Genomic DNA, 144,179 nt, shown 5'->3' with positions numbered 1-144,179 from the left:
TGTAGATATTTCCAAGTTCATACAGATAGCGGTGTAGATATTTCCACGTTTACAGAGATGGCGGTGCAGATATTTCCATGTTCATACAGAGGACGGTGTAGATATTTCCATGTTTATAGGGATGGCGGTGTAGATATTTTCATGTTTACACAGATGGCGGTGCAGATATTTCCATGTTTACACAGATAGCGGTGTAGACATTTCCATGTTTACACAGATAGCTGTGTAGATATATCCATGTTCATATAGATGGCGGTGAAGATATTTCCATGTTCGTACAGATGGTGGTGTAGATATTTCCATGTTCATACAAATGGCGGGGTAGATATTTCCATGTTCATACAGATGGCGATGAAGATATTTCCATTTTCAAACAGATGGCGGTGTAGATATTTCCATGTTCATACAAATAGCGGTGTAGATATTTCCATGTTCATAGAGATGGCGGTGTAGATATTTCCATGTTCATACAGATAGCAGCGTAGTTATTTCCATGTTTATAGAGATAGCAGTGTAGATATTTCCATTGATATACAGATAGCTGTGTAGATATTTGCATGTTCATACAGATAGCGGTGTGGATATTTCCATGTTCATACAGATAGCGGTGTGGATATTTCCATGTTCATACAGATAGCGGTGTAGATATTTCCATGTTCATACAGATAGCGGTGTAGATATTTCCATGTTCATACAGATAGCGGTGTAGATATTTCCATATTCATACAGTTAGCGGTGTAGATATTTCCATGTTCATACAGATGGCGGTGTAGATATTTACATGTTCATACACATGGCGGTGTAGATATTTCCATGTACGTACGGATGGCAGTGTAGATATTTCCATGTTCGTACAGGTGGCGGTGTAGATATTTCCATGTTTATACAGATAGCGGTGAAGATATTTACATGTTTATACAGATAGCGGTGTAGATATTTCCATGTTTATACAGATAGCAGTGTTGATATTTCCATGTTTATAGAGATAGTGGTGTAGATAATTTCAATGTTATACAGAGAGCACTGTAGATAATTCCAAGTTCATAAAGATAGCGGTGTAGATATTTCCACGTTTATAGAGATGGCGGTGTAGACATTTCCATGTTCATACAGATGGCGGTGTAGATATTTCCATGTTTATGGGGATGGCGGTGTAGATATTTTCATGTTTACACAGATGGCGGTGTAGATATTTCCATGTTTACACAGATAGCGGTGTAGACATTTCCATGTTTACACAGATAGCGGTGTGGATATTTCCATGTTTTTGCAGATAGAAGTGTAGATATTTCCATGTTTATACAGATAGCGGTGCGGATATTTCCATGTTTATACAGATAGTTGGGGAGATATTTCCATGTTTATACAGATAGCGGTGTAGATATTGCCATCTTAATACAGATGGCGGTGTAGATATGTCCATCTTTGTACAGATGGCAGTGTAGATATTTCCATGTTCATACAGAGGGCGGTGTAGATATTTCGAAGTTTATAGAGATAGCGCTGTAGTTATTTCCATATTTATAGAGAAATCTGTGTAGATATTTCCATGTATATTCAGATAGCTGAGTAGATATTTCCATGTTCATGCAGATAGCGGTGAAGATATTTCCATGTTCATCCAGATGCCGGTGCACATATATCCATGTTTATACAGATGGCGGTGAAGATATTTCCATGTTCATACAGATGGCGGTGTAGATATTTCCATGTTCATACAAATGGCGGTGTTGATATTTCCATGTTCATAGAGATGGCGGTGTAGATATTTCCATATTCATACAAATGGCGGTGTAGATATTTCCATGTTTATACAGATAGCAGTGTAGTTATTTCCATGTTTATAGAGATAGCAGTGTAGATATTTCCATTGATATACAGATAGCTGTTTAGATATTTGCATGTTCATTCAGATAGCAGTCTAGATATTTGCATGTTCATACATATAGCGGTGTAGATATTTCCATGTTCATACAGATAGCGGTGTAGATATTTCCATGTTCATACAGATAGCGGTGTAGATATTTCCATGTTCATACAGATGGCGGTGTAGATATTTCCATGTTCATACAAATGGCGGTGTAGATATTTCCATGTTCATAGAGATGGCGGTGTAGATATTTCCATGTTTATACAGATAGCAGTGTAGTTATTTCCATGTTTATAGAGATAGCAGTGTAGATATTTCAATTGATATACAGATAGCTGTTTAGATATTTGCATGTTTGTACAGTTAGCCGTCTAGATATTTCCATGTTCATACAGATAGCGGTGTACATATTTCCATGTTCATACAGATAGCGGTGTAGATATTTCCATGTTCATACAGATAGCGGTGTAGATATTTCCATGTTAATACAGATGACGGTGCACATATATCCATGTTCATACAGATGACGGTGAAGATATTTCCATGTTCATACAGATGGTGGTGTAGATATTTCCATGTTCATACAAATGGCGATGTAGATATTTCCATGTTCATAGGAATGGCGGTGTAGATATTTCCATGTTCATACAAATGGCGGTGTAGATATTTACATGTTCATAGAGATGGCGGTGTAGATATTTCCATGTTTATACAGATAGCAGTGTAGTTATTTCCATGTTTATAGAGATAGCAGTGTAGATATTTCCATTGATATACAGATAGCTGTTTAGATATTTGCATGTTCATACAGATAGCGCTCTAGATATTTCTATGTTCATACAGATAGCGGTGTAGATATTTCCATGTTCATACAGATAGCGGTGTAGATATTTCCATGTTCATACAGATAGCGGTGTAGATATTTCCATGTTCATACAGATAGCGGTGTAGATATTTCCATGTTCATACAGTTAGCAGTGTAGATATTTCCATGTTCATAAGATGGCGGTGTAGATATTTACATGTTCATACAGACGGCAGTGTAGATATTTCCATGTTCATACAGAGGGCGGTGTAGATATTTCCAAGTTCATACACATAGCGGTGTAGTTATTTCCATGTTTATAGAGATAGCAGTGTAGATATTTCCATTGATATACAGATAGCTGTTTAGATATTTGCATGTTTGTACAGTTAGCCGTCTAGATATTTCCATGTTCATACAGATAGCGGTGTACATATTTCAATGTTCATACAGATAGCGGTGTAGATATTTCCATGTTCATACAAATAGCGGTGTAGATATTTCCATGTTCATACAGACGACGGTGTAGATATTTACATTTTCATACAGATGGCGGTGTAGATATTTCCATGTTCATACAGATGGCGGTGTAGATATTTCCATGTTCATACAGATAGCGGTGTAGACATATCCATGTTTACACAGATTGCGGTATGGATATTTCCATGTTTTTGCAGACAGAAGTGTAGATATTTCCATGTTTATACAGATAGCGGTGCGGATATTTCCATGTTTATACAGATAGTTGGGCAGATATTTCCATGTTTATACAGATAGCGGTGTTGATATTTCCATCTTAATACAGATGGCGGTGTAGATATGTCCATGTTTGTACAGATGGCGGTGTAGATATTTCCATGTTCATACAGATGGTGGTGTAGATATTTCGAAGTTTATAGAGATAGCGCTGTAGTTATTTCCATATTTATAGAGAAATCTGTGTAGATATTTCCATGTATATTCAGATAGCTGTGTAGATATTTCCATGTTCATGCAGATAGCGGTGTAGATATTTCCATGTTCATCCAGATGCCGGTGCACAAATATCCATGTTCATACAGATGGCGGTGAAGATATTTCCATGTTCATACAGATGGTGGTGTAGATATTTCCATGTTCATACAAATGGCGATGTAGATATTTCCATCTTCATAGGGATGGCGGTGTAGATATTTCCATGTTCATACAAATGGCGGTGTAGATATTTCCATGTTCATAGAGATGGCGGTGTAGATATTTCCAAGTTTATACAGATAGCAGTGTAGTTATTTCCATGTTTATAGAGATAGCGGTGTAGATATTTCCATTGATATACAGATAGCTGTTTAGATATTTGCATGTTCATACAGATAGCGCTCTAGATATTTCCATGTTCATACAGATAGCGGTGTAGATATTTCCATGTTCATACAGATAGCGGTGTAGATATTTCCATGTTAATACAGATAGCGGTGTAGATATTTCCATGTTCATACAGATAGCGGTGTAGATATTTCCATGTTCATACAGTTAGCGGTGTAGATATTTCCATGTTCATAAGATGGCGGTGTAGATATTTACATGTTCATACAGATGGCGGTGTAGATATTTCCATGTTCATACAGAGGGCGGTGTAGATATTTCCATGTTCATACAGAGGGCGGTGTAGATATTTCCATGTTCATACAGATGGCGGTGTAGATATTTCCATGTTCATACAGATAGCGGTGAAGATATTTCCATGTTTATACCAATAGCGGTGTAGATATTTCCATGTTCATACAGTTAGCGGTGTAGATATTTCCATGTTCATACAGATGTCGGTGTAGATATTTCGAAGTTTATAGAGATAGCGCTGTAGATATTTCCATACTTATAGAGAAATCTGTGTAGATATTTCCATGTATATTCAGAAAGCTGTGTAGATATTTCCATGTTCATGCAGATAGCGGTGTAGATATTTCCATCTTTATACAGATAGCAGGGTAGATATTTCCATGTTTATAGAGATAGTGGTGTAGATAATTTCAATTTTATACAGAGAGCAGTGTAGATATTTCCAAGTTCATACAGATAGCGGTGTAGATATTTCCACGTTTATAGAGATGGCGGTGTAGATATTTCCATGTTCATACAGATGGCGGTGTAGATATTTCCATGTTTATGGGGATGGCGGTGTAGATATTTTCATGTTTCCACAGATGGCGGTGTAGATATTTCCATGTTTACCAGATAGCGGTGTAGACATTTGCATGTTTACACAGATAGCGGTGTGGATATTTCCATGTTTTTGGAGATAGCAGTGTAGATATTTCCATGTTTATACAGATAGCGGTGCGGATATTTCCATGTGTATACAGATAGTTGGGCAGATAATTCCATGTTTATACAGACGGCGGTGTAGATATTTCCATCTTAATACAGATGCCGGTGTAGATATGTCCATGTTTGTACAGATGGCGGTGTAGATATTTCCGTGTTCATACAGATGGCGGTGTAGATATTTCGAAGTTTTTAGAGATAGCGCTGTAGATATTTCCATATTTATAGAGAAATCTGTGTAGATATTTCCATGTATATTCAGATAGCTGTGTAGATATTTCCATGTTCATGCAGATAGCGGTGTAGATATTTCCATGTTCATCCAGATGCCGGTGCACATGTATCCATGTTCATACAGATGGCGGTGAAGATATTTCCATGTTCATACAGATGGCGGTGTAGATAATTCCATGTTCATACAAATGTCTGTGTAGATATTTAAATGTTCATGGAGATGGCGGTGTAGATATTTCCATGTTCATACAAATGGCGGTGTACATATTTCTATGTTCATAGAGATGGTGGTGTAGATATTTCCATGTTTATACAGATAGCACTGTAGTTATTTCCATGTTTATAGAGATAGCAGTGTAGATATTTACATTGATATACAGATAGCTGTGTAGATATTTGCATGTTCATACAGATAGCGGTGTAGATATTTCCATGTTCATACAGATAGCGGTGTAGATATTTCGATGTTCATACAGATAGCGGCGTAGATATTTCCATGTTCATAAAGTTAGCGGCGTAGATATTTCCATGTTCATGCAGATGGCGGTGTAGATATTTCCATGTTCACACAGATGGCGGTGTAGATATTTCCATGTTCATACAGATGGCGGTGTAGATATTTCCATGTTCATACAGATGGCGGTGTAGATATTTCCATGTTCATACAGATGGCGGTGTAGATATTTCCATGTTCATACAGATGGCGGTGTAGATATTTCCATGTTCATACAGATGGCGGTGCCGATATTTCCATGTTCATACAGATGTCGGTGTAGATATTTATATGTTCATACAGATGGCGGTGTAGATATTTCCATGTTCGTACAGATGGCAGTGTAGATATTTCCATGTTCATACAGGTGGCGGTGTAGATATTTCCCTGTTTATACCAATAGCAGTGTAGTTATTTCCATTTTTATACAGATAGCGGTGCGGATATTTCCATGTTTATACAGATAGTTGGGCAGATATTTCCATGTTTATACAGATAGCGGTGTAGATATTTCCATGTTCGTACAGATGGCGGTGTAGATATGTCCATGTTCATACAGATGGCAGTGTAGATATTTCGAAGTTTATAGAGACAGCGCTGTAGTTATTTCCATATTTATAGAGAAATCTGTGTAGATATTTCCATGCATATGCAGACAGCTGTGTAGATATTTCCATGTTCATGCAGATAGCGGTGTAGATATTTCCATGTTCACCCAGATGCCGGTGTACATATATGCATGCTCATACAGATGGCAGTGTAGATATTTCCATGTTCATCCAGACGCCGGTGTTGATATATCCATGTTCATACAGATGGCGGTGAAGATATTTCCATGTTCATAGAGATGGCGGTGTAGATATTTCCATGTTCATACAAATGGCGGTGTAGGTATTTCCATGTTCATAGAGATGGCCGTGTAGATATTTCCTTGTTTATACAGATAGCAGGGTAGTTATTTCCATGTTTATAGAGATAGCAGTGTAGATATTTTCATTGATATACAGATAGCTGTGTAGATATTTGCATGTTCATACAGATAGCGGTGCAGATATTTCCATGTTCATACACATAGCGGTGTAGATATTTCCATATTCATACAGATGGCGATGTAGATATTTCCATGTTCATAGAGATGGCGGTGTAGATATTTCCATGTTTATGCAGATAGCGGTATAGATATTTCCATGTTCATGCAGATGGTGGTGTAGATATTTCCATGTTTATAGAGACGGCGGTCTAGATATTTCCATGTTTACAGAGATAGTGGTGTAGTTATTTCCAAGTTTATAGAGACAGCGTTGTAGATATTTCCATGTGTGTACAGATAGCGGTGAAGATATTTCCATGTTTATGCAGATAGCGGTGTAGATTTTTCCATGTTTATACAGATAGCAGTGTAGATATTTCCATGTTTATAGAGATAGTGGTGTAGATAATTTCAATTTTACACAGAGAGCAGTGTAGATATTTCCAAGTTCATACAGATAGCGGTGTAGATATTTCCACGTTTACAGAGATGGCGGTGCAGATATTTCCATGTTCATACAGAGGACGGTGTAGATATTTCCATGTTTATAGGGATGGCGGTGTAGATATTTTCATGTTTACACAGATGGCGGTGCAGATATTTCCATGTTTACACAGATAGCGGTGTAGACATTTCCATGTTTACACAGATAGCTGTGTAGATATATCCATGTTCATATAGATGGCGGTGAAGATATTTCCATGTTCGTACAGATGGTGGTGTAGATATTTCCATGTTCATACAAATGGCGGGGTAGATATTTCCATGTTCATACAGATGGCGATGAAGATATTTCCATTTTCAAACAGATGGCGGTGTAGATATTTCCATGTTCATACAAATAGCGGTGTAGATATTTCCATGTTCATAGAGATGGCGGTGTAGATATTTCCATGTTCATACAGATAGCAGCGTAGTTATTTCCATGTTTATAGAGATAGCAGTGTAGATATTTCCATTGATATACAGATAGCTGTGTAGATATTTGCATGTTCATACAGATAGCGGTGTGGATATTTCCATGTTCATACAGATAGCGGTGTGGATATTTCCATGTTCATACAGATAGCGGTGTAGATATTTCCATGTTCATACAGATAGCGGTGTAGATATTTCCATGTTCATACAGATAGCGGTGTAGATATTTCCATATTCATACAGTTAGCGGTGTAGATATTTCCATGTTCATACAGATGGCGGTGTAGATATTTACATGTTCATACACATGGCGGTGTAGATATTTCCATGTACGTACGGATGGCAGTGTAGATATTTCCATGTTCGTACAGGTGGCGGTGTAGATATTTCCATGTTTATACAGATAGCGGTGAAGATATTTACATGTTTATACAGATAGCGGTGTAGATATTTCCATGTTTATACAGATAGCAGTGTTGATATTTCCATGTTTATAGAGATAGTGGTGTAGATAATTTCAATGTTATACAGAGAGCACTGTAGATAATTCCAAGTTCATAAAGATAGCGGTGTAGATATTTCCACGTTTATAGAGATGGCGGTGTAGACATTTCCATGTTCATACAGATGGCGGTGTAGATATTTCCATGTTTATGGGGATGGCGGTGTAGATATTTTCATGTTTACACAGATGGCGGTGTAGATATTTCCATGTTTACACAGATAGCGGTGTAGACATTTCCATGTTTACACAGATAGCGGTGTGGATATTTCCATGTTTTTGCAGATAGAAGTGTAGATATTTCCATGTTTATACAGATAGCGGTGCGGATATTTCCATGTTTATACAGATAGTTGGGGAGATATTTCCATGTTTATACAGATAGCGGTGTAGATATTGCCATCTTAATACAGATGGCGGTGTAGATATGTCCATCTTTGTACAGATGGCAGTGTAGATATTTCCATGTTCATACAGAGGGCGGTGTAGATATTTCGAAGTTTATAGAGATAGCGCTGTAGTTATTTCCATATTTATAGAGAAATCTGTGTAGATATTTCCATGTATATTCAGATAGCTGAGTAGATATTTCCATGTTCATGCAGATAGCGGTGAAGATATTTCCATGTTCATCCAGATGCCGGTGCACATATATCCATGTTTATACAGATGGCGGTGAAGATATTTCCATGTTCATACAGATGGCGGTGTAGATATTTCCATGTTCATACAAATGGCGGTGTTGATATTTCCATGTTCATAGAGATGGCGGTGTAGATATTTCCATATTCATACAAATGGCGGTGTAGATATTTCCATGTTTATACAGATAGCAGTGTAGTTATTTCCATGTTTATAGAGATAGCAGTGTAGATATTTCCATTGATATACAGATAGCTGTTTAGATATTTGCATGTTCATTCAGATAGCAGTCTAGATATTTGCAAGTTCATACATATAGCGGTGTAGATATTTCCATGTTCATACAGATAGCGGTGTAGATATTTCCATGTTCATACAGATAGCGGTGTAGATATTTCCATGTTCATGCAGATGGCGGTGTAGATATTTCCATGTTCATACAAATGGCGGTGTAGATATTTCCATGTTCATAGAGATGGCGGTGTAGATATTTCCATGTTTATACAGATAGCAGTGTAGTTATTTCCATGTTTATAGAGATAGCAGTGTAGATATTTCAATTGATATACAGATAGCTGTTTAGATATTTGCATGTTTGTACAGTTAGCCGTCTAGATATTTCCATGTTCATACAGATAGCGGTGTACATATTTCCATGTTCATACAGATAGCGGTGTAGATATTTCCATGTTCATACAGATAGCGGTGTAGATATTTCCATGTTAATACAGATGACGGTGCACATATATCCATGTTCATACAGATGACGGTGAAGATATTTCCATGTTCATACAGATGGTGGTGTAGATATTTCCATGTTCATACAAATGGCGATGTAGATATTTCCATGTTCATAGGAATGGCGGTGTAGATATTTCCATGTTCATACAAATGGCGGTGTAGATATTTACATGTTCATAGAGATGGCGGTGTAGATATTTCCATGTTTATACAGATAGCAGTGTAGTTATTTCCATGTTTATAGAGATAGCAGTGTAGATATTTCCATTGATATACAGATAGCTGTTTAGATATTTGCATGTTCATACAGATAGCGCTCTAGATATTTCTATGTTCATACAGATAGCGGTGTAGATATTTCCATGTTCATACAGATAGCGGTGTAGATATTTCCATGTTCATACAGATAGCGGTGTAGATATTTCCATGTTCATACAGATAGCGGTGTAGATATTTCCATGTTCATACAGTTAGCAGTGTAGATATTTCCATGTTCATAAGATGGCGGTGTAGATATTTACATGTTCATACAGACGGCAGTGTAGATATTTCCATGTTCATACAGAGGGCGGTGTAGATATTTCCAAGTTCATACACATAGCGGTGTAGTTATTTCCATGTTTATAGAGATAGCAGTGTAGATATTTCCATTGATATACAGATAGCTGTTTAGATATTTGCATGTTTGTACAGTTAGCCGTCTAGATATTTCCATGTTCATACAGATAGCGGTGTACATATTTCAATGTTCATACAGATAGCGGTGTAGATATTTCCATGTTCATACAGATAGCGGTGTAGATATTTCCATGTTCATACAGACGACGGTGTAGATATTTACATTTTCATACAGATGGCGGTGTAGATATTTCCATGTTCATACAGATGGCGGTGTAGATATTTCCATGTTCATACAGATAGCGGTGTAGACATATCCATGTTTACACAGATTGCGGTATGGATATTTCCATGATTTTGCAGACAGAAGTGTAGATATTTCCATGTTTATACAGATAGCGGTGCGGATATTTCCATGTTTATACAGATAGTTGGGCAGATATTTCCATGTTTATACAGATAGCGGTGTTGATATTTCCATCTTAATACAGATGGCGGTGTAGATATGTCCATGTTTGTACAGATGGCGGTGTAGATATTTCCATGTTCATACAGATGGTGGTGTAGATATTTCGAAGTTTATAGAGATAGCGCTGTAGTTATTTCCATATTTATAGAGAAATCTGTGTAGATATTTCCATGTATATTCAGATAGCTGTGTAGATATTTCCATGTTCATGCAGATAGCGGTGTAGATATTTCCATGTTCATCCAGATGCCGGTGCACAAATATCCATGTTCATACAGATGGCGGTGAAGATATTTCCATGTTCATACAGATGGTGGTGTAGATATTTCCATGTTCATACAAATGGCGATGTAGATATTTCCATCTTCATAGGGATGGCGGTGTAGATATTTCCATGTTCATACAAATGGCGGTGTAGGTATTTCCATGTTCATAGAGATGGCCGTGTAGATATTTCCTTGTTTATACAGATAGCAGGGTAGTTATTTCCATGTTTATAGAGATAGCAGTGTAGATATTTTCATTGATATACAGATAGCTGTGTAGATATTTGCATGTTCATACAGATAGCGGTGCAGATATTTCCATGTTCATACACATAGCGGTGTAGATATTTCCATATTCATACAGATGGCGATGTAGATATTTCCATGTTCATAGAGATGGCGGTGTAGATATTTCCATGTTTATGCAGATAGCGGTATAGATATTTCCATGTTCATGCAGATGGTGGTGTAGATATTTCCATGTTTATAGAGACGGCGGTCTAGATATTTCCATGTTTACAGAGATAGTGGTGTAGTTATTTCCAAGTTTATAGAGACAGCGTTGTAGATATTTCCATGTGTGTACAGATAGCGGTGAAGATATTTCCATGTTTATGCAGATAGCGGTGTAGATTTTTCCATGTTTATACAGATAGCAGTGTAGATATTTCCATGTTTATAGAGATAGTGGTGTAGATAATTTCAATTTTACACAGAGAGCAGTGTAGATATTTCCAAGTTCATACAGATAGCGGTGTAGATATTTCCACGTTTACAGAGATGGCGGTGCAGATATTTCCATGTTCATACAGAGGACGGTGTAGATATTTCCATGTTTATAGGGATGGCGGTGTAGATATTTTCATGTTTACACAGATGGCGGTGCAGATATTTCCATGTTTACACAGATAGCGGTGTAGACATTTCCATGTTTACACAGATAGCTGTGTAGATATATCCATGTTCATATAGATGGCGGTGAAGATATTTCCATGTTCGTACAGATGGTGGTGTAGATATTTCCATGTTCATACAAATGGCGGGGTAGATATTTCCATGTTCATACAGATGGCGATGAAGATATTTCCATTTTCAAACAGATGGCGGTGTAGATATTTCCATGTTCATACAAATAGCGGTGTAGATATTTCCATGTTCATAGAGATGGCGGTGTAGATATTTCCATGTTCATACAGATAGCAGCGTAGTTATTTCCATGTTTATAGAGATAGCAGTGTAGATATTTCCATTGATATACAGATAGCTGTGTAGATATTTGCATGTTCATACAGATAGCGGTGTGGATATTTCCATGTTCATACAGATAGCGGTGTGGATATTTCCATGTTCATACAGATAGCGGTGTAGATATTTCCATGTTCATACAGATAGCGGTGTAGATATTTCCATGTTCATACAGATAGCGGTGTAGATATTTCCATATTCATACAGTTAGCGGTGTAGATATTTCCATGTTCATACAGATGGCGGTGTAGATATTTACATGTTCATACACATGGCGGTGTAGATATTTCCATGTACGTACGGATGGCAGTGTAGATATTTCCATGTTCGTACAGGTGGCGGTGTAGATATTTCCATGTTTATACAGATAGCGGTGAAGATATTTACATGTTTATACAGATAGCGGTGTAGATATTTCCATGTTTATACAGATAGCAGTGTTGATATTTCCATGTTTATAGAGATAGTGGTGTAGATAATTTCAATGTTATACAGAGAGCACTGTAGATAATTCCAAGTTCATAAAGATAGCGGTGTAGATATTTCCACGTTTATAGAGATGGCGGTGTAGACATTTCCATGTTCATACAGATGGCGGTGTAGATATTTCCATGTTTATGGGGATGGCGGTGTAGATATTTTCATGTTTACACAGATGGCGGTGTAGATATTTCCATGTTTACACAGATAGCGGTGTAGACATTTCCATGTTTACACAGATAGCGGTGTGGATATTTCCATGTTTTTGCAGATAGAAGTGTAGATATTTCCATGTTTATACAGATAGCGGTGCGGATATTTCCATGTTTATACAGATAGTTGGGGAGATATTTCCATGTTTATACAGATAGCGGTGTAGATATTGCCATCTTAATACAGATGGCGGTGTAGATATGTCCATCTTTGTACAGATGGCAGTGTAGATATTTCCATGTTCATACAGAGGGCGGTGTAGATATTTCGAAGTTTATAGAGATAGCGCTGTAGTTATTTCCATATTTATAGAGAAATCTGTGTAGATATTTCCATGTATATTCAGATAGCTGAGTAGATATTTCCATGTTCATGCAGATAGCGGTGAAGATATTTCCATGTTCATCCAGATGCCGGTGCACATATATCCATGTTTATACAGATGGCGGTGAAGATATTTCCATGTTCATACAGATGGCGGTGTAGATATTTCCATGTTCATACAAATGGCGGTGTTGATATTTCCATGTTCATAGAGATGGCGGTGTAGATATTTCCATATTCATACAAATGGCGGTGTAGATATTTCCATGTTTATACAGATAGCAGTGTAGTTATTTCCATGTTTATAGAGATAGCAGTGTAGATATTTCCATTGATATACAGATAGCTGTTTAGATATTTGCATGTTCATTCAGATAGCAGTCTAGATATTTGCATGTTCATACATATAGCGGTGTAGATATTTCCATGTTCATACAGATAGCGGTGTAGATATTTCCATGTTCATACAGATAGCGGTGTAGATATTTCCATGTTCATGCAGATGGCGGTGTAGATATTTCCATGTTCATACAAATGGCGGTGTAGATATTTCCATGTTCATAGAGATGGCGGTGTAGATATTTCCATGTTTATACAGATAGCAGTGTAGTTATTTCCATGTTTATAGAGATAGCAGTGTAGATATTTCAATTGATATACAGATAGCTGTTTAGATATTTGCATGTTTGTACAGTTAGCCGTCTAGATATTTCCATGTTCATACAGATAGCGGTGTACATATTTCCATGTTCATACAGATAGCGGTGTAGATATTTCCATGTTCATACAGATAGCGGTGTAGATATTTCCATGTTAATACAGATGACGGTGCACATATATCCATGTTCATACAGATGACGGTGAAGATATTTCCATGTTCATACAGATGGTGGTGTAGATATTTCCATGTTCATACAAATGGCGATGTAGATATTTCCATGTTCATAGGAATGGCGGTGTAGATATTTCCATGTTCATACAAATGGCGGTGTAGATATTTACATGTTCATAGAGATGGCGGTGTAGATATTTCCATGTTTATACAGATAGCAGTGTAGTTATTTCCATGTTTATAGAGATAGCAGTGTAGATATTTCCATTGATATACAGATAGCTGTTTAGATATTTGCATGTTCATACAGATAGCGCTCTAGATATTTCTATGTTCATACAGATAGCGGTGTAGATATTTCCATGTTCATACAGATAGCGGTGTAGATATTTCCATGTTCATACAGATAGCGGTGTAGATATTTCCATGTTCATACAGATAGCGGTGTAGATATTTCCATGTTCATACAGTTAGCAGTGTAGATATTTCCATGTTCATAAGATGGCGGTGTAGATATTTACATGTTCATACAGACGGCAGTGTAGATATTTCCATGTTCATACAGAGGGCGGTGTAGATATTTCCAAGTTCATACACATAGCGGTGTAGTTATTTCCATGTTTATAGAGATAGCAGTGTAGATATTTCCATTGATATACAGATAGCTGTTTAGATATTTGCATGTTTGTACAGTTAGCCGTCTAGATATTTCCATGTTCATACAGATAGCGGTGTACATATTTCAATGTTCATACAGATAGCGGTGTAGATATTTCCATGTTCATACAGATAGCGGTGTAGATATTTCCATGTTCATACAGACGACGGTGTAGATATTTACATTTTCATACAGATGGCGGTGTAGATATTTCCATGTTCATACAGATGGCGGTGTAGATATTTCCATGTTCATACAGATAGCGGTGTAGACATATCCATGTTTACACAGATTGCGGTATGGATATTTCCATGATTTTGCAGACAGAAGTGTAGATATTTCCATGTTTATACAGATAGCGGTGCGGATATTTCCATGTTTATACAGATAGTTGGGCAGATATTTCCATGTTTATACAGATAGCGGTGTTGATATTTCCATCTTAATACAGATGGCGGTGTAGATATGTCCATGTTTGTACAGATGGCGGTGTAGATATTTCCATGTTCATACAGATGGTGGTGTAGATATTTCGAAGTTTATAGAGATAGCGCTGTAGTTATTTCCATATTTATAGAGAAATCTGTGTAGATATTTCCATGTATATTCAGATAGCTGTGTAGATATTTCCATGTTCATGCAGATAGCGGTGTAGATATTTCCATGTTCATCCAGATGCCGGTGCACAAATATCCATGTTCATACAGATGGCGGTGAAGATATTTCCATGTTCATACAGATGGTGGTGTAGATATTTCCATGTTCATACAAATGGCGATGTAGATATTTCCATCTTCATAGGGATGGCGGTGTAGATATTTCCATGTTCATACAAATGGCGGTGTAGATATTTCCATGTTCATAGAGATGGCGGTGTAGATATTTCCAAGTTTATACAGATAGCAGTGTAGTTATTTCCATGTTTATAGAGATAGCGGTGTAGATATTTCCATTGATATACAGATAGCTGTTTAGATATTTGCATGTTCATACAGATAGCGCTCTAGATATTTCCATGTTCATACAGATAGCGGTGTAGATATTTCCATGTTCATACAGATAGCGGTGTAGATATTTCCATGTTAATACAGATAGCGGTGTAGATATTTCCATGTTCATACAGATAGCGGTGTAGATATTTCCATGTTCATACAGTTAGCGGTGTAGATATTTCCATGTTCATAAGATGGCGGTGTAGATATTTACATGTTCATACAGATGGCGGTGTAGATATTTCCATGTTCATACAGAGGGCGGTGTAGATATTTCCATGTTCATACAGAGGGCGGTGTAGATATTTCCATGTTCATACAGATGGCGGTGTAGATATTTCCATGTTCATACAGATAGCGGTGAAGATATTTCCATGTTTATACCAATAGCGGTGTAGATATTTCCATGTTCATACAGTTAGCGGTGTAGATATTTCCATGTTCATACAGATGTCGGTGTAGATATTTCGAAGTTTATAGAGATAGCGCTGTAGATATTTCCATACTTATAGAGAAATCTGTGTAGATATTTCCATGTATATTCAGAAAGCTGTGTAGATATTTCCATGTTCATGCAGATAGCGGTGTAGATATTTCCATCTTTATACAGATAGCAGGGTAGATATTTCCATGTTTATAGAGATAGTGGTGTAGATAATTTCAATTTTATACAGAGAGCAGTGTAGATATTTCCAAGTTCATACAGATAGCGGTGTAGATATTTCCACGTTTATAGAGATGGCGGTGTAGATATTTCCATGTTCATACAGATGGCGGTGTAGATATTTCCATGTTTATGGGGATGGCGGTGTAGATATTTTCATGTTTCCACAGATGGCGGTGTAGATATTTCCATGTTTACCAGATAGCGGTGTAGACATTTGCATGTTTACACAGATAGCGGTGTGGATATTTCCATGTTTTTGGAGATAGCAGTGTAGATATTTCCATGTTTATACAGATAGCGGTGCGGATATTTCCATGTGTATACAGATAGTTGGGCAGATAATTCCATGTTTATACAGACGGCGGTGTAGATATTTCCATCTTAATACAGATGCCGGTGTAGATATGTCCATGTTTGTACAGATGGCGGTGTAGATATTTCCGTGTTCATACAGATGGCGGTGTAGATATTTCGAAGTTTTTAGAGATAGCGCTGTAGATATTTCCATATTTATAGAGAAATCTGTGTAGATATTTCCATGTATATTCAGATAGCTGTGTAGATATTTCCATGTTCATGCAGATAGCGGTGTAGATATTTCCATGTTCATCCAGATGCCGGTGCACATGTATCCATGTTCATACAGATGGCGGTGAAGATATTTCCATGTTCATACAGATGGCGGTGTAGATAATTCCATGTTCATACAAATGTCTGTGTAGATATTTAAATGTTCATGGAGATGGCGGTGTAGATATTTCCATGTTCATACAAATGGCGGTGTACATATTTCTATGTTCATAGAGATGGTGGTGTAGATATTTCCATGTTTATACAGATAGCACTGTAGTTATTTCCATGTTTATAGAGATAGCAGTGTAGATATTTACATTGATATACAGATAGCTGTGTAGATATTTGCATGTTCATACAGATAGCGGTGTAGATATTTCCATGTTCATACAGATAGCGGTGTAGATATTTCGATGTTCATACAGATAGCGGCGTAGATATTTCCATGTTCATAAAGTTAGCGGCGTAGATATTTCCATGTTCATGCAGATGGCGGTGTAGATATTTCCATGTTCATACAGATGGCGGTGTAGATATTTCCATGTTCATACAGATGGCGGTGTAGATATTTCCATGTTCATACAGATGGCGGTGTAGATATTTCCATGTTCATACAGATGGCGGTGTAGATATTTCCATGTTCATACAGATGGCGGTGTAGATATTTCCATGTTCATACAGATGGCGGTGCCGATATTTCCATGTTCATACAGATGTCGGTGTAGATATTTATATGTTCATACAGATGGCGGTGTAGATATTTCCATGTTCGTACAGATGGCAGTGTAGATATTTCCATGTTCATACAGGTGGCGGTGTAGATATTTCCCTGTTTATACCAATAGCAGTGTAGTTATTTCCATTTTTATACAGATAGCGGTGCGGATATTTCCATGTTTATACAGATAGTTGGGCAGATATTTCCATGTTTATACAGATAGCGGTGTAGATATTTCCATCTTAATACAGATGGCGGTGTAGATACGTCCATGTTTGTACAGATGGCGGTGTAGATATTTCCATGTTCATACAGATGGCGGTGTAGATATTTCGAAGTTTATAGAGATAGCGCAGTAGTTATTTCCATATTTATAGAGAAATCTGTGTAGATATTTCCATGTATATTCAGATAGCTGTGTAGATATTTCCATGTTCATGCAGATAGCGGTGTAGATATTTCCATGTTCAACCAGATGCCGGTGCACATATATCCATGTACATACAGATGGCGGTGAAGATATTTCCATGTTCATACAGATGGCGGTGTAGATATTTCCATGTTCATACAAATGGCTGTGTAGATATTTACATGTTCATAGAGATGGCGGTGTAGATATTTCCATGTTCATACAAATGGCGGTGAAGATATTTCCATGTTCATAGAGATGGCGGAGTAGATATTTCCATGTTTATACAGATAGCGGTGTAGTTATTTCCATGTTTATAGAGATAGCAGTGTAGAAATTTCCATTGATATAGAGATGGCGGTGTAGATATTTACATGTTCATTCAGATGTCGGTGTAGATATTTCCATGTTCATACAGATAGCGGTGTCGATATTTCCATGTTCATACAGATAGCGGTGTAGATATTTCCATGTTCATACAGATAGCTGTGTAGATATTTCCATGTTCATACAGATAGCGGTGTAGATATTTCCATGCTCATACAGATAGCGGTGTAGATATTTCCATGTTCATACTGTTAGTGGTGTAGAGATTTCCATATTCATACAGATGGCGGTGTAGATATTTACATGTTCATACAGATGGCGGTGTAGATATTTCCATGTTCATACAGATGGCGGTGTAGATATTTCCATGTTCATACAGATAGCGGTGTAGATATTTCCATGTTCGTATAGATAGCGGTGTAGATATTTCCATGTTCATATAGATAGCGGTGTAGATATTTCCATGTTCATACAGATAACGGTGTAGATATTTCCATGTTCATACAGATAGCGGTGTAGATATTTCCATATTCATGCAGTTAGTAGTGTAGATATTTCCATGTTCATACAGATGGCGGTGTAGATATTTACATGTTCATACAGTTGGCGGTATAGATATTTTCATGTTCGTACAGATGGCGGTGTAGATATTTCTATGTTCATAGAGATGGCGGTGCAGATATTTCCATGTTTATACAGATAGCGGTGTAGTTATTTCCATGTTTATAGAGATAGCAGTGTAAAAATTTCCATTGATATAGAGATGGCGGTGTAGATATTTCCATGTTCATACAGATGGCGGTGTAGATATTTACATGTTCATGCAGATAGCGGTATAGATATTTCCATGTTTATACAGATGGTGGTGTAGATAATTCCATGTTCATACAAATAGCGGTGTAGATATTTCCATGTTCATAGAGATGGCGGTGTAGACATTTCCATGTTCATACAAATAGCGGTGTAGATATTTCCATGTTCATACCAATAGCGGTGTAGATATTTCCATGTTCAGTTAGCGGTGTAGATATTTCCATGTTCATACAGATGGCGGTGTAGTTATTTACATGTTCATACAGATGGCGGTGTAGATATTTCCATGTTCATACGGATGGAAGTGTAGATATTTCCATGTTCATACAGGTGGCGGTGTAGATATTTCCCTGTTTATACAGATAGCAGTGTAGTTATTTCCATGTTTATAGAGATAGCAGTGTAGGTATTTCCATTGATTTACAGAAGGCTGTGTAGATATTTGCATGTTCATACAGATAGCGGTGTACATATTTCCATGTTCGTACAGATAGCGGTGTAGATATTTCCATGTTCATACAGATAGCGGTGTAGATATTTCCATGTTCTTACAGATAGTGGAGCAGATATATCCATGTTCATACAGTTAGCGGTGTAGATATTTCCATGTTCATACAGATGGCAGTGTAGATATTTACATGTTCATACACATGGCGGTGTAGATATTTCCATGTTCGTATGGATGGCAGTGTAGATATTTCCATGTTCATACAGGTGGCGGTGTAGATATTTCCATGTTTATACAGATAGCGGTGAAGATATTTCCATGTTTATAGAGATAGTGGTGTAGATAATTTCAATTTTTTACACAGAGCTCTGTAGATATTTCCAGGTTCATAAAGATAGCGGTGTAGATATTTCCACGTTTATTGAGATAGCGGTGTAGATATTTCCATGTTCATACAGATGGCGGTGTAGATATTTCCATTTTTATGGGGATGGCGGTGTAGATATTTTCATGTTTACACAGATGGCCTTGTAGATATTTCCATGTTTACAGAGATAGCGGTGTAGACATTTCCATGTTTACACAGATAGCGGTGTGGATATTTCCATGTTTTTGCAGATACAAGTGTAGATATTTCCATGTTTATACAGATAGCGGTGCGGATATTTCCATGTTTATACAGATAGTTGGGCAGATATTTCCATGTTTATACAGATAGCGGTGTAGATATTTCCATCTTAATACAGATGGCGGTGTAGATATGTCCATGTTTGTACTGATGGCGCTGTAGATATTTCCATGTTCATACAGATGGCGGTGTAGATATTTCGAAGTTTATAGAGATAGCGCTGTAGTTATTTCCATATTTATAGAGAAATCTGTGTAGATATTTCCATGTATATTCAGATAGCTGTGTAGATATTTCCATGTTCATGCAGATAGCGGTGTAGATATTTCCATGTTCAACCAGATGCCGGTGCACATATATCCATGTTCATACAGATGGCGGTGAAGATATTTCCATGTTCATACAGATGGCGGTGTAGATATTTCCATGTTCATACAAATGGCTGTGTAGATATTTACATGTTCATAGAGATGGCAGTGTAGATATTTCCATGTTCATACAAATGGCGGTGAAGATATTTCCATGTTCATAGAGATGTCGGTGTAGATATTTCCATGTTTATACAGATAGCGGTGTAGTTATTTCCAAGTTTATAGAGATAGCAGTGTAGAAATTTCCATTGATATAGAGGTGGCGGTGTAGATATTTACATGTTCATTCAGATGGCGGTGTAGTTATTTACATGTTCATACAGATGGCGGTGTAGATATTTCCATGTTCATACGGATGGAAGTGTAGATATTTCCATGTTCATACAGGTGGCGGTGTAGATATTTCCCTGTTTATACAGATAGCAGTGTAGTTATTTCCATGTTTATAGAGATAGCAGTGTAGGTATTTCCATTGATATACAGAAGGCTGTGTAGATATTTGCATGTTCATACAGATAGCGGTGTAGATATTTCCATGTTCATAGAGATGGCGGTGTAGACATTTCCATGTTCATACAAATAGCGGTGTAGATATTTCCATGTTCATACCAATAGCTGTGTAGATATTTCCATGTTCAGTTAGCGGTGTAGATATTTCCATGTTCATTACAGATGGCGGTGTAGTTATTTACATGTTCATACAGATGGCGGTGTAGATATTTCCATGTTCATACGGATGGAAGTGTAGATATTTCCATGTTCATACAGGTGGCGGTGTAGATATTTCCCTGTTTATACAGATAGCAGTGTAGTTATTTCCATGTTTATAGAGATAGCAGTGTAGGTATTTCCATTGATATACAGAAGGCTGTGTAGATATTTGCATGTTCATACAGGTAGCGGTGTACATATTTCCATGTTCATACAGATAGCGGTGTAGATATTTCCATGTTCATACAGATAGCGGTGGAGTTATTTCCATGTTCATACAGATAACGGTGTAGATATTTCCATGTTCATACAGATGGCGGTGTAGATATTTCCATGTTTATAGGGATGGCGGTGTAGATATTTTCATGCTTACACAGATGGCGATGTAGATATTTCCATGTTTACACAGATAGCGGTGTAGACATTTCCATGTTTACACAGATGGCGGTGTGGATATTTCCATGTTTATGCAGATAGCAGTGTAGATATTTCCATGTTTATACAGATAGTGATGCGGATATTTCCATGTTTATACAGATAGTTGGGCAGATATTTCCATGTTTATAAAGATAGCGGTGTAGATATTTCCATCTTAATACAGATGGCGGTGTAGATATGTCCATGTTCGTACAGATGGCGGTGTAGATATTTCCATGTCAATACAGATGGCGGTGTAGATATTTCGAAGTTTATACAGATAGCGCTGTAGATATTTCCACTCTTATTGAGAAATCTGTGTAGATATTTCCATGTATATTCAGATAGCTCTGTAGATATCCATGTTCATGCAGATAGCGGTGTAGATATTTCCATGTTCATCCAGATGCCGGTGTACATATATCCATGTTCATACAGATGGCGATGAAGATATTTCCATGTTCATACAGATTGCGGTGTAGATATTTCCATGTTCATACAAATGGCGGTGTAGATATTTCCCTGTTCATAGAGATGGCGGTGTAGATATTTCCATGTTTATACAGATAGCAGCGTAGTTATTTCCATGTTTATAGAGATAGCAGTGTAGATATTTCCATTGATTTACAGATAGAAGTGTAGATATTTGCATGTTCATACAGATAGCGGTCTAGATATTTCCATGTTCATACAGATAGCGGTGTAGATATTTCCATGTTCATACAGATAACGGTGTAGATATTTCCATGTTCATACAGATAGCGGTGTAGATATTTCTATGTTCATACAGATAGCGGTGTAGATATTTCCATGTTCATACAGTTAGCTGTGTAGATATTTCCATGTTCATACAGATGGCGGTGTAGATATTTACATGTTCATACAGATGGCGGTGTAGGTATTTCCATGTTCGTACGGATGGCAGTGTAGATATTTCCATGTTCATACAGGTGGCGGTGTAGATATTTCCATGTTTATACAGACAGCGGTGAAGATATTTCCATGTTTATAGAGATAGTGGTGTAGATAATTTCAATTTTTTACAGAGAGCTGTGTAGATATTTCCAAGTTCATAAAGATAGCGGTGTAGATATTTCCACGTTTATTGAGATAGCGGTGTAGATATTTCCATGTTCATACAGATGGCGGTGTAGATATTTCCATTTTTATGGGGATGGCGGTGTAGATATTTTCATGTTTACACAGATGGCGTTGTAGATATTTCCATGTTTACAGAGATAGCGGTGTAGACATTTCCATGTTTACACAGATAGCGGGGTGGATATTTCCATGTTTTTGCAGATACAAGTGTATATATTTCCATGTTTATACAGATAGCGGTGCGGATATTTCCATGTTTATACAGATAGTTGGGCAGATATTTCCATGTTTATACAGATAGCGGTGTAGATATTTCCATCTTAATACAGATGGCGGTGTAGATATGTCCATGTTTGTACAGATGGCGGTGTAGATATTTCCATGTTCATACAGATGGCGGTGTAGATATTTCGAAGTTTATAGAGATAGCGCTGTAGTTATTTCCATATTTATAGAGAAATCTGTGTAGATATTTCCATGTATATTCAGATAGCTGCGTAGATATTTCCATGTTCATGCAGATAGCGGTGTAGTTATTTCCATGTTTATAGAGAAAGCAGTGTAGAAATTTCCATTGATATAGAGGTGGCGGTGTAGATATTTTCATGTTCATTCAGATGGCGGTGTAGATATTTCCATGTTCATACAGATAGCGGTGAAGATATTTCCATGTTCATACAGATAGCGGTGTAGATATTTCCATGTTCATACAGATAGCGGTGTAGATATTTCCATGTTCATATAGATAGCGGTGTAGATATTTCCATGTTCATACAGATAGCGGTGTTGATATTTACATGTTCATACAGTTAGTGGTGTAGATATTTCCATGTTCATACAGATGGCGGTGTAGATATTTCCACGTTTATAGAGATGGCGGTGTAGATATTTCCATGTTCATACAGATGGCGGTGTAGTTATTTCCATGTTTATAGGGATGGCGGTGTAGATATTTTCATGCTTACACAGATGGCGGTGTAGATATTTCCATGTTTACACAGATAGCGGTGTAGACATTTCCATGTTCATACAGTTAACGGTGTAGATATTTCCATGTTCATACAGATGGCGGTGTAGATATTTACATGTTCATACACATGGCGGTGTAGATATTTCCTTGTTCGTACGGATGGCAGTGTAGATATTTCCATGTTCATACAGGTGGCGGTGTAGATATTTCCATGTTCATACAGATAGCGGTGCAGATATTTCCATGTTCATACAGTTAGCGGTGTAGATATTTCCATGTTCATACAGATGGCGGTGTAGATATTTACATGTTCATACAGCTGGCGGTATAGATATTTCCATGTTCGTACAGATGGCGGTGTAGATATTTCCATGTTCTTAGAGATGGCTTTGTAGATATTTCCATGTTTATGCTGATAGCGGTATAGATATTTCCATTTTTTTACAGATGGTGGTGTAGATATTCCTATGTTTTTAGAGATGGCGGTCTAGATATTTCCATGTTTACAGAGATAGTGGAGTAGTTATTTCCAAGTTTATAGAGACTGCGTTGTTGATATTTCCATGTTTATACAGATAGCGGTGAAGATATTTCCATGTTTATACAGATAGCGGTGTAGATATTTCCATGTTTATACAGATAGCAGTGTAGATATTTCCATGTTTATAGAGATAGTGGTGTAGATAATTTCAATTTTATACAGAGAGCAGTGTAGATATTTCCAAGTTCATACAGATAGCGGTGTAGATATTTCCACGTTTATAGAGATGGCAGTGTAGATATTTCCATGTTCATACAGATGGCGGAGTAGATATTTCCATGTTTATAGGGATGGCGGTGTAGATATTTTCATGCTTACACAGATGGCGGTGTAGATATTTCCATGTTTACACAGATAGCGGTGTAGACATTTCCATGTTCATACAGTTAACGGTGTAGATATTTCCATGTTCATACAGATGGTGGTGTAGATATTTACATGTTCATACACATGGCGGTGTAGATATTTCCTTGTTCGTACGGATGGCAGTGTAGATATTTCCATGTTCATACAGGTGGCGGTGTAGATATTTCCATGTTTATACAGATAGCAGTGTAGTTATTTCCATGTTTATAGAGATAGCTGTGTAGATATTTCCATTGATATACAGATAGCTGTGTGGATATTTGCATGTTCATACAGGTAGCGGTGTAGATATTTCCATGTTCGTGTAGATAGCGGTGTAGATATTTCCATGTTCATACAGATAGCGGTGTAGATATTTCCATGTTCATACAGATAACGGTGTAGGTATTTCCATGTTCATACAGATAGCGGTGTAGATATTTCCATGTTCATACAGTTAGTAGTGTAGATATTTCCATGTTCATACAGATGGCGGTGTAGATATTTACATGTTCATACAGTTGGCGGTATATTTTCATGTTCGTACAGATGGCGGTGTAGATATTTCCATGTTCATAGAGATGGCGGAGTAGATATTTCCATGTTTATACAGATAGCGGTGTAGTTATTTCCATGTTTATAGAGATAGCAGTGTAGAAATTTCCATTGATATAGAGATGGCGGTGTAGATATTTACATGTTCATTCAGATGTCGGTGTAGATATTTCCATGTTCATACAGATAGCGGTGTAGATATTTCCATGTTCATACAGATAACGGTGTAGAAATTTCCATGTTCATACAGATAGCGGTGTAGATATTTCCATGCTCATACAGATAGCGGTGTAGATATTTCCATGTTCATACAGATGGCGGTGTAGATATTTCCATGTTCATACAGATGGCGGTGTAGATATTTACATGTTCATACAGATGGCCGTGTAGATATTTCCAGGTTTATAGAGATAGCTGTGTAGATATTTCCATTGATATACAGATAGCTGTGTAGATATTTGCATGTTCATACAGATAGCGGTGTAGATATTTCCATGTTCGTATAGATAGCAGTGTAGATATTTCCATGTTCATACAGATAGCGGTGTAGATATTTCCTTGTTCATACAGATAACGGTGTAGATATTTCCATGTTCATACAGATGGCGGTGTAGATATTTACATGTTCATATAGTTGGCGGTATAGATATTTTCATGTTCGCGCAGATGGCGGTGTAGATATTTCTATGTTCATAGAGATGGCGGTGCAGATATTTCCATGTTTATACAGATAGCGGTGTAGTTATTTCCATGTTTATAGAGATAGCAGTGTAAAAATTTCCATTGATATACAGATAGCGGTGTAGATATTTCCATATTCATACAGATTGCGGTTTAGATATTTCCATGTTTATGCAGATAGCGGTATAGATATTTCCATGTTTATACAGATGGTGGTGTAGATAATTCCATGTTCATACAAAAGCGGTGTAGATATTTCCATGTTCATAGAGATGGCGGTGTAGATATTTCCATGTTCATACAAATAGCGGTGTAGATATTTCCATGTTCATACCAATAGCGGTGTAGATATTTCCATGTTCAGTTAGCGGTGTAGATATTTCCATGTTCATACAGATGGCGGTGTAGATATTTACATGTTCATACAGATGGCGGTGTAGATATTTCCATGTTCATACGGATGGAAGTGTAGATATTTCCATGTTCATACAGGTGGCGGTGTAGATATTTCCCTCTTTATACAGATAGCAGTGTTGTTATGTCCATGTTTATAGAGATAGCAGTGTAGGTATTTCCATTGATATACAGAAGGCTGTGTAGATATTTGCATGTTCATACAGATAGCGGTGTACATATTTCCATGTTCGTACAGATAGCAGTGTAGATATTTCCATTTTCGTACAGATAGCGGTGGAGATATTTCCATGTTCATACAGATAACGGTGTAGATATTTCCATGTTCATACAGATAGAGGTGTAGGTATTTCCATGTTCATCCAGATGTCTGTGTAGATATATCCATGTTCATACACATGGCGGAGAAGATATTTCCATGATCATACAGATGGCGGTGTAGATATTTCCATGTTTATAGGGATGGCGGTGTAGATATTTTCATGCTTACACAGATGGCGGTGTAGATATTTCCATGTTTACACAGATAGCGGTGTAGACATTTCCATGTTTATACAGATGGCGGTGTGGATATTTCCATGTTTATGCAGATAGCAGTGTAGATATTTCCATGTTTATACAGATAGTGATGCGGATATTTCCATGTTTATACAGATAGTTGGGCAGATATTTCCATGTTTATAAAGATAGCGGTGTAGATATTTCCATCTTAATACAGATGGCGGTGTAGATATGTCCATGTTCGTACAGATGGCGGTGTAGATATTTCCATGTTCATACAGATGGCGGTGTAGATATTTCGAAGTTTATAGAGATAGCGCTGTAGATATTTCCACACTTATTGAGAAATCTGTGTAGATATTTCCATGTATATTCAGATAGCTGTGTAGATATCCATGTCCATGCAGATAGCGGTGTAGATATTTCCATGTTCATCCAGATGCCGGTGTACATATATCCATGTTCATACAGATGGCGATGAAGATATTTCCACCTTCATACAGATGGCGGTGTAGATATTTCCATGTTCATACAAATGGCGGTGTAGATATTTCCCTGTTCATAGAGATGGCGGTGTAGATATTTCCATGTTCGTATAGATAGCGGTGTAGATATTTCCATGTTCATACAGTTAGTAGTGTAGATATTTCCATGTTCATACAGTTGGCGGTATAGATATTTTCATGTTCGTACAGATGGCGGTGTAGATATTTCTATGTTCATAGAGATGGCGGTGCAGATATTTCCATGTTTATACAGATAGCGGTGTAGTTATTTCCATGTTTATAGAGATAGCAGTGTAGAAATTTCCATTGATATAGAGGAGGCGGTGTAGATATTTACATGTTCATTCAGATGGCGGTGTAGATATTTCCATGTTCATACAGATAGCGGTGTAGATATTTCCATGTTCATACAGATAGCGGTGTAGATATTTCCATGTTCATACAGATAGCGGTGTAGATATTTCCATGTTCATACAGATAGCTGTGTAGATATTTCCATGTTCATACAGATAGCGGTGTAGATATTTCCATGTTCATACAGTTAGTGGTGTAGATATTTCCATGTTCATACAGATGGAGGTGTAGATATTTACATGTTCATACAGATGGCAGTGTAGATATTTCCATGTTCATACAGATGGCGGTGTAGATATTTCCATGTTCATACAGATAGCGGTGTAGATATTTCCATGTCCATACAGATAGCGGTGCAGATATTTCCATGTTCATACAGTTAGCGGTGTAGATATTTCCATGTTCATACAGATGGCGGTGTAGATATTTACACGTTCATACAGCTGGCGGTATAGATATTTCCATGTTCGTACAGATGGCGGTGTAGATATTTCCATGTTCTTAGAGATGACTTTGTAGATATTTCCATGTTTATGCAGATAGCGGTATAGATATTTCCATTTTTTTACAGATGGTGGTGTAGATATTCCTATGTTTTTAGAGATGGCGGTCTAGATATTTCCATGTTTACAGAGATAGTGGAGTAGTTATTTCCAAGTTTATAGAGACTGCGTTGTTGATATTTCCATGTTTATACAGATAGCGGTGAAGATATTTCCATGTTTATGCAGATAGCGGTGTAGATATTTCCATGTTTATACAGATAGCAGTGTAGATATTTCCATGTTTATAGAGATAGTGGTGTAGATAATTTCAATTTTATACAGAGAGCAGTGTAGATATTTCCAAGTTCATACAGATAGCGGTGTAGATATTTCCACGTTTATAGAGATGGCGGTGTAGATATTTCCATGTTCATACAGATGGCGGTGTAGATATTTCCATGTTTATAGGGATGGCGGTGTAGATATTTTCATGCTTACACAGATGGCGGTGTAGATATTTCCATGTTTACACAGATAGCGGTGTAGACATTTCCATGTTCATACAGTTATCGGTGTAGATATTTCCATGTTCATACAGATGGCGGTGTAGATATTTACATGTTCATACACATGGCGGTGTAGATATTTCCGTGTTCGTACGGATGGCAGTGTAGATATTTCCATGTTCATACAGGTGGCGGTGTAGATATTTCCATGTTTATACAGATAGCAGTGTAGTTATTTCCTTGTTTATAGAGATAGCTGTGTAGATATTTCCATTGATATACAGATAGCTGTGTGGATATTTCCATGTTCATACAGATAGCGGTGTAGATATTTCCATGTTCGTATAGATAGCGGTGTAGATATTTCCATGTTCATACAGATAGCGGTGTAGATATTTCCATGTTCATACAGATAACGGTGTACATATTTCCATGTTCATACAGATAGCAGTGTAGATATTTCCATGTTCATACAGTTAGTAGTGTAGATATTTCCATGTTCATACAGATGGCGGTGTAGATATTTACATGTTCATACAGTTGGCGGTATAGATATTTTCATGTTCGTACAGATGGCGGTGTAGATATTTCTATGTTCATAGAGATGGCGGTGCAGATATTTCCATGTTTATACAGATAGCGGTGTAGTTATTTCCATGTTTATAGAGATAGCAGTGTAAAAATTTCCATTGATATAGAGATGGCGGTGTAGATATTTACATGTTCATTCAGTTGGCGGTGTAGATATTTCCATGTTCATACTGATAGCGGTGTAGATATTTCCATGCTCATACAGATAGCGGTGTAGATATTTCCATGTTCATACAGATGGCGGTGTAGATATTTCCATGTTCATACAGATGGCGGTGTAGATATTTACATGTTCATACAGATGGCCGTGTAGATATTTCCAGGTTTATAGAGATAGCTGTGTAGATATTTCCATTGATATACAGATAGCTGTGTAGATATTTGCATGTTCATACAGATAGCGGTGTAGATATTTCCATGTTCGTATAGATAGCAGTGTAGATATTTCCATGTTCATACAGATAGCGGTGTAGATATTTCCTTGTTCATACAGATAACGGTGTAGATATTTCCATGTTCATACAGATGGCGGTGTAGATATTTACATGTTCATATAGTTGGCGGTATAGATATTTTCATGTTCGCGCAGATGGCGGTGTAGATATTTCTATGTTCATAGAGATGGCGGTGCAGATATTTCCATGTTTATACAGATAGCGGTGTAGTTATTTCCATGTTTATAGAGATAGCAGTGTAAAAATTTCCATTGATATACAGATAGCGGTGTAGATATTTCCATATTCATACAGATTGCGGTTTAGATATTTCCATGTTTATGCAGATAGCGGTATAGATATTTCCATGTTTATACAGATGGTGGTGTAGATAATTCCATGTTCATACAAAAGCGGTGTAGATATTTCCATGTTCATAGAGATGGCGGTGTAGATATTTCCATGTTCATACAAATAGCGGTGTAGATATTTCCATGTTCATACCAATAGCGGTGTAGATATTTCCATGTTCAGTTAGCGGTGTAGATATTTCCATGTTCATACAGATGGCGGTGTAGATATTTACATGTTCATACAGATGGCGGTGTAGATATTTCCATGTTCATACGGATGGAAGTGTAGATATTTCCATGTTCATACAGGTGGCGGTGTAGATATTTCCCTCTTTATACAGATAGCAGTGTTGTTATGTCCATGTTTATAGAGATAGCAGTGTAGGTATTTCCATTGATATACAGAAGGCTGTGTAGATATTTGCATGTTCATACAGATAGCGGTGTACATATTTCCATGTTCGTACAGATAGCAGTGTAGATATTTCCATTTTCATACAGATAGCGGTGGAGATATTTCCATGTTCATACAGATAACGGTGTAGATATTTCCATGTTCATACAGATAGAGGTGTAGGTATTTCCATGTTCATCCAGATGTCTGTGTAGATATATCCATGTTCATACACATGGCGGAGAAGATATTTCCATGATCATACAGATGGCGGTGTAGATATTTCCATGTTTATAGGGATGGCGGTGTAGATATTTTCATGCTTACACAGATGGCGGTGTAGATATTTCCATGTTTACACAGATAGCGGTGTAGACATTTCCATGTTTATACAGATGGCGGTGTGGATATTTCCATGTTTATGCAGATAGCAGTGTAGATATTTCCATGTTTATACAGATAGTGATGCGGATATTTCCATGTTTATACAGATAGTTGGGCAGATATTTCCATGTTTATAAAGATAGCGGTGTAGATATTTCCATCTTAATACAGATGGCGGTGTAGATATGTCCATGTTCGTACAGATGGCGGTGTAGATATTTCCATGTTCATACAGATGGCGGTGTAGATATTTCGAAGTTTATAGAGATAGCGCTGTAGATATTTCCACACTTATTGAGAAATCTGTGTAGATATTTCCATGTATATTCAGATAGCTGTGTAGATATCCATGTCCATGCAGATAGCGGTGTAGATATTTCCATGTTCATCCAGATGCCGGTGTACATATATCCATGTTCATACAGATGGCGATGAAGATATTTCCACCTTCATACAGATGGCGGTGTAGATATTTCCATGTTCATACAAATGGCGGTGTAGATATTTCCCTGTTCATAGAGATGGCGGTGTAGATATTTCCATGTTCGTATAGATAGCGGTGTAGATATTTCCATGTTCATACAGTTAGTAGTGTAGATATTTCCATGTTCATACAGTTGGCGGTATAGATATTTTCATGTTCGTACAGATGGCGGTGTAGATATTTCTATGTTCATAGAGATGGCGGTGCAGATATTTCCATGTTTATACAGATAGCGGTGTAGTTATTTCCATGTTTATAGAGATAGCAGTGTAGAAATTTCCATTGATATAGAGGAGGCGGTGTAGATATTTACATGTTCATTCAGATGGCGGTGTAGATATTTCCATGTTCATACAGATAGCGGTGTAGATATTTCCATGTTCATACAGATAGCGGTGTAGATATTTCCATGTTCATACAGATAGCGGTGTAGATATTTCCATGTTCATACAGATAGCTGTGTAGATATTTCCATGTTCATACAGATAGCGGTGTAGATATTTCCATGTTCATACAGTTAGTGGTGTAGATATTTCCATGTTCATACAGATGGAGGTGTAGATATTTACATGTTCATACAGATGGCAGTGTAGATATTTCCATGTTCATACAGATGGCGGTGTAGATATTTCCATGTTCATACAGATAGCGGTGTAGATATTTCCATGTCCATACAGATAGCGGTGCAGATATTTCCATGTTCATACAGTTAGCGGTGTAGATATTTCCATGTTCATACAGATGGCGGTGTAGATATTTACACGTTCATACAGCTGGCGGTATAGATATTTCCATGTTCGTACAGATGGCGGTGTAGATATTTCCATGTTCTTAGAGATGACTTTGTAGATATTTCCATGTTTATGCAGATAGCGGTATAGATATTTCCATTTTTTTACAGATGGTGGTGTAGATATTCCTATGTTTTTAGAGATGGCGGTCTAGATATTTCCATGTTTACAGAGATAGTGGAGTAGTTATTTCCAAGTTTATAGAGACTGCGTTGTTGATATTTCCATGTTTATACAGATAGCGGTGAAGATATTTCCATGTTTATGCAGATAGCGGTGTAGATATTTCCATGTTTATACAGATAGCAGTGTAGATATTTCCATGTTTATAGAGATAGTGGTGTAGATAATTTCAATTTTATACAGAGAGCAGTGTAGATATTTCCAAGTTCATACAGATAGCGGTGTAGATATTTCCACGTTTATAGAGATGGCGGTGTAGATATTTCCATGTTCATACAGATGGCGGTGTAGATATTTCCATGTTTATAGGGATGGCGGTGTAGATATTTTCATGCTTACACAGATGGCGGTGTAGATATTTCCATGTTTACACAGATAGCGGTGTAGACATTTCCATGTTCATACAGTTATCGGTGTAGATATTTCCATGTTCATACAGATGGCGGTGTAGATATTTACATGTTCATACACATGGCGGTGTAGATATTTCCGTGTTCGTACGGATGGCAGTGTAGATATTTCCATGTTCATACAGGTGGCGGTGTAGATATTTCCATGTTTATACAGATAGCAGTGTAGTTATTTCCTTGTTTATAGAGATAGCTGTGTAGATATTTCCATTGATATACAGATAGCTGTGTGGATATTTCCATGTTCATACAGATAGCGGTGTAGATATTTCCATGTTCGTATAGATAGCGGTGTAGATATTTCCATGTTCATACAGATAGCGGTGTAGATATTTCCATGTTCATACAGATAACGGTGTACATATTTCCATGTTCATACAGATAGCAGTGTAGATATTTCCATGTTCATACAGTTAGTAGTGTAGATATTTCCATGTTCATACAGATGGCGGTGTAGATATTTACATGTTCATACAGTTGGCGGTATAGATATTTTCATGTTCGTACAGATGGCGGTGTAGATATTTCTATGTTCATAGAGATGGCGGTGCAGATATTTCCATGTTTATACAGATAGCGGTGTAGTTATTTCCATGTTTATAGAGATAGCAGTGTAAAAATTTCCATTGATATAGAGATGGCGGTGTAGATATTTACATGTTCATTCAGTTGGCGGTGTAGATATTTCCATGTTCATACTGATAGCGGTGTAGATATTTCCATGTTCATGCAGATAGCGGTGTTGATATTTCCATGTTCCTACGGATGGCAGTGTAGATATTTCCATGTTCATACAGGTGGCGGTGTAGATAATTCCATGTTTATAGAGATAGCGGTGAAGATATTTCCATGTTTATACAGATAGCGGTGTAGATATTTCCATGTTCATACAGATTGCGGTGTAGGTATTTCCATGTTCATACCAATAGCGGTGTAGATATTTCCATGTTCAGTTAGCGGTGTAGATATTTCCTTGTTCATACAGATGGCGGTGTAGATATTTCCATGTTCGTACGGATGGAAGTGTAGATATTTCCATGTTCATACAGGTGGCGGTGTAGATATTTCCCTGTTTATACAGATAGCAGTGTAGTTATTTCCATGTTTATACAGATAGCAGTGTAGGTATTTCCATTGATATACAGATGGCTGTGTAGATATTTGCATGTTCATACAGATAGCGGTGTACATATTTCCATTTTCGTACAGATAGCGGTGTAGATATTTCCATGTTCATACAGATAGCAGTGGAGATATTTCCATGTTCATACAGATAACGGTGTAGATATTTCCATGTTCATACAGATAGCGGTGTAGATATTTCCATGTTCATACACTTAGCGGCGTAGATATTTCCATGTTCATAAAGATGGCGGTGTAGATATTTCCATGTTCATACAGATAGCCGTGTAGATATTTCCATGTTCATCCAGATGGAAGTGTAGATATTTCCATGTTCATACAGATGGCGGTGTAGATATTTTCATGTTTACACAGATAACGGTGTAGATTTTTCCATATTAACACAGATAGCGGTGTGGATATTTCCCTGTTTATGCAGATAGCGGTATAGATATTTCCATGTTTATACAGATAGTGGTGCGGATATTTCCATTTTTATACAGATAGTGGTGCAGATATTTCCATGTTTATAAAGATAACGTTGTAGATATTTCCAGCTTAATACAGATGGCTGTGTAGATATGTCCATGTTCGTACAGATGGCGGTGTAGATATGTCCATGTTCATACAGATGGCGGTGTAGATATTTTGAAGTTTATAGAGAGAGCGCTGTAGTTATTTCCATATTTATAGAGAAATCTGTGTAGATATTTCCACGTTTATAGAGATGGCGGTGTAGATAATTCCATGTTCATACAAATGGCGGTGTAGATATTTCCGTGTTTATAGAGATGGCGTGTAGATATTTTCATGTTTACACTGATGGCGGTGTAGATATTTCCATGTTTACACAGATAGCGGTGTAGACATTTCCATGTTTACACAGATAGCGGTGTGGATATTTCCATGTTTATGCAGATAGCGGTGTAGATATTTCCATCTTTATACAGATAGCGGTGCGGATATTTCCATGTTTATACAGATAGTGGTGCACATATTTCCATGTTTATACAGATAGCGGTGTAGATATTTCCATCTTATAACAGATGGCGGTGTAGATATGTCCGTGTTCGTACAGATGGCGGTGTAGATATTTACATGTTCATACAGATGGTGGTGTAGTTATTCCGAAGTTTATAGTGATTGCTCTGTAGTTATTTCCATATTTATAGAGAAATCTGTGTAGATATTTCCATGTATATGCAGATAGCTGTGTAGATATTTCCATGTTCATGCAGATAGCGGTGTAGATATTTCCATGTTCATCCAGATGCCGGTGTAGATATATCCATGTTCATACAGATGGGAGTGAAGATATTTCCATGTTCATACAGATGGTGGTGTAGATATTTCCATGTTCGTACAGATGGCGGTGTAGATATTTCCATGTTCATAGAGATGGCGGTGTAGATATATCCATGTTTATGCAGATTGCGGTATAGATATTTCCATGTTTATACAGATGGTGGTGCAGATATTTCCATGTTTCTAGAGATGGCGGTCTAGATATTTTCATGTTTATAGAGATAGTGGTGTAGGTATTTCCAAGTTTATAGAGTCAGTGTTGTAGATATTTCCATGTTTATACAGATAGCGGTGAATATATTTCCATGTTTATAGAGATAGCGGTGTCGATATCTCCATGTTTATACAGATAGCTGTGTTGATATTTCCATGTTTATAGAGACAGTGGTGTAGATAATTCCAATTTTATACAGATAGCAGTGTAATTATTTCCAAGTTCATACAGATAGCGGTGTAGATATTTCCACGTTTATAGAGATGGCGGTGTAGATATTTCCATGTTCATACAGATGGTGGTGTAGATATTTCCATGTTTATAGAGATGGCGGTGTTGATATTTTCATGTTTACACAGATGGCGGTGTAGATATTTCCATGTTTACACAGATAGCGGTGTAGACATTTCCATGTTTACAAAGATAGCGGTGTGGATATTTCCATGTTTATGCAGATAGCGGTGTAAATAATTCCATGTTTATACAGATAGCGGTGCGGATATTTCCATGTTTATACAGATAGTGGTGCAGATATTTCTATGTTTATACAGATAGCGGTGTAGATATTTCCATCTTATTATAGATGGCGGTGTAGGTATCTCCATGTTCATACAGATGGCGGTGTAGATATTTCCATGTTCATACAGATGGCGGTTTTGGTATTTCGAAGTTTATAGAGATAGCGCTGTAGTTATTTCCATATTTATAGAGAAATCTGTGTAGATATTTCCATGTATATGTAGATAGTAGTGTAGATATTTCCATGTTCATGCAGATAGCGGTGTAGATATTTCCATGTTCATCCAGATGCCGGTGTAGATATATCCATGTTCATACAGATGGCGGTTAAGATATTTCCATGTTCATACAGATGGCGGTGTAGATATTTCCATGTTCATACAAATGGCGGTGTAGATATTTCCATGTTCATAGAGATGGCAGTGTAGATATTTCCGTGTTCATACAAATGGCAGTGTAGATATTTCCATGTTCATAGAGATGGCGGTGTAGGTATTTCCATGTTTATACAGATAGCAATGTAGTTATTTCCATCTTTATAGAGATAGCAGTGTAGATATTTCCATTGATATACCGATATCTGTGTAGATATTTTCATGTTCATACACATAGCGGTGTAGATATTTCCATGTTCATACAGATAGCAGTGTAGATATTTCCATGTTCGTTCAGATGGCGATGTAGATATTTTCACGTTCATAGAGATGGCGGTGTAGATATTTCCATGTTTATGCAGATAGCGGTGTAGATATTTCCATGTTTATACAGATGGTGGTGTGGATATTTCCATGTTTATAGAGATGGCGGTCTAGATATTTCCATGTTTATAGAGATAGTGGTGTAGTTATTTCCAAGTTTATAGAGACAGCGTTGTAGATATTTCCATGTTTATAGAGATAGCGGTGAAGATATTTCCATGTTTATACAGATAGCGGTGTAGATATTTTCAAGTTTACACAGATGGCGGTGTAGATATTTCCATGTTTACACAGATAGCGGTGTAGACATTTCCATGTTTACACAGATAGCGGTGTGGATATTTCCATGTTTATGCAGATAACGGTGTAGATATTTCCATGTTCATACAGATATCGGTGCGGATATTTCCATGTTTATACACATAGTGGTGCAGGTATTTCCATGTTTATACAGATAGCGGAGTAGATATTTCCATCTTAATACAGACGGCAGTGTAGATATGTCCATATTCGTACAGATGACGCTGCAGATATTTCCATCTTCATACAGTTAGCGGTGTAGATATTTCCATGTTCATACAGAGGGCGGTGTAGATATTTACATGTTCTTACAGATTGCGGTGTAGATATTTCCATGTTCCTATGGATGGCAGTGTAGATATTTCCATGTTCATACAGTTGGCTGTGTAGATATTTCCATGTTTATACAGATAGCAGTGTAGTTATTTCCATGTTTATAGAGATAGCAGTGTAGATATTTCCATTGATTTACAGATAGCTGTGTAGGTATTTGCATGTTCATACAGATAGCGGTGTAGATATTTCCATGTTCATACAGATAGCGGTGTAGATATTTCCATGTTCATACAGATAGCCGTGTAGATATTTCCATGTTCATACAGATAGAGGTGTAGATATTTCCATGTTCATACTGTTAGCGTTGTAGATATTTCCATGTTCATACAGTCAGCGGTATAGGTATTTCCATGTTCATACAGATGGCATTGTAGTTATTTGCATATTCATACAGATGGCGGTGTAGATATTTCCATGTTCGTACGGGTGGCAGTGTACGTATTTCCATGTTCATACAGGTGGCGGTGTAGATATTTCCATGTTTATACAGATAGCAGTGTAGTTATTTCCATGTTTATAGAGATAGCAGTGCAGATATTTCCATTGATAAACAGATAGCTGTGTAGATATTTGCTTGTTCATACAGATAGCGGTTTACATATTTCCATGTTCATACAGATAACGGGGTAGATATTTCCATGTTCATACAGAAGGCGGTGTAGATATTTACATGTTCATACAGATTGCGGTGTAGATATTTCCATGTTCGTACAGATGGCTGTGTAGATATTTCCATGTTCATAGAGATGGCGGTGTAGATATTTCCATGTTTATGCAGATAGCGGTGTAGATATTTCCGTGTTTGTAGACAGAGCGGTGTTGTTATTTCCACTTTTATACAGATAACGGTGTAGATATTTCCATGTTTATATGGATAGCGGTGTAGATATTTCCATGTATATACAGATAGCGGTGTAGATACTTCCATGTTTATGCAGATTGCAGTGTAGATATTTCCATGTTTATAGAGATGGCGGTGTAGATATTTCCGTGTTGATACAGATAGCGGTGTAGATATTTCCATGTTTATAGTGATAGCGGTGTAGATATTTCCATGTTTATACAGATAGCGGTGTAGATATTTCCATGTTCATACAGATGGTAGTGTAGATATTTCCATATTCATACAGATGGCGGTGTAGATATTTCCATGTTCCTAGATATGGCGGTGTAGATATTTCCATGTTCATACAGACGGCGGTGTAGATATTTCCATGTTCATACGGATGGCGGTGTAGATATTTCCACGTTTATAGAGATGGTGGTGTAGATATTTCCATCTTTATACAGATAGCTGTGTAGATATTTCCATGTTTATACAGATGGCGGTGTTGATATTTCAACCTTTATAGAGATAGCGGTGTAGATATTTCCATGTTCCTTCAGATGGCGGTTTAGATATTTCCATGTTTATAGAGATGGCGTTATAGGTTTTTCCATGTTTATACAGATGGCGGTTTAGATATTTCCATTTTTATAGAGATGGCGGTGTTGATATTTCCATGTTTGTACAGGTAGCGGTGAAGACATTTCCATATTTATACAGGTAGCGGTGCAGATATGTGAATTCATTAATCCTCTTTTTCTTTATAAATTACCCAGTCTTGGGTATGTCTTTATCAGCAGCATGAAAATTGACTAATACACTCACTGTCCATGAATGATACTCTGTTAGCCCATTTGCATTGTTATAAAGAAATACCTGAGGCTGGGTAATTTATAAAGAAATGAGGTTTATTTGGCTCCTTGTTCTGAAGGCTGTACATGAAGCATAGTACTGACACCTGCTTCCAGGGAGGGCCTCAGGAACCTTCCAATCATGGTGGAAGGTGAAGGGAAACCAGCATATCACATGGTGAGAGAGGAAGCAAGAGAGACAGGGAGGAGGTGTCAGTCTCTTTTAAACAACCAGATATCGCATGAACTCACAGGGTAAGAACTCATTCATTACCAAGAGGACAGCACCAAGCCATTCAGGAGGCATCTATCTCCAACATTGGGGATCACATTTTAACGTGAGATTTGAAGGGGACAAACATCCAAACTATGTCAGATACCAAAGCTGACAATGCTTAGGATCTTTAGCTGTTCCAGGTTCTGGGAAAAGGGAGAGAGTTAGCTTCCCTCGTCTATGCTGTGCTACTCCATATTATATTGGTAATTATTGTTCTCTAAAGGTTCTTAAAAGCAAATAAACAAATGCAAGGCAAAACATTTGAAATGGAAGGCAAAACACAAGAAATGCAAGGCAAATGCATTAAAAACTTTTGAGTGTTAATATATAGATTTTATTTTATCTTTTTAATTTCTTTTGCTTAACCAAATAGATTATGTAGTTTTGATTAACTGGCCATGAAATAGCTCTGCCTACATAGAATTTCCCATGAATAATTGGTTGTGGAGACTTTTGTGTGTGACCCAAATCCTCCCTCAAAACTGAAGTTTGCCCAGCTATTGGGAGTGTTGGCAATTCATGCCTCTCAGCTGATTCTCTCCAGAATTTATTCTCAGGAGATCTAATTAATAACTTGTCAAGCTGATGTCCATCCTTGGGGACAACTCGTATCTGAAGAATGGCCAGTGAAAGGTATTAAAACTCCATACTCCTGCCTCAATTTAGGGCAACTCTGAAGGGTCACCCCAGCTTCTCAGCTCCCCCTTGAGATTAGCTGAGGTATTTGTTGTGACTGCCTCACATCTCAACTCCCTTTATCCAATTCAGCTTTTTTGCCACAGTTGTTGGTTCCTAGGATTTTACCCAGTTAAATGTTCTCTACACAAATCTCTATCTCAAATCTGCTTTACAGGGAATGTGGCCTCAGACAGGTTTTCATTAGGTTCTGGACATAACTCTCATTAGTCATTGATATGATTCGGCTGTGTCTCCGGCCGAATCTCACCTTGATTGTAATTATCCCCGCATGTCAAGGATGGAGTCAGGTGGAGATAATTGAATCATAGGGGCGGGTTCCCCCTACTGTTCTCCTGGTAGCGAATAAGTCTCACGAGATCTGATGCTTTTAAAATGGGAGTTTTCCTACACAAGCTTTCTTCTCTGCTACCATTTAAGATGTGCCTTTGCTTCTTTTTTGCCTTCTGCCGTGACTGTGAGGCCTCCCCAGCCATGTGGAATTGTGAGTTCATTAAACCTCTTTCCTTTATAAATTACCCGGTCTTGGGTAGGACTTTATTAGCAGCATGAGAACAAACTAGTACAGTCTGTTCTATAAGCCCAAGTCGGATCACAGAATCCCGCTTTCTTTTTTTTTTTCTAGCCCATATTTCTACTAAAACTTGACTCATATAGACTTAAAACAAAATAATTAAGCATGGCTAATATTTATTTAATATTTTATACGTGTCAGGTACTGTATTTTGTAACTTATCTTTTAATAATCTTTCCAAATCTCTAAAAGGAGAATTCTGCTCTTTTATAGAGAAAATAAGGATGGCTCAATCTTTTGATTTTTATTACAAGCTTTATTTTGTATAACATATAATAAACTAAAAATATTGAAAGTTTAGAAACCATCAGCACACAATCGAGGTGATGGAAATATACTTCACCTCCAGTTTCCTGATGCCTCTTTATAATACATTTCTCTGGCCCCTCATTCCTGGCCCTTAAAAACCACCAAACTGCTTTCTGTCACTGGACAGTAATTTATACAGTCAAAAAATGTATATAAATACAATTTTACACTATGCACTTTTTTGTCTGACATTTTATGTTTTTTTCTCTGCATGTTTTACCTCTAGAGTCTGCCTTGTTTCACTTAGTATAATTATTTTGAGATTCATTCATGTTATAGTATGTATCCATAATTAATTCGGATAAAGCAAGTTAATTCATTAATGTATTGATTGATATTTAGACTGTTTCTAGTTTGGGCTATTATGAATACATGTGCTATGAACATTTGTGTTGATATCATTATATGAACACCTACTTTTATCTCTCTTGGGTAAATACCCAGGAGTGCAATGGCTGAGTCTTACGGCAGAAGTATGTTTAACTTTTTAAGGGACTCTTGAACTGTTTTTCAAAGGTTACACTTTTTTGTATTCCCATCAGCAGTGTATGAGAGTTTCAGCTTCTCCACATCCAAGCCAGTGCTTGGCTATTATCAGTCATGCTAATCTTAGCTATTTAAAAATAGATAGTGGCGTCTCATTTTGGTTTTAATTTGCATTGCCCTAAGCATTAATTATGTTGAGCATATGTGCTTATTTACCAAACAAATGTCTACTTTGAAATGTCTGTTCCAGTCTTTCACCCAAGTTTTAAATGGGGTTGTTTGTTTTTCATTATTAAATTTTGAGCTTTTAAAATATATTTTTGATGCAAGCCTTTTATCAGATATATGAGTTGCAAATATTTTCTCCCAGCCTGCAGCTTGTCTTTTCAGTCTCTTAATAGATTCTTTTGAAGAGCAGATTCTTTTTTTTAAATTTGATGAGTTCTTCTTATCAATATATTATTATATAAATCATGCTGTGGGGTCATATCAAAGAAAGCTTTGCCTGACTCAAAGTCCCAAATGTTTTCACATCTTCCCTCTCCTCTCCTTTGGGAACTGAGATTACACGTAAATTCAGTTACTTGAAATGTACTGTCTACTATTGCTCTGTTCATGTTTTTTAAAAATTTATTTTCTCTCTATATTTTATTTTGAGAGGTGTCTATCTTTTCTTCTTTAATGACTAATGTGCTATCAGCCTACCATGTAGCTGGGACTACAGCCGCATGCTACTATGTCCCGCTAATTTTTGTATTTTTAGTAGAGATGGGATTTCACCATATTGGTCAGGCTGGTCCTGAACTCCTGACTTCGTGATCCACCTGCCTCGGCCTCGCAAAATGCTGAGATTACAGGCGTGAGCCACTGCGCCCAGCCTCCTTTAGTGTATCTTGCATGTCTCTATTTTAGAACATATAGAATACTGTTTCAATAAGCATTTTAATGTTCTTAACTGATAACTCTGGCACCTTGATTTACTCTGGATCAGTTCTGACTCAGTGATTTTTCTCCTTATTATGAGCCACGTTCTTCTGTCTTTTGTTGTTACTGTTGCGTCTCTGCTAAACTGTGTCTGGATGTCAGATACGGTGACTTTTATCTTATTGAGTGCTGGAAGTATATATAAATATTCTTGATCTTTGTATTGGTATGTATTTAAGTTTAGTTGGAAAGAGTTTGACTCTTTTTGGTCTTGCTTTAAAAATTCATTAGGTGGGATCAGACCAGTTCTCATTTTAGAGCTAATCACTCCCAACTAGTGAGGCAAGATCCTTCTGGGTATCCCTGGGAATCTTGAGGTGTTTCTGGGTTGGCTGATAAAATAAGCACTATTACTGGACCTTGGTGAGCATGTGTACTGTTACTTTTCATCTTATCTGGGTGTTGTTTCCCCAACTGTAGGTACTTTTCTCTAGGCCTGTCCTAACAATTACTTAGCTATGTACTTTAGGGGGACCCTTTGCAGAGCTCTGGAGTTCTCTTTCTGTGCAGCCCCTTCTTCTCGGAAACCTTGTCCTGAGAGCTCATGTCAACATGGTTTCTGTGGACTCTCAGCTCTGTCCCCTCAGCTCAGGGAGAACAATGGGCTCCTCTTGGGCTCTTCTCCTGGAGTAGTGGGCTGGAAAACTTTCTCCAGGCATAAATTAGGGCAGTTGATAGGCTCACCTTGTTTGAGACTGACTTTACAGGGTCTTGCAAACTTTTGTGGCATACATTTTGGCCATTTTTTTGGTTGTTTCAGGAGGGAGAGAAAGTCTAGTTCTTGTTACTCCATCATGGTCATTGCAGAAGTCAACCTAACTGATATTTATCAATACAGTCTGTTGCTACACAATGAACTTGCTTAAGATAATTTTTAGATGGCACAGAACTTTCTGTCCATTGAATGAGACTCTCTGCTTATTTTGCAAGTGCTCATTTGTATGGAGACATTTGTATGGAGAAACTTCAAAAAGTTTGTGGAAAAATGAAGTTAAAAGATAAACATTGAAAATGTGATCTTCGGTTTTCATCCCTAAAGAACTGATGGTCCTGGGAACTTAACAATGTCAATGCAGTCTCTTATACATTATTAACTTAAGAAAAATGGGTGCCCTTTCCACATTTGTTGAGATTGGGAAACAAAAAGAAGTCAGAAGGAGCCAAATCAGAGCTGTAAGGTGGATGCCTGACAATTTCCCATTGAGACTCTCACAAAATTGCCTTTGCTCGATGACAGGAATGAGCAGAAACATTGTGGTGTTAGAGGACTGTCTGCTAAAGCTTTCCCAGGTATTTTGCCCTAAAACTTTGGCTAACTTATTCAAAACACTCTCATGATATGCAGATATTATTGTTCTTTGACCTTCCACAAAGTCAACAAGCAAAATGCCTGGAATGTCCCCAAAAAACTGTTGCCGTGACCTTTGCTCTTGAGTGATCCCCTTTTGCTTTGACTGGACCACTTCCACCTTTGGTAGCCATTGCTTTGATTGTGTTTTGCCCTCAGGATCACACTGGGAAAGCCATGTTTTATCTTCTGTTACAATTCTTCAAAGAAATCCTTCAGGATCTTGACCCTAGTTCTTTAAAATTTCCATTGAGAGCTCTCCTCTTGTCTGCAGCTGATCTGAGCACAACACTTTTGGCACCCATGCAGTGGAAAGTTGGTTCAACTTTAATTTTTTAGTCAGAACTGTGTAAGCTGAACCAATTAAGATGTCTACGATGTTGGCTATTGTTTGTGCTGTTGATTATCAGTCCTCTTCAATTAGGGCACAAACAAGATTAATTTTTTTCCTTGAAAATTGATATGGATGATCTGTCCCTGTGGACTTCATCTTCCACATCATCTCGTTTCTTCTTTAAAAAAGCTGTCCGCTTGTGAACTACTGATTTCTTTGGTGCATTGTCCCCTCAAGCTTCTTGTAAAGCATCAGTGATTTCACCATTCTTTCACTCAAGCTTCATCATAATCTAATGTTTGTTCTTGCTTCAATTTTAGCAGAATTTACATTGCTCTGCTAGGGGCTCTTTTCAAACTAATGTCTACTCCTTCTTACTATCTCAAACTAGATCCTGTTCAAACATGCTATAATAAATTAGTATGAGTTTATTTTGCTGCCAATATTGAAACCTTTGCATAGTTTTTTTCATAATATACATTTTCCATGAACTTTTTAAGGCCTCTCACGTATCCACAGGTAGAGTGCCTTACCTATTCTGACTTCAGTCAATTATTCAAGACCTTTCCTTGTCAGTGACACATTAGAAAGGTAGAGTATTGAAAAATAAGAGTAGCTTCTGCTGATTAAGAAATACTATATCTTTTTCTACTTCTTTCTTTCTTTTTTTTTTTTTCTTGAGACAGCATCTTTCTCTGTCACCCAGGCTGGAGTGCAGTGGTGTGATCTCAGCTCACTGCAACCTCTGCCTCCCAGGGTCAAGTGATTCTCCTGCCTCAGCCTCCCGAGTAGCTGGGACTATAGGTGCCTGCCACCACACCCAGCTAATTTTTGTATTTTTAGTGGAGACAAGGTTTCACCATATTGGCCAGGCTGGTCTTGAACTCCTGACCTTGTGATCTGCCTGACTCGGCCTCCCAAAGTGCTGGGATTACAGTCATGAGCCACTGTACCTAGCTTTCTACTTCTTTCTTATTATTTTCCTCCTCTCTCATTCCTATATTCTCTCCTTTCTCCTACTTTCCTCCCCACTCCCTGTTTCCTTCCTTTCATCTTTCCTATTTTCAGGACTTAATATTTCTTGAACCTCAGATGTTATCATAGTATGTTATTTGTTTAATTTTCACATAACAATAATAGTTTAAATACAAATAATATTTATTTTCATCCCCATGTTATCAGTATAACAGTAAAGATGTGGAGAGGCCAGCTGGGCATGGTGGCTCAAGCCTGTAATCCCAGCACATTGGGAGGCCGAGGTGGGTGGATCACGAGGTCAGGAGATCGAGACCATCCTGGCTAACACGGTGAAACCCCATCTCTACTAAAAAATAGAAAAAATTAGCTGGTCGTGGTGGCGCGTGCCTGTAGTCCCAGCTACTCGGGAGGCTGAGGCAGGAGAATAGTGTGAACCCGGGAGGCAGAACTTGCAGTGAGCCAAGATCACGCCACTGCACTCCAGCCTTGGTGACAGAGCGAGACTCTGTCTCAAAAAAAAAATAAATAAATAAATAAATGAAAATAAAATTTAAAAAAATGATGTGGAGAGGCCAAACCAATGGCTCTTATATCCACGTTATTTCTTCTAAATGATTTCACCTTAGTTTTGGTCTGCATCTCTAACCATAGCTAGTTGCAGTAGGACCTTCTATCTGGCCTTGCTGCTCTCATTTTTGGACCTCCTCACTGAAATCAAATTGATCTTTCTAAAATGCAAACCCGGTCTTAGTATTTTATTACTTAAAACCCATTGGTGGCTTTCCATGATTTATGGAATAAAGTCAAAATTCCTGTTTTTGCCCACGTTTCTGTGTGCCTCTCATCCCTACATTTACTGATTCCTGTGTGCCATAAATTGCCAGTTGTCCAGAGTTCATTCTCTTTTTGTACTTGGGAGGACTTCTGCATCCTGCAACTTTTCCCCTGAAACATGCTTGGAAAATACCTACTCATTTTTTTCAGATTCAGGTTAGTTTTTTACTTCAGTTTCTTTTCCTGAAGCTTATACTGACTGCTCCATATGGCTTTGGGGATTAGCTACTCATTCCTTTGTGCCCTTTTGTAGATACACATTTATCATGGAGTCTTTTTTTTTTTTTTTTGAGACAGAGTCTCACTCTGTCACCAGGCTGGAGTGCAGTGGTGTGATCTCAGCTCACTGCAACCTTTACCTTCCAGGTTCAATTGATTCTCTTGCCTCAGCCTCCCAAGTAACTAAAGCCATGCACCACCGTGCCCAGCTAATTTTTGTATTTTTAGTAGAGACGGGGTTTCACTATGTTGGCCAGGATGGTCTCGATCTCTTGACCTCGTGATCTGCCCACGTTGGCCTCCCAAAGTGCTGGGATTACAGGCATGAGCCACCACTCCCAATCAGTCATGCAGTCTTCATACTTACTTGTTTACTTGCCTGTGAGCTCACTGAATGCAGGGAATATTTCCTTGTTGCTCTAGCACCTACACCAGTACCTGGTATCCAGAAGCTGTATGCTAAATGTTTGTTGAGTGGCTGTTTGACTGAATGATTGTACTCCTAATTAGTAGATAGAAAGCCATGAACTTCCCAGTTCATCATTCTTTGTGCTCAATTCTGGTTTCTTTATTGTGTTCAAAAGAGTTCCTTAGTGACATAAAACTATGGAGCTAGTATGTCAGCTCATTTAAGCAACGATTGGTTTATGTATATAAGAGGCTTCAATAATTATATATTTTTATTTCAGTTTCAATAAATGATCAATTGATTAATTTTCTCTGTTTTGGCTTATTGTTCACATTTAATATCAAAAGTGTTTTACTTAAAATTATTCATGCCAATTATGACAGTTAGGTGAATATTACTTTGATTTACATTCCAGTAGTAGTTTTGGTTGAACCCTGAATATGCTAAGACGTCACTTTTCTTTTTTCTTATGAACAGGCTACTGTGTTTACATATATTATTAAAATCTTCTTTGAAAATACGAAGTGTTACATTTCTTATATTTAGTTCTCTGTGCTTCAGAATTCCTGTGATACTTGCACTTAAGTCCTTCTGAGCAGTTGATGTTAATATTTATGTGGTTAATTTCATGAAACATGGTGGTTTTCATTTCTATCATTAATTTATACAGGAGATAGACTGTTTTCCAGGTGTAAGCTCAGTCATATAATTAGAAAATTTATAAGCAGAAGGGAGTTATTTGGTCTAACCCATTTATTCTACAGATAGAGAAATTAGAGTCCAGAAACTCTGTCTTCTTTAAAGCCTTACAGGTATTTAAGAAAAAAGAATAGACTTGAGGTTTCTGTGTTCTGAACCCAGTGATCTTGACACTGTAATGATCTTCATCCATATTATTCACAGAAGTAAATATAATCACATATTAAATAAGAAACACAAATACTAAGGAGATATTATACTGAAAAATGAAATAATATTATCTTAATTATTTTGATCAGATTCAATATATAGCAGCTTGAAGGCTAATAGTTCCAATGATTCTCTGAATAAACCATTTTTCTAATAAGATTACAGGTTTTAGTAATCTAATTATTTTGACTGATGCAAATGTTACCCCGCCAGTCTGAAAAATGTGTTTATTTATATGTCATAAAGAATAATTTATTCCAAAAAGGCTAATTTTCAAAATATATGTATCTTCTGAAACTGTATCTATTTTTTTCCCACGTTTTCTAAATATAGTTTAGAGGGCGTTTGTAGATTTTCATGGTGCTGAAAAATTAAGGTATAATGGTCTCATGAAGGAGAATAATGTCATTTAGACATTGTAATTTTGGAGGATCACAATACTTTTTGGAATGTGGTTGTTGCAGCACTGGTCACTTATACTAATTATATAATAACATACTATACTAATGCAATAATATACCATATGAAATTATTAAATGGTAAATTTGTCTTAAATCCTCTAGAATACTGCAAAGAAATAGTTTATATAAGAAAGAGTACCATAGCATATGTGAACACAATGTTTCCTATTTTTTTCTTCTTTTTTATTTTTTTGAAGACAAGTTCTCACTCTGTTGCCCAGACTGGAGTTCAGTGCCATGTTCATAGTTCACTGCAACCTCAAACTCCCAAGCTCAAGTGATCCTCTTGATTCAGCCTCTGAAGTAGCTGTGCCTATAGGTGTGCACCACCACACTGGCTAATTTTTAAAATTTTTTATAGATATGTTGCCCAAGCTGGTCTCAAATTCTTGAGCTCAAGAGATCTTCTCACCTTGGCCTCCCAGAGTGTTGGGATTACAGGCATGAGCCACCATACTCAGCCAATATTTCTTTTCTAAAAGACATTTTCTAACATACTTCTCATTTTAACTAACATAATATTCAAAGTGTAGATCTGAGAAAGAGATAGTGCCTGCAGATCTGGGATCCTACATGCTAATATTATGGGATGCATTCAGATCTGATCAGCAGATATTCCATTTATTCTAGAACACCACCAGCAGAAGAATGTAATTACGTCTATCACTAAAACTTTGTGTCAATACAGACTACTGTATTTGTTATCATAGATGGTCCTTGGATGGCAGCCTTAAGCAATTTTAAACCTAGACAGGTGATGTACTTTTTCTTCTTGGATAATTTTCATTGTTTCATCTAATTTGGTTGTAACTAATGTGTTTAATATGGCTTGCTTGTTTTTTAAAAAGTTGTTCAGTATCCTTAGAACTCAGTGCTGATTTCTTTTTCTAGCAGGCCTTTTATATAGGACATCTCACTTTCTCCTGGCTCTCTACTACTAGCATGAGGTCTCTGAAAAAATCAAGACAGCCAAATAATTTGTTATAGAATAGCCTATGTAGAGGGACAGGGGAGGAGTCATATTCCAAGAGGGAAAGACCTTTGAGCCAGGCTCAATTTGTAGAGGCTGTTGAATGAAAATGAGAGAGAGAGAATGCACACTTTATTGCACTATTAAAGCAAAATTCTGACAATAACTTCTAAAAATGATTCCACTCTTATACACTGAGAATATGACAGACCTTCCAAAAGTATAATTTCTTACATGAACGTCCAGGTATATAAGGAAAAATAACTATTTCATACCAATATCTTCAGCCGCCTTTATTGTTGGTTCACCACATAGATTTTTATCAGAATCGCAGAACATTAATTTTTTAAATTAGCTACCATTACAACTAGCTTGAGAAGAACTTTCTTTTTAATAATTCGACCCAGATGCATTCTAGATACTCCAGTGTTACGAATCGATGGCTTCATGAGGAGCCGCTGTTGACGCATGCTATCTCTGGACACACTGACAGGAAATGTTTTCTTACACCTGTTTTCCTCCTGCTTTTCCTTGGTAGGACTTAGTTCCTTGGCATAGTTCAGTATCAATGGCAGTCATAGAGAAGTGTTACAAAAACCCAGCTTATTCCAACTTGTGAATTATTTGGCACCCAGGAACCAGGTCTTACAATCTTCAACCCACTTTTTCCTAACATGGCCCCTTTTCTGAAATGTTTATTTATATATGATGTAGGCCTGGGGAAAGGACATGGACTTTCAAAGAAAATATTCTCCAATAGATCTCTGAACTCCAGAGAACCTTCTGACTAAATCTGAAAGAATTCCACTGTGCTCTGATAACATCCTTTAATAATGAAGGAAAAGATATTTTTCCCCTAGGAGGATTTTGTAGTGAAAGAGATGGCATAAATTTTTTTAAATGTTGTTTATAATCTAATTTGTTTTTTTCATTTGTGGGGTGTGTCTTAAATCCTAAATGGTACATCCTTTTTAAAATACTTCTAGTAATAAAATGTTTCTGAAGTTATGTTGTAAATATCATTGGACTATGTTTAATAATGTTAAGTTGATCCCACTTCCCCTGAAATTATATACATAAATGCTGAAAGTATAAATTTCCATATACAACTTCATGGAACATTTTTCTTCCAAGTGTGCATTTGCTAGAATTTGCATTGAAAGGTTTTGGAAGGAGCCTGTTGGTATGAATCCTGTGTGAGCAACACTCAGATTTGTTGCATACTGAACAGCATGCTAAACCTCACTTCACAAGCTTAGATTTCTCATCTACCATCTTGAGCTGAATTTAAAATGTTACTGCAGTTTATTATGTCACCTGTTCGTCAAACACTGATGCAAAGCTTAGTTTTCAGTGTGAAGGACCCATGACTAGAGAAGGGAAGAAGAAAGGGTCAAGCAGACCTCATTAAAGAGTGTATGGGCAAGAAAACACATCAGATGTCTTGATAGGTTTTTTAAAGTCCTGTTAGACTTGTCATGATTTCCAAAACACTAAATGCCATCTAGTATTTTGGACCCTCCAAAATTACAGTAGAATATTATTATGGGTCATCTTAATTGGAAATATACAGGAAAATCCTGATGATTAATGTAGACTAGTGATAGCTCTCACACATTTATATAACCTATGTTGAAAAGAAAGAAGAAAGGCAGGAAGGAAAGAAGGAAAAAGAGCGGAGAGAGAGGAACAAGAAAACACGTGGATTTGTGGAAATGAAAATTTTTAAATTACTAATTTGCAAGAATGGGTAAGAAAAATACCGAGTATGAACATAAGTGCTTTCAATTCCGTTTGTCTCTTAATCCTTCTCAGTCCGTGGCCAGTTTTGAAACTTGGTGTAACTTCCTTCCTTTATTCCTCCCTCCCTTGCTCCCTCCATCCCTTCTTGCCAGCCTCCTTCCCTTCCTCTCTCCTTGAGTTTCCTTCTTCTTTCTTGTTCCCTCCCTCCCTCCCTCTCTCTTTTTTTCCCTTAGTTTCCCCGGAAGCACATATACCAGCCATTTGAATGCTTTCTGCTCATAGATACTGCCAAGCCCCCTCACCCAGACTGCTGACTAGATTTGGTAGAATGGAATGAGAAACATAGACTTTGTGTCTGTGGCGGCCACCTCTGATGTTGCAGATTTTTGCCGTGATTATGCACTCCAGCCGAGGGACGCTAGAGAGGTTGAAATTTCAACTGTGGGATTTGCCATTTTGGAATTTGCAGTAATGTACTGGATATGCTAACAGCAGCCTGGCTAGCCGCCACTTCACAAGGAAGTATTTAAATATACACGTGTAATATGAAGAAAATTGCATTAGATCATAAGGGATGAATTATTTTGTAAATGACTATACCATCAAATACCATACCTGATATCAATCATCTTCATCAGACAGTGTCTGTGTATGTAAGTAGATAAACAAAAAAGCAGGAGTTTATTTCTCTCTAATGTATCCTTGACTCTCTAGCGGTGACCTCTGAAATGTCTCTTCTGATCCAGACTTGTTTGAATCATGTGGAACATTTTAGATTTGTCTTTTCTCTGCAAGTTTTTTTTTGTTAAGTACCATAACATATTGAACCAAATAGTTTTGCTTGCTTTCTATTGATGACACATGATTTTGGCTTTTATCTTCAGTGGAAAATCAATGTGTCACATGGCGTTCACTAAGAAAAAGGTATGGGGCCTCTTTGTAATTCTTTGTCAGATGGTTGCTTTATCTTGATTTATGCCTTCAAACTTTTTCCCATTCAGCAGAAAATATTGTGTCGCTATCTGTGAGAGCAAAGCGATCTATACCAATTTATGCTCTAAGTGTAGCCTCCTTCCAGAACTGCTTATGGAACATATCAACTCACTATAGATTAGGGACATAATGGATTCTTCTTTCTTAAAAGTGTCAGATTGACAATTTTAGTTCATATACAAGCTTTTATATTAACATTAAAACAATATTTCTATGTAAAGTAAAATATTGTAGTTGATTATTATTCGAGGGCCTCCCAGAATTTCAAGGTCTGAAAATAAATTCAATGTTCCTGGTGGTAACAAAATTGCTCCTACTTCCTTGTATCAGGACTGCCATTTGGAACTGCTGGGGAAGCTCTTTTCAGAAATTATTTTCAAAACAGCATTGTTGCCTTTTGCCAAACTGAAATCTGGTTGTAAACTTTTGAAAACTAGTTCCTTGGAATGGAATTCAAGTTGTCTTCTAAGCAATTTTTTTTAACTCAAACATACATTCTATCTTGCTTTATTATGTCACTATTTGTGTACGAAACATATTTCTATTTTTACCATTTTCAATTTATTTACATTTACATTTACATTTGTGTGTATATATATACACACATACATACACTTTAAGTTCTGGGATACATATGCAGAACTTGCAGTTTTGTGAAATAGGTATACATGTGCTGTCGTGGTTTGCTGCACCCATCAACCCGTCATCTACATTAAGTATTTCTCCTAATGCTATCCCTCCTCTTTCCTTCCTACCCACTGACAGGCCCCAGTGTGTGATGTTCCCCTCCCTGTGTCTATGTGTTCTCTTTGTTCAACTCCCACTTATGAGTGAGAACATGTGGTGTTTGGTTTTCTGTTCTTGTGATAGTTTGCTGAGAATGATGGTTTCCAGCTTCATCCATGTCTCTGCAAAAGACATTAATCCATCCTTTTTTATAGCTGCATAGTATTCCATGGTGTATATGTGCCACATATTCTTTATCCAGTCTATCATTGATGGGCATTTGGGTTGGTTCCTAGTCTTTGCTATTGTGAATAGTGCTGCAATAAACATATGTGTGAATGTGTCTTTATAGTAGAATGATTTATAATCCTTTGGATGTGTACCTAGTAATGAGACTGTTAGGTCAAATGGTATTTCTAGTTCTGGATCCTTGAGGAATTGCTACACTGTCTTCCACAATGGTTGAACTAATTTACACTCCCACCAACAGTGTAAAAGCATTCCTATTTCTCCACATCCTCTCTAGCACCTGTTGTTTCCTGACTTTTTAATGATTGCCATTCTAACTGGCGCGAGATGGTATCTCATTGGACCAGGGGTGATGAGCTTTTTTTTTTTTTTCTTCGAGACAGCCTCACTCTGTCACCCAGGGTGGAGTGCAGTGGCACAATTTCGGCTCACTGCAACCTCCACCTAATGGGTTCAAGCAATTCTCCTGCCTTAGCCTCTTGAGTAGCTGGGATTACAGATATATACCACCACGCCTGGCTAAAGTTTTTTTTTGTGTGTTTTTGGTAGAGACAGAGTTTCACCGTAGTGGCCAGGCAAGTCTCAAACTCCCGACCTTGTGATCCACTCGCCTTGGCCTCCGAAAGTGATGGGATTACAGGCGTGAGCCACCACGCCCAGCCTATGATGAGCTTTTTTTCATGTGTTTATTGGCCGCATAAATGTCTTCTTTTGAGAAGTGTCTGTTCATATCCTTTTCCCACTTTTTGATGGGGTTGTTTTTTTCTTGTAAATTTGTTTAAGTTCCTTGTAGATTCTGGATATTAGCCCTTTGTTAGATGGATAGATTGCAAAAATTTTCTCCCACTCTGTAGGTTGTGTGTTCACTCCGATGATAGTGTCTTTTGCTGTGCAGAAGCTATCTTTAGTTTAATTAGATCCCGTTTCTCAATTTTGGCTTTTGTTGCCACTGCTTTTGGTGTTTTAGTCATGAAGTCTTTGCCTATGCCTATGTTCTGAATGGTATTGGCTAGGTTTTCTTCTAGAGTTTTTATGGTTTTAGATCTTATGTTTAAGTCTTTAATCCATCTTGAGTTAATTATTTTATAAGGTGTAAGGAAGGGGTCCAGTTTCAGCTTTCTTCATATGGCTAGCCAGTTTTCCCATCACCATTGATTAAATAGTCAATCTTTCCCCATTGTTTGTTTCCGTCAGGTGTGTCAGAGATATGTTGTATATTTCATGGTACAATGCCTTCTGTCAATGGGGAAAAATAACAAGCATATATGGGATGAATGAAGTCTGCTATGGTTAAGGTTGAGAATATTTACTGATCCTTGAGTTCAGTCTCCAGGAATGTTGGAAATAGAGAATGGAGATAAAGAAAAGTTCTGAAAATGACACTTCCCATAGTGTCAAAATTGTGATCTATTGGAGAATTCTGTGATACATCAAAATCTCTGTTTATACTGATGTTTGTTATTGTGTATGAGCATATCTTTATCAGGTGTAGGCTATTTCTATACTTTCATGTCTTTAAATCAATGTTTCTATTCACATATGTATATGTGCAAATAGAAGCATGTTAATATTATATATATATTTTTTCTGTCATTACCATGATTGCTATGATTATCATTAGCATGTATTATTAGTGTGACCGAAGTATCATCAGTATCAGTTTCTTTCTAACTGCAGTGCTCCTGTAATGCTTCATTTCTACAGAGCCAACCTACACCCACCGTTTCCCTGACTATAACTTTACCTAAAGTATAAGCCCTTATAAAGCCATGAAAGCCTACCAAGAATTGTCAAAGAAGCTAGGCAGCAGCCAGGCTCTGCCTTAGGAAAAGACTTTACTTTTTATTATCATGTGCAGTACTTAACTACTTGTTTTGACCTCTAAGATTTTGCTCTCCTATATTTCTATCCCCTGGCTTTCTGATATTTCATGTGATTATATTTGAAATTTTAACCTTGCTTTTCTTTTTGGAATCTCTGATATCTCTGCTGCCACAGGTAATGACAGGTTCCTCTCTAACTGTTGGTGTTATCCCTGGTCAGATTATTACTGATGACAGAAGTAGATGTTTTACGTGGATTCTCTCGATATCAGAAACAAATACAGATATCACAACTCAAAAATGACAGACTGATAACCATTATGAACTTAGATGCAACATTCTTAATACAATATTAGCAAAGTGAGTCTAGGAATATTTAAAAATGATAATGTGTTTTAACCAAGTGGGGCTTATCTCAAGTTGGTTTCAACAACTGAAAATCTACCATGCTGACAGAAAAAAGAAAAATCACGTGACACTCTCAATAGATGCAAAAAAGGAATTTACAAAATGTAACACATTTTTTAAATTAAAAACTCCCAGCAAACTGAGGATAGAAAAGTACATTTTCAAACTGATTATGTGTTTACAGAAAATCTATAGCAAACATCTTACTTAAAATGGTGAAAGCCTTAATACTTTCTACATAAGATTATGAAAAATGCAATGATGTCCTCTCTCCCTAGTTCTTTAAAGTATTGCATTCAATATTAAATAAGTGGAAATATATACCAAGTTCATTGATAAATATTTAATACTTATGAGATGATAATTCTCCTGAAATTGATCTCTAGATTCAGTGGAATTCCCATGAAACCTTATAGGTCCTTTTGGATAAATTACAAAACTGATTCTAAAACAGGGAGAAAGAAAGAAGGGAAGGAAGGAGGAATGGACAGAAAGAAGAAAGAAATAAAGAGAAAAGAAAAGAAAATAAGAAATAAGTGACACCCAAGTTGGGAAGAAAGAAAAATACTATTCTCACATGATGTAAACATATACACAGAAAATCCTTAGGCATCTGCAGAAGTGTGCTAGAGGTATGAAGTGAATTTAACAAAGTTGTAGGATGAAAGATCAATAAATAAAATCAATTGTGTTTCTATACACAATCAACACCAATTAGAAAATAAAATTATGTAAGCAATTTAACTTATAATAGCCTCAAAAATAATAAAATAATTCAGAATAAATTTAATAAAAGGTATGCTGATCCAAAATTTCTAAATCACTAATACGAGAGATTGAATAGGTAGAAATATGTATCAAGTTCATTGGTAAATATACATGTCATACTTATTAGATGATAATTCTTCTGAAACTGATCTCCAGATTTGGCACAATCCCAATCAAACCTATAGGCCTTTTTGGAGAAATTACAAAGCTGATTCTAATTTTTTTTTTTTTAAATATGGAAGTCCTAGAATAGCCAGAGCATGTTTTAGAAAGAAGGATAAAGTTGGAAAACTTTCCAAATTTCAAGACATATTGTAAAGCTACACTAACCAGTACAGTAAACTTACTGGCATGAAGAAGACATATATATCAGTGAAACAGAATAAATAATTTAGAAATATATCCAGCCTTACATGGCCAAAGTTGCCAAAATAATTCAATAAGGAAATCAATGTCTTTATAAAGATGGTACTAATAAAATTGGATATTAAATGGAGAATATGAACTTCAGAATTACCTCACACCATATCCTCAAGTTAACTCAACATGTATTTTATACATAATGTAAATATAAAAAGTATAAAGCTTACTGAATAGGAAAAATTTTTAATAATCTTACTATAGCTAAAAATTTTTTAGATAAGAAAAGGATGGATGAAAATGGAAAAAAATAGTAAGTTGGACTTCATGAAATTAAGACTTTTGCAATTTAAAACATAGCATCAAAAAATGAAAAGGCAAACCACAGATTGGGACAGAATAATTTTAAATATGTCTGATAAAGAACTTTCATCTAGAATGTACACATAACTAAAAAACTAAATAACAAAACACAAATAACTCATTTAACATAATATTTTGACCTAAATGGACCAAATATTTGTACAGATATTTTAATTTAAAAAGAGATGATGTCCAATACACAAATGAAAAGATACTTAACATTACCCGTCATCAGGGAAATGCAAGTTAAAACCACATTGAGGTACCACTGTACACCCACTGGAGTGGCTGACACGAGCAGAACTGACCATACCACATGATGTGAAGAATTGCTATTCACACCTGGCTAGTGGGACTTCAAAATGGTACAGACATTTTGGAAAGCAGTTTGGCAGTTTCTTTTAATGTTAAACTTAGTACTGATCATATAACCAAATAATTCCACTGCGACTCAAAATAAATAAAAACATATCCGTACCAAGCCTCATCCTTGAAGTTCATAGCAGATGTGTCCATCAACTTGTAAATGGATAAACCAGTTGTAGATGGAGTACCACTCAACAATAAAAAGGAGCAAACTGATACAACAGCAATATAAATGAATATCAAAAGCATTATGCTCAGTGAAAGAAGCTAGACATGAAAGACACCAATGTATCATTCCACTAATAGGATACTCTAGAAAATGCAAACTGTAGAAACAGAAGCAGATTAGTGGTTGCCTGTGTTCAGGAATGGAGAAAAGATCAAATGCAAAACAGCAAAAGAAAACATTTTGTGATGATGCAGATTTTCTGTATCTTGATCATGATTGTGGTCAAATGATGATATTCATCTGCCATAACCCATTAAATTGCACATTGAAAAGGGTGAATTTTACTGTGTGTACATTATACTTAAATGGAGCTGTAAATATGTTTGGAGCTTATCTGTGAACATTAGTTGCAGAGCAGGAGTTATTTTTATAGAGTGGAAATCTGCTAAGTGCCAACTTGAGAAGGGTTGAGAAAAATTAGAACCTTCTTCCAACACATTTCAGTTAGAACACTCTTAGGATGTCGTTACAGCTGTGCTCTATATTGGAGTCTCTGATGAAATCACATGTCTAACAATCTCAGCATGCCTTTAGTCAACAGAATATACTCGTGTTTTCTTTTTTTACTATAAAGGATATACCAAACAACTTTTTCAAGACTTTACTTCAAAAAGGCACGTAGTTTTGCAACATTTTTGGTAAGTCTTTAATTATTTCAAAATGAAAAATTGAAAATAAAATGCAATTATTTACTCAGGCCCCCCACAAAAAAGGCCTGTACGGGGAATGCATGTGGTGTGTGTGTGTGTGTGTGTGTGTGTGTGTGTGTAAGTGTGTGATTTGAAGAATTGAAAAAATTTTAGTGGGGTTTTGTAGCATCACTTTGATAGCATCCTGTAATTTTGAATTGTGTTAGAAATAAAAATAAAGTGAATACACTGATAAAAGAATTTGAAAAGAATTTGCATTATTGCCTAAATTATGTGTGGTTTCCACAGTGGCATGAATCGAGCATCTTTAACCTACATAACAATATATCAGAATGTATTAGGTAAAAAATAAGTAAACTAGTATAACAAAGTTAAATATTTCTAAAGGAAAATTATAGCTTTATTTTTTTTCCTGAACTGTTTTGAGGAGATATTTACACCAAAAGATATTATCATTGATCAATGAAACTTTTTCAGAATTTGCTTGTGTCCCACCAATATTTGATTACATAGTGCTTCTGTGAGTTCCATTTCATTAATTTAGCATTGACAGGAGAGAAGGCAATGGCTCTGCAGCCTCTCTTGATGTGGCATGATCCTGGTTCTGCTGGCTGATATCTATTAGAACCATGGCCTTAATCATGCCTTTCATGCTTCTAACTTGATTTGCATTTGTTGTGTAATCCAAATTTATTCTCTCGTTTAGTCGCTTCCACCCATAGAAAAGCAGGTCTTTTTCATTTCTCCTTCACCATTGCCCCCATTTTTTCTTTTTGTCCTCCCATGATGAAAAACAAGACAGAAACAAACTATAACAACAACAGACACCTTTTGTCTGTGGTCACCAATGCATTGTAGCACTAAACTTTGTTCAAAATCTCTAGATCTGACCTCTATATCTGCTGTTCCCAGAGTTTTTCAATGTATTCTCTAGACTGCTGTGACCCATTGACAGAACGTCTAGCTATATTTAATTGAAAGTTATTACTGTCTGATATGGCTTGGCTGTGTCTGCACCGAAATCTCATCTTGCACTGTAGCTCCCATAATTCACATGTTGTGGGAGGGACCCAGTGAGAGGTAAGTGGATCATGGGGGCAGTTTTCCCCACACTGTTCTAGTGGTAGTGAATAAGTCTCATGAGATCTGATGGTTTTATAAGGGGAAACCCCTTTCGCCTTTCACTTGGTTCTCATTTGCTAAATCATGCCTCTCAGTTGATTCTCTCTAGAATTTATTCTCAGGAGATCTAATTAATAACTTGTCAAGCTGATGTCCATCCTTGGGGACAACTCGTATCTGAAGAATGGCCAGTGAAAGGTATTAAAACTCCATACTCCTGCCTCAATTTAGGGCAACTCTGAAGGGTCACCCCAGCTTCTCAGCTCCCCCTTGAGATTAGCTGAGGTATTTGTTGTGACTGCCTCACATCTCAACTCCCTTTATCCAATTCAGTTTTTTCGCCACAGTTGTTGGTTCCTAGGATTTTACCCAGTTAAATGTTCTCTACACAAATCTCTATCTCAAATCTGCTTTACAGGGAATGTGGCCTCAGACAGGTTTTCATTAGGTTCTGGACATAACTCTCATTAGTCATTGATATGATTCGGCTGTGTCTCCGGCCGAATCTCACCTTGATTGTAATTATCCCCGCATGTCAAGGATGGAGTCAGGTGGAGATAATTGAATCATAGGGGCGGGTTCCCCCTACTGTTCTCCTGGTAGCGAATAAGTCTCACGAGATCTGATGCTTTTAAAATGGGAGTTTTCCTACACAAGCTTTCTTCTCTGCTACCATTTAAGATGTGCCTTTGCTTCTTTTTTGCCTTCTGCCGTGACTGTGAGGCCTCCCCAGCCATGTGGAATTGTGAGTTCATTAAACCTCTTTCCTTTATAAATTACCCGGTCTTGGGTAGGACTTTATTAGCAGCATGAGAACAAACTAGTACAGTCTGTTCTATAAGCCCAAGTCGGATCACAGAGTCCCGCTTTCTGTTTTTTTTTTCTAGCCCATATTTCTACTAAAACTTGACTCATATAGACTTAAAACAAAATAATTAAGCATGGCTAATATTTATTTAATATTTTATACGTGTCAGGTACTGTATTTTGTAACTTATCTTTTAATAATCTTTCCAAATCTCTAAAAGGAGAATTCTGCTCTTTTATAGAGAAAATAAGGATGGCTCTGAAAATGTTAGTATTAGGGGAAGTAGGGTGAGGGACATAGGGGGCACTTTGTGTTATTTGTGCATTTTACTATCAATCTAAAATCAGGTCAAAATAAAAATTAAAAAAATGAGTAGTAGAAGCAGGTTGTTAAGATTTTCAGTGTGACTCTAGAATTTTTTTGTTTGTTGTTTGTTTTGGAGTGTAGTGGTATTATCTCTGCTCACTGCAACCTCCACTTCCCAGGCTCAAGCAATTCTCCCCCTCAGTCTCCCAAGTAGCTCGGATTATAGGTGCCCCCCCCCCACACCCAGCTAATTTTTGTATTTTTTTTTTTTTAGTAGAGATGGGGTTTCAGCATGTTGGCCAGGCCAGTCTCCAACTCCTGACTTCAAGTCATCCGCACGCCTCAGCCTCCCGAAGTGCTGGGATTATAGGCATGAGCCACCACTCCTGGCCCAAAGTTCATATTTTAACTACTAACCTAAATTATTTTAAAAACAAAAGCCTCCTTGGACTCAAACCAGGTCAGAGTGACATGATCATGTGCCTGTTTTGTGCAGGGTGAAGTGAGATTATTATCTAGGAAATAGCTGAAATGTCTTGTTGTGGGCATAAATATTTCATATAAATTCTAAGCTTCATATTAGCACTTAGATTATAATTATCTAAAGAATAGAGAACAATTTCATATAATTTTCAGTGTATCAGGCGAATCAAAAGTATACATACAAGCATGCAGATGAATTTCAGTGAATATAGTGGTGACAATGCTCAACAGAATATGTGTCCCCCACCCCATCCCTGCTTCTTGCTCTTTCACTGTCCTAAAGATAGAACAAAATGGTTCAGGCATCCAGCTTGTCCCCCCCACACTTCACACTTTTACTTAATAGCAGCTTATCTTTAACACTTTGTCATCTTTAAGATGTTGCTAATTCTTTCTGGTAGATCCCAGGACTGAGGATGAGGAAGAATGATTTTATTTAAATAAAGTTGCTTAATTAAAAAACAATTTTTTTTTAGTTTTAAAATATTTTCATTATTTTATAAAATTTTTGTGGGTACATAGGAGGTTTATATATTTGTGGGGTACATGAGATGTTTTGATACAGGCATGCAGTGTGAAATAATCACATCATGAGGAATGGGCTTTCCATCCCCTCAAGCATTTATCCTCTGAGTTAAAAACTATTCAATTGGCTGGGCGCGGTGGCTCACGCCTGTAGTCCCAGCTCTTTGGGAGGCCAAGGGGGGCGGATCGCCTGAGGTCAGGAGTTTGAGACCAGCCTGGCCAACATGATGAAACCCCATCTCTACTAAAAATACAGAAATTAGCCAGGTGTGGTGGCGAGTGCCTGTCATCCCAGCTACTCGGGAGGCTGAGACAGAAAAATCATTTGAACCTGGGAGGTGGAGGTTACAGTGAGCCGAGATCATGCCATTGTACTCCAGCCTGAGTGACAAGAGTGAAACTCCATGTCAAAAACAAACAAAAATCAATTACATTCTTTAAGTTATTAAAATTAAACATTGTAAATGATTTTTTTTCCCAAAGCTTTTTCAGAGAAAAAAAAAAGTAGAAACAAAGACACTTTCTAGTGATTTCCAACATGGTGACTGTATTTCTAGCATGTGTTAAGGTGAAAAATTGATTTTATGTTTAATACAAAACATAGCATAATGTAATGAAAAGCAAGATTGTAATGATGAAGGAAAATAACATTAGTGCTAATTTTTTTCAATTTGAAGCATTGGATTAAAATGAATTAGGTTATATTCCAACATGTTTATATTGAATTTCTTTTTTCTCCAATTGGTTTCTTTTTATTAATGGGGGAGTGTTGCATTTGTATAAGGTTTCCCTATTATATTCAATTGTTTTGAGATGCTTTTAATATGAAGTTTTTATGTTTTCTTTTTGATGCATACATGTTATGCTTTTATGCTGAATTTGATAATTGGTGCTGTATATGCAAAGCAAATGTAATTTCCCAGCTTTTATTTTTTAAAGCCCTGGGAAGCAACATAATGAAGTAGAAATAGTATCAAGACAGGAGTTAGAATACCTGGATTCTAAAATTTAAATTAAATTAGGATCTAGTGACATTATAGGTGTTCCTTGATCTTCTGATGACCTGGTTCCTCAAAAGAAAAATAAAATAATCTATAAATTGTTTCTAATTCTAAAACTCTATCAATCCTATTTTTAAAATTATAATTAGTTGAACTCTATAAGGTCACAAAAATCCCTAAGAAACTAAAATAAAATTTTATCCTATCTTAAAAATACTCTGATCTTTTTTTATATGCTGACATGAATTCTAATTATTTTTGAGCCCCTAAAAAACATTTAAGATCACAGTTTATGTTTTATTATTGACTTTCAGATAATTAACATTTTACTGATAGATATGAACAAATCTACTCTAACAGAGATAGTCATTAGTTTATTTCTCTCTTTTCAGTATCAATAAAAAGTATCGATTTACCAATAACAATGAATTAATTGCCTGAAATAAATGAAACGTAAGCAGCAAAAGTGAACCTTTGAGTATAACTCTTCTTGTAAACATTGACTTAGTTCAAAGGGAGCTTATCTTTAAAAAAAAAGCGCTAATTCATGTCTATTGGTATAGATATAATCTTTTGTTCCTTGAAAATAGATCCTACTATACTCCAGACACTATGCCACTTGGTGCAGATATTAACACAAATAGCAGGTGATCATTGTCCTCATGGAGTTTATTTTAAAGAGAACAAAGTGAGACAAAGGCACACAAGCAAAGAACTACAATACAAAGGGGATGGCATCTGACTCAGCATGGAGGTGTCACGGAAGGTGTTGTTTTGCTTAGGTTTTGAAGTGTGGGTAGGAGATGGCCCATGTTGAGAGTGGGAACTGGGAATTAAAAAGATGAGGAGGTCTCTGCAAATCTACATGGATGGGAAGTAGCATGCTGATGTGGGAAACAACTAAAAAGTTCCAGAATGCATGGTTTATAAAGCGTGAGTCAGAGAGGGCTAGACCAGTAGCCAGATCAAGGATATCTCACATGTTATAGTCATGAATTAGTGCATTGACCTGCAGGCCATGGGAGTCACTGAAGGTTTCAGTCAGGTAAGTGAGCTGATCAGAACAGTCCTTTAGATAGGCCGCTCTTTTGGCTGTAAGGGGGACACGTTTGAAGTAGGGCTATAGCTAAAAATATACAGACACTTCCTCTTGTCTACAGCCCTGCTGGCATCTGTTGTATTTTGACTTTTTAATAATAGCCATTCCAACCGGTATGAAATGGTATCTCATTGTGTTTTGATTTGCATTTTTCTGATGATTAGTGATTCTAAGCATTTTTTTTTCGTGTATTTGTTGGCCATTTGTATATGTTCTTTTGAGAAGTGTTTGTTCATGTCCTTTGCCCATTTTTTAATTGGGTTATTTTTTTTTCTAATTGATTTAAGTTCCCTGTAGATTCTGGATACTAAAAAACAAACAAAAACCAGAAGTAAATAAATTCTCAGGACACACACACCCAGACCCACACCCACAGAGAGAGAGAGAGAGCGCCTCGGTAACAGGCCAACAACCACCAGGGTCTAAACTGGGAACACTTTCTAGTACAGAATGAATGGAAAGGATTCATGAAATATCTAGAAAGTAACGTTAATGAGATTTACATGTATGGAGTGAATGAGGAGAAACGGATCATTCAGGATTCTGGTGGGAATAACAGGGGGAGCCATTAGTTGAAATTTTGAAGTGGGAGAAGGAGAGGGAGTTTTAGGGAGAAAGATGAGTTTTTTTTAGGTATTTCAAACCCTTGAAGCTTCTATGGGACATCGAAGTGGAAATAACAGTCTGTGGGTTGGGACAATAAAGAAAGAAATTGGTTGAAGACTAGGGGAAGAGTATAGAGCAAAGAAATATTTAAGATAATAAACATAGAGAGATAGCTGAAAATGTGGGACTGGATTACAAAGGAAGAATGATTTAGTTATGAAGCCCAAGGGCTGACAGGAATGGGTGACTACTCGAGGAGTTCATATGCATCTGTTATTGTATGAATAAAAAAAATTATCTGTTCCTTCCTAAAGATATCTTCAACCTGTTTTTGGATACATATGGGCACTGCTTTTCATTCTCTTAGCCCCATTTCTTATTTTAACCTCTGCTGTAGCAATCAGTTCTGCACAGGCTTTGACCCAGGCTTTGACTAGTTGGTGCAGGTGTGATATGACACTTACCTGGAATGGCCCACAGTTTGTGGCTGCTCTCACTTAAGCAGGTGGGATGCTCATGTAGGTGTAACCTAGAAGCTTGGTAGAGTTTATGCCCATGGGGCAACCTGTGACCACTCAAAAATAAAGCCCTTTCCTCCTCCCAGATTGAGGAGTCTTGCATTATGTAATAAAACTCCTTAGAAGGCCTATTAGGTTCCAATACAGCATTAGGCAACTTGATAAGGTATCCCATCATCAGCCTTCCTTTCTTCCCTCATTCCACTGCCTCTCACTCTTTCTTCCTAAGTTAACTTCTTAGATAAAATGCCAACTTTCTATATTTTGTTTCACATCAGGGAAAATAATTGTATATCCCATTTCAAAAGCATATAAAAAGGTTACTGTATAGAAAATTTGTCTTTAATAGATTAAGCTGTAATTTTCCAAATACTTTAAAATTTTATTTCAGAAACGTTTTTCCTTTTTATAAGCTTCATCTAACAGCAGAGTTCACCTAAGAATATACCTAAGAGCATATTACATAGAATATATTTTATATTTCAGTAGTTTAGCTAGGATTCTTTCAAAATTGAGAGGATCTACAAATTTTTCTATCACATTAGTTTTCAGTCTTAAGGCTGAGTCAAGAACAAAGCTCCTAAACTTTGCGTTGGTGATTGAGAACATTTTAAAATTGTTATTTAATTCATTAATTTATTTTTAAAAAATTTTCACATTGTAATTATATAGATTTATAGGATACAATTTGATGTTTCAATGAATATGTATGTTGTCTAATGATCCAATAAGGATACTTAGTGTATTAATTACCTCATGCATTCATCATGTCTTTTTAATAAGAAATTTCAAAATCCTTTCTTCTAGATACTTTGTAATATACAATACTTTACTTTTAACTATAGTCACCCTGCTTTGCAAAGAACACTTCAACTTATTCTTCCTATATAATTGTGATTTCATAACTGTTAACCAATCTATCTCCATTTTGCCCTCCCCACTTCTTCCTCACTGTTTGGTAACCACTATTCTACTCTACTTCTCTATTAACTTTTTTTTTTTAAGATTTCACATATGAGAGAGATCATGCGGTATTTGCTTTCCGTGTCTGGCTTATTTCACTTAACATTGTATCCTGCAGGGTCATCCATGTTGTTGCAACTGGCAGAATTTCATTCTTTTTTTATGGCTGAATAGTAGTTCATTGTGTGTGTGTCCATATACATATATATATATATAATTAATTTTATGTATATTATAATTACACATAAAATTATATATAATTATAGTTATAATTATATGTAATTATACATATTATAATATATATTATACGTAATATATATAATATACATAATATACGTTATGTATATTATACATAATATACGTTATGTATATTATATATGTATATATGTATTATATATGTATGTATATATATTATACGTTATATATTATATATAATATACATAATATATATGATATATAATATACATAATATATATTATATATAATATACATAATATATTATATATCATATATATTATATAATATACATAGTATATATTATATATATAATATATATTATGTATAATATACATATTATATATAATATACATAATATATATTATATATAATATACATAATATATATTATATATAATATACATAATATATATTATATATAATATACATAATATATATTATATATATTATACATAATATATATTATATATAATATACATAATATATATTATATATAATATATATAATATATATTATATATAATATACATAATATATATTATATATAATATACATAATATATATTGTATATATATAATTCACTTGTTTGTTTTTAGACACATAGATTGATTCCATATCTGATTATTAGAAATAGTGCTACAGTAAACATAAGAGTGCAGATATTTTTCAAACACAATGATTTCATTTCCTATGGATGTATACCCAGTAGTGGGATTGCTGGGTTATGTGATCGAATGATTGTTGTTTTGTTTTTGTTTTATTTTTTAGCGAATTTCCATAAAGTTTTGCTTAATGGTTGTACTAGTTTACAACCCCATGAACAGTGTGTAAGTGTTCCCTTTTCTCCACTTCCTTGCCAACTCTTGTTATCTTTTACCTTTTTGGTAATAGCCATTCTAATGGGTGAACTGGTATCTCATTGTGGTTTTGATTTGCATTTCCCTGATGGTTAGTGATGTTGAACATGATTTTATTATATATTCGTCTTGACCATTTCTATATTTTCTCTTGTGGCATGTCTTTTAGTTTATTTTGTCCTTTTTTTTTTTTTTTTGAGAAGGAGTCTTGCTCTGTTGCCCAAGCTGGAGTACAGTGGTGCAATCAGGGCTCACGGCAACCTCCATCTCCCTGGTTCAAGCAATTCCCCTGCCTCAGCCTGCTGAGTAGCTGGGGTTACAGGCACACGCCATCATGTTTGGCTAAATTTTTGTATTTTTAGTAGAGAAATGATTTCACCATATTGGTCAGGCTGGTCTCAAACTCCTGACCTCAGGCAATCCGCCTGCCTCAGCCTCCCAGTTTTGCCCATTTTTAAATAAGTTATTTATGTTTTTGCTGTTGAGTTGTTTAAGTTTCTTATATAATCTGGGCATTAACTCCTTAGCAGATGTATAGTTTGCAAATATTGTATCCCATTCTGTAAGTTGTTTTTTCACTCTGTTAAGTTTCCTTTGCTGTGCAGAAGCATTTTAGTTTGATGAAACCCCATTTATCTATTTTTGCTTTTGTTGCCTGTGCTTTTGACGTCTCATTTAAAAAATCCTTGTACAACCCAAAGTTATAGAGAATTTCCCACATGTTATCTTCTAGTAGTTTTTCATAGTTTTCAATCTTACCTTTAGGTCTTTAATCGCATTTGAGTTGATTTTTGTATAAGGTAAAAGATAGGGGTCTGATTTCATTATCCCACATATAGATATCCAATCTTCTCAGTACCATTTAATGAAGACACTGTCTTTACCCCTGTGTGTGCTCTTGACTCCTTTTTTGAAAATCAGTTGACTTTATGTATGAGAATTTATTTCTGAGCTGTATATTCTCTTCCGTTGGTCTGTGTGTTTGCTTTATGGCAGTGCCATGCTATTTTGCTTACTATGGCTTTGTAGTATATTTTGAAGTCAGGTAGTGTGGTGCCTCCAGCTTTGTTATTTTTGCACAGGATTGCTTTGGTTATTTGGGGTCTTTTCTGGTTTCATACAAATTTTAGGGTATTTTTTTCTATTTCTGTGAAGAATTTCATTGTTATTTTGATAGGGATTGCATTGAATCTGTAGGACATTTTGTTAGTATGGTCATTTCAATAGTATCAATTCTTCCATTCCATGAGTATATAGTGTCCATTTTTTGTGTATTGTAAATTTTTCCATCAGTGTGTTATAGTTTTCATTGAAGAGATCTTTCACGACCTTGATTAAATTTATCTGCAGATTTCTTGGTAGCTATTGTAAATGGAATTCCTTTCTTGATGACTTTTTCAGATAGTTCACTATTAGTGTATAGAAACACCACTGCATTTTCTGTGTTGATTTTGTATACTACAACTTTACTGAATTTATTTATGATTTCTAGTAGTTTTTGGTCAAGTCTTTAGGGTTCTCACTCTATATAAGTATATATAGAAAGAACCCTAAAGAGAGAGAGATCATATATATCTATATGATCATATATATAGATGTATACATATGTATGTGAGATCACATTTTCTACAAACAGAAACAATCTGACTTCCTTCTTTCCAGTTTGGATCCCTCTTATTTATTTCTTTTGTCTAATTGCTCTGGCTCTGACCTCCAGTACTATGCTAAATAGAAGTGGTAGAAGTTGACATCCTTGTCTTCCTCCATATCATAGAGGAAAAGCATTTAACTATTCACCATAAATAAGATGTTAGCTGTGGGTTTGTCACCTATGGCCTTTACTGCGTTGAGGTACACTCCTATACCTACTTTCTTGACAGTTTTTATCATAAACGAATGTTGACTTTTGTCAAGTGTTCTTTTTGCATCTGTTGAAATGATCACATGGTTTTTGTTTTTCTTTCTATTGTGGTGGTGTATCATATTTACTGATTTGTGCATGTTAAGCCATCCTTTCATCCCTGGGATGAATCCCACTTGATTATAGTGAATACTCTTTTTAGTGTGCTGTCGAAGTCAGTTCACTTGTATCTTGTTGAGAATTTTTGTATCTATGTTCTTCAGGAATATTGGCCTGTTATTTTCATTTTGTGCATGTCTTTGTCTGGTTTTAGAATCAGGATATTGCGAGCCTCATAAGATGAGTATGGAAGTATTCCTTCCTCATTACTTTTGTGGAAAAGTTTGTGGAGAATTGGTAGTTATTCTTTAACTGTTTGGTAGAATTCAGCAGTGAAGACATCAGGTCCTGGGTGTTGGTTGTTGTTGTTGTTTTGATGGAAGATGTTTTATTATTGATTCAATTTCCAAACTCATTATTGATGTGTTCAGATGTTATATTTCCTCACAATTTAATCTGGGTAGTTGTATGTGTGCAGAAATTTATTCATTTTATTCTACATTATCAACTTTGTTGGCATATAGTTATGAGTAATGTCTTACAATCCCTTATATTTCTGTGGTGTATCAGTTGTAATGTCTCCTTTTTCATCTTTTATTTATTTGAATTTTCTCTCTTTTTGTCTTAGTTTAGCTAAAGGTTTGTCAGTTTTACCTTTACACTTTGTCTTATTTATCTTTTGAAATATTTTTTAGTGTCTGTTTCCTTTATATCTGCTGTGAGCTTTATTATTTCCTTCCTTCTACCAATTTTGGGTTTAGTTTGTTTTTGATGTTCTAGTTACTTGAAGTGTATAATTTTGCTTTGTGATTTGAAAATCTTTCTTCATTTTTGGTGTAGGCTTTTATTGCTATAAATTTCCCTCTTAGAACTGCTTTTGCTACGTTCCATAGGTTTGGGTATGTTGGATTTTCATTCTTACTTGTCTCAGCGACTTTTGAAATTTTCCTATTAATGTCTTAATGAGACCTATTGATTTCTTGGGTGCATGCTATTTAATTTCCATGTTTTCATAAAATTTCCAAGGGCTTTCCTGTTGTTGATTTCTGGCTTTATATCACTGTAATCAGAAAAGATACTTCATATGATATCTGTCTTCTTAAGTTTGTTAAGACTTATTATGTGTCATAATGTATGATTGGTCCTAGAGAATGTTTGGTGTACAGTTGAGAATAATTTGTATTCTGCAGCTGTTGGATGATGTATTAGTCTGTTTTCATACTGCTGATAAAGACATACCCGAGACTGGGTAATTTACAGAGAAAAAGAGGTTTAGTGGACTCATAGTTCCACGTGGCTGGGGAGGTCTCCCAATCATGATGGAAGGCGAAAGGCACATCTTACATGGTAGCAAACAAAATAGAATTGAGAACCAAGTGAAAGGGTTCCCCCTTATAAAACCATCAGATCTTGTTAGACGTATTCACTACCACAAGAACAGTATGGGGGAAACCGCCCCCATGATTCAATTATCTCCCACTGGTTCCCTCCCACAACATGTATGAATTATGGGAGCTATAATCAAGATGAGATTTGGGTGGGGATATACAGCCAAACCATATCAGGTGAGATCTTCTTTACCTGCTAGGTCCATTTGGTCTATGGTATAGTTTGAGTCTGTCATTTTTTGGTTGATTTTCTCTTCATATAATCTGTCCATTTTTAAAGTGGAGTGTTGAAATTTCCTACTAATATTGTATTGCAGTCTATCTCTACCTTTAAATCTAATATTTGCTTTACATATCTGGTTGTTCTGGTGTTGGGTACATATATAGTTACACCTAAGTAACATATATGTTACGTCCTCTTATTGAATTGGACCTTTTATCATTTCTTTATACAGTGACATTCTTTTTTTATATAGTTCTTTTATTTAAAGCCTTTTAAAATATGACATGACTGTGGCTACTCCTGCTTGCTTTTCATTTGTTTGCATAAAATATATTTTTCCATCTCTTCACTTTCAGTCTATTTGTCTTTAATAGTGAGGTAAGTATCATGTAGGCAGCACATAGGTGGCTTTTGCTGTCTGAATCCATTCATCCACTTTATATCTTTTAAGTAGAGTTTAATCCACTTCTATTCAAGTTTATTATTGATAAATTAGGACTTCCTTCTACCATTTCATTACTTGTTTTTTAGATTACTTGTTCACTTCTTCCTTTCTTATTGTTCATCTCTCTAGTTTGGTGGTTTTCTGTGGTGCTAAGCTTTGTTTCTTTTCCCTTTTTTGGGGTGTGTGTGTGTATCTGCTGTAATTTATTTCTTTCTGGTAAGTGAAACTAACATACAGAGTCCTGTATTTGTAACAGACTATTTTACACTGATAACAACTTAACATCTGTCACATAAAAATACTCTTGACTTCTCCCCCTCACACACACAATTTATACTTTTGTTACCTTACATTGCATCTTTATGAATGGTAGACTCAATGGAACATAGGATCTATGTCACAACTAAATCAACTATTTAATGGCAGCATTAAAGCAGCCCAAAGAATGTGAAAAACTGGTGTGGGTGTATTTAACTTTTTAAAAACTATGTTTCATAATGTTTTCATTAAAAAGTCTTTATCAGTTTGCTAATGCCTAATTTTTACAACCAGCCACCATAGATTTTACAGGATAAATATATTATTTCAGTGGTAATTGAAGCAGAATTTTTGTTGCTCTTCTTACCCTTAGAGATTGTGTATTATCCTCAGACGTAATTCTTTGATTTTTTTTCTTTTCATGTTGTTACACATAGTTACCAACAGTCAACGTGAGAATAACCTTTGAATATTTTCAAGCATTAAGATTTGTTTATACAGCTGCACAATTAGACAACAAACACTCTTGGGTCTTTACCTCTCAGCATTCCCCTGATTATTAACTTAAAGGTATGATGGGAAAAGTATCAATTTTTCTTGGTCACCTAGATTTAGAAATATGTAATAACTATAAGCTTGGGTCTGCTTCTTCAGAAGCCTAGGAAGTGGAGTGATGGTTCTCTGAAGAGGCTGGAAACAAAGTATGTGTTTCCAGAAGGCTTAATAGAATATGTTGAGACATAGGCCATTAACACAAAAGTGAAAGAAATGCAAAAAATGTATGAAAGTAAGGATTTGAGAAGGGAAATTTTATTTTTAAGTCTAAGATTCCTATGAATTATATGAAAGTAAATGTCCTATCCCTAAAATTAGCCAAAGGAAGCACTTCACTTATCAATGTGATGTGACTTTTCATACTCTTATCTAAAGATATCCTAAACTAAGATCCAGTTTTCTAAGAAAAGACCTTTTACTCATGCTTTAAAGCATGTTAGATGATTCCTACCACATCACATCATGTTGTTTACATGTATGATTTAAACTGCATTTATTCTTCAACTCACTGGTTCCTTAGGCTTCTTATCTTTCCTTGCACGCTTAGATAATTTTATGTAAAATTGATTTTTAGAAGTTTAGTTGCTGGGCGTAATGGCTGTCACCTGTAAACCCAGTAGTTTGGGAATTCAAGGCAGGTGGATTTCTTGAGTCTTGGAGTTTGAGGCCTGCCTGGGAAAGATGACAAACCCCATTTGTACAAAAATAAAAATATTAGCTGGATATGGTGGCACATGCCTGTGGTCCCAGCTACCCCAAGTCTGAGGTGGGTGGATGGCTTGAGTCCGAGAGGCAGAGGTGTGAGCCAAGATCATGCCCTGCTCTTCACCCTGGGCAACGAAGCCAGACACTGTTTCAAAAAAAAAAAATCTAGTGAGATTAGATTTCTATTTCTATGTGATTAAAAATTAGGAGAACTTCAAGGCTAATGAATATTAAAAAATGGCCATTGCTACTTGCATGTTCTATGAAGCCAGCATACACAGCAACGTGCTACCTAAAAACCAAGCTATTTAATATGTAGCTTAGATTTCAGATTTGATTGTCTTTGAGGTTTCATTATTGCAGAGATCAATTGCCAGACCAAATACAGACTAATTATGTACTTGGTCTTTTTTCATATGAAACTTCCCAGCCTCGGGTATAAATTAAGAGCAAATACGGATGTTTATACCGATAGCGGTGTAGATATTTCAATGTTTATACAGTTAGCGGTGTAGATATTTCCATGTCTATACAGATAGCGGTGTGGACATTTCCATGTTTATACAGATAGTGGTGTAGATATTTCCATGTTTATAGAGATAGCGGTATAGATATTTCCATTTTTATACAGATAGCAGTGCAGATATTTGCATGTATATACAGATAGCGGTGTAGATATTTCCATGTTTATACAGATGGCAGTGTAGATATTTCCATGTTTATAGAGATGGCGGTGTAGATATTTCCATGTTCCTACAGAGGGTGGTGTAGGTATTTCCATGTTCGTACAGATGGCGGTGAAGATATTTGCATGTTCATACAGATGTATGTGTACATATTTCCATGATAATACAGATGGTGGTGTAGATATTTCCATGTTCATACAGATTTTGCGGTAGATATTTCCAAGTTCATACAGATGGCGGTGTAGATATTTCCATGTTCATACAGATGGCGGTGTAGATATTTCAATGTTTATAGAGATTGCGGTGAAGATATTTCCATGTTTATACAGATGGCCGTGTAGATATTCCCAGTTTTATTCAGATGGCGGTGTAAATATTTCCATTTTATACAGATAGCGGTGTAGATATTTGCATGTTCATAAAAATAGCGGTGTAGATATTTCCATGTTCATACAGATGGCGGTGTAGATATTTCCATGTTCATCCAGATGTCTGTGTAGATATTTCCATGTTCATAGAGATGGCGGTGTACATATTTCCATGTTCATACAAATGGCGGTGTAGAGATTTCCATGTTCATAGAGATGGCGGTGTAGATATTTCCATGTTTATACGGATAGCAGTGTAGTTATTGCCATGTTTATAGAGATAGCAGTATATATATTTCCACTGATATACAGATAGCTGTGTAGATATTTGCATATTCATACAGATAGTGGTGTAAATAGTTACATGTTCATACAGATAGCGGTGTAGATATTTCCATGTTCATACAGATGGCGGTGTAGATATTTCCATGTTTATAGAGATGGCAGTCTAGATATTTCCAAGTTTATAGAGACAGTGGTGTAGTTATTTCCAAGTTTATAGAGAGAGCGGTGAAGATATTTCCATGTTCATACAGATGGCGATGTAGATATTTCCATGTTCATACAAATGGCGGTGTAGATATTTCCATGTTCATAGAGATGGCGGTGTAGATATTTCCATGTTTATACGGATAGCAGTGTAGTTATTGCCATGTTTATAGAGATAGCAGTATATATATTTCCATTGATATACAGATAGCTGTGTAGATATTTGCATATTCATACAGATAGTGGTGTAGATAGTTCCATATTCATACAGATAGCGGTGTAGATATTTCCATGTTCATACAGATGGCGGTGTAGATATTTCCATGTTTATAGAGATGGCGGTTTAGATATTTCCATGTTTATACAGAGGGCGGTTTAGATATTTCCATGTTTACAGATATAGCGGTTTAGATACTTTCATGTTGATACACATAGCGGTGTAGAGATTTCCAAGTTTATAGAGATAGCGGAGTAGATATTTCCAAGCTTATAGTGATAGCGGTGTAGATATTTCCATATTTATAGAGATAGCGGTGTAGATATTTCCATGTTTATACAGATAGCGGTATAGATATTTCCATGTTTATACTGATGGCGGTGTAGATATTTCTATGTTTATAGAGATGGCATTCTAGATATTTCCATGCTTACAGAGATAGTGTTGTAGTTATTTCCAAGTTTATAGAGACAGCGGTGTAGATATTTCCAAGTTTATACAGATAGCGGTGTAGATATTTCCATGTTTACACAGATAGCAGTGTGGATATCTCCATGTTTATACAGATGGCGGTGTAGATATTTCCATGTTCATACAGATGGCGGTGTAGATATTTCCATGTTCATACAGATGTCGCTGTAGATATTTCCAAATTTATAGAGATAGCGATGTACTTATTTCCATGTTTATGGATAAAGCTGTGTAGATATTTCCATGTATATGCAGATAGCTGTGTAGATATTTCCATGTTCATACAGATAGCAGTGTAGATAATTCCACCTTTATAGAGATGGCGGTGTTGATATTTCTACGTTCATTCAGATGGCGGTGTAGATATTAATATGTTTATAGAGATGGCCGTGTGGATATTTCCATGTTTATACAGATGGCGGTGTAGATATTTCTATGTTTATAGATTAGGCGGTGTAGATATTTCCATGTTTATACAGAAAGCGGTGTAGATATTTCCATGTTTACACAGACAGCGGTGTAGACCTTTCCATGTTTACACAGATATCGTTGTAGATATTTACATGTTTATAGAGATAGCGGTGTAGTTATTTCCATGTTTATACAGATAGCGCTGAAGGTATTTCCATGTTTACACAGATAGCAGTGTGGATATTTCCATGTTTATACACATAGCGGTGTAGATATTTCCATCTTAATACAGATGATGGTGTAGATATTTCCATGGTCCTACAGATGGCGGTGTAGATATTTCCATGTTCATACAGATGGTGGTGTAAATATTTTGAAGTTTATAGAGATAGCGGTGTAGTTATTTCCATGTTTTTAGAGAAAGCTGTGTAGATATTTCCGTGTATATGCAGATAGCTGTGTATATATTTCCATGTTCATCCAGATGCCGTGTAGACATATCCATGTTCATACAGATGGCGGTGAATATATTTCCATGTTCATACAGATGGCGGTGTAGATATTTCCTTGTTCATACACATGGAGGTGTAGATAATTCCATGTTCTTAGAGATGGCGGTGTAGATATTTCCATGTTCATACAGATGTCGGTGTAGATATTTCCATGTTCATAGAGATGGCGGTGTAGATATTTCCATGTTTATACAGATAGCGGTGTAGATATATCCATGTTTATACAGATAGCAGTATAGATATTTCCATGTTTATACAGATGACGGTGTACATATTTCTATGTTTTTAGAGACGGCGGTCTAGATATTTAAATGTTTACAGAGATAGTGTTGTAGTTATTTCCAAGTTTATAGAGATAGCGGTGTAGATATTTCCATGTTTATATGGATAGCGGTGTAGATATTTCCATGTTTATACAGATAGCGGTGTAGATATTTACATGTTTATAGAGATGGCGGTCTAGATATTTTCTTGTTTATACAGATAGCGTTGCAGATATTTCCATGTTTACAGAGATAGCGGTGTAGATATTTCCAATTTTATAGAGATAGCGGTGTAGATATTTCCAATTTTATAGAGATAGCGGTGTAGATGTTTCCAATTTTATACAGATAGAAGTGTAGATATTTCCATGTCCATACAGATAGCGGTGTAGATATTTCCACGTTTATAGAGATGGCGGTGTACATATTTCCCTGTTCATACAGAGGGCGTTGTAGACATTTCCATGTTTATAGAGATGGAGGTGTAGATATTTCCATGTTTATACAGATGGTGGTGCAGGTATTTCCATGTTTATAGAGATGGCGGTGTAGATATTTCCATGTTTATACAGACAGCGGTGTAGATATTTCCATGTTTACAAAGATAGCGGTGTGGATATCTCCATGTTTCTACAGATAGCGGTGTAGATATTTCCATGTTTATACAGATAGCGGTGTAGATATTCCATCTTAATACAGATTTCGGTGTAGATATTTCCATGTTCCTACAGATGGCGCTGTAGATATTTCCATGTTCATACAGATGGCGCTGTAGATATTTCCAAGTTTATAGAGATAGCGGTGTAGTTATTTCCATGTTTATAGATAAAGCTGTGTAGATATTTCCATGTACATGCAGATAGCTGTGTAGATATTTCTATGTTCATACAGATAGCAGTGTAGATAATTCCACCTTTATAGAGATGGCGGTGTTGATATTTCTACGTTCATTCAGATGGCGGTGTAGATATTAATATGTTTATAGAGATGGCCGTGTGGATATTTCCATGTTTATACAGATGGCGGTGTAGATATTTCTATGTTTATAGATTAGGTGGTGTAGATATTTCCATGTTTATACAGAAAGCGGTGTAGATATTTCCATGTTTACACAGACAGCGGTGTGGACCTTTCCATGTTTACACAGATATCGTTGTAGATATTTACATGTTTATAGAGATAGCGGTGTAGTTATTTCCATGTATATGCAGATAGCGCTGAAGGTATTTCCATGTTTACACAGATAGCAGTGTGGATATTTCCATGTTTATAAACATAGCGGTGTAGATATTTCCATCTTAATACAGATGGTGGTGTAGATATTTCCATGGTCCTACAGATGGCGGTGTAGATATTTCCATGTTCATACAGATGGTGGTGTAAATATTTTGAAGTTTATAGAGATAGCGGTGTAGTTATTTCCATGTTTTTAGAGAAAGCTGTGTAGATATTTCCGTGTATATGCAGATAGCTGTGTATATATTTCCATGTTCATCCAGATGCCGTGTAGACATATCCATGTTCATACAGATGGCGGTGAATATATTTCCATGTTCATACAGATGGCGGTGTAGATATTTCCTTGTTCATACACATGGAGGTGTAGATAATTCCATGTTCTTAGAGATGGCGGTGTAGATATTTCCATGTTCATACAGATGTCGGTGTAGATATTTCCATGTTCATAGAGATGGCGGTGTAGATATTTCCATGTTTATACAGATAGCGGTGTAGATATATCCATGTTTATACAGATAGCAGTATAGATATTTCCATGTTTATACAGATGACGGTGTACATATTTCTATGTTTTTAGAGACGACGGTCTAGATATTTAAATGTTTACAGAGATAGTGTTGTAGTTATTTCCAAGTTTATAGAGATAGCGGTGTAGATATTTCCATGTTTATACGGATAGCGGTGTAGATATTTCCATGTTTATACAGATAGCGGTGTAGATATTTACATGTTTATAGAGATGGCGGTCTAGATATTTTCTTGTTTATACAGATAGCGTTGCAGATATTTCCATGTTTACAGAGATCGCGGTGTAGATATTTCCAATTTTATAGAGATAGCGGTGTAGATGTTTCCAATTTTATACAGATAGAAGGGTAGATATTTCCATGTCCATACAGATAGCGGTGTAGATATTTCCACGTTTATAGAGATGGCGGTGTACATATTTCCCTGTTCATACAGAGGGCGTTGTAGACATTTCCATGTTTATAGAGATGGAGGTGTAGATATTTCCATGTTTATACAGATGGTGGTGCAGGTATTTCCATGTTTATAGAGATGGCGGTGTAGATATTTCCATGTTTATACAGACAGCGGTGTAGATATTTCCATGTTTACAAAGATAGCGGTGTGGATATCTCCATGTTTCTACAGATAGCGGTGTAGGTATTTCCATGTTTATACAGATAGCGGTGTAGATATTCCATCTTAATACAGATTTTGGTGTAGATATTTCCATGTTCCTACAGATGGCGCTGTAGATATTTCCATGTTCATACAGATGGCGCTGTAGATATTTCCAAGTTTATAGAGATAGCGGTGTAGTTATTTCCATGTTTATAGATAAAGCTGTGTAGATATTTCCATGTACATGCAGATAGCTGTGTAGATATTTCCATGTTCATACAGATAGCAGTGTAGATAATTCCACCTTTATAGAGATGGCGGTGTAGATATTTCTACATTCATTCAGATTGTGGTGTACGTATTAATATGTTTATAGAGATGGTGGTTTGGATATTTCCATGTTTACACAGATGGCGCTGTAGATATTTCTATGTTTATAGAGAAGTCGGTGTAGATATTTCCATGTCTATACAGAAAGCGGTGTAGATATTTCCATGTTTACACAGACAGCGGTGTAGGCCTTTCCATGTTTACACAGATATCGTTGTAGATATTTACGTGTTTATAGAGACAGTGGTGTAATTATATCCATGTTTATACAGATAGCGCTGAAGATATTTCCATGTTTACACAGATGGCAGTGTGGATATTTCCATGTTTATACACATAGCGGTGTAGATATTTCCATCTTAATACAGATGGTGGTGTAGATATTTCCATGTTCCTAGAGATGGCGGTGTAGATATTTCCATGTTCATACAGATGGTGGTGTAGACATTTCCATGTTTAGTCATATAGCATTGTAGATATTTACATGTTTATATAGATAGCGGTGTAGTTATTTCCATGTTTATACAGATAGCGGTGAAGATATTTCCATGTTTACACAGATAGCGGTGTGGATATTTCCATCTTTATACAGATAGCGGTGTAGATATTTCCATGTTTATACTGATAGCGGTGCAGATATTTCCATGTTTATACAGATAGCGGTGAAGATATTTCCATGTTTATACAGGTAGCGATGTAGATATTTTGAAGTTTATAGAGATAGCGGTGTAAATATTTCCATGTTTATACAGATAGCGGTGTAGATATTTCCATCTTAATACAGATGGCGTTGTAGATATTTCCTTGTTCATACAGATGGCGGTGCAGGTATTCCCATGTTCATACAGATGGAGGTGAAGATATTTCCATGTTTATAGCGATGGCGGTATAGATATTTCCATGCTTATTCAGATAGCGGTGTAGATATTTCCATCTTTATAGAGATAGCGGTGTAGATATTTCCACGTTTATACAGATGTCGGTGTAGATATTTCCATGTTTATAGAGATGGCGGTGTAGTTACTTCTACGTTTATACAGTTGGCGGTGTAGATGCTTCCTTCTTTATATACATAGCCGTGTAGATATCTCCATGTTCATACAGATGGCGTTTTAGATATTTCCATCTTTATAGAGATGGCTGTATAGGTATTTCCATGTTTATAGAGATGGCGGTGTAGATATTTTCATTTTCCTACAGATGGCAGTGTAGATATTTCCATGTTTATAGATATGGCGGTGTAGATATTTCCACGTTTATAGAGATAGTGGTGTAGTTATTTCCAAGTTTATAGAGATAGCGGTGTAGATATTTCCATGTTTATACAGATAGCGGTGTAGTTATTTCCATGTTTATTCACAGAACAGAGTAGATATTTACATGTTTGTAGAAATGGCGGTCTAGAAATTTCGTTGTTCATACAGATAGCGGTGTAGATATTTCCATACTTATAGACATAGCAGTGTACATATTTCCATTTTTATACTAATAGCAGTGTGAATATTTCCAAGTTCATACAGACAGCGGTGTAGATATTTCCACCTTTATAGATATGGCGGTGTAGATATTTCCATGTTCATATGGTTGGCAGTGTAGATATTTCCATGTTTATACAGATGGCGGTGTAGATATTTCCATGTTTATACAGATGGCGGTGTAAGTATTTCCATGTTTACACTGATAGCGGTGTAGGTATTTCCAAGTTTACACAGATAGCGGTGTAGACATTTCCATCTTTACACAGATAGCGTTGTAAATATTTACATGTTCATAGAGATAGTGGTGTAGTTATTTCCATGTTTATACAGAGAGTGGTGAAGATATTTCCAGGTTTACACAGCTAGCGGTGCGGATATTTCCATGTTTATGCAAATAGCAGTGTAGTTATTTCCATGTTTATAGAGATAACAGTGTAGATATTTCCATTGATATACAGATAGCGGTGTAGATATTTCCATGTTCATACAGATAGCGGTGTAGATATTTCCATGTTCATACAGTTAGCGGTGTAGATATTTCCATGTTCATACAGATGGCGGTATAGATATTTACATGTTCATACAGATGGCGGTGTAGATATTTCCATGTTCATACAGATGGCGGTGTAGATATTTCCATGTTCATACAGATAGCGGTGTAGTTATTTCCATGTTGATAACAATAGCGGTGTAGATATTTCCATGTTCATACAGTTAGTGGTGTAGATATTTCCATGTTCATACAGATGGCGGTGTAGATATTTACATGTTCATACAGATGGCGGTGTAGATATTTCCATGTTCGTACGGATGGCAGTGTAGATATTTCCATGTTCATACAGGTGACGGTGTAGATATTTCCATGTTTATACAGATAGCAGTGTAGTTATTTCCATGTTTATAGAGATAGCAGTGTGGATATTTCCATTGATATACAGATAGCTGTGTAGGTATTTGCATGTTCATACAGATAGCGGTGTAGATATTTCCATGTTCATACAGATAGTGGTGTAGATATTTCCATGTTCATACAGATAGCGGTGTAGATATTTCCATGTTCATACAGATAACGGTGTAGATATTTCCATGTTCATACAGATAGCGGTGTAGATATTTCCATGTTCATACAGTTAGCGGTGTAGATATTTCCATGTTCATAGAGATAACGGTGTAGATATTTCCATGTTCATACAGATAGCGGTGAAGATATTTCCATGTTCATACAGTTAGCGGTGTAGATATTTCCATGTTCATACAGATGGCGGTGTAGATATTTCCATGTTCATACAGATGGCGGTGTAGATATTTCCATGTTCATAGAGATGGCGGTGTAGATATTTCCATGTTTATGCAGATAGCGGTATAGATATTTCCATGTTTATACAGATGGTGGTATAGATATTTCCATGTTTATAGAGATGGCCGTCTAGATATTTCCATGTTTACAGAGATAGTGGTGTAGTTATTTCCAAGTTTATAGAGACAGCGTTGTAGATATTTCCATGTTTATACAGATAGCGGTGTAGATATTTCCATGTTTATACAGATAGCAGTGCAGATATTTCCATGTTTATAGAGATAGTGGTGTAGATAATTTCAATTTATACCGAGAGCAGTGTAGATATTTCCAAGTTCATACAGATAGCAGTGTAGATATTTCCACGTTTTTAGAGATGGCGGTGTAGATATTTCCATGCTCATGCAGATGGCGGTGTAGATATTTCCATGTTCATACAAATGGCGGTGTAGGTATTTCCATGTTCATAGAGATGGCGGTGTAGATATTTCCATGTTCATACAAATGGCGGTGTAGATATTTCCATGTTCATAGAGATGGCGGTGTAGATATTTCCATGTTTATACAGATAGCAGTGTAGTTATTTCCATGTTTATAGAGATAGCAGTGTAGATATTTCCATTGATATACAGATAGCTGTGTAGATATTTGCATGTTCATACAGATAGCAGTGTAGATATTTCCATGTTTATACAGATAGCGGTGTAGATATTTCCATGTTCATACAGATAGCGGTGTAGATATTTCCATGTTCATACAGTTAGCGGTGTAGATATTTCCATGTTCTTACGGATGGCAGTGTAGATATTTAGATGTTCATACAGATGGCGGTGTAGATATTTAAATGTTCATACAGATGGCGGTGTAGATATTTCCATGTTCATACAGATCGTGGTGTAGATATTTCCATGTTCATACAGATTGCGGTGTAGATATTTCCATGTTCATACAGTTAGCGGTGTAGATATTTCCATGTTCATACAGATGGCGGTGCAGATATTTACATGTTCATACAGATGGCGGTGTAGTTATTTCCATGTTCATACGGATGGCAGTGTAGATATTTCCATGTTCGTACAGGTGGCGGTGTAGATATTTCCATGTTTATACAGATAGCAGTGTAGTTATTTCCATGTTTATAGAGATAGTATTGTAGATATATCCATTGCTATACAGATAGCTGTGTAGATATTTGCATGTTCATACAGACAGCGGTGCAGATATTTCCATGTTCGTACAGATAGCGGTGTAGATATTTCCATGTTCATACAGATAGCAGTGTAGTTATTTCCATGTTCATACAAATAATGGTGTAGATATTTCCATGTTCATACAGATAGCGGTGTAGATATTTCCATGTTCATACAGTTAGCGGTGAAGATATTTCCATGTTCATACAGATGGCGGTGTAGATATTTACATGTTCATACAGATGGCGGTATAGATATTTCCATGTTCGTACAGATGGCGGTGTAGATATTTCCATGTTCATAGAGATGGCGGTGTAGATATTTCCATGTTTATGCAGATAGCGGTATAGATATTTCCATGTTTATACAGATGGTGGTGTAGATATTTCCATGTTTATAGAGATGGCGGTCCAGATATTTCCATGTTTACAGAGATAGTGGTCTAGTTATTTCCAAGTTTATAGAGACAGCGTTGTAGATATTTCCATGTTTATACAGATAGCGTTGTAGATATTTCCATGTTTATACAGATAGCAGTGTAGATATTTCCATGTTAATACTGATAGCAGTGTGGATATTTCCATGTTTATACACATAGCGGTGTAGACATTTCCATCTTAATACAGATGGTGGTGTAGATATTTCCATGGTCCTACAGATGGCGGTGTAGATATTTCCATGTTCATACAGATGGTGGTGTAAATATTTTGAAGTTTATAGAGATAGCGGTGTAGTTCTTTCCATGTTTATAGAGAAAGCTGTGTAGATATTTCCGTGTATATGCAGATAGCTGTGTAGATATTTCCATGTTCATCCAGATGCCGTGTAGATATATCCATGTTCATACAGATGGCGGTGAAGATATTTCCATGTTCATACAGATGGCGGTGTAGATATTTCCATGTTCATACACATGGAGGTGTAGATAATTCCATGTTCTTAGAGATGGCGGTGTAGATATTTCCATGTTCATACAAATGGCGGTGTAGATATTTCCATGTTCATACAGATGGCGGTGTAGATATTTCCATGTTCATACAGATGGCGGTGTAGATATTTCCATGTTCATAGAGATGGCGGTGTAGATATTTCCATGTTTATGCAGATAGCGGTATAGATATTTCCATGTTTATACAGATGGTGGTATAGATATTTCCATGTTTATAGAGATGGCGGTCTAGATATTTCCATGTTTACAGAGATAGTGGTGTAGTTATTTCCAAGTTTATAGAGACAGCGTTGTAGATATTTCCATGTTTATACAGATAGCGGTGTAGATATTTCCATGTTTATACAGATAGCAGTGCAGATATTTCCATGTTTATAGAGATAGTGGTGTAGATAATTTCAATTTATACCGAGAGCAGTGTAGATATTTCCAAGTTAATACAGATAGCGGTGTAGATATTTCCACGTTTTTAGAGATGACGGTGTAGATATTTCCAAGCTCATGCAGATGGCGGTGTAGATATTTCCATGTTCATACAAATGGCGGTGTAGGTATTTCCATGTTCATAGAGATGGCGGTGTAGATATTTCCATGTTCATACAAATGGCGGTGTAGATATTTCCATGTTCATAGAGATGGCGGTGTAGATATTTCCATGTTTATACAGATAGCAGTGTAGTTATTTCCATGTTTATAGAGATAGCAGTGTAGATATTTCCATTGATATACAGATAGCTGTGTAGATATTTGCATGTTCATACAGATAGCAGTGTAGATATTTCCATGTTTATACAGATAGCGGTGTAGATATTTCCATGTTCATACAGATAGCGGTGTAGATATTTCCATGTTCATACAGTTAGCGGTGTAGATATTTCCATGTTCTTACGGATGGCAGTGTAGATATTTAGATGTTCATACAGATGGCGGTGTAGATATTTAAATGTTCATACAGATGGCGGTGTAGATATTTCCATGTTCATACAGATGGTGGTGTAGATATTTCCATGTTCATACAGATTGCGGTGTAGATATTTCCATGTTCATACAGTTAGCGGTGTAGATATTTCCATGTTCATACAGATGGCGGTGCAGATATTTACATGTTCATACAGATGGCGGTGTAGTTATTTCCATGTTCATACGGATGGCAGTGTAGATATTTCCATGTTCGTACAGGTGGCGGTGTAGATATTTCCATGTTTATACAGATAGCAGTGTAGTTATTTCCATGTTTATAGAGATAGTATTGTAGATATATCCATTGCTATACAGATAGCTGTGTAGATATTTGAATGTTAATACAGATAGCGGTGCAGATATTTCCATGTTCGTACAGATAGCGGTGTAGATATTTCCATATTCATACAGATAGCAGTGTAGTTATTTCCATGTTCATACAGATAATGGTGTAGATATTTCCATGTTCATACAGATAGCGGTGTAGATATTTCCATGTTCATACAGTTAGCGGTGAAGATATTTCCATGTTCATACAGATGGCGGTGTAGATATTTACATGTTCATAGAGATGGCGGTATAGATATTTCCATGTTCGTACAGATGGCGGTGTAGATATTTCCATGTTCATAGAGATGGCGGTGTAGATATTTCCATGTTTATGCAGATAGCGGTATAGATATTTCCATGTTTATACAGATGGTGGTGTAGATATTTCCATGTTTATAGAGATGGCGGTCTAGATATTTCCAAGTTTATAGAGATAGTGGTGTAGTTATTTCCAAGTTTATAGAGAGAGCGGTGAAGATATTTCCATGTTCATACAGATGGCGATATAGATATTTCCATGTTCATACAGATGGCGGTGTAGATATTTACAGGTTCGTAGAGATGGCGGTGTAGATATTTCCATGTTTATGCAGATAGCGGTATAGATATTTCCATGTTTATACAGATGGTGGTGTAGATATTTCCATGTTTATACAGATGGCGGTCTAGATATTTCCATGTTTATAGAGATAGTGGTGTAGTTATTTCCAATTTTATAGAGACAGCGTTGTAGATATTTCCATGTTTATACAGATAGCGGTGAAGATATTTCCATGTTTATACAGATAGCGGTGTAGATATTTCCATGCTTATAGAGATAGTTTTGTAGATAATTCCAATTTTATACAGATAGCAGTGTAGATATTTCCAAGTTCATATAGATAGCGGTGTAGATATTTCCACGTTTATAGAGATGCCGGTGTAGATATTTCCATGTTCATACAGATGGCGGTGTAGATATTTCCATGTTTATTGAGATGGCGGTGTAGATATTTTCATGTTTACACAGATGGCGGTGTAGATATTTCCATGTTTACACAGATAGCTGTGTAGACATTTCCATGTTTAAACAGATAGCGGTGCGGATATTTCCATGTTTATGCAGATAGCGGTGTAGATATTTCCATGTTTATACAGATAGCGGTGCGGATATTTTCATGTTTATACAGATAGTGGTGCAGATATTTCCATGTTTATAGAGTTAGCGGTGTAGATATTTCCCTCTTAATACAGATGGCGGAGTAGATATGTCCATGTTCGTACAGATGGTGGTGCAGATATTTCCATGTTCATACAGTTAGCGGTGTAGATATTTCCATGTTCATACAGAGGGCTGTGTAGATATTTACATGTTCATACAGATGGCGGTGTAGTTATTTCCATGTTCGTATGGATGGCAGTGTAGATATTTCCAGGTTCATACAGGTGGCGGTGTAGATATTTCCATGTTTATACAGATAGCAGTGTAGTTATTTCCATGTTTATAGAGATAGCAGTGTAGATATTTCCATTGATATACAGATAGCTGTGTAGATATTTGCATGTTCATACAGATACCGGTGTAGATATTTCCATGTTCATACAGTTAGCGGTGTAGATATTTCCATGTTCATACAGTGGGCGGTGTAGATATTTACATGTTTACACAGATGGCGGTGTAGATATTTCCATGTTTACACAGAAAGCGGTGTAGAAATTTCCATGTTTACACAGATAGCGGTGTGGATATTTCCATGTTTATGCAGATAGCGGTGTAGATATTTCCATGTTTATACAGATAGCGGTGCGGATATTTTCATGTTTATACAGATAGTGGTGCAGATATTTCCATGTTTATAGAGATAGCGGTGTAGATATTTCCATCTTAATACAGATGGCGGTGTAGATATGTCCATGTTCGTACAGATGGTGGTGCAGATATTTCCATGTTCATACAGTTAGCGGTGTAGATATTTCCATGTTCATACAGAGGGCGGTGTATTTACATGTTCATAGAGATGGCGGTGTAGATATTTCCATGTTCGTATGGATGGCAGTGTAGATATTTCCATGTTCATTCAGGGGGCGGTGTAGATATTTCCATGTTTTTACAGATAGCAGTGTAGTTATTTCCATGTTTATAGAGATAGCAGTGTAGATATTTCCATTGATATACAGATAGCTGTGTAGATATTTGCATGTTCATACAGATACCGGTGTAGATATTTCCATGTTCATACAGTTAGCGGTGTAGATATTTCCATGTTCATACAGATGGCGGTGTAGATATTTCCATGTGCGTATGGATGGCAGTGTAGATATTTCCATCTTCATACAGCTGGAGGTGTAGATATTTCCGTGTTTATACAGATAGCTGTGTAGATATTTGCATGTTCATACAGATAGCTGTGTAGATATTTGCATGTTCATACAGATAGCGGTATAGGTATTTCCATTTTCATACAGATAGCGGTGTAGATATATCCATGTTCATACAGATGGCGGTGTAGATATTTACATGTTCATACATTTGGCGGTGTAGATATTTCCATGTTCGTACAGATGGTGGTGTAGATATTTCCATGTTCATAGAGATGGCGGTGTAGATATTTCCATGTTTATGGAGATAGCGGTATAGATATTTCCATGTTTATACAGATGGTGGTGTAGATATTTCCATGTTTCTAGACATGGCAGTCTAGTTATTTCCATGTTTATAGAGATAGTGGTGTAGTTATTTCCAAGTTTATAGAGACAGCATTGAAGATATTTCCATGTTTATACAGATAGCGGTGAAGATATTTCCATGTTTAAAAACACAGCGGTGTAGATATTTCCGTGTTTATATAGATAGCGGTGTAGATATTTCCATGTTTATAGAGATAGCAGTGTAGATATTTCCATTGATATACAGGTAGCTCTGTAGATATCTGCATGTTCATACAGATAGCGGTGAAGATATTTCCATGTTAATACAGATAGCGGTGTAGATATTTCCATGTTCATAGAGATGGCGGTGTAGATATTTCCATGTACATACAAATGGCGGTGTAGATATTTCCATGTTCATAGAGATGACGGTGGAGATATTTCCATGTTTATACAGATAGCAGTGTAGTTATTTCCTTGTTTGTAGAGATAGCAGTGTAGATATTTCCATTGCTATACAGATAGCTGTGTAGATATTTGCATGTTCATACAGATAGCGGTGTAGATATTTCCATGTTTATACAGGTAATGGTGTAGATATTTCCATGTTTATACAGATAGCGGTGCGGATATTTCCATGTTTATACACATAGTGGTGCGGATATTTCCATGTTTATACAGATAGCGGTGTAGATATCTCCATCTTAATACAGATGGCGGTGTAGATATTTATATGTTCATACAGATGGCCGTGCAGATATTTCCATGTTCATACAGAGGGCGGTGTAGATATTTCCATGTTCATACATATAGCGGTGTAGTTATTTCCATGTGTAAAGAGATAGCGGTGTAGATATTTCCATGTATATGCAGATAGCTGTGTAGATATCTCCATTTTCATGCAGATAGCGGTTTAGATATTTCCATGTTCAAACAGATAGCGGTGTAGATATTTCCATGTTCATACAGATAGCGGTGTAGATATTTCCATGTTTATACAGATAGCGGTGAAGATGTATGCAATTTTACACAGAGAGCGGTGAAGATATTTTCATGTTCATACAGATAGCGGTGTAGATATTTCCATGTTCATACAGATAATGGTGTAGATATTTCCATGTTCATACAGATAGCGGTGTAGATATTTCCATGTTCAAACAGATAGCGGTGTAGATATTTCCATGTTCATACAGATAGCGGTGCTTATATTTCCATGTTTATACAGGTAGCGGTGTGGGTATTTCCATGTTTATGCACATAGCGGTGTGGATATTTCCATGTTTATACAGATAGCGGTGTAGATATTTCCAGGTTTATAGAGATAGCGGTGTAGATATCTCCATCTTAATACAGATGGCGGTGTAGATATTTATATGTTCATTCAGATGGCGGTGCAAATATTTCCATGTTCATACAGATGGCGGTGTAGCTATTTCCATGTTCATACAGAGAGCGGTGTAGCTATTTCCATGTTCATGTAGATAGCGGTGTAGATATTTCCATGTTCATCCTTGTGGCTGTGTAGATATATCCATGTTCATACAGATGGCGGTGAAGATATTTCCATGTTCATACAGATAGCGGTGTAGATATTTCCATGTTCATACAGATAGTGGTGTAGATATTTCCATGTTCATACAGATAGCGGTGTAGCTATTTCCATGTTCATACAGGTAGCGGTGTAGATATTTCCATGTTCATCCAGATAGTGGTGTAGATATTTCCATGTTCATACAGATAGACGGGCTATTTCCATGTTCATACAGATAGCTGTGCTGATATTTCCATGTTTATGCAGGTAGCGGTGTAGATATTTCCATGTTTATACAGATAGCTGTGTAGATATTTCCATGTTTATACAGATAGCGGTGTAGATATTTCCATGTTTATACAGATTGCGGTATAGATTTCTCCATCTTAATACAGATGGCGGTGTAGATATTTATATGTTCATACAGATGGCCGTGCAGATATTTCCATGTTCATACAGATGGCGGTGTAGATATTTCGATGTTCATACAGATAGCGGTGTAGTTATTTCCATGTGTAAAGAGATAGCTGTGTAGATATTTCCATGTATATGCAGATAGCTGTGAAGATATTTCCATTTTCACGCAGAAAGCGGTTTAGATATTTCCATGTTCAAACAGATAGCGGTGTAGATATTTCCATGTTCATACAGATAGCGGTGTAGGTATTTCCATGTTTATACAGATAGCGGTGAAGATGTATGCATGTTTACACAGATAGCGGTGTAGATATTTCCATGTTCATACAGATAGCGGTGTAGATATTTCCATGTTCATCCAGATGTCTGTGTAGATATATCCATGTTCATACAGATAGCTGTGTAGATATTTCCATGTTCATACAGATGGTGGTGTAGATATTTCCATGTTCATACAGATAGCGGTGTAGCTATTTCCATTTTCATACAGATAGCGGTGTAGATATTTCCATGTTCGTACAGATAGCGGTGTAGATATTTCCATGTTCATACAGATAGCGGTGCTGATATTTCCATGTTTTTACAGGTAGCGGTGCAGATATTTCCATGTTTATACAGATAGCGGTGTAGATATTTCCATGTTTATACAGATAGCGCTGTAGATATTTCCAGGTTTATACAGATAGCGGTGTAGATATCTCCATCTTAATACAGTTGGCGGTGTAGTTATTTATATGTTCATACAGATGGCGGTGCAGATATTTCCATGTTCATACAGATGGCGGTGTAGATATATGCATGTTCATATGGCGGTGTAGCTATTTCCATGTTCATGGAGATAACGGTGTAGATATTTCCATGTTCATCCAGATGGCTGTGTAGAGATATCCATGTTCATACATATGGCGGTGAAGATATTTCCATGTTCATACAGATAGCGGTGTACCTATTTTCATGTTCATTCAGATAGTGGTGTAGATATTTCCATGTTCATACAGATAGGTGGGCTGATATTTACATGTTCATACAGATAGCGGTGCTGTTATTTCCATGTATCTACAGGTAGCGGTGTAGATATTTCCAGGTTTATACAGGTAGCGGTGTAGATAATTCCATGTTTATACAGATAGCGGTGTAGATATCTCCTTCTTAATACAGATGGCGGTGTAGATACTTTTTTGTTCATACAGATGGCCGTGCAGGTATTTCCATGTTCATACAGATGGCGGTGTAGATATATCCATGTTCATACAGATAGCGGTGTAGTTATTTCCATGTGTAAAGAGATAGCTGTGTAGATATTTCCATGTATATGCAGATAGCTGTGTAGATATTTCCATTTTCATGCAGATTGCGGTTTAGATATTTCCATGTTCAAACAGACAGCGGTGTAGATATTTCCATGTTCATACAGATAGCTTTGTAGATATATCCATGTTTACACAGATAGCAGTGAAGATGTATGCATGTTTACACAGATAGCTGTGTAGATATTTCCATGTTTATACAGATAGCGGTGTAGATATTTCCATGTTCATCCAGATGGCTGTGTAGATATATCCATGTTCATAGAGATAACGGTGTAGATATTTCCATGTTCATACAGATAGCGGTGTAGATATTTCCATGTTCATACATATAGCAGTGTAGATATTTCCATGTTTGTACAGATAGCGGTGTAGATATTTCCATGTTCATACAGATAACGGTGCTGATATTTCCATGTTTATACAGGTAGCTGTGTGGATATTTCCATGTTTATACAGATAGCGGTGTGGATATTTCCTTGTTTATACAGATAGCGGTGTAGATATTTCCAGGTTTACACAGATAGCGGGGTAGATATTTGCATGTATATAGAGATAGCGGTGTAGATATTTCCATGTTTATACAGATAGCATTGTAGATATTTCCATGTTTATACAGAGAGCGGTGTAGATAATTCCATGTGTACACAGATAACGGTGTAGATATTTCCATGTTTATACAGATGGCGGTGTAGATATTTCCATACCCATACAGATGGCGGTGTAGATATTTCCATGTTTATAGATATAGAGGTGTAGGTATTTCCATGTTTACACAGACAGCGGTGTAGATATTTCAATGTTAACACAGATAGCGGTGTAGATATTTCCATGTTTATAGAGATAGCGGTGTAGATGTTTCCAAGTTTATAGAGATACCACTGTAGATATTTCCAGGTTTATACAGAGCGTAGTGTAGATATTTCCATGTTTATATAGATGGCTGTGTGGATATTTCCATGTTCTTAGAGATAGCGGTGTAGATATCTCCATGTTTACACAGATAGCGGTGTAGATATTTCCATGTTTACACAGGTAGCGGTGTAGATATTTCCATGTTCATACAGGTAGCGGTGTAGATAATTCCATGTGTATACAGATAACGGTGTAGATATTTATATATTCCTACAGATGGCTGTTTAGATATTTCCATGTTTGTACAGATAGCTGTGTAGATATTTCCATGTTTACACAGCTAGTGGTGTAGATATTTCCATGTTTACACAGATAGCAGTGTAGATATTTCCATGTTTATACAGATAGCGGTGTAGATATTTCCATGTCTATACAGATAGCGGTGTGGATATTTGCATGTTTATACAGATAGCGGTGTAGATATTTCCATGTATACACAGATAGCGGTGTAGATATTTCCATGTTTATACAGATAGCGGTGTAGATATTTCAATGTTTATAGAGTTGGCGGTGTAGATATTTTCATGTTCAAACAGATGGTGGTGTAAATATTTCCATGTTTATATCGATGGCAGTGTAGATATTTCCATGTTCATACTGATGACTATGAAGATATTTCCATGTTTATACACATAACGGTGAAGATATTTCCAAGTTTTAAGAGATGGCGGTGTAGATATTTCAATGTTTAAACAGATAGCGTTGTAGATATTTCCATATTCCTACAGAGGGCGGTGTAAATATTTTCATGTTTATAGAGATGGCGGTTTAGACATTTCCACGTTCATACAGATGGCAGTGTAGATATTTCCATGTTTATACAGATAGCGGTGTAGATATTTCCGTCTTTATACACATAATGGTGTTGATCTTTCCATGTTTTTAGAGATAGCGGTGTAGATATTTCCATGTTTACACAGATAGCGGTGTAGTTATTTCCATGTTTATACAGATGACTCTGTAGATATTTCCATGTTTACAGAGATAGTGGTGTAGATATTTCCATGTTTACAGAGATATCGGTGTAGATAATTCCATGTTTACACAGATAGCGGTGTAGATATTTGCATGTATATAGAGACAGCGTTGTAGATATTTCCATGTTTATACAGATAGCGGTGAAGATATTTCCATGTTTATACAGATAGCGGTGTAGATATTTCCATGCTTATAGAGATAGTTTTGTAGATAATTCCAATTTTATACAGATAGCAGTGTAGATATTTCCAAGTTCATATAGATAGCGGTGTAGATATTTCCACGTTTATAGAGATGCCGGTGTAGATATTTCCATGTTCATACAGATGGCGGTGTAGATATTTCCATGTTTATTGAGATGGCGGTGTAGATATTTTCATGTTTACACAGATGGCGGTGTAGATATTTCCATGTTTACACAGATAGCTGTGTAGACATTTCCATGTTTAAACAGATAGCGGTGTGGATATTTCCATGTTTATGCAGATAGCGGTGTAGATATTTCCATGTTTATACAGATAGCGGTGCGGATATTTTCATGTTTATACAGATAGTGGTGCAGATATTTCCATGTTTATAGAGTTAGCGGTGTAGATATTTCCATCTTAATACAGATGGCGGTGTAGATATGTCCATGTTCGTACAGATGGTGGTGCAGATATTTCCATGTTCATACAGTTAGCGGTGTAGATATTTCCATGTTCATACAGAGGGCTGTGTAGATATTTACATGTTCATACAGATGGCGGTGTAGTTATTTCCATGTTCGTATGGATGGCAGTGTAGATATTTCCAGGTTCATACAGGTGGCGGTGTAGATATTTCCATGTTTATACAGATAGCAGTGTAGTTATTTCCATGTTTATAGAGATAGCAGTGTAGATATTTCCATTGATATACAGATAGCTGTGTAGATATTTGCATGTTCATACAGATACCGGTGTAGATATTTCCATGTTCATACAGTTAGCGGTGTAGATATTTCCATGTTCATACAGTGGGCGGTGTAGATATTTACATGTTTACACAGATGGCGGTGTAGATATTTCCATGTTTACACAGAAAGCGGTGTAGAAATTTCCATGTTTACACAGATAGCGGTGTGGATATTTCCATGTTTATGCAGATAGCGGTGTAGATATTTCCATGTTTATACAGATAGCGGTGCGGATATTTTCATGTTTATACAGATAGTGGTGCAGATATTTCCATGTTTATAGAGATAGCGGTGTAGATATTTCCATCTTAATACAGATGGCGGTGTAGATATGTCCATGTTCGTACAGATGGTGGTGCAGATATTTCCATGTTCATACAGTTAGCGGTGTAGATATTTCCATGTTCATACAGAGGGCGGTGTATTTACATGTTCATAGAGATGGCGGTGTAGATATTTCCATGTTCGTATGGATGGCAGTGTAGATATTTCCATGTTCATTCAGGGGGCGGTGTAGATATTTCCATGTTTTTACAGATAGCAGTGTAGTTATTTCCATGTTTATAGAGATAGCAGTGTAGATATTTCCATTGATATACAGATAGCTGTGTAGATATTTGCATGTTCATACAGATACCGGTGTAGATATTTCCATGTTCATACAGTTAGCGGTGTAGATATTTCCATGTTCATACAGATGGCGGTGTAGATATTTCCATGTGCGTATGGATGGCAGTGTAGATATTTCCATCTTCATACAGCTGGAGGTGTAGATATTTCCGTGTTTATACAGATAGCTGTGTAGATATTTGCATGTTCATACAGATAGCTGTGTAGATATTTGCATGTTCATACAGATAGCGGTATAGGTATTTCCATTTTCATACAGATAGCGGTGTAGATATATCCATGTTCATACAGATGGCGGTGTAGATATTTACATGTTCATACAGATGGCGGTGTAGATATTTCCATGTTCGTACAGATGGTGGTGTAGATATTTCCATGTTCATAGAGATGGCGGTGTAGATATTTCCATGTTTATGGAGATAGCGGTATAGATATTTCCATGTTTATACAGATGGTGGTGTAGATATTTCCATGTTTCTAGACATGGCAGTCTAGTTATTTCCATGTTTATAGAGATAGTGGTGTAGTTATTTCCAAGTTTATAGAGACAGCATTGAAGATATTTCCATGTTTATACAGATAGCGGTGAAGATATTTCCATGTTTAAAAACACAGCGGTGTAGATATTTCCGTGTTTATATAGATAGCGGTGTAGATATTTCCATGTTTATAGAGATAGCAGTGTAGATATTTCCATTGATATACAGGTAGCTCTGTAGATATTTGCATGTTCATACAGATAGCGGTGAAGATATTTCCATGTTAATACAGATAGCGGTGTAGATATTTCCATGTTCATAGAGATGGCGGTGTAGATATTTCCATGTACATACAAATGGCGGTGTAGATATTTCCATGTTCATAGAGATGACGGTGGAGATATTTCCATGTTTATACAGATAGCAGTGTAGTTATTTCCTTGTTTGTAGAGATAGCAGTGTAGATATTTCCATTGCTATACAGATAGCTGTGTAGATATTTGCATGTTCATACAGATAGCGGTGTAGATATTTCCATGTTTATACAGGTAATGGTGTAGATATTTCCATGTTTATACAGATAGCGGTGCGGATATTTCCATGTTTATACACATAGTGGTGCGGATATTTCCATGTTTATACAGATAGCGGTGTAGATATCTCCATCTTAATACAGATGGCGGTGTAGATATTTATATGTTCATACAGATGGCCATGCAGATATTTCCATGTTCATACAGAGGGCGGTGTAGATATTTCCATGTTCATACATATAGCGGTGTAGTTATTTCCATGTGTAAAGAGATAGCGGTGTAGATATTTCCATGTATATGCAGATAGCTGTGTAGATATCTCCATTTTCATGCAGATAGCGGTTTAGATATTTCCATGTTCAAACAGATAGCGGTGTAGATATTTCCATGTTCATACAGATAGCGGTGTAGATATTTCCATGTTTATACAGATAGCGGTGAAGATGTATGCAATTTTACACAGAGAGCGGTGAAGATATTTTCATGTTCATACAGATAGCGGTGTAGATATTTCCATGTTCATACAGATAGCGGTGTTGATATTTCCAGGTTTATAGAGATAGCGGTGTAGATATCTCCATCTTAATACAGATGGCGGTGTAGATATTTATATGTTCATTCAGATGGCGGTGCAAATATTTCCATGTTCATACAGATGGCGGTGTAGCTATTTCCATGTTCATACAGAGAGCGGTGTAGCTATTTCCATGTTCATGTAGATAGCGGTGTAGATATTTCCATGTTCATCCTTGTGGCTGTGTAGATATATCCATGTTCATACAGATGGCGGTGAAGATATTTCCATGTTCATACAGATAGCGGTGTAGATATTTCCATGTTCATACAGATAGTGGTGTAGATATTTCCATGTTCATACAGATAGCGGTGTAGCTATTTCCATGTTCATACAGGTAGCGGTGTAGATATTTCCATGTTCATCCAGATGGCTGTGTAGATATATACATGTTCATACAGATGGCGGTGAAGATACTTCCATGCTCATACAGATAGCGGAGTAGATATTTCCATGTTCATACAGATAGTGGTGTAGATATTTCCATGTTCATACAGATAGACGGGCTATTTCCATGTTCATACAGATAGCTGTGCTGATATTTCCATGTTTATGCAGGTAGCGGTGTAGATATTTCCATGTTTATACAGATAGCGGTGTAGATATTTCCATGTTTATACAGATAGCGGTGTAGATATTTCCATGTTTATACAGATTGCGGTATAGATTTCTCCATCTTAATACAGATGGCGGTGTAGATATTTATATGTTCATACAGATGGCCGTGCAGATATTTCCATGTTCATACAGATGGCGGTGTAGATATTTCGATGTTCATACAGATAGCGGTGTAGTTATTTCCATGTGTAAAGAGATAGCTGTGTAGATATTTCCATGTATATGCAGATAGCTGTGAAGATATTTCCATTTTCACGCAGAAAGCGGTTTAGATATTTCCATGTTCAAACAGATAGCGGTGTAGATATTTCCATGTTCATACAGATAGCGGTGTAGGTATTTCCATGTTTATACAGATAGCGGTGAAGATGTATGCATGTTTACACAGATAGCGGTGTAGATATTTCCATGTTCATACAGATAGCGGTGTAGATATTTCCATGTTCATCCAGATGTCTGTGTAGATATATCCATGTTCATACAGATAGCTGTGTAGATATTTCCATGTTCATACAGATGGTGGTGTAGATATTTCCATGTTCATACAGATAGCGGTGTAGCTATTTCCATTTTCATACAGATAGCGGTGTAGATATTTCCATGTTCGTACAGATAGCGGTGTAGATATTTCCATGTTCATACAGATAGCGGTGCTGATATTTCCATGTTTTTACAGGTAGCGGTGCAGATATTTCCATGTTTATACAGATAGCGGTGTAGATATTTCCATGTTTATAGAGATAGCGCTGTAGATATTTCCAGGTTTATACAGATAGCGGTGTAGATATCTCCATCTTAATACAGATGGCGGTGTAGTTATTTATATGTTCATACAGATGGCGGTGCAGATATTTCCATGTTCATACAGATGGCGGTGTAGATATTTGCATGTTCATATGGCGGTGTAGATATTTCCATGTTCATGGAGATAACGGTGTAGATATTTCCATGTTCATCCAGATGGCTGTGTAGAGATATCCATGTTCATACATATGGCGGTGAAGATATTTCCATGTTCATACAGATAGCGGTGTACCTATTTTAATGTTCATTCAGATAGTGGTGTAGATATTTCCATGTTCATACAGATAGGGGGGCTGATATTTACATGTTCATACAGATAGCGGTGCTGTTATTTCCATGTATCTACAGGTAGCGGTGTAGATATTTCCAGGTTTATACAGGTAGCGGTGTAGATAATTCCATGTTTATACAGATAGCGGTGTAGATATCTCCTTCTTAATACAGATGGCGGTGTAGATACTTTTTTGTTCATACAGATGGCCGTGCAGGTATTTCCATGTTCATACAGATGGCGGTGTAGATATATCCATGTTCATACAGATAGCGGTGTAGTTATTTCCATGTGTAAAGAGATAGCTGTGTAGATATTTCCATGTATATGCAGATAGCTGTGTAGATATTTCCATTTTCATGCAGATTGCGGTTTAGATATTTCCATGTTCAAACAGACAGCGGTGTAGATATTTCCATGTTCATACAGATAGCTTTGTAGATATATCCATGTTTACACAGATAGCAGTGAAGATGTATGCATGTTTACACAGATAGCTGTGTAGATATTTCCATGTTTATACAGATAGCGGTGTAGATATTTCCATGTTCATCCAGATGGCTGTGTAGATATATCCATGTTCATAGAGATAACGGTGTAGATATTTCCATGTTCATACAGATAGCGGTGTAGATATTTCCATGTTCATACATATAGCAGTGTAGATATTTCCATGTTTGTACAGTTAGCGGTGTAGATATTTCCATGTTCATACAGATAACGGTGCTGATATTTCCATGTTTATACAGGTAGCTGTGTGGATATTTCCATGTTTATACAGATAGCGGTGTGGATATTTCCTTGTTTATACAGATAGCGGTGTAGATATTTCCAGGTTTACACAGATAGCGGGGTAGATATTTGCATGTATATAGAGATAGCGGTGTAGATATTTCCATGTTTATACAGATAGCATTGTAGATATTTCCATGTTTATACAGAGAGCGGTGTAGATAATTCCATGTGTACACAGATAACGGTGTAGATATTTCCATGTTTATACAGATGGCGGTGTAGATATTTCCATACCCATACAGATGGCGGTGTAGATATTTCCATGTTTATAGATATAGAGGTGTATGTATTTCCATGTTTACACAGACAGCGGTGTAGATATTTCAATGTTAACACAGATAGCGGTGTAGATATTTCCATGTTTATAGAGATAGCGGTGTAGATGTTTCCAAGTTTATAGAGATACTACTGTAGATATTTCCAGGTTTATACAGAGCGTAGTGTAGATATTTCCATGTTTATATAGATGTCTGTGTGGATATTTCCATGTTCATAGAGATAGCGGTGTAGATATCTCCATGTTTACACAGATAGCGGTGTAGATATTTCCATGTTTACACAGGTAGCGGTGTAGATATTTCCATGTTCATACAGATAGCGGTGTAGATAATTCCATGTGTATACAGATAACGGTGTAGATATTTATATATTCCTACAGATGGCTGTTTAGATATTTCCATGTTTGTAAAGATAGCTGTGTAGATATTTCCATGTTTACACAGATAGTGGTGTAGATATTTCCATGTTTACTCAGATAGCAGTGTAGATATTTCCATGTTTATACAGATAGCGGTGTAGATATTTCCATGTCTATACAGATAGCGGTGAAGATGTATGCATGTTTACACAGATAGCGGTGTACATATTTCCATGTTCATCCAGATGGCTGTGTAGATATATCCATGTTCATACAGATGGCGGTGAAGATATTTCCATGTTGATACAGATAGCTGTGTAGATATCTCCTTCTTAATACAGAAGGCGGTGTAGATATTTACATGTTCATACAGATGGCGGTGCTGATATTTCCATGGTCATACAGATGGCGGTGTAGATATTTCCATGTTTCTAGAGATAGCGGTGTAGTTATTTCCATGTGTAAAGAGATTGCTGTGTAGATATTTCCATGTATATGCAGATAGCTGTCTAGATATTTCCATTTTCATGCAGATAGTGGTGTAGATATTTCCATGTTCAAACAGATAGCGATGTAGATATTTCCATGTTCATACAGATAGCGGTTTAGATATTTCCATGTTTATACAGATAGCGGTGAAGGTGTATGCATGTTTACACAGATAGCTGTGTTGATATTTCCATGTTCATACAGATAGTGGTGTAGATATTTCCATGTTCATCCAGATGGAAGTGTAGACATATCCATGTTCATTCAGATGGCGGTGAAGATATTTCCATGTTGATACAGATAGCGGTGTAGACATTTCCATGTTCATACAGATAGCGGTGTAGATATTTCCATGTTCATACAGATGGCTGTGTAGATATATCCATGTTCATACAGATGGCGGTGAAGATATTTCCATGTTCATAGAGATGGCGGTGTAGATATTTCCATATTCATTCCGATAGCGGTGCTGATATTTCCATGGTTATACTGGTAGTGGTGTAGATATTTCCATGTTTATACAGATAGCGGTGTAGGTATTTCCATGTTTATACACATAGCGGTGTAGATATTTCCATGTTTATACAGATAGCGGTGTAGATATCTCCATCTTAATACAGATGTCGGTGTAGATATTTATATGTTCATACAGACGGCGGTGCAGATATTTCCATGTTCATACAGATGGAGGTGTAGATATTTCCAATTTCATACAGATAGCGGTGTAGTTATTTCCAAGTGTAAAGAGATAGCTGTGTAGATATTTCCATGTATATGCAGATAGCTGTGTAGATATTTCCATTTTCATGCAGATAGAAGTGTATATATTTCCCTGTTCAAACAGTTAGCGGTGTAGATATTTCCATGTTCATAACGATAGCTGTGTAGATATTTCCATGTTTATACAGATAGCGGTGAAGATGTATGCATGTTTACACAGATAGCGGTGTAGATATTTCCATGTTTATACAGATAGCGGTGAAGATGTATGCATGTTTACACAGATAGCGGTGTAGATATTTCCATGTTCATACTGATAGCGGTGTAGATATTTCCATGTTCATCCAGATGGCTGTGTAGATATATCCATGGTCATACAGATGGCAGTGAAGATATTTCCATGTTCATACAGATAGAGGTGTAGTTATTTCCATGTGTAAAGAGATAGCTGTGTTGATATTTCCAAGTATATGCAGATAGCTGTGTAGATATTTCCATTTTCATGCAGATAGCGGTTTAGATATTTCCATGTTCATACAGATAGCGGTGTAGATATTTCCATGTTCATACAGATAGCCGTGTAGATATTTCCATGTTCATCCAGATGGCTGTGTAGATATATCCATGTTCATACAGATGGTGGTGAAGATATTTCCATGTTCATACAGATAGCGGTGTAGGTATTTCCATGTTCATACAGATAGCGGTGTAGATATTTCCATGTTTATACAGGTAGCGGTGTAGATATTTCCATGTTTATACAGGTAGCGGTGTAGATATTTCCATGTTTATACAGATAGCGGTGTAGATATTTCCATGTTTATACAGATAGCAGTGTAGATATTTCCAGGTTTATACAGATAGCGGTGTAGATATCTCCAACTTAATACAGATGGCCGTGTGGATATTTATATGTTCATACAGATTGCGGTCCGGATATTTCCATGTTAATACAGATGGTGGTGTAGATATTTCCATGTTCATATAGATAGCGGTGTAGTTATTTCCATGTGTAAAAAGATAGCTGTGTACATATTTCCATGTATATGCAGATAGCTGTGTAGATATTTCCATTTTCATGCAGATAGCGGTGTAGATATTTCCATGTTCAAACAGATAGCGGTGTAGATATTTCCATGTTCATACAGATAGCGGTGTAGATATTTCCATGTTTATACAGATTGCGGTGAAGATGTATGCATATTTGCACAGATAGCGGTGTAGATATTTCCATGTTCATAAAGATAGCCGTGTAGATATTTCCAATTTTATACACACAGCGGTGAAGAAGTATGCATGTTTACACAGATAGCGGTGTAGGTATTTCCATTTTCATCCAGATGGCAGTGTAGATATATCCATGTTCATACAGATAGTAGTGTAGATATTTCCATGTTCATACAGATAGCGGTGCAGATATTTCCATGTTCATCCAGATGGCTGTGTACATGTATCCATGTTCATGCAGATAGCGGTGAAGATATTTCCATGTTCATACAGATAGCGGTGTAGATATTTCCATGTTCATACAGATAGCGGTGTAGATATTTCCATGTTCATACAGATAGCGGTGTATGTATTTCCATGTTCATACAGATAGCGGTGTAGATATTTCCCTTTTCATGCACGTAACGGTGTATATATTTCCCTGTTCAAACAGTTAGCGGTGTAGATATTTCCATGTTCATACAGATAGCGGTGTCGATATTTCCATGTTCATGCAGATAGCGGTGTAGATATTTCCATGTTCATACAGATAGCGGTGTAGATATTTCCATGTTCGTACGGATAGCGGTGTAGATATTTCCATGTTCATCCAGATGGCTGTGTAGATATATCCATGTTCATACAGATGGCGGTGAAGATATTTCCATGTTCATACAGATAGCTGTGTAGATATTTCCATGTTCATACAGATAGCCATGTAGATATTGCCATGTTCATAACGATAGCGGTGCTGATACTTCCATGTTTATAAAGGTAGCTGTGTACATATTTCCATGTTTATACAGATAGCGGTGTAGATATTTCCATGTTCATACCGATAGCGGTGCTGATATTTCCATGTTCTTACAGGTAGCGGTGTAGATATCTCCTTCTTAATACAGATGGCGGTGTAGATATTTACATGTTCATACAGATGGCGGTGCAGATATTTCCATGTTCATACAGATGGCGGTGTAGATATTTCCATGTTTAAAGAGATAGCGGTGTAGTTATTTCCATGTGTAAAGAGATAGCTGTGTAGGTATTTCTATGTATTTGCAGATAGCTGTGTAGATATTTTCATTTTCATGCAGATAGCGGTGTAGATATTTCCATTTTCAAACAGATAGCGGTGTAGATATTTCCTTATTCATACAGATAGCGGTGTAGATATTTCCATGTTTATTCAGATGGATGTGTAGATATATCCATGTTCATACACATGGCGGTGTAGATATTTCCATATTCATGCAGATAGCGGTTTAGATATTTCCATGTTCATCCAGATGGCTGTGTAGATATATCCATGTTCAAACAGATGGCGGAGAAGATATTTCCATGTTCATACAGATGGCGGTGTAGATATTTCCATGTTCATACAGATAGCGGTGTAGATATTTCCATGTTCATACAGATAGCAGTGTAGATATTTCCATGTTCATACAGATAGCGGTGTATGTATTTCCATGTTCATACAGATAGCGGTGTAGATATTTCCATTTTCATGCAGATAGCGCTGTATATATTTCCCTGTTCAAACAGTTAGCGGTGTAGATATTTCCATGTTCATAAAGATAGCGGTGTAGATATTTCCATGTTTATACAGATAGCGGTGAAGATGTATGCATGTTTACACAGATAGCGGTGTACATATTTCCATGTTCATCCAGATGGCTGTGTAGATATATCCATGTTCATACAGATGGCGGTGAAGATATTTCCATGTTCATACAGATAGCGGTGTAGATATTTCCATGTTCATACAGATAGCGGTGTAGATATTTCCATGTTCATACAGATAGCGGTGCTGATATTTCCATGTTCATACAGGTAGCGGTGTAGATATTTCCATGTTTATACAGATAGCGGTGTAGATATTTCCATGTGTATACAGATAATGGTGTAGATATTTACATGTTCCTACAGATGGCTCTTTAGATATTTCCATGTTTATTCAGATAGCGGTGTAGATATTTCCATGTTCATACAGAAAGCGGTGTAGATATTTCCATGTTCAAAGAGATAGCGGTGTATGTATTTCCATGTTCATACAGATAGCGGTGTAGATATTTCCATTTCCAAGCAGATAGCGGTGTATATATTTCCATGTTCAAACAGTTAGCGGTGTAGATATTTCCATGTTCATAAAGATAGCGGTGTAGATATTTCCATGTTTATACATATAGCGGTGAAAATGTATGCATGTTTATAAAGATAGCGGTGTAGATATTTCCATGTTCATCCAGATGGCTGTGTAGATATATCCATGTTCATACAGAAGGCGGTGAAGATATTTCCATGTTCATACAGATAGCGGTGTAGATATTTCCATTTTCATACAGATAGCGGTGTAGATATTTCCATGTTCATACAGATAGCGGTGTATGTATTTCCATGTTCATACAGATAGCGGTGTAGATATTTCCATGTTCATCCAGATGGCTGTGTAGATATTTCCATATTCATACAGACAGCGGTGTAGATATTTCCATGTTCATACAGATAGCGGTGTAGATATTTCCATGTTCATACAGGTAGCGGTGTATATATTTCCATGTTCATACAGATAGCGGTGCTGATATTTCCATGTTCATATAGGTAGCGGTGTAGATATTTCCATGTTGATACAGATAGCGGTGTAGATATTTCCATGTTTGTACAGATAGCGGTGTAGATATTTCCTTGTTGATACAGATAGCGGTGTAGATATCTCCATCTTAATACAGATGGCAGTGTAGATATTTATATGTTCATACAGATGGCGGTGCAGATATTTCCATGTTCATACAGATGGCGGTGTAGATATTTCCATGTTCATACAGATAGCGGGGTATTTATTTCCATGTGTAAAGAGATACCTGTGTAGATATTTCCATGTATATGCAGATAGCTGTGTAGCAATTACCATTTTCATGCAGACAGCGGTGTATATATTTCCCTGTTCAAACAGATAGCGGTGTAGATATTTCCATGTTCATACAGATAGCGGTGTAGATATTTCCATGTTCATACAGATAGCGGTGTAGATATTTCCATGTTCATACAGATAGCAGTGCTGATATTTCCATGTTTTTACAGGTAGCGGTGAAGATATTTCCATGTTCATACAGATAGCGGTGTAGATATTTCCATGTTCATAAAGATAGCGGTGTAGATATTTCCATGTTTATACAGATAGCGGTGAAAATGTATGCATGTTTCCACAGATAGCGGTGTAGATATTTCCATGTTCATCCAGATGGCTGTGTAGATATATCCATGTTCATACAGATGGCGGTGAAGATATTTCCATGTTCATACAGATAGCGGGGTAGATATTTCCATGTTCATACAGATAGCGGTGTATGTATTTCCATGTTTATACAGATAGCGGTGTAGATATTTCCATGTTCATACAGATAGCGCTGTAGATATTTCCATGTTTATACAGATAGCGGTGTAGATATCTCCTTCTTAATACAGATGGCGGTGTAGATATTTACATGTTCATACAGATGGCGGTGCAGATATTTCCATGTTCATACAGATGGCGGTGTGGATATTTCCATGTTTATAGAGATAGCGGTGTAGTTATTTCCATGTGTAAAGAGATAGCTGTGTAGGTATTTCTATGTATTTGCAGATAGCTGTGTAGATATTTTCATTTTCATGCAGATAGCGGTGTAGATATTTCCATTTTCAAACAGATAGCGGTGTAGATATTTCCATATTCATACAGATAGCGGTGTAGATATTTCCATGTTTATACAGATGGATGTGTAGATATATCCATGTTCATACACATGGCGGTGTAGATATTTCCATATTCATGCAGATAGCGGTTTAGATATTTCCATGTTCATCCAGATGGCTGTGTAGATATATCCATGTTCAAACAGATGGCGGAGAAGATATTTCCATGTTCATACAGATGGCGGTGTAGATATTTCCATGTTCATACAGATAGCGGTGTAGATATTTCCATGTTCATACAGATAGCAGTGTAGATATTTCCATGTTCATACAGATAGCGGTGCAGATATTTCCATGTTCATCCAGATGGCTGTGTACATGTATCCATGTTCATGCAGATAGCGGTGAAGATATTTCCATGTTCATACAGATAGCGGTGTAGATATTTCCATGTTCATACAGATAGCAGTGTAGATATTTCCATGTTCATACAGATAGCGGTGTATGTATTTCCATGTTCATACAGATAGCGGTGTAGATATTTCCCTTTTCATGCACATAACGGTGTATATATTTCCCTGTTCAAACAGTTAGCGGTGTAGATATTTCCATGTTCATACAGATAGCGGTGTCGATATTTCCATGTTCATGCAGATAGCGGTGTAGATATTTCCATGTTCATACAGATAGCGGTGTAGATATTTCCATGTTCGTACGGATAGCGGTGTAGATATTTCCATGTTCATCCAGATGGCTGTGTAGATATATCCATGTTCATACAGATGGCGGTGAAGATATTTCCATGTTCATACAGATAGCGGTGTAGATATTTCCATGTTCATACAGATAGCCATGTAGATATTGCCATGTTCATAACGATAGCGGTGCTGATACTTCCATGTTTATAAAGGTAGCTGTGTACATATTTCCATGTTCATACAGATAGCGGTGTAGATATTTCCATGTTTATACAGATAGCGGTGTAGATATCTCCTTCTTAATACAGATGGCGGTGTAGATATTTACATGTTCATAGAGATGGCGGTGCAGATATTTCCATGTTCATACAGATGGCGGTGTAGATATTTCCATGTTTAAAGAGATAGCGGTGTAGTTATTTCCATGTGTAAAGAGATAGCTGTGTAGGTATTTCTATGTATTTGCAGATAGCTGTGTAGATATTTTCATTTTCATGCAGATTGCGGTGTAGATATTTCCATTTTCAAACAGATAGCGGTGTAGATATTTCCATATTCATACAGATAGCGGTGTAGATATTTCCATGTTTATTCAGATGGATGTGTAGATATATCCATGTTCATACACATGGCGGTGTAGATATTTCCATATTCATGCAGATAGCGGTTTAGATATTTCCATGTTCATCCAGATGGCTGTGTAGATATATCCATGTTCAAACAGATGGCGGAGAAGATATTTCCATGTTCATACAGATGGCGGTGTAGATATTTCCATGTTCATACAGATAGCGGTGTAGATATTTCCATGTTCATACAGATAGCAGTGTAGATATTTCCATGTTCATACAGATAGCGGTGTATGTATTTCCATGTTCATACAGATAGCGGTGTAGATATTTCCATTTTCATGCAGATAGCGCTGTATATATTTCCCTGTTCAAACAGTTAGCGGTGTAGATATTTCCATGTTCATAAAGATAGCGGTGTAGATATTTCCATGTTTATACAGATAGCGGTGAAGATGTATGCATGTTTACACAGATAGCGGTGTACATATTTCCATGTTCATCCAGATGGCTGTGTAGATATATCCATGTTCATACAGATGGCGGTGAAGATATTTCCATGTTCATACAGATAGCGGTGTAGATATTTCCATGTTCATACAGATAGCGGTGTAGATATTTCCATGTTCATACAGATAGCGGTGCTGATATTTCCATGTTCATACAGGTAGCGGTGTAGATATTTCCATGTTTATACAGATAGCGGTGTAGATATTTCCATGTGTATACAGATAATGGTGTAGATATTTACATGTTCCTACAGATGGCTCTTTAGATATTTCCTTGTTTATTCAGATAGCGGTGTAGATATTTCCATGTTCATACAGAAAGCGGTGTAGATATTTCCATGTTCAAACAGATAGCGGTGTATGTATTTCCATGTTCATACAGATAGCGGTGTAGATATTTCCATTTCCAAGCAGATAGCGGTGTATATATTTCCATGTTCAAACAGTTAGCGGTGTAGATATTTCCATGTTCATAAAGATAGCGGTGTAGATACTTCCATGTTTATACATATAGCGGTGAAAATGTATGCATGTTTATAAAGATAGCGGTGTAGATATTTCCATGTTCATCCAGATGGCTGTGTAGATATATCCATGTTCATACAGAAGGCGGTGAAGATATTTCCATGTTCATACAGATAGCGGTGTAGATATTTCCATGTTCATACAGATAGCGGTGTAGATATTTCCATGTTCATACAGATAGCGGTGTATGTATTTCCATGTTCATACAGATAGCGGTGTAGATATTTCCATGTTCATCCAGATGGCTGTGTAGATATTTCCATGTTCATACAGACAGCGGTGTAGATATTCCCATGTTCATACAGATAGCGGTGTAGATATTTCCATGTACATACAGGTAGCGGTGTATATATTTCCATGTTCATACAGATAGCGGTGCTGATATTTCCATGTTCATATAGGTAGCGGTGTAGATATTTCCATTTTGATACAGATAGCGGTGTAGATATTTCCATGTTTGTACAGATAGCGGTGTAGATATTTCCTTGTTGATACAGATAGCGGTGTAGATATCTCCATCTTAATACAGATGGCAGTGTAGATATTTATATGTTCATACAGATTGCGGTGCAGATATTTCCATGTTCATACAGATGGCGGTGTAGATATTTCCATGTTCATACAGATAGCGGGGTATTTATTTCCATGTGTAAAGAGATACCTGTGTAGATATTTCCATGTTTATGCAGATAGCTGTGTAGCAATTACCATTTTCATGCAGACAGCGGTGTATATATTTCCCTGTTCAAACAGATAGCGGTGTAGATATTTCCATGTTCATACAGATAGCGGTGTAGATATTTCCATGTTCATACAGATAGCGGTGTAGATATTTCCATGTTCATACAGATAGCAGTGCTGATATTTCCATGTTTTTACAGGTAGCGGTGAAGATATTTCCATGTTTATACAGATAGCGGTGTAGATATTTCCATGTTCATAAAGATAGCGGTGTAGATATTTCCATGTTTATACAGATAGCGGTGAAAATGTATGCATGTTTCCACAGATAGCGGTGTAGATATTTCCATGTTCATCCAGATGGCTGTGTAGATATATCCATGTTCATACAGATGGCGGTGAAGATATTTCCATGTTCATACAGATAGCGGGGTAGATATTTCCATGTTCATACAGATAGCGGTGTATGTATTTCCATGTTTATACAGATAGCGGTGTAGATATTTCCATGTTCATACAGATAGCGGTGTAGATATTTCCATGTTTATACAGATAGCGGTGTAGATATCTCCTTCTTAATACAGATGGCGGTGTAGATATTTACATGTTCATACAGATGGCGGTGCAGATATTTCCATGTTCATACAGATGGCGGTGTGGATATTTCCATGTTTATAGAGATAGCGCTGTAGTTATTTCCATGTGTAAAGAGATAGCTGTGTAGGTATTTCTATGTATTTGCAGATAGCTGTGTAGATATTTTCATTTTCATGCAGATAGCGGTGTAGATATTTCCATTTTCAAACAGATAGCGGTGTAGATATTTCCATATTCATACAGATAGCGGTGTAGATATTTCCATGTTTATACAGATGGATGTGTAGATATATCCATGTTCATACACATGGCGGTATAGATATTTCCATATTCATGCAGATAGCGGTTTAGATATTTCCATGTTCATCCAGATGGCTGTGTAGATATATCCATGTTCAAACAGATGGCGGAGAAGATATTTCCATGTTCATACAGATGGCGGTGTAGATATTTCCATGTTCATACAGATAGCGGTGTAGATATTTCCATGTTCATACAGATAGCAGTGTAGATATTTCCATGTTCATACAGATAGCGGTGTATGTATTTCCATGTTCATACAGATAGCGGTGTAGATATTTCCATTTTCATGCAGATAGCGCTGTATATATTTCCCTGTTCAAACAGTTAGCGGTGTAGATATTTACATGTTCATAAAGATAGCGGTGTAGATATTTCCATGTTTATACAGATAGCGGTGAAGATGTATGCATGTTTACACAGATAGCGGAGTACATATTTCCATGTTCATCCAGATGGCTGTGTAGATATATCCATGTTCATACAGGTGGCGGTGAAGATATTTCCATGTTCATACAGATAGCGGTGTAGATATTTCCATGTTCATACAGATAGCGGTGTAGATATTTCCATGTTCATACAGATAGCGGTGCTGATATTTCCATGTTCATACAGGTAGCGGTGTAGATATTTCCATGTTTATACAGATAGCGGTGTAGATATTTCCATGTGTATACAGATAATGGTGTAGATATTTACATGTTCCTGCAGATGGCTCTTTAGATATTTCCATGTTTATTCAGATAGCGGTGTAGATATTTCCATGTTCATACAGAAAGCGGTGTAGATATTTCCATGTTCAAACAGATAGCGGTGTATGTATTTCCATGTTCATACAGATAGCGGTGTAGATATTTCCATTTTCAAGCAGATAGCGGTGTATATATTTCCATGTTCAAACAGTTAGCGGTGTAGATATTTCCATGTTCATAAAGATAGCGGTGTAGATATTTCCATGTTTATACATATAGCGGTGAAAATGTATGCATGTTTATAAAGATAGCGGTGTAGATATTTCCATGTTCATCCAGATGGCTGTGTAGATATATCCATGTTCATACAGAAGGCGGTGAAGATATTTCCATGTTCATACAGATAGCGGTGTAGATATTTCCATGTTCATACAGATAGCGGTGTAGATATTTCCATGTTCATACAGATAGCGGTGTATGTATTTCCATGTTCATACAGATAGCGGTGTAGATATTTCCATGTTCATCCAGATGGCTGTGTAGATATTTCCATGTTCATACAGACAGCGGTGTAGATATTTCCATGTTCATACAGATAGCGGTGTAGATATTTCCATGTTCATACAGGTAGCGGTGTAGATATTTCCATGTTCATACAGATAGCGGTGCTGATATTTCCATGTTCATACAGGTAGCGGTGTAGATATTTCCATGTTGATACAGATAGCGGTGTAGATATTTCCATGTTTGTACAGATAGCGGTGTAGATATTTCCTTGTTGATACAGATAGCGGTGTAGATATCTCCATCTTAATACAGATGGCAGTGTAGATATTTATATGTTCATACAGATGGCGGTGCAGATATTTCCATGTTCATACAGATGGCGGTGTAGATATTTCCATGTTCATACAGATAGCGGTGTATTTATTTCCATGTGTAAAGAGATACCTGTGTAGATATTTCCATGTATATGCAGATAGCTGTGTAGCAATTTCCATTTTCATGCAGACAGCGGTGTATATATTTCCCTGTTCAAACAGATAGCGGTGTAGATATTTCCATGTTCATACAGATAGCGGTGTAGATATTTCCATGTTCATACAGATAGCGGTGTAGATATTTCCATGTTCATGCAGATAGCGGTGCTGATATTTCCATGTTTTTACAGGTAGCGGTGACGATATTTCCATGTTTATACAGATAGCGGTGTAGATATTTCCATGTTCATAAAGATAGCGGTGTAGATATTTCCATGTTTATACAGATAGCGGTGAAAATGTATGCATGTTTCCACAGATAGCTGTGTAGATATTTCCATGTTCATCCAGATGGCTGTGTAGATATATCCATGTTCATACAGATGGCGGTGAAGATATTTCCATGTTCATACAGATAGCGGGGTAGATATTTCCATGTTCATACAGATAGCGGTGTATGTATTTCCATGTTCATACAGATAGCGGTGTAGATATTTCCATGTTCATACAGATAGCCGTGTAGATATTGCCATGTTCATACCGAGAGCGGTGCTGATACTTCCATGTTTATACAGGTAGCGGTGTACATATTTCCGTGTTTATACAGATGGCTGTGTAGATATATCCATGTTCATACAGATGGCGGTGTAGATATTTCCATGTTCATACAGATAGCGGTTTAGATATTTCCATGTTCATCCAGATGGCTGTGTAGATATATCCATGTTCATACAGATGGCGGAGAAGATATTTCCATGTTCATACAGATGGCGGTGTAGATATTTCCATGTTCACACAGATAGCGGTGTAGATATTTCCATGTTCATACAGATAGCGGTGTAGATATTTCCATGTTCCTACAGATAGCGGTGTATGTATTTCCATGTTCATATAGATAGCGGTGTAGATATTTCCATTTTTATGCAGATAGCAGTGTATATATTTCCCTGTTCAAACAGTTAGCGGTTTAGATATTTCCATGTTCTTAAAGATAGCGGTGTAGATATTTCCATGTTTATACAGATAGCGGTTAAAATGTATGAATGTTTACACAGATAGCGGTGTAGATATTTCCATGTTCATACAGATAGCGGTGTAGATATTTCCATGTTCATACAGATAGCGGTGTATGTATTTCCATGTTCATACAGATAGCGGTGTAGATATTTCCATGTTCATCCAGATAGCGGTGTAGATATTTCCATGTTCTTGCAGATAGCGGTGTAGATATTTCCATTTACATGCAGATAGCGGTGTAGATATTTCCATGTTCATACAGATAGCGGTGTAGATTTTTCTATGTTCATCCGGATGGCTGCGTAGATATATCCATGTTCATACAGATGGCGGTGAAGATATTTTCTTGTACATACAGATAGCGGTGTAGATATTTCCATGTTCATACAGATAGCCGTGTAGATATTGCCATGTTCATACCGATAGCAGTGCTGATACTTCCATGTTTATACAGGTAGCGGTGTACATATTTCCGTGTTTATACAGATGGCTGTGTAGATATATCCATGTTCATACAGATGGCGGTGTAGATATTTCCATGTTCATACAGATAGCGGTTTAGATATTTCCATGTTCATCCAGATGGCTGTGTAGATATATCCATGTTCATACAGATGGCGGAGAAGATATTTCCATGTTCATACAGATGGCGGTGTAGATATTTCCATGTTCATACAGATAGCGGTGTAGATATTTCCATGTTCATACAGATAGCGGTGTAGATATTTCCATGTTCATACAGATAGCGGTGTATGTATTTCCATGTTCATACAGATAGCGGTGTAGATATTTCCATGTTCATCCAGATAGCGGTGTAGATATTTCCATGTTCATGGAGATAGCGGAGTAGATATTTCCATGTTCATACAGATAGCGGTGTAGATATTTCCATGTTCATCCAGATGGCTGTGTAGGTATATCCATGTTCATACAGATTGCGATGAAGATATTTCCATATTCATACAGATAGCGGTGTAGATATTTCCATGTTCATACAGATAGCCGTGTAGATATTGCCATGTTCATACCGATAGCGGTGCTGATACTTCCATGTTTATACAGGTAGCGGTGTACATATTTCCGTGTTTATACAGATAGCGGTGTAGATATTTCAATGTTCCTACAGATAGCGGTGTAGATATTTCCATCTTTATAGAGATAGCGGTGTAGATACCTCCTTCTTAATACAGATGGCTGTGAAGACATTTATATGTTCATACAGATGGCGGCGCAGATATTTCCATGTTCATACAGATGGCGGTGTAGATATTTCCATGTTTATAGAGATAGCGGTGTAGTTATTTCCAAGTGTAAAGAGATAGCTGTGTAGATATTTCCATATATATGCAGATAGCTGTGTAGATATTTCCATTTTCATGCAGATAGCGGTGTAGATATTTCCATGTTCAAACAGATAGCTGTGTAGATATTTCCATGTTCATACAGATAGCGGTGTAGATATTTCCATGTTTATACAGATGGCTGTGTAGATATATCCATGTTCATACAGATGGCGGTGTAGATATTTCCATGTTCATACTGATAGCGGTGTAGATATCTGCATTTTAATACAGATGGCGGTGTAGATATTTATATGTTCATACAGATGGCGGTTCAGTTATTTCCATTTTCATACAGATGGCGGTGTAGATATTTCCATGTTCATACAGATAGCGGTGTAGATATTTCCATGTGTAAAGAGATAGCTGTGTAGATATTTCCATGTATATGCAGATAGCTGTGTAGATATTTCCATTTTCATGCAGATAGCGGTGTATATATTTCCCTGTTCAAACAGTTAGCGGTGTAGATATTTCCATGTTCAGAAAGATAGCGGTGTAGATATTTCCATGTTTATACAGATAGCGGTGAAGATGTATGCATGTTTACACAGATAGCGGTGTAGATATTTCCATGTTCAACCAGATGGCTGTGTAGATATATCCATGTTCATACAGATAGCGGTGTAGATATTTCCATGTTCATACAGATAGCGGTGCAGATATTTCCATGTTCATCCAGATGGCTGTGTAGATATATCCGTGTTCATACAGATGGCGGTGAAGATATTTCCATGTTCATACAGATAGCGGTGTAGATATTTCCATGTTCATACAGAAAGCGGTGTAGATATTTCCATGTTCAAACAGATAGCGGTGTATGTATTTCCATGTTCATACAGATAGCGGTGTAGATATTTCCATTTTCAAGCAGATAGCGGTGTATATATTTCCATGTTCAAACAGTTATCGGTGTAGATATTTCCATGTTCATAAAGATAGCGGTGTAGATATTTCCATGTTTATACAGATAGCGGTGAAAATGTATGCATGTTTCCACAGATAGCGGTGTAGATATTTCCATGTTCATCCAGATGGCTGTGTAGATATATCCATGTTCATACAGATGGCGGTGAAGATATTTCCATGTTCATACAGATAGCGGGGTAGATATTTCCATGTTCATACAGATAGCGGTGTATGTATTTCCATGTTCATACAGATAGCGGTGTAGATATTTCCATGTTCATACAGATAGCCGTGTAGATATTGCCATGTTCATACCGAGAGCGGTGCTGATACTTCCATGTTTATACAGGTAGCGGTGTACATATTTCCGTGTTTATACAGATGGCTGTGTAGATATATCCATGTTCATACAGATGGCGGTGTAGATATTTCCATGTTCATACAGATAGCGGTTTAGATATTTCCATGTTCATCCAGATGGCTGTGTAGATATATCCATGTTCATACAGATGGCGGAGAAGATATTTCCATGTTCATACAGATGGCGGTGTAGATATTTCCATGTTCACACAGATAGCGGTGTAGATATTTCCATGTTCATACAGATAGCGGTGTAGATATTTCCATGTTCCTACAGATAGCGGTGTATGTATTTCCATGTTCATATAGATAGCGGTGTAGATATTTCCATTTTTATGCAGATAGCAGTGTATATATTTCCCTGTTCAAACAGTTAGCGGTTTAGATATTTCCATGTTCCTAAAGATAGCGGTGTAGATATTTCCATGTTTATACAGATAGCGGTTAAAATGTATGCATGTTTACACAGATAGCGGTGTAGATATTTCCATGTTCATCCAGAATGCTGTTTAGATATATCCATGTTCATACAGATGGCGGTGAAGGTATTTCCATGTTCATACAGATAGCGGTTTAGATATTTCCATGTTCATACAGAAAGCGGTGTAGATATTTCCATGTTCAAACAGATAGCGGTGTATGTATTTCCATGTTCATACAGTTAGCGGTGTATATATTTCCATTTTCAAGCAGATAGCGGTGTATATACTTCCATGTTCAAACAGTTAGCGGTGTAGATATTTCCATGTTCATAAAGATAGCGGTGTAGATATTTCCATGTTTATACAGATAGCAGTGAAAATTTAGGCATGTTTACACAGATAGCGGTGTAGATATTTCCATGTTCATCCAGATGGCTGTGTAGATATATCCATGTTCATACAGATGGCGGAGAAGATATTTCCATGTTCAAACAGATGGCGGTATAGATATTTCCATGTTCATACAGATAGCGGTGTAGATATTTCCATGTGTAAAAAGATAGCTGTGTAGATATTTCCATGTATATGCAGATAGCTGTGTAGATATTTCCATTTTCATGCAGATAGCAGTGTATATATTTCCCTGTTCAAACAGTTAGCGGTGTAGATATTTCCATGTTCATAAAGATAGCGGTGTAGATATTTCCATGTTTATACAGATAGCGGTGAAGATGTATGCATGTTTACACAGATAGCATTGTAGATATTTCCATGTTCATACAGATAGCGGTGTAGATATTTCCATGTTCATACAGATAGCGGTGTATGTATTTCCATGTTCATACAGATAGCGGTGTAGATATTTCCATGTTCATCCAGATAGCGGTGTAGATATTTCCATGTTCATCCAGATGCCTGTGTAGATATATCCATGTTCATACAGATAGCGGTGTAGATATTTCCATGTTCATACAGATAGCGGTGTATGTATTTCCATGTTCATACAGATAGCGGTGTAGATATTTCCATGTTCATCCAGATAGCGGTGTTGATATTTCCATGTTCATGCAGATAGCGGTGTAGATATTTCCATGTTCATCCAGATGGCTGTGTAGATATATCCATGTTCATACAGATGGCGGAGAAGATATTTCCATGTTCATACAGATGGCGGTGTAGATATTTCCATGTTCATACAGATAGCGGTGTAGATATTTCCATGTTCATACAGATAGCGGTGTAGATATTTCCATGTTCATACAGATAGCGGTGAATGTATTTCCATGTTCATACAGATAGCGGTGTAGATATTTCCATGTTCATCCAGATAGCGGTGTAGATATTTCCATGTTCATGGAGATAGCGGAGTAGATATTTCCATGTTCATACAGATAGCGGTGTAGATATTTCCATGTTCATCCAGATGGCTGTGTAGGTATATCCATGTTCATACAGATGGCGATGAAGATATTTCCATATTCATACAGATAGCGGTGTAGATATTTCCATGTTCATACAGATAGCCGTGTAGATATTGCCATGTTCATACCGATAGCGGTGCTGATACTTCCATGTTTATACAGGTAGCGGTGTACATATTTCCGTGTTTATACAGATAGCGGTGTAGATATTTCAATGTTCCTACAGATAGCGGTGTAGATATTTACATCTTTATACAGATAGCGGTGTAGATACCTCCTTCTTAATACAGATGACTGTGTAGACATTTATATGTTCATACAGATGGCGGCGCAGATATTTCCATGTTCATACAGATGGCAGTGTAGATATTTCCATGTTTATAGAGATAGCGGTGTAGTTATTTCCAAGTGTAAAGAGATAGCTGTGTAGATATTTCCATATATTTGCAGATATCTGTGTAGATATTTCCATTTTCATGCAGATAGCGGTGTAGATATTTCCATGTTCAAACAGATAGCTCTGTAGATATTTCCATGTTCATACAGATAGCGGTGTAGATATTTCCATGTTTATACAGATGGCTGTGTAGATATATCCATGTTCATACAGATGGCGGTGTAGATATTTCCATGTTCATACTGATAGCGGTGTAGATATTTCCATGTTCATCCAGATGGCTGTGTAGATATATCCATGTTCATACATACAGATGGCAGAGAAGATATTTCCATGTTCATACAGATAGCGGTGTAAATATTTCCATGTTCATACAGATAGCGGTTTAGATACTTCCATGTTCATCCAGATGGCTGTGTAGATATATCCATGTTCATACAGATGGCGGAGAAGATATTTCCATGTTCATACAGATAGCGGTGTAGATATTTCCATGTTCATACAGATAGCGGTGTAGATATTTCCATGTTCATACAGATAGCGGTGTAGATATTTCCATGTTCATACAGATAGCGGTGTAGATATTTCCATGTTCGTACAGATAGCGGTATAGATATTTCCATGTTCATCCAGATGGCTGTGTAGATATATCCGTGTTCATACAGATGGCGGTGAAGATATTTCCATGTTCATACAGATAGCGGTGTAGATATTTCCATGTTCATACAGATAGCCGTGTAGATATTGCCATGTTCATCCCGATAGCGGTGCTGATACTTCCATGTTTATACAGGTAGCTGTGTACATATTTCCATATTTATACAGATAGCGGTGTAGATATTTCCATGTTCATACAGATAGCGGTGTAGATATTTCCATGTTTATACAGATAGCGCTGTAGATATCTCCTTCTTAATACAGATGGCGGTGTAGATATTTACATGCTCATACAGATGGCGGCGCAGATATTTCCATGTTCATACAGATGGCGGTGTAGATATTTCCATGTTTATAGAGATAGCGGTGTAGTTATTTCCATGTGTAAAGCGATAGCTGTGTAGATATTCCAATGTATATGCAGATAGCTGTGTAGATATTTCCATTTTCATGCAGATAGCGGTGTAGATATTTCCATGTTCAAACAGATAGCTGTGTAGATATTACCATGTTCATACAGATAGCGGTGTAGATATTTCCATGTTTATACAGATGGCTGTGTAGATATATCCATGTTCATACAGATGGCGGTGTAGATATTTCCATGTTCATACTGATAGCGGTGTAGATATTTCCATGTTCATCCAGATGGCTGTGTAGATATATCCATGTTCATACATACAGATGGCAGAGAAGATATTTCCATGTTCATACAGATAGCGGAGTAAATATTTCCATGTTCATCCAGATGGCTGTGTAGTATATCCATGTTCATACATACAGATGGCAGAGAAGATATTTCCATGTTCATACAGATAGCAGTGTAAATATTTCCATGTTCATACAGATAGCGGTGTAGATATTTCCATGTTCATCCAGATGGCTGTGTAGATATATCCATGTTCATACAGGTGGCGGAGAAGATATTTCCATGTTCTTACAGATAGCGGTGTAGATATTTCCATGTTCATACAGATAGCGGTGTAGATATTTCCATGTTCGTACAGATAGCGGTGTAGATATTTCCATGTTCATCCAGATTGCTGTGTAGATATATCCGTGTTCATACAGATGGCGGTGAAGATATTTTCATGTTCATACAGATAGCGGTGTAGATATTTCCATGTTCATACAGATAGCCGTGTAGATATTGCCATGTTCATACCGATAGCGGTGCTGATACTTCCATGTTTATACAGGTAGCTGTGTACATATTTCCATGTTTATACAGATAGCGGTGTAGATATTTCCATGTTTATACAGATAGCGGTGTAGATATCTCCTTCTTAATACAGATGGCGGTGTAGATATTTACATGTTCATACAGATGGCGGCACAGATATTTTCATGTTCATACAGATTGCAGTGTAGATATTTCCATGTTTATAGAGATAGCGGTGAGGTTATTTCCATGTGTAAAGAGATATCTGTGTAGATATTCCAATGTATATGCAGATAGCTGTGTAGATATTTCCAATTTCATGCAGATAGTGGTGTAGATATTTCCATGATCAAACAGATAGCGATGTAGATATTTCCATGTTCATACAGATAGCGGTGTAGATATTTCCATGTTTATACAGATAGAGGTGAAGGTGAATGCATGTTTACACAGATAGCTGTGTTGATATTTCCATGTTCATACAGATAGTGGTGTAGATATTTCCATGTTCATCCAGATGGCTGTGTAGACATATCCACGTTCATTCAGATGGCGGTGAAGATATTTCCATGTTGATACAGATAGCGGTGTAGAGATTTCCAAGTTCATACAGATAGCGGTGTAGATATTTCCATGTTCATACAGATGGCTGTGTAGATATATCCATGTTCATACAGATGGCGGTGAAGATATTTCCATGTTCATAGAGATGGCGGTGTAGATATTTCCATATTCATTCCGATAGCGGTGCTGATATTTCCATGTTTATACTGGTAGCGGTGTAGATATTTCCATGTTTATACAGATAGCGGTGTAGATATTTCCATGTTTATACACATAGCGGTGTAGATGTTTCCATGTTTATACAGATAGCGGTGTAGATATCTCCATCTTAATACAGATGGCGGTGTACATATTTATATGTTCATACAGATGGCGGTGCAGATATTTCCATGTTCATACAGATGGCGGTGTAGATATTTCCAAATTCATACAGATAGCGGTGTAGTTATTTCCATGTGTAAAGAGATAGCTGTGTAGATATTTCCATGTATATGCAGATACCTGTGTAGATATTTCCATTTTCATGCAGATAGCAGTGTATATATTTCCCTGTTCAAACAGTTAGCGGTGTAGACATTTCCATGTTCATAAAGATAGCTGTGTAGATATTTCCATGTTTATACAGATAGCGGTGAAGATGTATGCATGTTTACACAGATAGCGGTGTAGATATTTCCATGTTTATACAGATAGCGGTGAAGATGTATGCATGTTTACACAGATAGCAGTGTAGATATTTCCATGTTCATACAGAGAGCGGTTTAGATATTTCCTTGTTCATCCAGATGGCTGTGTAGATATATCCATGTTCATACAGATGGCGGTGAAGATATTTCCATGTTCGTACAGATAGAGGTGTAGTTATTTCCATGTGTAATGAGTTAGCTGTGTAGATATTTCCATGTATATGCAGATAGCTGTGTAGATATTTCCATTTTCGTGCACATAGCAGTTTAGATATTTCCATGTTCAAACAGATAGCGGTGTAGATATTTCCATGTTCATAGAGATAGCTGTGTAGATATTTCCATGTTTGCACAGATAGCGGTGAAGATGTATGCATGTTTACACAGATAGCGGTGTAGATATTTCCATGTTTATACAGATAGCGGTGAAGAAGTATGCATATTTACACAGATAGCGGTGTAGATATTTCCATGTTCATAGAGATAGCTGTGTAGATATTTCCATGTTTGCACAGATAGCGGTGAAGATGTATGCATGTTTACACAGATAGCGGTGTAGATATTTCCATGTTTATACAGATAGCGGTGAAGAAGTATGCATATTTACACAGATAGCGGTGTAGATATTTCCATGTTCATAAAGATAGCGGTGTAGATATTTCCATGTTTATACAGACAGCGGTGAAGATGTATGCATGTTTACACAGAGAGCGGTGTAGATATTTCCATGTTCATCCAGATGGCTGTGTAGATATATCCATGTTCATACAGATAGCGGTGTAGGTATTTCCATGTTCATACAGATAGCGGTGCAGATATTTCCATGTTTATACAGGTAGCGGTGTAGATATTTCCATGTTTATACAGATAGCGGTGAAGTTGTATGCATGTTTACACAGATAGCTGTGTTGATATTTCCATGTTCATACAGATAGTGGTGTAGATATTTCCATGTTCATCCAGATGGCTGTGTAGACATATCCATGTTCTTTCAGATGGCGGTGAAGATATTTCCATGTTGATACAGATAGCGGTGTAGACATGTCCATGTTCATACAGATAGTGGTGTAGATATTTCCATGTTCATACAGATAGCTGTGTAGATATATCCATGTTCATACAGATGGCGGTAAAGATATTTCCATGTTCATAGAGATGGCGGTGTAGATATTTCCATATTCATTCCGATAGCGGTGCTGATATTTCCATGTTTATGCAGGTATCGGTGTAGATATTTCCATGTTTATACAGATAGCGGTGTAGATATTTCCATGTTTATACACATAGCGGTGTAGATATTTCCATGTTTATACAGATAGCGGTGTAGATATCTCCATCTTAATACAGATGCCGTTGTAGATATTTATATGTTCATACAGATGGCGGTGCAGTTATTTCCATGTTCATACAGATGGCGGTGTAGATATTTCCAAATTCATACAGATAGAGGTGTAGTTATTTCCATGTGTAAAGTGATAGCTGTGTAGATATTTCCATGTATATGCAGATAGCTGTGTAGATATTTCCATTTTCATGCAGATAGCCGTGTATATATTTCCCTGTTCAAACAGTTAACGGTGTAGATATTTCCATGCTCATAAAGATAGCTGTGTAGATATTTCCATGTTTATACAGATAGCGGTGAAGATGTATGCATGTTTACACAGATAGCGGTGTAGATATTTCCATGTTTATACAGATAGCGGTGAAGATGTATGCATGTTTACACAGATAGCGGTGTAGATATTTCCATGTTCATACAGATAGCCGTGTAGATAATTCCATGTTCATCCAGATGGCTGTGTAGATATGTCCATGTTCATACAGATGGCGGTGAAGATATTTCCATGTTCATTCAGATAGAGGTGTAGTTATTTCCATGTGTAAAGAGATAGCTGTTTAGATATTTCCATTTATATGCAGATAGCTGTGGAGATATTTCCATTTTCATGCAGATAGCGGTTTAGATATTTCCATGTTCAAACAGATAGCGTTGTAGATATTTCCATGTTCATAGAGATAGCGGTGTAGATATTTCCATGTTTATACAGATAGCGGTGAAGATGTATGCATATTTACACAGATAGCGGTGTAGATATTTCCATGTATATGCAGATAGCTGTGTAGATATTTCCATTTTCATGTAGATAGTGGTGTAGATATTTCCATGTTCATACAGATGGCGGTGAAGATATTTCCATGTTCATACAGATAGCAGTGTAGATATTTTCATGTTCATACAGATAGCGGTGTAGATATTTCCATGTTAATACAGATGGCTGTGTAGACATATCCATGTACATACAGATGGCGGTGAAGATATTTCCATGTTCATACAGATGGCGGTTGAGATATTTGCATGTTCATTCCGATAGCGGTGCTGATATTTCCATGTTTATACAGGTAGCGGTGTAGATATTTCCATGTTTATACAGATAGGGGTGTAGATATTTCCATGTTTATACTCATAGCTGTGTAGATATTTCCATGTTTATACACATAGCGGTGTAGATATCTCCATCTTAATACAGACGGCGGTGTATATATTTATATGTTCATACAGATGGCGGTGCAGATATTTCCATGTTCATACAAATGGCGGTGTAGATATTTCCATATTCATACAGATAGCGGTGTAGTTATTTCTATGTGTAAAGAGATAGCTGCGTAGATATTTCCATGTATATGTACATAGCTGTGTAGATATTTCCATTTTGATGCAGATAGCGGTGTATATATTTCGCTGTTCAAGCAGTTACCGGTGTAGAGATTTCCATGTTCATGAAGATAGCGGTGTAGATATTTCCATGTTTATACAGATAGCGGTGAAGATGTATGCATGTTTACTCAGATAGCGGTGTAGATATTTCCATGTTCATCCAGATGGCTGTGTAGATATATCCATGTTCATACAGATAGCGGTGTGGATATTTCCATGTTCATACAGATAGTGGTGCAGATATTTCCATGTTCATCCAGATGGCTGTGTGGATATTTCCATGTTCATACAGATAGCGGTGTACAGATTTCCATGTTCATACAGATAGCGGTGTAGATATTTCCATGTTCATCCAGATGGCTGCGTAGATATCTCCATGTTCATACAGATGGCGGTGAAGATATTTCCATGTGCAAACAGATAGCGGTGTAGATATTTCCATATTCTTCCAGATGGCTGTGTAGATATATCCATGTTCATACAGATGGCGGAGAAGATATTTCCATGTTCATACAGATGGCGGTGTAGATATTTCCATGTTCATACAGATAGCGGTGTATTTATTTCCATGTGTAAAGAGATACCTGTGTAGATATTTCCATGTATATGCAGATAGCTGTGTAGCAATTTCCATTTTCATGCAGACAGCGGTGTATATATTTCCCTGTTCAAACAGATAGCGGTGTAGATATTTCCATGTTCATACAGATAGCGGTGTAGATATTTCCATGTTCATACAGATAGCGGTGTAGATATTTCCATGTTCATGCAGATAGCGGTGCTGATATTTCCATGTTTTTACAGGTAGCGGTGACGATATTTCCATGTTTATACAGATAGCGGTGTAGATATTTCCATGTTCATAAAGATAGCGGTGTAGATATTTCCATGTTTATACAGATAGCGGTGAAAATGTATGCATGTTTCCACAGATAGCTGTGTAGATATTTCCATGTTCATCCAGATGGCTGTGTAGATATATCCATGTTCATACAGATGGCGGTGAAGATATTTCCATGTTCATACAGATAGCGGGGTAGATATTTCCATGTTCATACAGATAGCGGTGTATGTATTTCCATGTTCATACAGATAGCGGTGTAGATATTTCCATGTTCATACAGATAGCCGTGTAGATATTGCCATGTTCATACCGAGAGCGGTGCTGATACTTCCATGTTTATACAGGTAGCGGTGTACATATTTCCGTGTTTATACAGATGGCTGTGTAGATATATCCATGTTCATACAGATGGCGGTGTAGATATTTCCATGTTCATACAGATAGCGGTTTAGATATTTCCATGTTCATCCAGATGGCTGTGTAGATATATCCATGTTCATACAGATGGCGGAGAAGATATTTCCATGTTCATACAGATGGCGGTGTAGATATTTCCATGTTCACACAGATAGCGGTGTAGATATTTCCATGTTCATACAGATAGCGGTGTAGATATTTCCATGTTCCTACAGATAGCGGTGTATGTATTTCCATGTTCATATAGATAGCGGTGTAGATATTTCCATTTTTATGCAGATAGCAGTGTATATATTTCCCTGTTCAAACAGTTAGCGGTTTAGATATTTCCATGTTCTTAAAGATAGCGGTGTAGATATTTCCATGTTTATACAGATAGCGGTTAAAATGTATGAATGTTTACACAGATAGCGGTGTAGATATTTCCATGTTCATACAGATAGCGGTGTAGATATTTCCATGTTCATACAGATAGCGGTGTATGTATTTCCATGTTCATACAGATAGCGGTGTAGATATTTCCATGTTCATCCAGATAGCGGTGTAGATATTTCCATGTTCTTGCAGATAGCGGTGTAGATATTTCCATTTACATGCAGATAGCGGTGTAGATATTTCCATGTTCATACAGATAGCGGTGTAGATATTTCTATGTTCATCCGGATGGCTGCGTAGATATATCCATGTTCATACAGATGGCGGTGAAGATATTTTCTTGTACATACAGATAGCGGTGTAGATATTTCCATGTTCATACAGATAGCCGTGTAGATATTGCCATGTTCATACCGATAGCGGTGCTGATACTTCCATGTTTATACAGGTAGCGGTGTACATATTTCCGTGTTTATACAGATGGCTGTGTAGATATATCCATGTTCATACAGATGGCGGTGTAGATATTTCCATGTTCATACAGATAGCGGTTTAGATATTTCCATGTTCATCCAGATGGCTGTGTAGATATATCCATGTTCATACAGATGGCGGAGAAGATATTTCCATGTTCATACAGATGGCGGTGTAGATATTTCCATGTTCATACAGATAGCGGTGTAGATATTTCCATGTTCATACAGATAGCGGTGTAGATATTTCCATGTTCATACAGATAGCGGTGTATGTATTTCCATGTTCATACAGATAGCGGTGTAGATATTTCCATGTTCATCCAGATAGCGGTGTAGATATTTCCATGTTCATGGAGATAGCGGAGTAGATATTTCCATGTTCATACAGATAGCGGTGTAGATATTTCCATGTTCATCCAGATGGCTGTGTAGGTATATCCATGTTCATACAGATTGCGATGAAGATATTTCCATATTCATACAGATAGCGGTGTAGATATTTCCATGTTCATACAGATAGCCGTGTAGATATTGCCATGTTCATACCGATAGCGGTGCTGATACTTCCATGTTTATACAGGTAGCGGTGTACATATTTCCGTGTTTATACAGATAGCGGTGTAGATATTTCAATGTTCCTACAGATAGCGGTGTAGATATTTCCATCTTTATACAGATAGCGGTGTAGATACCTCCTTCTTAATACAGATGGCTGTGAAGACATTTATATGTTCATACAGATGGCGGCGCAGATATTTCCATGTTCATACAGATGGCGGTGTAGATATTTCCATGTTTATAGAGATAGCGGTGTAGTTATTTCCAAGTGTAAAGAGATAGCTGTGTAGATATTTCCATATATATGCAGATAGCTGTGTAGATATTTCCATTTTCATGCAGATAGCAGTGTAGATATTTCCATGTTCAAACAGATAGCTGTGTAGATATTTCCATGTTCATACAGATAGCGGTGTAGATATTTCCATGTTTATACAGATGGCTGTGTAGATATATCCATGTTCATACAGATGGCGGTGTAGATATTTCCATGTTCATACTGATAGCGGTGTAGATATCTGCATTTTAATACAGATGGCGGTGTAGATATTTATATGTTCATACAGATGGCGGTTCAGTTATTTCCATTTTCATACAGATGGCGGTGTAGATATTTCCATGTTCATACAGATAGCGGTGTAGATATTTCCATGTGTAAAGAGATAGCTGTGTAGATATTTCCATGTATATGCAGATAGCTGTGTAGATATTTCCATTTTCATGCAGATAGCGGTGTATATATTTCCCTGTTCAAACAGTTAGCAGTGTAGATATTTCCATGTTCAGAAAGATAGCGGTGTAGATATTTCCATGTTTATACAGATAGCGGTGAAGATGTATGCATGTTTACACAGATAGCGGTGTAGATATTTCCATGTTCAACCAGATGGCTGTGTAGATATATCCATGTTCATACAGATAGCGGTGTAGATATTTCCATGTTCATACAGATAGCGGTGCAGATATTTCCATGTTCATCCAGATGGCTGTGTAGATATATCCGTGTTCATACAGATGGCGGTGAAGATATTTCCATGTTCATACAGATAGCGGTGTAGATATTTCCATGTTCATACAGAAAGCGGTGTAGATATTTCCATGTTCAAACAGATAGCGGTGTATGTATTTCCATGTTCATACAGATAGCGGTGTAGATATTTCCATTTTCAAGCAGATAGCGGTGTATATATTTCCATGTTCAAACAGTTATCGGTGTAGATATTTCCATGTTCATAAAGATAGCGGTGTAGATATTTCCATGTTTATACAGATAGCGGTGAAAATGTATGCATGTTTCCACAGATAGCGGTGTAGATATTTCCATGTTCATCCAGATGGCTGTGTAGATATATCCATGTTCATACAGATGGCGGTGAAGATATTTCCATGTTCATACAGATAGCGGGGTAGATATTTCCATGTTCATACAGATAGCGGTGTATGTATTTCCATGTTCATACAGATAGCGGTGTAGATATTTCCATGTTCATACAGATAGCCGTGTAGATATTGCCATGTTCATACCGAGAGCGGTGCTGATACTTCCATATTTATACAGGTAGCGGTGTACATATTTCCGTGTTTATACAGATGGCTGTGTAGATATATCCATGTTCATACAGATGGCGGTGTAGATATTTCCATGTTCATACAGATAGCGGTTTAGATATTTCCATGTTCATCCAGATGGCTGTGTAGATATATCCATGTTCATACAGATGGCGGAGAAGATATTTCCATGTTCATACAGATGGCGGTGTAGATATTTCCATGTTCACACAGATAGCGGTGTAGATATTTCCATGTTCATACAGATAGCGGTGTAGATATTTCCATGTTCCTACAGATAGCGGTGTATGTATTTCCATGTTCATATAGATAGCGGTGTAGATATTTCCATTTTTATGCAGATAGCAGTGTATATATTTCCCTGTTTAAACAGTTAGCGGTTTAGATATTTCCATGTTCCTAAAGATAGCGGTGTAGATATTTCCATGTTTATACAGATAGCGGTTAAAATGTATGCATGTTTACACAGATAGCGGTGTAGATATTTCCATGTTCATCCAGAATGCTGTTTAGATATATCCATGTTCATACAGATGGCGGTGAAGGTATTTCCATGTTCATACAGATAGCGGTTTAGATATTTCCATGTTCATACAGAAAGCGGTGTAGATATTTCCATGTTCAAACAGATAGCGGTGTATGTATTTCCATGTTCATACAGTTAGCGGTGTATATATTTCCATTTTCAAGCAGATAGCGGTGTATATACTTCCATGTTCAAACAGTTAGCGGTGTAGATATTTCCATGTTCATAAAGATAGCGGTGTAGATATTTCCATGTTTATACAGATAGCGGTGAAAATTTAGGCATGTTTACACAGATAGCGGTGTAGATATTTCCATGTTCATCCAGATGGCTGTGTAGATATATCCATGTTCATACAGATGGCGGAGAAGATATTTCCATGTTCAAACAGATGGCGGTATAGATATTTCCATGTTCATACAGATAGCGGTGTAGATATTTCCATGTGTAAAAAGATAGCTGTGTAGATATTTCCATGTATATGCAGATAGCTGTGTAGATATTTCCATTTTCATGCAGATAGCAGTGTATATATTTCCCTGTTCAAACAGTTAGCGGTGTAGATATTTCCATGTTCATAAAGATAGCGGTGTAGATATTTCCATGTTTATACAGATAGCGGTGAAGATGTATGCATGTTTACACAGATAGCATTGTAGATATTTCCATGTTCATACAGATAGCGTTGTAGATATTTCCATGTTCATACAGATAGCGGTGTATGTATTTCCATGTTCATACAGATAGCGGTGTAGATATTTCCATGTTCATCCAGATAGCGGTGTAGATATTTCCATGTTCATCCAGATGCCTGTGTAGATATATCCATGTTCATACAGATAGCGGTGTAGATATTTCCATGTTCATACAGATAGCGGTGTATGTATTTCCATGTTCATACAGATAGCGGTGTAGATATTTCCATGTTCATCCAGATAGCGGTGTTGATATTTCCATGTTCATGCAGATAGCGGTGTAGATATTTCCATGTTCATCCAGATGGCTGTGTAGATATATCCATGTTCATACAGATGGCGGAGAAGATATTTCCATGTTCATACAGATGGCGGTGTAGATATTTCCATGTTCATACAGATAGCGGTGTAGATATTTCCATGTTCATACAGATAGCGGTGTAGATATTTCCATGTTCATACAGATAGCGGTGAATGTATTTCCATGTTCATACAGATAGCGGTGTAGATATTTCCATGTTCATCCAGATAGCGGTGTAGATATTTCCATGTTCATGGAGATAGCGGAGTAGATATTTCCATGTTCATACAGATAGCGGTGTAGATATTTCCATGTTCATCCAGATGGCTGTGTAGGTATATCCATGTTCATACAGATGGCGATGAAGATATTTCCATATTCATACAGATAGCGGTGTAGATATTTCCATGTTCATACAGATAGCCGTGTAGATATTGCCATGTTCATACCGATAGCGGTGCTGATACTTCCATGTTTATACAGGTAGCGGTGTACATATTTCCGTGTTTATACAGATAGCGGTGTAGATATTTCAATGTTCCTACAGATAGCGGTGTAGATATTTACATCTTTATACAGATAGCGGTGTAGATACCTCCTTCTTAATACAGATGACTGTGTAGACATTTATATGTTCATACAGATGGCGGCGCAGATATTTCCATGTTCATACAGATGGCAGTGTAGATATTTCCATGTTTATAGAGATAGCGGTGTAGTTATTTCCAAGTGTAAAGAGATAGCTGTGTAGATATTTCCATATATTTGCAGATATCTGTGTAGATATTTCCATTTTCATGCAGATAGCGGTGTAGATATTTCCATGTTCAAACAGATAGCTCTGTAGATATTTCCATGTTCATACAGATAGCGGTGTAGATATTTCCATGTTTATACAGATGGCTGTGTAGATATATCCATGTTCATACAGATGGCGGTGTAGATATTTCCATGTTCATACTGATAGCGGTGTAGATATTTCCATGTTCATCCAGATGGCTGTGTAGATATATCCATGTTCATACATACAGATGGCAGAGAAGATATTTCCATGTTCATACAGATAGCGGTGTAAATATTTCCATGTTCATACAGATAGCGGTTTAGATACTTCCATGTTCATCCAGATGGCTGTGTAGATATATCCATGTTCATACAGATGGCGGAGAAGATATTTCCATGTTCATACAGATAGCGGTGTAGATATTTCCATGTTCATACAGATAGCGGTGTAGATATTTCCATGTTCATACAGATAGCGGTGTAGATATTTCCATGTTCATACAGATAGCGGTGTAGATATTTCCATGTTCGTACAGATAGCGGTATAGATATTTCCATGTTCATCCAGATGGCTGTGTAGATATATCCGTGTTCATACAGATGGCGGTGAAGATATTTCCATGTTCATACAGATAGCGGTGTAGATATTTCCATGTTCATACAGATAGCCGTGTAGATATTGCCATGTTCATCCCGATAGTGGTGCTGATACTTCCATGTTTATACAGGTAGCTGTGTACATATTTCCATATTTATACAGATAGCGGTGTAGATATTTCCATGTTCATACAGATAGCGGTGTAGATATTTCCATGTTTATACAGATAGCGCTGTAGATATCTCCTTCTTAATACAGATGGCGGTGTAGATATTTACATGCTCATACAGATGGCGGCGCAGATATTTCCATGTTCATACAGATGGCGGTGTAGATATTTCCATGTTTATAGAGATAGCGGTGTAGTTATTTCCATGTGTAAAGCGATAGCTGTGTAGATATTCCAATGTATATGCAGATAGCTGTGTAGATATTTCCATTTTCATACAGATAGCGGTGTAGATATTTCCATGTTCATACAGATAGCGGTGTAGATATTTCCATGTTCATACAGAGAGCAGTGTATGTATTTCCATGTTCATACAGATAGCGGTGTAGATATTTCCATTTTCATGCAGATAGTGGTGTAGATATATCCATGTTCAAACAGATGGCGGTGTAGATATTTCCATGTTCATTCACATAGCGGTGTAGATATTTCCATGTTCAAACAGATAGCGGTGTAGATATTTCCATGTTCATTCACACAGCGGTGTAGATATTTCCATGTTTATACAGATAGCGGTGAAGATGTATGCATGTTTACACAGATAGCGGTGTAGATATTTCCAAGTTCATACCGATAGCGGTGTAGATATTTCCATGTTCATCCAGATGGCTGTGTAGACATATCCATGTTCATACAGATGGCGGTGAAGATATTTCCATGTTCATACAGTTAGCGGTGTAGATATTTCCATGTTCATACAGATAGCAGTGTAGATATTTCCATGTTCATACAGATGGCTGTGTAGATATATCCATGTTCCTACAGATGGCGGTGAAGATATTTCCATGTTCATAGAGATGGCGGTTTAGATATTTCCATATTCATTCCGATAGCGGTGCTGATATTTCCATGTTTATTCAGGTAGCGGTGTAGATATTTCCATGTTTATACAGATAGCGGTGTAGATATTTCCATGTTTATACACATAGCGGTGTAGATATTTCCATGTTTATACAGATAGCGGTGTAGATATCTCCATCTTAATACAGATGGCGGTGTAGATATTTATATGTTCATACAGACGGTGGTGCAGTTGTTTCCATGTTCATACAGATGGCGGTGTAGTTATTTCCAAATTCATACAGATAGCGGTGTAGTTATTTCCATGTGTAAAGAGATAGCTGTGTAGATATTTCCACGTATATGCAGATATCTGTGTAGATATTTCCATTTTCAAGCAGATAGCAGTGTATATATTTCCCTGTTCAAACAGCGGTGTAGATATTTCCATGTTCATAAAGATAGCTGTGTAGATATTTCCATGTTTATACAGATAGCGGTGAAGGTGTATGCATGTTTACACAGATAGCGGTGTAGATATTTCCATGTTTATACAGATAGCGGTGAAGATGTATGCATGTTTACACAAATAGCGGTGTAGATATTTCCATGTTCATACTGATAGCGGTGTAGATATTTCCATGTTTATACAGATGGCGGTGCAGATATTTTCATGTTCATACAGATGGCAGAGAAGATATTTCCATGTTGATACTGATAGCGGTGTAGTTATTTCCATGTGTAAAGAGATATCTGTGTAGATATTTCCATGTATATGTAGATAGCAGTGTAGATATTTCCATTTTCATGCAGATAGCGGTGTAGATATTTCCATGTTCATCCAGATGGCTGTGTAGATATATCCATGTTCATACAGATGGCGGTGAAGATATTTCCATGTTCATACAGATAGCGGTGTAGATATTTCCATGTTCATAGAGATAGCGTTGTAGATACTTCCATGTTCATACCGATAGCGGTGCTGATACTTCCATGTTTATTCAGGTAGCGGTGTACATATTTCCGTGTTTATACCGATAGCGGTGTAGATATTTCCATGTTGATACAGATAGCGGTGTAGATATTTCCATGTTTATACAGATAGCGGTGTAGATATCTCCTTCTTAATACAGATGGCGGTGTAGATATTTATATGTTCATAAAGATGGCGGTGCAGATATTTCCATGTTCATACAGATGGCAGTGTAGATGTTTCCATGTTTATAGAGATAGCGGTGTAGTTATTTCCATGTGCAAAGAGATAGCTGTGTAGATATAAGCATGTATATGCAGATAGCTGTGTAGATATTTCCATTTTCATGTAGATAGCGGTGTAGATACTTCCATGTTCAAACAGATAGCGGTGTAGATATTTCCATGTTCATACAGATAGCGGTGTAGATATTTCCAAGTTTATACAGATGGCGGTGAAGATGTATGCATGTTTACACAGATAGCGGTGTAGATATTTCCATGTTCGTACAGATAGCGGTGTAGATATTTCCATGTTCATCCAGACGGCTGTGAAGACATATCCATGTTCATACAGATGGCGGTGAAGATATTTCCATGTTCATACAGATGGCGGTGTAGATATTTCCATGTTCATACAGATAGCGGTGCTGATATTTCCATGTTTATACAGGTTGCGGTGTAGATATTTCCATGTTTATACAGATAGCGGTGTAGATATTTCCATGTTTATACAGATAGCGGTGTAGATATTTCCATGTTTATACAGTTAGCGGTGTAGATATCTCCATCTTAATACAGATGGCGGTGTAGATATTTATATGTTCATACAGATGGCGGTGCAGATATTTCCATGTTCATACAGATGGCGGTGAAGATATTTCCATGTTCATACAGATGACGGTGTAGATACTTCCATGTTCATACTGATAGCGGTGCTGATATTTCCATGTTTATACAGGTAGCGGTGTAGAATTTTCCATGTATATACAGAAAGCGCTGTAGATATTTCCATGTTTATACACATAGCGGTGTAGATATTTCCATGTTTATACAGATAGCGGTGTAGATATTTCCGTGTTTATGCAGATAGTGGTGTAGATATCTCCATCTTAATACAGATGGCGGTGTAGATATTTATATGTTCATACAGATGGTGGTGCAGATATTTCCATGTTCATACAGATGGCGGTGTAGATATTTCCATGTTGATACTGATAGCGGTGTAGTTATTTCCATGTGTAAAGAGATAGCTGTGTAGATATTTCCATGTATATGCAGATAGCTGTGTAGATATTTCCATTTTCATGCAGATAGCGGTGTATATATTTCCCTGTTCAAACAGTTAGCGGTGTAGATATTTCCATGTTCATAGAGATAGCGGTGTAGATATTTCCATGTTTATACAGATAGCGGTGAAGATGTATGCATGTTTACACAGATAACGGTGTAGATATTTCCATGTTCATCCAGATGGCTGTGTAGATATATCCATGTTCATACAGATAGCGGTGTAGATATTTCCATGTTCATACAGATAGCGGTGCAGATATTTCCATGCTCATCCAGATGGCTGTGTAGATATATCCATGTTCATGCAGATGGCGGTGAAGATATTTCCTTGTTCATACAGATAGCGGTGTAGATATTTCCATGTTCACACAGATAGCGGTGTGGATATTTCCATGTTCATACAGATAGCGGTGTATGTATTTCCATGTTCATACAGATAGCGGTGTAGATATTTCCATTTTCATGCAGATAGCGGTGTATATATTTCCCTGTTCAAACAGTTAGCGGTGTAGATATTTCCATGTTCATAAAGATAGCGGTGTAGATATTTCCATGTTTATACAGATTGCGGTGAAGATGTATGCATGTTTACACAGATAGCGGTGTAGATATTTCCATGTTCATCCAGATGGCTGTGTAGACATATCCATGTTCATACAGATGGCGGTGAAGATATTTCCATGTTCATACAGATGGCTGTGTAGATATATCCATGTTCATACAGATGGCGGTGAAGATATTTCCATGTTCATATAGATGTCGGTGTAGATATTTCCATGTTCATACCGATAGCGGTGCTGATATTTCCATGTTTACAAGGGAGCGGTGTAGATATTTCCATGTTCATACAGATAGCGGTGTAGTTATTTCCATGTGTAAAGAAATGGCTTTGTAGATATTTCCATGTATATGCAGATAGCTGTGTAGATATTTCCATTTTCATGCAGATAGCGGTGTAGATATTTCCATATTCAAACAAATAGCGCTGTAGATATTTCCATATTCATACAGATAGCGGTGCTGATATTTCCATGTTTATACAGGTAGCGGTGTAGATATTTCCATGTTCATACAGATTGCGGTGTAGCTATTTCCATGTTCATACAGAGAGCGGTGTAGATATTTCCATGTTCATAGAGATAGCTGTGTAGATATTTCCATGTTCATACAGATAGCGGTGCTGATATTTCAATGTTTATACAGGTAGCCTTGTAGATATTTCCATGTTCATACAGATAGCGGTGTAGATATTTCCATGTTTATACAGATAGCGGTGTAGATATTTCCAAGTTTTTACAGATAGCGGTGTAGATATCTCCATCTTAATACAGATGGCGGTGTAGATATTTATATGTTCATACAGATGGCGGTGCAGATATTTCCATGTTTATAGAGATAGCGGTGTAGTTATTTCCATGTGTAAAGAGATAGCTGTGTAGATATTTCCATGTATATGCAGATAGTTTGTAGATATTTCCATTTTCATGCAGATAGCGGTTTAGATATTTCCATCTTCAAACAGATAGCGGTGTAGATATTTCCATGTTCATACAGATAGCGGTGTAGATATTTCCATGTTCATACAGATAGAGGGGCTGATATTTCCATGTTCATACATATAGCAGTGCTGATATTTCCACGTTTATACAGGTAGCGGTGTAGATATTTCCATGTTTATACAGATAGAGGTGTAGATATTTCCATGTTTATACAGATAGCAGTGTAGATATTTCCATGTTTATACAGATAGCGGTGTAGATATCTCCATCTTAATACAGATGGCGGTGTAGATATTTATATGTTCATACAGATGGCGGTGCAGATATTTCCATGTTCATACAGATGGCGGTGTAGATATTTCCATGTTTATAGAGATAGCGGTTTAGTTATTTCCATGTGTAAAGAGATAGCTGTGTAGTTATTTGCATCTATATGCAGATAGCTGTGTAGATATTTCCATTTTCATGCAGATAGCGGTGTAGTTATTTCCATGTTCATACAGATAGCGGTGTAGATATTTCCATGTTCATACAGATAGCGGTGTAGATATTTACATGTTCATACAGATAGCGGTGCTGATAATTCCATGTTTATACAGGTAGCGGTGTACATATTTCCATGTTTATACAGATAGCAGTGTAGATATTTCCATGTTTATACAGATAGCGGTGTAGATATTTCCATGTTTATACAGATAGCGGTGTAGATATCTCCATCTTAATGCAGATGGCAGTGTAGATATTTATATGTTCATACAGATGGCGGTGCAGATATTTCCATGTTCTTACAGATGGCGGTGTAGATATTTCCATTTTCATGCAGATAGCGGTGTATATATTTCCCTGTTCAAACAGTTAGCGGTGTAGATATTTCCATGTTCATAAAGATAGCGGTGTAGATATTTCCATGTTTATACAGATAGCGGTGAAGATGTATGCATGTTTACACAGATAACGTTGTAGATATTTCCATTTTCATCCAGATGGCTGTGTAGAAATATCCATGTTCATACAGATGGCGGTGAAGATATTTCCATGTTCATACAGATGGCTGTGTAGATATATCCATGTTCATACAGATGGTGGTGAAGATATTTCCATGTTCATACAGATGTCGGTGTAGATATTTCCATGTTCATACCGATAGCGGTGCTGATATTTCCATGTTTATACACATAGTGGTGTAGATATTTCCATGTTTATACAGATAGCGGTGTAGATATCTACATCTTAAAACAGATGGCGGTGCAGATATTTATATGTTCATGCAGATGGCGGTGCAGATATTTCCATGTTCATACAGATGGCGGTGTAGATATTTCCATGTTTATACTGATAGCTGTGTACGTATTTCCATGTGTAAAGAGATAGCTGTTTAGATATTTCCATGTATATGCAGATAGCTGTGTAGATATTTCCATTTTCATGCAGATAGCGGTGTATATATTTCCATGTTCAAACAGATAGCGGTGTAGGTATTTCCATGTTCATACAGATAGCGGTGTAGCTATTTCCATGTTAATACAGATAGCAGTGTAGATATTTCCATGTTATAGAGATAGTGGTGTAGATATTTCCATGTATATGTAGATAGCTGTGTAGATATTTCCATTTTTATGCACATAGCGGTTTAGATATTTCCATGTTCAAAGAGATAGCGGTGTAGATATTTCCATGTTCATACAGATAGCGGTGTAGATATTTCCATGTTCATACAGATAGCTGTGTAGATATTTCCATGTTCATACTGATAGCGGTGTAGGTATTTCCATGTTCATACAGATAGCAGTGCTGATATTTCCATGTTTATACAGGTAGCGGTGTAGATATTTCCATGTTTATACAGATAGCGGTGTAGATATCTTCATCTTAATACAGATGGCGGTGTAGATATTTATATGTTCATACAGATGGCGGTGCAGATATTTCCATGTACATACAGATGGCGGTGTAGATATATCCATGTTCATACAGATAGCGGTGTAGTTATTTCCATGTGTAAAGAGATAGCTGTGTAGATATTTCCATGTATATGCAGACAGCTGTGTAGATATTTCCATTTTCATGCAGATAGCAGTGTATATATTTCCATGTTCAAACACATAGCGGTGTAGATATTTCCATGTTCATACAGATAGCGGTGTAGATATTTCCATATTCATACAGATAGCGGTGTAGATATTTCCATGTTTATACAGATAGCGGTGAAGACGTATTCATGTTTACACAGATAGCGGTGTAGATATTTCCATGTTAATCCAGATGGCTGTGTAGATATTTCCATGTTTATACAGATAGTGGTGAAGATGTATGCATGTTTACACAGATATCGGTGTAGATATTTCCATGTTCATCCAGATGGCTGTGTAGATGTATCCATGTTCATACAGATGGCAGTGAAGGTATTTCCATGTTCATACAGATAGCGGTGTAGATATTTCCATGTTCATACAGATAGTGGTGTAGATATTTCCATGTTCATACAGATAGCGGTGTACATATTTCCATGTTCATACAGATAGCGGTGTAGTTATTTCCATGTTTATACAGATAGTGGTGAAGATGTATGCATGTTTACACAGATAGCGGCGTAGATATTTCCATGTTCACCCAGATGGCTGTGTAGATTTATCCATGTACATACAGATAGCGGTATAGATATTTCCCTGTTCATACAGATAGCGGTGTAGATATTTCCATGTTCATCCAGATGGCTGTGTAGATATATCCATGTTCATACAGATAGCGGTGTAGATATTTCCATGTTCATACAGATAGCGGTGTAGATATTTCCATGTTCATACAGATAGCGGTGTAGCTATTTCCATGTTCATACAGATAGCGGTGTAGATATTTCCATGTTCATAGAGATAGTGGTGTACATATTTCCATGTATATGCAGATAGCTGTGTAGATATTTCCATTTTCATGCACATAGCGGTTTAGATATTTCCATGATCAAAGAGATAGCGGTGTAGATATATCCATGTTCATGCAGATGGCAGTGAAGATATTTCCATGTTCATACAGATAGCGGTGTAGATATTTCCATGTTCATACAGATAGCGGTGTGGATATTTCCATGTTCATACAGATAGCGGTGTATGTATTTCCATGTTCATACAGATAGCTGTGTAGATATTTCCATTTTCGTGCACATAGCGGTTTAGATATTTCCATAATCAAAGAGATAGCGGTGTAGATATATCCATGTTCATGCAGATGGCGGTGAAGATATTTCCATGTTCATACAGATAGCGGTGTAGATATTTCCATGTTCATACAGATAGCGGTGTGGATATTTCCATGTTCATACAGATAGCGGTGTATGTATTTCCATGTTCATACAGATAGCGGTGTAGATATTTCCATTTTCGTGCAGATAGCGGTGTATATATTTCCCTGTTCAAACAGTTAGCGGTGTAGATATTTCCATGTTCATAAAGATAGCGGTGTAGATATTTCCATGTTTATACAGATAGCGGTGAAGATGTATGCATGTTTACACAGATAGCGGTGTAGATATTTCCATGTTCATCAAGATGGCTGTGTAGACATATCCATGTTCATACAGATGGCGGTGAAGATATTTCCATGTTCATACAGATGGCTGTATAGATATATCCATGTTCATACAGATGGTGGTGAAGATATTTCCATGTTCATACAGATGTCGGTGTAGATATTTCCATGTTCATACAGGTAGTGGTGTAGATATTTCCATGTTTATACACATAGCGGTGTAGACATATCCATGTTTATACAGATATCGGTGTAGATATCTCCATCTTAAGACAGATGGCGGTGCAGATATTTATATGTTCATGCAGATGGCGGTGCAGATATTTCCATGTTCATACAGATGGCGGTGTAGATATTTCCATGTTTATAGAGATAATGGTGTACGTATTTCCATGTGTAAAGAGATAGCTGTATAGATATTTCCATGTATATGCAGATAGCGGTGTAGATATTTCCATATTCAAACAAATAGCGCTGTAGATATTTCCATATTCATACAGATAGCGGTGCTGATATTTCCATGTTTATACAGGTAGCGGTGTAGATATTTCTATGTTCATACAGATTGCGGTGTAGCTATTTCCATGTTCATACAGAGAGCAGTGTAGATATTTCCATGTTCATAGAGATAGCTGTGTAGATATTTCCATGTTCATACAGATAGCGGTGCTGATATTTCCATGTTTATACAGGTAGCCTTGTAGATATTTCCATGTTCATACAGATAGTGGTGTAGATATTTCCATGTTTATACAGATAGCGGTGTAGATATTTCCAAGTTTTTACAGATAGCGGTGTAGATATCTCCATCTTAATACAGATGGCGGTGTAGATATTTATATGTTCATACAGATGGCGGTGCAGATATTTCCATGTTTATAGAGATAGCGGTGTAGTTATTTCCATGTGTAAAGAGATAGCTGTGTAGATATTTCCATGTATATGCAGATAGTTTGTAGATATTTCCATTTTCATGCAGATAGCGGTTTAGATATATCCATGTTCAAACAGATAGCGGTGTAGATATTTCCATGTTCATACAGATAGCGGTGTAGATATTTCCATGTTCATACAGATAGAGGGGCTGATATTTCCATGTCATACAGATAGCAGTGCTGATATTTCCATGTTTATACAGGTAGCGGTGTAGATATTTCCATGTTTATACAGATAGCGGTGTAGATATTTCCATGTTTATACAGATAGCAGTGTAGATATTTCCATGTTTATACAGATAGTTGTGTAGATATCTCCTTCTTAATACAGATGGCGGTGTAGATATTTATATGTTCATACAGATGGCGGTGCAGATATTTCCATGTTCATACAGATGGTGGTGTAGATATTTCCATGTTTATAGAGATAGCGGTGTAGTTATTTCCATGTGTAAAGAGATAGCTGTGTAGTTATTTGCATGTATATGCAGATAGCTGTGTAGATATTTCCATTTTCATGCAGATAGCGGTGTAGTTATTTCCATGTTCAAGCAGATAGCGGTGTAGATATTTCCATGTTCATACAGATATCGGTGTAGATATTTACATGTTCATACAGATAGCGGTGCTGATAATTCCATGTTTATACAGGTAGCGGTGTACATATTTCCATGTTTATACAGATAGCAGTGTAGATATTTCCATGTTTATACAGATAGCGGTGTAGATATTTCCATGTTTATACAGATAGCGGTGTAGATATCTCCATCTTAATGCAGATGGCAGTGTAGATATTTATATGTTCATACAGATGGCGGTGCAGATATTTCCATGTTCATACAGATGGCGGTGTAGATATTTCCATTTTCATGCAGATAGCGGTGTATATATTTCCCTGTTCAAACAGTTAGCAGTGTAGATATTTCCATGTTCATAAAGATAGCAGTGTAGATATTTCCGTGTTTATACAGATAGCGGTGAAGATGTATGCATGTTTACACAGATAACGGTGTAGATATTTCCTTGTTCATCCAGATGGCTGTGTAGAAATATCCATGTTCATACAGATGGCGGTGAAGATATTTCCAAGTTCATACAGATGGCTGTGTAGATATATCCATGTTCATACAGATGGTGGTGAAGATATTTCCATGTTCATACAGATGTCGGTGTAGATATTTCCATGTTCATACCGATAGCGGTGCTGATATTTCCATGTTTACAAGGGAGCGGTGTAGATATTTCCATGTTCATACAGATAGTGGTGTAGATATTTCCATGTTTATACACATAGCGGTGTAGATATTTCCATGTTTATACAGATAGCGGTGTAGATATCTCCATTTTAAAACAGATGGCGGTGCAGATATTTATATGTTCATGCAGATGGCGGTGCAGATATTTCCATGTTCATACAGATGGCGGTGTAGATATTTCCATGTTTATAGAGATAGCGGTGTACGTATTTCCATGTGTAAAGAGATAGCTGTATAGATATTTCCATGCATATGCAGATAGCTGTGTAGATATTTCCATTTTCATGCAGATAGCGGTGTAGATATTTCCATATTCAAACAAAAGCGGTGTAGATATTTCCATGTTCATACAGATAGCAGTGTAGATATTTCCATGTTTATAAAGATAGCGGTGAAGATGTATGCATGTTTCCACAGATAGCGGTGTAGATATTTCCATGTTCATTCAGATAGCGGTGTAGATATTTCCATGTTCATCCAGATGGCTGTGTAGATATATCCATGTTCATACAGATGGCGGTGAGGATATTTCCATGTTCATACAGATAGCGGTGTAGATATTTCCATGTTCAAACAGATAGCGGTGTAGATATTTCCATGTTCATACAGACAGCGGTGCTGATATTTCCTTGTTCATCAAGATGGCTGTGTAGATATATCCATGTTCATACAGATGGCAGTGAAGATATTTCCATGTTCATACAGATATCGGTGTAGATATTTCCAAGTTCATACAGATAGCGCTGTAGATATTTCCATATTCATACAGATAGCGGTGCTGATATTTCCATGTTTATACAGGTAGCAGTGTAGATATTTCCATGTTCATACAGATTGCGGTGTAGCTATTTCCATGTTCATACAGAGAGCGGTGTAGATATTTCCATGTTCATAGAGATAGCTGTGTAGATATTTCCATGTTCATACAGATAGCGGTGCTGATATTTCCATGTTTATACAGGTAGCCTTGTAGATATTTCCATGTTCATACAGATAGTTGTGTAGATATTTCCATGTTTATACAGAGAGCGGTGTAGATATTTCCAAGTTTTTACAGATAGCGGTGTAGATATCTCCATCTTAATACAGATGGCGGTGTAGATATTTATATGTTCATACAGATGGCGGTGCAGATATTTCCATGTTTATAGAGATAGCGGTGTAGTTATTTCCATGTGTAAAGAGATAGCTGTGTAGATATTTTCATGTATATGCAGATAGTTTGTAGATATTTCCATTTTCATGCAGATAGCGGTTTAGATATTTCCATCTTCAAACAGATAGCGGTGTAGATATTTCCATGTTCATACAGATAGCGGTGTAGATATTTCCATGTTCATACAGATAGAGGGGCTGATATTTCCATGTTCATACAGATAGCAGTGCTGATATTTCCATGTTTATACAGGTAGCGGTGTAGATATTTCCTTGTTTATACAGATAGCGGTGTAGATATTTCCATGTTTATACAGATAGCAGTGTAGATATTTCCATGTTTATACAGATAGCGGTGTAGATATCTCCTTCTTAATACAGATGGCGGTGTAGATATTTATATGTTCATACAGATGGCGGTGCAGATATTTCCATGTTCATACAGATGGCGGTGTAGTTATTTCCATGTTTATAGAGATAGCGGTGTAGTTATTTCCATGTGTAAAGAGATAGCTGTGTAGTTATTTGCATGTATATGCAGATAGCTGTGTAGATATTTCCATTTTCATGCATATAGCGGTGTAGTTATTTCCATTTTCAAGCAGATAGCGGTGTAGATATTTCCATGTTCAAACAGATAGCGGTGTAGATATTTCCATGTTCATACAGATAGCGGTGTAGATATTTACATGTTCATACAGATAGCGGTGCTGATAATTCCATGTTTATACAGGTAGCGGTGTACATATTTCCATGTTTATACAGATAGCAGTGTAGATATTTCCATGTTTATACAGATAGCGGTGTAGATATTTCCATGTTTATACAGATAGCGGTGTAGATATCTCCATCTTAATGCAGATGGCAGTGTAGATATTTATATGTTCATACAGATGGCGGTGCAGGTATTTCCATGTTCATACAGATGGCGGTGTAGATATTTCCATGTTCATACAGATAGCGGTGTAGTTATTTCCATGTGTAAAGAGATAGCTGTGTAGATATTTCCATGTATATGCAGATAGCTGTGTAGATATTTCCATTTTCATGCAGATAGCTGTGTATATATTTCCATGTTCACACAGATAGCGGTGTAGGTATTTCCATGTTCATACAGATAGCGGTGTAGCTATTTCCATGTTAATACAGATAGCAGTGTAGATATTTCCATGTTCATAGAGATAGTGGTGTAGATATTTCCATGTATATGTAGATAGCTGTGTAGATATTTCCATTTTTATGCACATAGCGGTTTAGATATTTCCATGTTCACAGAGATAGCGGTGTAGATATTTCCATGTTCATACAGATAGCGGTGTAGATATTTCCATGTTCATACAGATAGCTGTGTAGATATTTCCATGTTCATACTGATAGCGGTGTAGGTATTTCCATGTTCATACAGATAGCAGTGCTGATATTTCCATGTTTATACAGGTAGCGGTGTAGATATTTCCATGTTTATACAGATAGCGGTGTAGACATTTCCATGTTTATACAGATAGTGGTGTAGATATTTCCATGTTTATACAGATAGCGGTGTAGATATCTTCATCTTAATACAGATGGCGGTGTAGATATTTATATGTTCATACAGATGGCGGTGCAGATATTTCCATGTACATACAGATGGCGGTGTAGATATATCCATGTTCATACAGATAGCGGTGTAGTTATTTCCATGTGTAAAGAGATAGCTGTGTAGATATTTCCATGTATATGCAGACAGCTGTGTAGATATTTCCATTTTCATGCAGATAGCAGTGTATATATTTCCATGTTCAAACACATAGCGGTGTAGATATTTCCATGTTCATACAGATAGCGGTGTAGATATTTCCATATTCATACAGATAGCGGTGTAGATATTTCCATGTTTATACAGATAGCGGTGAAGACGTATGCATGTTTACACAGATAGCGGTGTAGATATTTCCATGTTAATCCAGATGGCTGTGTAGATATTTCCATGTTTATACAGATAGTGGTGAAGATGTATGCATGTTTACACAGATATCGGTGTAGATATTTCCATGTTCATCCAGATGGCTGTGTAGATGTATCCATGTTCATACAGATGGCAGTGAAGGTATTTCCATGTTCATACAGATAGCGGTGTAGATATTTCCATGTTCATACAGATAGTGGTGTAGATATTTCCATGTTCATACAGATAGCGGTGTACATATTTCCATGTTCATACAGATAGCGGTGTAGTTATTTCCATTTTTATACAGATAGTGGTGAAGGTGTATGCATGTTTACACAGATAGCGGCGTAGATATTTCCATGTTCACCCAGATGGCTGTGTAGATATATCCATGTACATACAGATAGCGGTATAGATATTTCCCTGTTCATACAGATAGCGGTGTAGATATTTCCATGTTCATCCAGATGGCTGTGTAGATATATCCATGTTCATACAGATAGCGGTGTAGATATTTCCATGTTCATACAGATAGCGGTGTAGATATTTCCATGTTCATACAGATAGCGGTGTAGCTATTTCCATGTTCATACAGATAGCGGTGTAGATATTTCCATGTTCATAGAGATAGTGGTGTACATATTTCCATGTATATGCAGATAGCTGTGTAGATATTTCCATTTTCATGCACATAGCGGTTTAGATATTTCCATGATCAAAGAGATAGCGGTGTAGATATATCCATGTTCATGCAGATGGCGGTGAAGATATTTCCATGTTCATACAGATAGCGGTGTAGATATTTCCATGTTCATACAGATAGCGGTGTGGATATTTCCATGTTCATACAGATAGCGGTGTATGTATTTCCATGTTCATACAGATAGCGGTGTAGATATTTCCATTTTCATGCAGATAGCGGTGTATATATTTCCCTGTTCAAACAGTTAGCGGTGTAGATATTTCCATGTTCATAAAGATAGCGGTGTAGATATTTCCATGTTTATACAGATAGCGGTGAAGATGTATGCATGTTTACACAGATAGCGGTGTAGATATTTCCATGTTCATCCAGATGGCTGTGTAGACATATCCATGTTCATACAGATGGCGGTGAAGATATTTCCATGTTCATACAGATGGCTGTGTAGATATATCCATGTTCATACAGATGGTGGTGAAGATATTTCCATGTTCATACAGATGTCGGTGTAGATATTTCCATGTTCATACCGATAGCGGTGCTGATATTTCCATGTTTACAAGGGAGCGGTGTAGATATTTCCATGTTCATCCAGATGGCTGTGTAGATGTATCCATGTTCATACAGATGGCAGTGAAGGTATTTCCATGTTCATACAGATAGCGGTGTAGATATTTCCATGTTCATACAGATAGTGGTGTAGATATTTCCATGTTCATACAGATAGCGGTGTACATATTTCCATGTTCATACAGATAGCGGTGTAGTTATTTCCATGTTTATACAGATAGTGGTGAAGATGTATGCATGTTTACACAGATAGCGGTGTAGATATTTCCATGTTCACCCAGATGGCTGTGTAGATATATCCATGTACATACAGATAGCGGTATAGATATTTCCCTGTTCATACAGATAGCGGTGTAGATATTTCCATGTTCATCCAGATGGCTGTGTATATATATCCATGTTCATACAGATAGCGGTGTAGATATTTCCATGTTCATACAGATAGCGGTGTAGATATTTCCATGTTCATACAGATAGCGGTGTAGCTATTTCCATATTCATACAGATAGCGGTGTAGATATTTCCATGTTCATAGAGATAGTGGTGTACATATTTCCATGTATATGCAGATAGCTGTGTAGATATTTCCATTTTCATGCACATAGCGGTTTAGATATTTCCATGATCAAAGAGATAGCGGTGTAGATATATCCATGTTCATGCAGATGGCAGTGAAGATATTTCCATGTTCATACAGATAGCGGTGTAGATATTTCCATGTTCATACAGATAGCGGTGTGGATATTTCCATGTTCATACAGATAGCGGTGTATGTATTTCCATGTTCATACAGATAGCTGTGTAGATATTTCCATTTTCATGCACATAGCGGTTTAGATATTTCCATAATCAAAGAGATAGCGGTGTAGATATATCCATGTTCATGCAGATGGCGGTGAAGATATTTCCATGTTCATACAGATAGCGGTGTAGATATTTCCATTTTCATGCAGATAGCGGTGTATATATTTCCCTGTTCAAACAGTTAGCGGTGTAGATATTTCCATGTTCATAAAGATAGCGGTGTAGATATTTCCATGTTTATACAGATAGCGGTGAAGATGTATGCATGTTTACACAGATAGCGGTGTAGATATTTCCATGTTCATCCAGATGGCTGTGTAGACATATCCATGT

Source organism: Gorilla gorilla, chromosome 11 (assembly GCF_029281585.2).
Source record: "Gorilla gorilla gorilla isolate KB3781 chromosome 11, NHGRI_mGorGor1-v2.1_pri, whole genome shotgun sequence".
Classification (NCBI taxonomy): domain Eukaryota; kingdom Metazoa; phylum Chordata; class Mammalia; order Primates; family Hominidae; genus Gorilla; species Gorilla gorilla.
The sequence above is the reverse complement of the archived record's forward strand: the minus strand, read 5'-3'. Positions refer to the sequence as shown.